We start from the raw sequence: 133,666 nt of genomic DNA on the forward strand, positions 1-133,666 counted from the left end.
CCGATCTGGGGGAGAGAGCGATAATTAGCTGGCTTTGCGGGGCCTAAGTGAAAACAGAAGGGGAAATACTATACGGATCCATAGCTATTTCTCCTATCCTAATCCAAGCTATTGTGGAAAGGAAAGCCAGTGGGGGGGAAGGGAAGGGAACAGGGAGGTGGATGAAACTGAAGACATCTGTTGAAACCTGGCCGGACCCTCAGTCAGTCATACCGGTGAAATACTTCAATGATGGTGCGCTAATCTTGTCCACATGGGTGCGAGAGGGAGATTTTATAGATGGGTAGGCAAACATGACAGCCTCAAGGGATACTATGAGCAGTAAGTGCTTGATGTCTACCTTTTTAGTACCGCGTTCCAAGACTTAAATGGAACTGGAATCAGCTCGTGTGGGGTTGGGAGTTGGACTGTAACACCATGGCTGTCACTATCACTCCGTGGCCCAGCTCCGGCTCATCTTGGCCTGCATACAGCAACACAAGTGGCACCCAAGGGGCACTCTTGTTCATTGCTGTGTTGCACAGAGATGTTGGCAGCATCTGAGCTCCTAAAACCCCATCAAACTTAACCATGAAACCAGAAACATCTTACATATTCATTCTGTCATGGACCTCTTCCAGTGCTGTAAGTTCACATTACAGAGCCCATTCCCTTGCATTAACTATACAGTGTGCAGCAACTTTGAAGGGATATGTTTGCAGAGGAAAATCTGGAAGGGTGCAACAAAGTCTCTTAGTCCCTGATTGTTTTTCATGCTTTGAGATCTGTGAGAACAGTACAGTAGGAGGCGGTCCTTAAAGCTCTTATCATGGGCTCTAGAAAGAGGAATGGGTCAATGAAACAACAGAATAAACTGTGCTGAGGAAGCAGCTCAGACCCATAAAACGTCTCAGACCCTGTGACCTGAGCAGGGAGGACGTGTCCGCTGGTTAACAGTTTGCTCCTGATGACAACGACATCTCCAAACAAACCGTCAGTATTGTAGTAATCCCAGTCCCACAACAATCTGTCTCTCGGCTGAAACACACCACTTTCTCCTTGTAATCGGTATAACAAACTTCTAGAATGGATGCGGCAGACATGTAACTGAGCCGTCCCAGGGGATGATAGAAATTACCTCCCAGCTAAGGAATGGCCAGGGAAAGACCCAGTCTGCTGAAGAGAAAATGACCTTCTCCACTGGGAGTCTCTGGTGTCTCATGAAGTCCTCACCTATCGGTTAACACAAATATAACGTTACCTACTTCTGAAGGCCAGTGGAAGATTTACACAAATAGTATTAATGCCAGAAGGATGCACTTCTGTGTCCCTTTTTTGATGAGGGGAAAAAGAGTTGCCTCTATTAACGATTTGTCTCCATTGATTCTGATTGGTCAAGGGACGTTCAACACAAACATTCTATCGACAACTGGTATTAGAAGTACAGTTACACAAATTGAAATTCCACTACATTTAAATGCATAGGAATGTTTGGGAAAATGAGAGTGAAAAGTGATGGATTTTGAGGGAGGGAGGAAGGTAGAGTGAAAACTGATGCTCCACTGTGGAATTATTTCTATTTCTCTCCTCAGCTTGTAGCTGGTGCTGGCTGAGGGTCTGCAGTATTGATAAATGATTAACTACCACACCAGATCATGTCTGCCCCATCAGGCAGTGGAGATATGGCAAAATATATCCTTATAGTATGCAGTCCATGAATGTATTGTAGCGACCCTGGTTTATAAGTGCTGATATCGACTCTACCACTTGAGCATGCAACCTCTTAAGGATCCAATCCTTTTTTTCAATTTTCGCCTAAATAACATACCCAAATCTAACTACCTGTAGCTCAGGACCTGAAGCAAGGATATGCATATTTTTGATACCATTTCAATGGAAACACTTTGAAGTTTGTGGAAATGTGAAATGAGTGTAGGAGAATAAAACACATTAGATCTGGTAAAAGATAATACAAAGGAAAAAAACTATTTTTTCCTTCTTTTTCTGAACCATCATCTTTGAAATGAAAGAGAAAGGCCATAATGTATTATTCCAGCCCAGGCACAATTTAGATTTTGGCCACTAGATGGCAGAAGTGTATGTTAGAAGTTTTAGACTGATCCAATGAACCATTGCTTATCTGTTCAAAATGTTGTATTAAGACTGCCCAAATATGCCTAATTAGTTTATTAATACATTATCAAGTTCATAATTGTGACGTGTGCTCCATCTCCAGCCTCCAGGTCACCAGGCTGCTCATTATGGCGCACACCTGTCACCATCGTTACGCGCACCTGCACTCTCCTCAAACAATAGCATGGCATTCTTTCACTGTAATAGCTAATGTAAATTGGACAGTGCAGTTAGATTAACAAGAATGTAAGCTTTCTGCCCATATCAGATATGTCTATGTCCTGGGATATTTTTTTTTACATACAACCTCATGCTAATCACATTAGCCTACGTTAACTGATCTCGTAGAGGTTAAATATTTTTTCTCACTTTGACAGTCGATATCGGTGCTTATAAACCAGGGTAGCTACAGTATATTACTGCTATTCATCAACTCATATGCACAACTGGCTTTCAATTGCTTATAATACCCTAAGTATTGAATTTCATGTCACTTTAGGAAACAATACCTGTGGTCACTTATGCCCAGAGATGTGGACTCAAATCATGTGAGACTTGAGACTTGACTTGGCAAAAAGAAAAACACTTGCCACTCGACTTATTAAGCTTCTATGACTTGTGACTTACCTTGGATTTGTTTTTTAGGTGCATGCCAGCAAAGCCACTACACTACACACAACACTAAACAATACATTAATTGCCCTATAACGGTGACAAATGGTGCCCAAAAACTGTTAGAGCCTAACAGCAGTCCCAACACCTTACACATGCTACACCTGGCTATCAGCACAGTCTGGCAGCGAAACAGTTCATTCAGCCTCATTTACTGCCTTTAAAAAAAGTTGATATGGCTGACTTGCGTAAACAAATGTAGTTTCTACTGACAATTGAGATGTACAAACTATGGCATATGTAACGATTGTCGTTGGTGGAAGAAGGTGAGGACCAATGTGCAGCGTGGTACATGTTCGGCATTTTATTAAATATAACTGAACACTCGATAACAAAGTAACAAAAGGCACAACCCAAACAGCTCTGTCATGTGCAACACACACTAAACAGAAAACAACTACCCACAACCCATAGTAGGAAAACAGGCTGCCTAAGAATGGTTCTCAATCAGAGACAACGATTGACAGCTGCCTCTGATTGGGAACCATACCAGGCCAAACACATAGAAATAGGAAACATAGAACACAAAACATAGAATGCCCACCCCAACTCACGCCCTGACCAAACTAAAATAGAGACATAAAAAGGAACTAAGGTCAGGACTTGACAGCATAAGTGTACTACGAGCGGATGAAAGGCAATTCGTAATTTCGATTAGGACATTATTGAGCGAGCTAGGACGCACGTAGTCAATATAACTATTTGTTCAGCACTTTTGAAACAACAACATAATTCAGAACATAGGCCGTTCTTACAATATTCACCAAGTCAGAACCATAGGATAAATAATGGGGTCATATAAGCAGACAATGTAAGCTCTTACAATATTCAATGATTTACATTTCTCTAAAACAGGCTATAGGCTACATGTGCACCACCAAGTGTGGCAGGGTAGCCTAGTGGTTAGAGTATTGGACTAGTAACTGGGCTGACAAGGTACAAATCTGTCGTTCTGCCCCTGAACAGGCAGATAACCCACTGTTCCTAGGCTGTCATTGAAAATAAGAATTTGTTCTTAACTGATTTGCCTAGTTAAATAAAGAAAAAAGAGAAAGTCAGAACAGTAGGCAAAATTATGAAAAGTGGAAAAGTGACCAAATTATTAGGTTGAGGCACATACTGTAGGCTACTAACAGCTTACTACACAACATACACTTAGTATTACTTTCTTAGCTACAGACAGTATACGTATCTCCCAGGTATTACATAATTTATTCAGCAGCATACAATACATTTTGGACACCTTGTTGTGCTGTGCTCACATGAAAAGGAAGGTGGCGTGGCGGTCCTTCATGGGCAAATTTTGTCATCAAACTTTGTCATCAAAGTCTGGCATTCTCTGGATTTATGGTGCTTTCAAGACAACTGGTAACTCGGAAAAAACAAGGTTGAATCATGATGATGTCAGTGATCTAGAAAGAGCCCAGAGTTCCTGACTTGCAATTCCAAGTTGGATGACCGTGAGCCGCTGATTCCTTCCAAACCACTCATTGTTGAATTTGCGATTTCCAACTTGTTGTGTAATGTTTATGTCCAATGGCCGATGAGCACCGATACATTTTATCTATAATTTATATTCACTATTTCTCTTCATATGACAAGGATTGAACAGGATATGCCAGTAGATGGTCAACTTGATTCATGATGATGACTTCTAGTTTGCTAGCTAAGATTTTGAAAGTATGATGTTGACAATCCAATCAAAGCTACTGTTGATATAACGGGATTTGATGTCATTTTATCTGTGGCTAATGACCTTGAGCCTTCTTGGATGGGCACATCTAATGTAACTCTTTGGTAGCACCCAAGGGGTGTCCCCATGAGTGACAGAACACTGAACCAATCACAGCACAACTAGAGAACATTACCAAACCCTGTGATCCGTATTTTTCGCTGGCTGTCCCACCACCACAGAAAGCACTGAGTTGGGCTGAAACACCTGCATTTTGGAGCTGCTTTACTCAAGAAAGCAAAAACGAGACCAAGTTTGTATGCGGCTTTATTAACTCAATTATTTTATTTATTTTTTTACATTGTTTGCAAACTGATATGTGACACGTATTAATGCCAAAATAACATGCAAAACAGGCACACAAAAAAAAGACGTGGGGCTTCAAACAGGTGGGGCTCTGCCCTGAATTACGGGTCGCCACTGTTGTTTTTTAATAACGGAGTGCTGCAGGTTCTGTGTGTTCTGTTTCTGGACCAATCAGATTCATGAAAATCACAGGTTGTGCAGGCTGGGCACAATGCATGTCATCTAGCGATCTGCTCCACTGTCCTCCGTATATATTTAGCAAATGTGATAACACATCACACCGTAAAGACACAAGCAAGAACTCTTCACAGAAATGTTGCAGCAGCCTACACTTAAACTGTATAGGAAGAAAAAGGGCCAGCCTGATCATTAAGCATGATTAGGTGGGCAGCGTTTTCTGAGCTAAACTGACCAAGATGCCCCTCCAACAACAACAACAAAAACCTCACATAATTCTGCCCAAAAACAATGACAATTTCTCTCAACCAGTGGCATAAGGGTTTTTTAGGTGAGAGTTGATGCCGCCCTGTGATAAGCAGTGCCTACTTTGTCAAAGTCAGGGGCGCAAAATATTTTGCTTGTCCATTCCCAGCGCGCCTCTCCAGGGTGCTTTTGGAGAGACGTATCGCTGCCGTGCTCCACCAACATTCCATCAAAGAAAATAATCTAACATAAATCATGTAGCAGATATTGTATATTGTAGAAAGAGTACGTGGCCTTTTCTGTAGCTACCGGATTGAGATAAAATGTATGACAATGTAATGAGACAGACACTTTTTATGTCATTTAAGTTTCTCTGATCAAATAGCCTAACCTAAATGGCGCTCATTCAAATAAAAAATGTGCTGTCATGTTAACAAACAACATTTACTAAAAACAGGACAGGTCAAAGTAAAATTGACAATATGGAATGGATCATCAATCACAAATGTTGTTCAGGAGTGGCACCCCATTGTCATGATCAGTGGTTTCAAGTTTGTATCAGTCAATTTTTGAAAAGCCGATCATAGCAAAAAAGAAAATGCTTCTGCATTTTCCACTGTGTAAACACATTGCAAATAGGCTCACTGATAACTCCTGATAAAGTTGGGTAGCTGATATTCAGAGCTTAAAATCGCCAAATTGATTAGTCAATGGGAATCAGGACTAATAATGCCAATGTAACGGCCTGTTTTACAAATGGTGGGCCAACCGCATGGATGGGCATTCAGAAAAAAAATCCATTGGGGGCCGACATGGTAGGCTACACCCCAGTAAGCATGAGTCAACTACTTTTGGATGACTTTCTTTGGACTGGACGTCTTTGTTTTGTGTTTTACAAATGGTAAGCTTACCACATAGATGGGCATTCATGAAATAAAATTTCAGGCAACAGTGTAGGCTACATCTCAGTAAGCATGGACTGACACGACACCTTTTGGAAGTCTTTTTTTTGGTGCAGTCCAGACCAAACTTTATTTCAACGTCCACCGACATTGGTCCGGACTAAATCGGAACCAATCATAGAAGTTTATGTTTGATTCAGATGTTGTCCGATCTGGACCTGCCTTGCTTTGGTCCTAACATAGACGTCTATAAATTACATCTTTTCAACTTTCAGTCAGAACAAAAAATGAAACTGATTTCAACATCTGGAAAATACATATTTTTCTGCCTATTTAGAGCCCATGAATTTCTGTTAGGAGAAAATGTGAACGTGATCAAATTTGGTTTAGGCTATATTCAAACTTGGGCAGGCTGGCTAGGCTACCTTTACCTCTTCAACCCAAAATGATTAACTGAAATTAATCAAACAACACAACACAGATTACATAAATAGACTGTGTGAGTTACTTTTTAATTGCAGTTGCATAGGTCTACACGGTGCAAAACTGCATAAAGCAAGCTCAGCCCTGTGCGCTTCAGTGTCCAATTGCAGTGGGCGTGTCTGTGTAAAGGAATGTTTTAAAATATAATTCAGTACAAGGTTGCTGCAGTTTGACGGGGTTTTCATCCTCCCTAAGGCCAGGAGTTTTCCCGGAATTTCTTAAAAACCATGTGACCTGTTTAGAAAATATCTGTATACCTAAGCAGAGTTGGGCTAGTAACCAAAGGTTGATGGTTTGAATCCCAGAGCCTACTAGGTGAAAAAGCTTTTGGTGTGCCCTTGAGCAAGACACATAATCCTAATTGCTCCTGTAAATCACTCTGGATAAGAGTGTCTGCTTAATGATTAAAGTGTAAATCTGGTCTGATTGCCCATATAAAAAGCTTTTTACATCTACTGAATCGCTGTCAGACCCTATAGAGTTAGGAAAACCTCCGGGCCCTAGGGATTTTCTTTTTGCCCCACAACTCTGGTTGTTGATCACTGCTAGACAACCCAAAAATATTTGAGTTTGGTTTCAAGGACTACAGTATGTGGTAGTGGGGGGAAAGGGAAAAAGGGAAAAAGGGATGCAGTTTGTAAAACATGTGGGTCCAAAATCACTGAATCGTTGCAATTGCAATGAAATTGGCATAAAACACTTAAACATTGACTTGAGGACTCGAAACCTCGAATTTTGGGACGTGTGGCTTGACTCGACCTAAGCTGGGGAACTTGAGACTAGCTCATTATTACTTGGGACTTGACTCGAGACACGAAGGTTGTGGCTTGCTTAGGACTTGCAAAATTGTAACTTGGTCCCATCTCTGCTTATGTCAAATGCTGAATTTAATAACAAGGCAATTGCACAGTTACTAAAGCCTTGCTGTAGACACTGATGCATTGTCTGCTTTTATGTGACTTGTCAAGGGATCTAAACCATTTCTGCCACCCAACCCCACATGGTCTGACACTGTTTTGTCAATGTAATTACTGACAGCATGCCTGATCCCCATAGTTTACATGGGCAGTGTTGTCATGTTTGCCAGTTTGGGCAAAGCCCAGTAACGGCCACAAAATGTCAGTGACTCAGTGTGAAAGGAGGTTTGAGTGCTGCCACTACAACAAACTCTGAGCGGTTGTTTTGGGCCATGTACAGGGCCCGGCAAGTACAGAACGTGACATATCATTTGAAATCTACAACCATTATGTTTTTGGAAATTGAACTAAAATCTTACTGCTGGCACTGTCATAAGAATCCCCCCCCCACCCACCTCCATAAATCATGCACTATGGTCATATAGTGTATGCAATGTAGGTCAAGTTACCAAAAGTGATAAGTATTCAACCCCCTTAGTCAATACAGCAGCGATTACAGCTACTGTATGTCTTTCTGGGTAAGTCTCTAAGAGCTTCCACACCTGGATTGTGCAACATTTGCCCATTATTCTTTTCCAAATTCTTCAAGCTCTGTCAAATTGTTTGTTTATCTCTGCTAGACATTCATTTTCAGGTCTTGCCATAGATTTTCAAGCAGATTTAAGTCAAAACTGTAACTCAGCCACTCAGGAACATTCACTGCTGGATGGATTCGTCTCCCAGTGTCTGGTGGAAAGCAGACTGAACCAGGTTTTCCTCTAAGATCTTGCCTGTGCTTAGTTCCACTAGATTTCTTTTTCATCCTGAGAAACTCTGCAGTCCTTAAAGATGACAACCATACCCATAATAATGAAGAGTGGTACTCAGTGCTGAGTTGTGTTGGACATAATGCTTTGTTTTCAGGAAATAAAGTAATTTCTTTGCAATTTTTTTGCAGTTTTACTTAAGTGTCTTATTGCAAACAGGATGCTTTTTTAAAAATATATTTTATTCTGTACAGGTTTCCTTGTTTTCACTCTGTCAATTAGGTTAATATTGTTTGTTCATCCTCAGTTTTCTCCTATCACAGCCAAACTCTGTAACCGAGTATTTTCCTTCTTCTCCGGCAAATTAATTTACCCATCTACCAATAGGTGCCCTTCTTTGCGAGGCATTGGGAAATCTCCCTGCTCTTTATGGTTGAATCTGTGTTTGTAATTCACTGCTCAACTGAGGGACCTTACAGATAATTGTATGTGTGGGATACAGAGAAGAGGTAGTCGTTCAAAAATCATGTTAATCACTATTATTGCACAAAGTGAGACCCTGCAACTTATTATGTGACTTGTTAATTTGAAGATTTTGTTGTTTTGTAAAACATACAGTAATTCCACTTGGACATTACGTGTAGGCCCGTAGGCCCATAGGCCCATAGGCCAGTGACACAAAATCTCTATTTAATCCCTTTTAAATTCAGGCTGTAACACAACAACAATGTGTAAAAGTCAAGGGGTGTGAATACACAGTATATCATTCCTGTAAAACGAAAAATGACGGCATGACACATTGCACAAGTCCTGAGCTTTTAAAATGGCTGAGTTCCTATGGGAATTTGCATATGTTTAGAGTGCCACCATAAGGTCTTAATAAAAAAAAACGAAAAACATTTTGGAACAGTATTTGGTGACTTATTTTATTTCGAACCTAGACTTTCAAATATCTTGTTCCCTGACATGGTGGACAATTGGGGGAACCCACTGTCTTCTCTGGGTAAACTTCTATCGAGTGCAACAAACTTTCCTTCATCACTCCTGTTGAAACCAATATGTGGAGAGACGATTAGACCTTTTTCTTTAGCTCCACTGTTAAACTTATGAAGAAATGTTTTATCAACTTTGCCATGGCTAGACAGTAGACACTCAATCTGCTTTTCCCCTAATATGATATGAGACCCTTTTCAATCAAACCCGGGAAATGTCAGAAATAACACTTATGATGCAATGTCTGGCTATTTAAATTAATATTCAGTTGGTTTACTTTTGGTATCATAATCCAAACAGACATGAGGAAGAAGACAAATGTTTGTAATTTATTTTGGAAACCTGGTCAAATACCCTAGAGCTGAAATATATCCTGACCTTCATTAGTTACAGTTAGTAACAGGCTTTAGGTCTGAATCCAATGTATCAACATTCATTTCAGGAGAAAATGCATTACAACACATGACTCACGCTCACACGTGTAGAGCCAAATACAACACTACAGGATATACGGTACTGCACCATATATAATATAATGCCACTATGATTGTTGAGTTCAAAAAAATATCTTAACAATTTCTTCACCAACAGCAATTTTTCAATCAAACCGAAATGTTAATTTGCTGTAAACATAACAATGGACCACTTTATATGTCATGAAGATATTGTTTATGTGCAATAAATAGCATGACTAGTTTATATTTGATCCTCTTTGATCTCAGCGTGAAGACTGGTGCTGGATTCGGAGGCTGCACGGCATACAGTGTCTCACGTGTACAGTTCTCTGACTTACGTTAAAGCAAACGTGCTGAAATGTTCTCAATCACCCTCAAATGTAAAACAGGACCATCACTTCTGTGGCGCTCCATGTGTTGCCCATACACATTACTACAGTAGGATACAACAGTTCTTTGAGAAATGTTTTTTTTTCTCAAGGGGTTATCACCTTCGGCTTTAGCATGGGACCTGCACAGTGTACACTAACCAAAACAGACATCTGTGAAGATCGTCAATGACAAGAACTGGGATTGTTAAAGGTCGTTATCATCCCTTTGTAATATCCCACCCACACATGATATGTTATACAACATGGTCATATTGTGAGGGTCATATTATTTATTATGAGGACAACTTTACTCACACATACAGCTCATATAAACAGCCATATAAGTATAATCTATGGAACCACACATACCAGCCATCGCTAATCTATTATGAAATGCATGCTGGGAACTGCATGAGACATACTACCTTGTATTTTAGGAAATTCACTAAGGTGGGACACACTGGTAGACGGTATAACATCCCATCTCTGCCACATAATAGGATTCCACATAACTGACTACTTTATGGCAGTGAGTGAAAGACCAAGTGGTGGAACCTAACCTTGATGTATGTTCCGTAACCTAAAACCTACATATGTTCCATGGGGACATTTGGTGACGATGTCAGTGTAAAAACTATAAGGGTTACGAGGGTGTTCGTGCCTTCAAGCCGTGCTCTCACCATAAAAATAGTGACTGGCTCGCATTACCTCGAGGACAAGAGGAATTTCAGCATGAAAAGGCCCTAGAATGACTAGCAAGGGATACATTTTCTACACATGTTCACATTGGCAGTAGAGTACATGTTCTTAGAAAAACAATGTGAGGTCTCATTTGACAATCATGTCTATTATCTAATTAATTCACAGTTTGCTAAATAAAATGTATGCATATCACATTCTACCAAAACTCCATACAAGTGGAGATACAAAAGACAGATAATTTCATACCAAAAACAAACACAATTTCACTCCTCTTATTCACTCCATGTGAGCATGTTTATTGCATCCTAAATCTTGAAATCTTATTTACATCCACCCACATGTCTTCATCTGGGAAAGCTCACTATTTCTTTGGCAAAGAATGAATGAAAACATTCTTCATCATGACCAGTCCTCGCTTTCCATTGAACAACAGGTGTTTCTCATCAGCCCCACACTGCCTCCCCCTCACCCAGACAGACACTCATGGGAGCTTTGTAATCATGGTTCTCTTCCTCTGTTGGGGGTTTCCCCCTGCTTACCACATCCCAATGGTCCCAGGACATGATGACCAACAGTCTACCAGCTGCTCAGAACTAGATGCCTATCATGGAGAAATGAGAAAGGATTTTGACACATGACAATAAATTCTGTAAAAAAGATTTGTCACGTACTTCGTAAACAACAGGTGTAGACTATCAGTGAAATGCTTACTTACGTGCCCTTCCCAACAATGCAGAGAGAAAGAAAATAGAGAAATAATAACACAAGGAATGAATACCCAGTAAGTAACGATAACTTGGCTATATACGGGGTTGCAGTCGATGTGCAGGGGTACGAGGTAATTGCGGTAGATATGTACATACACTGAATACCTTCCTAATATTGAGTTGCACCCTATTTTGCCCTTTGAACAGCCTCAATTTGTCTGGGCATGGACTCTACAAGGTGTCGAAAGCATTTGTTACGGTTTTCTTTGTGCGAAGGAGAGTCGGACCAAAATGCGGCGTGTAGATTGCGTTCCATGTTTAATAAACAAAAGTAAACACGAATCAAAATACAAAAAACAACAAACGTAACAAGAAAACCGAAAACAGCCTATACTGGTGTAAACTAACACCGAACAAGGACAGGAAAAGGACATAAGGACAATCACCCACGAAACACTCAAAGAATATGGCTGCCTAAATATGGTTCCCAATCAGAGACAACGATTAACACCTGCCTCTGATTGACAACCACTTCAGACAGCCATAGATTCACCTAGAACACCCCACTAAGCTACCATCCCAATACAGGCTCTGGCTGCTCCATGCTGACTGGCGGCTCTGGCTGCTCCATGCAGACTGGCGGCTCTGGCTGCTCCATGCAGACTGGCGGCTCTGGCTGCTCCATGCAGACTGGCGGCTCTGGCGGCTTCTTGCAGACTGGCAGCTCTGGCGACTTCTTGCAGTCTGGCAGCTCTGGCGGCTTCTTGCAGACTGGCAGCTCTGGCAGCTCCTTGCAGACTGGCAGCTTCTTTCCACACTGGCAGCTCCTTGCAGACTGACTACTCCATGCAGACTGGCAGCTCTAGCTGCTCCATGCAGACTGGCAGCTCTGGCTGCTCCATGCAGACTGGCAGCTCTGGCTGCTCCATGCAGGCTGGCAGCTCTGGCTGCGCTGAACAGGCAGGAGACTCCAGCAGCGCTAAACAGGCAGGAGACACCGGCAGCGCAGGAGAGGAGGAAGGCTCTGGCAGCGCTGGAGAGTAGAGGCGCACTGTAGGCCTGATGAGTGGTGCTGGCACTGGTGGTACTGGGCCGAGGACACGCACAGGAAGCCTGGTGCGGGGAGCTGCCACCGGAGGGCTGGTGCGTGGAGGTGGTACTGGGTAGACCGGACCGTGCAGGCGCACTGGAGCTCTTGAGCACCGAGCCTGCCCAACCTTACCTGGTTGAATACTCCCGGTCGCTCTGCCAGTGCGGCGAGGTGGAATAGCCCGCACTGGGCTATGCCCCCCCAAGAAATTTTTGGGGCTGACTCTCGAGCTTCCATCCGCGTCGCCGTGCTGCCTCCTCATACCAGCGCCTCTCCGCTTTCTTCGCCTCCAGTTCTTCCTTGGGGCGGCGATATTCTCCAGGCTGAGCCCAGGGTCCTTCTCCGTCTAGGATTTCCTCCCAAGTACAGAAATCCTTATTATGTATCTCCTGCTGCCGCTGCCTGTTGTCACGCCGCTTGGTCCTGTTGTGGTGGGTGATTCTGTTACGGTTTTCTTTGTGCGAAGGAGAGTCGGACCAAAATGCGGCGTGTAGATTGCGATCCATGTTTAGTAAACAAAAGTAAACACGAATCAAAATACAAAAAACAACAAACGTAACAAGAAACCCGTAAACAGCCTATAGTGGTGTAAACTAACACCGAACAAGGACAGGAAAAGGACATAAGGACAATCACCCACAAAACACTCAAAGAATATGGCTGCCTAAATATGGTTCCCATTCAGAGACAACGATCAACACCTGCCTCTGATTGAGAACCACTTCAGACAGCCATAGATTCACCTAGAACACCCCACTAAGCTACCATCCCAATACATGTGAAAAACAATACAAAACACACCACATACAAAAACCCATGCCACACCCTTGCCTGACCAAATAAATGAAGAAAACACAAAATACTTAGACCAGGGCGTGACAGCATTCCACATTCCCATGTTGACTCCAATGCGTCCCACAGTTGTGTCAATTTGGCTGGATGTCCTTTGGGTGGTGGACCATTCTTGATACACACAGGAAACTGTTGAGCGTGAAAAACCCAGCACTCAAACTTGTACACATAGCACCTACCCTGTTCAAAGGCACTTACATCTTTAGTCTTGCCGATTCACCTTGTGAATGGCACACATACACGATCCATGCCTCAGTTGTCTCAAGGCTTAAAAATCCTTCTTTAACCTGTCTCCAGGATCATAGCGTTCAGCTGAATTCACCTGGTCCGTCTATGTCATGTAAAGACCAGGTGTTCCTAATGTTTTGTACACTGTAGGTATGGATTAAGTGACTAGGCAACAGGATAGATAATAAACAGTAGCAGGAGTGTATGTGATGTGTCAAAAGAGTGCAAAAAGGGTCAATGCAGATAGTCCGGTGTAAGGGCCGACGCCGGACAGGAGAAGCAGGTTTGGGGAGTCAGACCTTTATTCGGGAACAGACAAGGAAACAAGACAGGAACAGCGTCAGAACACAGGTAACACGGACAAGAGACAATTAATCCCGAAGCAGCGAACAGGGAACAGAGCTTGGGAACAGATCGATATAGGGAAGGTAATGACACAAGTAAGTGAGTCTGATAATCGCTGATGTGCGTGACGGGGGAAGGCAGGTGTGCGTACTGATGGTGGCTTGAGTGCATAATGCCGGGAATCCTGGCGCCCCCGAGCGCAAGGGGGAGGAAGAGCGGGAGCAGCCGTGAGAGTCCGGATAGCTATTGGTTAACGATTTAACTAATTATTTAGCAATCATGTAGCTTGGGGTTAAGCTGTTCAGGGTGTGTTGGTTCCAGACTGTAGTGAGTGTTTCTCCTCATTGCCCTCTAGAGAGGCCTTTTAACTTATTTGGCCGGACATGAACTTTCTAGGCCCCCTCACCACCACCCATACTAAGCTCAGCTACATCTAAATGAGCCCAGTTTGATAATGACCAACGGAAATGTTCTCCCTTAGTCCCAGAATGTTGCCAATGCAAATACTACAGTGCTTTGCAAAAGTATTCATCCTCCTTTGCGTTTTTCTTATTTTGTTGCATTGCAACATTTAATTTAAATAGATTTTTATTTGGATTTCATGCAATGGACATACACAAAATAGTCCAAATTGGTGAAGTGAAATGAAAATAATTACTTGTTTCAAAAAAATAATATATAATAATTAAAAACGTAAAAGTGGTGCGTGCATATGTATTCACCCCCTTTGCTATGAAGGCCCTAAATAAGATCTGGTCCAACCAAAAGGTTGCCCACCAAAAGGTCCGCCCTCACGGACCAGGCAAGGAGGGCATTAACCAGAGAGGCAACAAAGAGACCAAAGATAACCCTGAAGGAGCTGCAAAGCTCCACAGCGGAGATTGGAGTATCTGTCCATAGGACCACTTTATGCCATACACTCCACAGAAGAGTGACCAGAAAAAGCATTTGCTTAAAGAAGAAAATAAGCAAATACGTTTGGCATGTGGGAGACTTCCCAAACATATGGAAGGAGGTACTCTGGTCAGATGAGACTAAAATTGAGCTTTTTGGTCATCCCCACAATGAAGCATGGTGGTGGCAGCATCATGCAATGGGGATGTTTTTCATTGGAAAGGACTGGGAAACTGGTCAGAATAGAAGGAATGATGGATGGTGCTAAATACAGGGAAAATCTTGATGGAAACCTGTTCCAGAGATTTGAGACTGGGGCGGAGGTTCACCTTCCAGCAGGACAATGACCCTAAGCATACTGCTAAAGCAACACTCAAGTGGTTTAAGGGGAAACATTTAAATGTCTTGGAATGGCCTAGTCAAAGCCCAGACCTCAATCCAATTGAGAATCTGTGGTATGACTTAAACACTCAAGTTTTCAGTTTAGTTGTTTTATTTCTTGTTTGTTTCACAATAAAAAATAATTTGCATCTTCAAAGTGGTAAGCATGCTGTGTAAATCAAATGATACAACCCCCCCCCCTGAAAAATCTATTTTAATTCCAGGTTGTAAGGCAACAAGATAGGAAAAATGCCAAGGAGGGTGAATACTTTTGCAAGCCACTGTAAAAGCTTCCCTCAGCCCAAACTAGCCTTCCTGAAGATTTTCTTGCATTTTTTCATGCACATATTTTTTACTTGAATCAGGGTGATTTGAATAGGAATGTGTATTTTCTAATATATTTAATTGTCTTGTTCACATTGAGAAGAATGACTTTCAGGATGGAAATCTATGGTATTTATTCCTCAAAATAATACATCCATGAAGAGGCATCCATTTACTTTTCAGTGTTTCCCTCTAGATACAGCCTTCATCTCTGACACAGGCTGGTGACTTAGATGGCCATGGCATATGGTTGAGATGATTTCCATGCTAACCAAACCATCCAGGGACCACTCGTGGCTGGGGGCATTGTCATCTGATGGGGGGCACAGCCATGGTAGCCAAAATAATGGCCTGCCTAGCATTTTTATACATTACCCAAAGCATGATGGGATGTTAATTGCTTAATTAACTCAGGAACCACAACTGTGTGGAAGCACCTGCTATCAATATACTTTGTATCCCTCATTTACTCAAGTGTTTCCATTAGTTCGGCAGTTACCTGTATATCAAGAAGTCACCTCTGTGGTCCGGCCTTGTTAAAGTTTCACACACATTCAGATCAGTGGCGGGCTTAAGATGAGGGAGTACGATAATTTTTTGGGAGTTACAACATATTGGTTGACTGTCATTCATATTCATTCACCCAGTTCAATGCAACATCGATCGGTTTCGTCTACTAAACTAAAAGAACGATGAACGGATAAGAGGCATTCCGTAATTTCGATTAAGGCATATCTAAAGGCTAATGGATACTGGTAAAATCATCTGTAAGATCATCTTGATCAAGTATATCCATAACCCAATTCAACTTCAATCTACTGAAGTAAGAATTCATCTGCTATGATAAAATGCATATAATAAATTAGATCCACTGCATTTTCCAAATGTGACCGCTAAGATATTTTCTTATGACACAAGCATCATGGATTCAATGTATTGAAAATGAAGGCACATATATAAAATAGACCCTTTAAACATTATATTTAAAAAATAATAGTAATGCCAACAATGTATTGTTTAAAAAAATCTGTTGAATAGACTTCTGCACTTGATTTGATTTAGAACTACTTTAATGTAACATTTCCTTGAGTGTCCTGAAAGGCATCTGCCAAGCGAAATGTATATAATTTATTATTAACACGTCAAATGGGCTAAGTAAGAAGTTGGGATGAAATTAGCATGTTTTAATGGAAGCTGATGGACCACGCCAAAAACATTCAGGGGCGGACTGGCCATCTGGCATTTTGCACATTTGCCAGATGGGCTGGTCCATTTCTTGCCCAGTGGGCCTGTATAATTTCATTTTTTTTGCGCAGAATTGTCATTATCTGGCTCATAATGGGGGCCTCAAGGAAAATAATGAGCCAGTGTGGGGGCTTGAAGGAAAAGAATGGGCCGGTGTGGGGGCCTCAAGGAAAATAATGAGCCAGTGTGGGGGCTTGAAGGAAAAGAATGGGCCGGTGTGGGGGCCTCAAGGAAAATAATGGGCCTGTGTGTTAGCAATGCCAGGGACGATTTTTTTTATCCCAGTCCGCCACTGCAAACATTGGAGATAACTTGATGTAATAAAATATTCCACAGCTGCCTGGTGGAATTTGGAGGCTCCAACAAAAGAATAATAAACATATAAACGTGTTAACATTTTGGATAAGAAGGAGGACTATTGAAATGGATGGGGTTTGACTATTTCATATTTTGGACAAAAACTAAGATGCTGACCATTCACGCCAAGGATTTGATGGTTTATGAGTTCTTCAAATGTATAGAGTTCTTAAAATGTATGTTGTTCATGTAGTGCAAAATCTGAATGATGAACAATCATTTGAAATCTGACCCCTCCTAAAAATAGCCGCTGATACCTGCAACAGACAACCATCCAAGACAATTCACCTCAAAAACTCTCCAGACACAACACTGGACAAATAGCGAAAAAACAAGGAAGACTTTCACTTCAGGGAAAACACACTTAGACAAGATCAGACATTTGTATCACAAATATAAACAGTTCCTCTATGGGAAAGAAGAATCTAAACAGCGGCTGGCTCAGTATCAACTATCTGCACAGCTGTGTCTCTCAGACTCCATGTGGTGCATCCTGCTGGGGAGGAATCTGTTTGAGCCTAGATGGAGGACACAGGGAGACTCCTCTCCTCCTTTACCTGCAGGAGCAAGACGGGTGTACACAAGAGAGTAAAACACTCTAATGATTTAAGACTGAGAGAATTAACAGACTGCTAGACTAATGAGGTACACTTTTATGACAAAGGCAAATTAAAATCAGTTGTCAATTCCAAGGCTTCCTGTAAGTGTAATCTGTGTTACTAAGCCTCCCACAGCATGGTAAAACAACACTTGACATTACAGACGATCTATACTCAGATACTATTACTGGATTATAGTGACAATTCACATGGGAAACTAAAAGTAGGAAATGATCATTCAATTACTTGGAACTGCTGTTATCTGCATACTGTATTACCATATACTGTACACTGTACAGTATTCTCCTGTTTTTATTTTCCAGTGTCTGGTACATGGGAGGGACAGGTAATGACAGGAGCAGATGAGGACAGGCTTTAATTCATGACTGCGGACCCAACTGCTTCACTTTAATGAGTCAGTTGGAGAGCTCTTGGCCGTCCTCCTAGTACTCATTCAATTGGTGTTGCTGCTCTCCTGTTGGCTTTGGAACCTCAGTGGAAAACTAGTGTCTGAATGCTGAATGCTTGACCTTTGAGGACAACCCCCTTCTAGTTCTGAAAGACCACTTCATTCCTTCCTGAAGTGTTGCTTGGCAGATTATGAATTAAAGACTTTCTGCGCCATTTTCAATGAAGTCAAGCCATTTGTGTGTTTTTGGTTTTTGGTGGTTCTGACCATTTTTTTTTTTTTTTACATTGAAAACTTTCCAGAAACAGTATTTGTGTCGAGATGAACAGTACACATGGAAAAGGTTACGACATCAGGAACGCATCGGATGTAAGGCTGCATAAAGAATGCGATTGTAAGGAGATTTTACACAAAGCAGTAACCTCAGTATAAGTGGATGAGGAATTCCGGTTCAGTAACTTCATTCTGGTTCCTCCATTCCAAAGGTATCAAGTGAATTTAATAAGTGCTTCCATTGTCCTACTCTGGGAAAATGGTGTTCTGTAAAGATTGAATCCTTTCAATATCCAATATTTGATGCATTACTGGGTATTTCTTCACATTTCCACAGTCTTGAAACAGTCTTGAGTCTTGTTTTTAAAATAAATGCCAAACCAAATTCTTGAATTAAAACTAACGTATTCAGTATCTAAATTGTAGAGGAAAACTAACATGAGTTAGATATGCTGTAGTTTACAGAGTGTTTTAGGACTATGAAATTATAAATGGCACGGTTCAATACAAAAGACAGAAGATTTGATATAAAACCTTCATAAATGTGGAGCCTGTCAGTCTATCCCAGAGCAAAACACAAACACAGTCCGATACTTGGAGCTGCTGTCTGGGTGGTAAGGTAACAAGGATAAGGATACAGATATCCACATAGTGATCAAGACCAAAAGCAGAGTTGACTAAGGCATGTAGCGTAATATGGGTGCTACAAATGGGCAGACGTAACTACAGAATTCTTAATACAGTCATTCAGAGAGCAACGGTGATATTAAGGTGGCTAGCTCCAACCACTCATCTTTGACAAGAGCAGTGTTCATCATTTTCCAACTTACAACAAAACAATCAAGAGTTCTCCACTTCTTATCTGGTGTGGTTCTTTTACCCTACAACAACCGTGACACATTACAGTATATCATCAAAAGGCACCGACCATTAACACGGTTTCATTCAAATATAAAGATTTTCCACGTGTATGTTCTCATGTTCGTTTCTATGAGTAATTTCCTTTTCTGAGCCTTAATTCCAACAACTCCTCATACTAGCCTTTTCAGTGACCTCTTAAAGATAGAGTTTGCTTCTCAATCACTTTTAATGAATTGTTCAATACTTGGTATATTTGTCCAATGTCCATGCATGTTCCAATTATTTTAGCCTGTTTAGGCTTAAAATGATGTCTAGTGATTTATGCAACGAATCACTATAAATCTGACCATTTGATTAATAGCTTACAATCAATTGTAAATTGTTAAACAAAGATACAAAGACAAGTTCTCAAGCGTTCTTTAAACGTATACTCAGCTCTGTGGTTCGATTGTAAATCAGAAACTTGTGGGAACCACTGTGGTTATGGTTCCCTCTCTTTGAACCTCCATACACACAGACAGGCAGGGTGTTTTGACTTGCCAATGTGTCTGACATTATGTCTCCACTAGGATCTGTCCTCAGAGGGTCGATGTGAATTTAGTACTGTCATATCACACCAGGGAGAAAAGCCTTTGAAACATGCAAAGGCAGGCATCTTAGTGATGGTATTATTATTGTAAGAGGGCACATCAAAGCAGTGTGGTAGACTGTTTGGAATCAAATGTAATATCAAGTTACTTATTCAATAGAAAGTTCATCTAACCACATACTGTACCTATCAGTCCTCATATGGTTGTCCTCTGTGAAAAAAAAGAAGGAACGGTCACCCAGTCAGATCTTCGGGGGTCAAGTGTCAATTTGTGTTCAGTGTTATGAGTCAAATCAAAAGACAATTTTCCAACGTATGTACATGTTGTTGGACAATACACTTTTTTGAATGGAATTTAAAAGTGCAATGAGGACAATAGTTTTTTTTAAAGGAATTCTATTTTCTGAACATAAAACAGTCCATGTCATTAGGAAGCACGGCAGACATGCCATCCCATCCGGCAGAACAAATACAGTATAATCAATGAAATCTGTGTTGTAGTCTACAGAGAACATTTGACATAATTGCAGGTCTGAGCCATATGAAGCTTGTACATTGTCTGACAATGAGGGAGACAACTGGAAGTGAATTAGGGAGCCAGTGAAGATCTCTCACAACCAGAGTCTCTGAGACATAACTCACTTTAAACACTTGCCACAAATTGATCTCAGAGGCACGTTGGGTTATGGCAAATTCTGACAAACAAAAAGACAGTAACCAGACATGGTGACTAGTACCAGGATGTTGCCACAACTGAGTTGGACTTATTTGTGTATAGACAATAGAATTTCATGATTTAGGGCTATGGTTGGTTATGATGGTTTTATAAAGAATAATGAAATAGTCATTGTTTAGTCTACTATTAGTAGTCATGATTCAGAAATGCTGAGGGGTCAGGCTTTGAAGTGATTGTTCTTCTTATTTCCATACTCCCTTCCTAATCAGAACAGTAGTACATATCGGCTTCAAAGAAGAGTTGGTTTTGACACAAATCTGTATGTTTATACTGCGGTTAACATCTTAAAAGCAGAGAGGATTCGTTTTTCCTGCACTTAACAATATCTTATAAGCAAAGGTATTTTAGTTTCACTGTTCTGATTCTCATATTTCCTTTGATAGCTAAAGATCAAAACCCCTAAAGGGTTAGGCTACGTACATTAGTGGATATGGTTTATTCAAATTGTTCATGGTTAACACATATCATCTGGTCACAAAACCATACCTGCAGGCAGTTTAGCACTCACTGTTATATGCAGGGCTCTATCAAATAAAAAGCTTGTATCAAATTTATTTGAAGATCCAAGAAGCAAATAAAATGTTTTTAATAAGCTGTTTTACAGTCGTTAATGTTTGCATCCAGGCGGAGAATGTGAAAACACTTGGATCCTTTGATGGAGTGTTTTTAACAGTTTCCCATGTCTGCTGGGGTAGCAGTATTGACCTCCAAATGCCTCTTCTCCCACTCTTTCTCCAGGGCTTTCTTCTACAGAATCCCCTGTAAGGGATTTTCTCTTCATCATGATAAATATAAATAATCTCAGTTGTTCCTTACGTCAGAGTTCTGACCTTATTCGGGCACTCACATGGAGTTGGTTTCTTTGGATAGGGATCTGCAAGAATTTGCCAGGTGCTCTTTGAGCCAAAAATTCATAGGAATAACAGCCAGATCACTATCAAATAGTTATTATTAAGCTACACGTAAATCAATTTTTGATAATTAAACTCATCAACCATTGCTGTACTCTGAAAGAGCCTCCGTTTTAAGTTAAGAGAAAATTAGGTCATCTTGCATTCTGAACATTCTAATCTTTAGACAGCCCCCTTTGGTGGCCTCCCATGTTGCATTTCAGAGTGTTTTTCTTAGTGTACCATGTTTGAAGTATTTAACCTGAACCTTATGTTCATGCCAATATAATAAAGGCTTTTAAACGTTCCACAATTTAAAGAGTGCCGGGGAAATGTTTTGAAAACTGAAGTAAGCTCTAATAACTCCAAAGAGCACCTTGTTTAAACACACACCCAAGCACTGCTCATAACTTTGCTTTCAATTCTAAGTGTCTTTGATGGGTACATCCCTGTTCCAAGTCTGCATGTTTTGTTTTAGTTTTTTTTAGGGGGTAGATCAGCTTTAATATTGCAGATAGATTGTAGCTTCAATCAATGTAATTGTCTTCATCATTTCTAATCAATATAAGAAATATATTTATATACACTACCGGTCAAACGTTTTAGAACACCTACTCATTTAAGGGTTTTTCTTTATTTTTACTATTTTATACACTGTAGAATAATAGTGAATACATCAAAACTATGAAATAACACATATGGAATCATGTAGTAACCAAAAAAGTGTTAAACAAATCAAAACATATTTTGTATTTGAGATTCTTTAAATAGCCACCCTTTGCCTTGATGACAGCTTTACACACTTTTGGCATTCTCTCAACCAGCTTCAAGAGGTAGTCACCTGGAATGCATTTAAATTAACAGGCGTGCCTTCTTAAAATTGTATTTGTGGAATTTCTTTCCTTCTTAATGCGTTTGAGACAATCAGTTGTGTTGTAACAAAATAGGGGTGCTATACAGAAGACAGCCCTATTTGGTAAAATACCAAGTCCATATTATGGCAAGAACAGCTCAAATAAGCAAGGAGAAATGACAGTCCATCATTACTTTGAGACATGAAGGTCAGTCAATCTGGAAAATGTCAAGTTTCTTCAAGTGCAGTTGCAAAAACCATCAAGCGCTATGATGAAACTGTCTCTCATGAAGACCGCCACAAGAAAGGAAGACACAGAGTTACCTGTGCTGCCCAGGATAAGTTACCAGCCTCAGAAATTGCAGCCCAAATAAATGCTTCACATAGTTAATTTAAAGCACTCCAAATCTTTTTTCCATCATACTTTATAGCATTTATTTTAGTTTCATAATCCAGTTTCTTATTTTTTTTTTCAGTGTGGTCACATAATTTCTCAATGTACAGTAAGTTTGCCAATCAGCTGTACAGCCAGACTTATTAGCCACTCCTTTTGCTTCATCTCTCTCAACCACAAATGTTTTAAATTCCTCATCAATCCATGGTGCTGTAACAGTTCTAACATTTCTTAATAGGTGCTTGTTTATCAATAACTGGGAAGAAGCAATTTCATAAAGGCATCAAGTGCAGCCACTGCACACTCCTCATTACACACATCTGACCAATAAATATTTTTTACATCTTGAACATAGGAGTCATTACAAAACATTTTGTATGATATCTTATAAACTATTTTCGGCCTGGCCTTAGGAACTTTTCTGGATATAGCTATTATAATATGGTCACTAAATTTTCTACTCATGTGGTACGGTATGGTATGCCTGTTCTTGTACAGTATGTGTGCCAATCTTAATAGTGCAGTTAATATTGTACAGTTGTAGACCTTCTCCTTCAATTGCATGTTCCATGTGATCTTTTCATACTAAGTGTTCCTGTACCTATAGGCCTATGTGTAGCTATAACCTTGGAAATTGATTTGGGTCTGCTCTTATACCTGCGTATTAATACTCACTCTACTAAATACATTTTGGGAGGGATTGGCATCTGCCATGTGATCATACTGTATCTAATGTTTGCAGCTACAGTGCACACCACAGACATGAGACTGAAACAAAATATACATTTTCAGTAGTTTTATTGAAAAATGCCTCTTCTGTTTCAGAAATAAATAAGAAAATAAGGCTGTGGAGTTCACAATGTGCAGTTAAAACATGAGAAAAGCAATTCTATGTCCATAGTCTTGCAAACAAATTCCAACTGCATTTGGTACTGATACAAAACAACTATATATTTTTTTCTTTTTTTTCTTTACTAAATATACAACACAGACATGCAATTCCACCTTCGGTAAAAAAAATCAGCTGTGAGTTGGTATTATAAAAACAGACACACATTCGGTCTAAAGTAACTAATTGAAAGATGGATTTACCAGTCGTTGAGAACCTTAATGGAGCTTGAACCAGTAACCCTCTTTCTGATGAGGAGGGTGGCAAACATGAGAAAAGCAATTCTATGTCCATAGTCTTGCAAACAAATTCCAACTGCATTTTGTACTGATACAAAACAACTATATATTTTTTTTCTTTTTTTTCTTTACTAAATATACAACACAGACATGCAATTCCACCTTCGGTAAAAAAATCAGCTGTGAGTTGGTATTATAAAAACAGACACACATTCGGTCTAAAGTAACTAATTGAAAGACGGATTTACCAGTCGTTGAGAACCTTAATGGAGCTTGAACCAGTAACCCTCTTTCTGATGAGGAGGGTGGCAAACTATATGATTTCAATAGAACAGACTGCTTGACATTGTGAAATTTACAATGAATTGTGAGGGACAGGGGTAATGTGGATGAGTACAGAAACATACATACAGTGGCAAGAAAAAGTATGTGAACCCTTTGGAATTATCTGGATTTCTGCATAAATTGGTCCACAAAATTGATCTTATCTTCATCTAAGTCCCAGCAACAGACAAACAGTCTGCTTAAACAAACAGTCTGCAAATAACAGACAAATTATTGTATTTTTCTTGTCTATATTGAATACATAATTTAAACGCTCACAGTGTAGGTTGGAAAAAGTATGTAAACCCCTAGGCTACTTCCAAAAGCTAATTGGAGTCAGGAGTCAGCTAACCTGGAGTACAATCATCAAGACAAGATTGGAGATGTTGGTTAGAGCTGCCCTGCCCTAAAAAAACACTCACAGAATTTTGGTTTGCTGTTCACAAAAAGCATTGCCTGATGTGAACCATGCCTCGAACAAAAGAGATCTCAGAAGACCCAAGATTAAGAATTGTTGACTTGCATAAAGCTGGAAAGGGTTACACAAGTATCTCTAAAAGCATTGATGTACATCAGTCCACGGTAAGACAAATTGTCTATAAATGGAGAAAGTTCAGCACTGTTACTACTCTCCCTAGGAGTGGCTGTCCTGCAAAGATGACTGCTAGAGCACAGCGCAGAATGCTCAATGAGGTTAAGAAGAATCTTAGAGAGTCAGCTAGACTTAAAGAAATCCCTGGAACATGCTAACATCTCTGTTGACGAGTATACCATACGTTAACACTAAACAAGAATGGTGTTCATGGGAGGACACCACGGAAGAAGCCACCGCAGTCCAAAAAAACCATGGCTGCACGTCTGAAGTTCTCAAAAGAGCATCAGCGCTACTGGCAAAATATTCTGTGGACAGATGAAACTAAAGTTGAGTTGTTTGGAAAGAACACAAACACTATGTGTGGAGAAAAAAGGCACAGCACACCAGCATCAAAACCTCATCCCAACTGTAAAGTATGGTGGAGGGAGTGTCATAGTTTGGGACAGCTTGCTATCATCAACAGAAACATGAATTCCCAGGTTTATCAAGACATTTTTCAGGAGAATGTTCACCAATTGAACCTCAACAGAAGTTGGGTGACGCAACAGGACAACGACCCAAAACACAGAAGTAAATCAACAACAGAAGGGCAACAACAGAAGAAAATATGCCTTCTGGAGTGGCTCAGTCAGAGTCCTGACCTCAACCCAATTGAGATGCTGTGGCATGACCTCAAAAGAACTGTTCACACCAGACATCCCAAGAATATTGCTGATCTGAAACAGTTATGTAAAGAGGAATGGTACAAAATTCCTCCTGACCGTTTTGCAGGTCTGATCCGCAACTACAGAAAACTTTGGTTGAGGTTATTGCTGCCAAAGGAGGGCCAACCAGTTATTAAATCCAAGGGTTCACATCCTTTTCCCGCCCTGCACTGTGAATGTTTATACGGTGTGTTCAATAAAGACATGAAAACGTATCGTTGTTTGTGTGTTACTAGTTTAAGTCGACTGTGTTTGTCTATTGTTGTGACTTAGATGAAGATCAGATCACATTTGATGACCAATTTATGCAGAAATCCAGTTAATTCCAAAGGGTTCACATACGTTTTCTTGCCTCTGTATACTTCCCCCAATGTATTTGCCGACTTTGACATGATTATTGCATTAAACATTGGACTCTAATAAACACTTCATGCAGTTATATTACAAGCAGAGACACTTAAGGGAACAGTTAGCAAGCACACAGATTTGTAATGAAGTAGTGTCTAGATTCTTTATATTTTTCACTTAATCTTCCTAAACTTAGCTTGTTTATGCGTAAAGATATGCACAATAAAGCTAGGGGGATCAAACCCATAGGTTTTATTATCTGAGTTTCACTGATACTCGCTCATGTAAAAACGTAGATCAATTCAAGATAAGAATTCTTTTTTTCGTTTTTTGTTTATTGTGATATCCTCTCTGCATCATCTCTTGATAGTGACCTCTTTCCTCTCTGGTTTCGTGAGTAACCAGGCGACTGCATAGCCTCAGATCCGTCTTCCGATTCTTCCTCGAGTATAGGGACTATGTAGGTTTCAGGATCGAGCTCGTAGCCGTTGGCCAATCAAACAGGACTTTAGTTGGTAGTCTGAGACTTGATATGCACAATGTACAACCTAAACATCTCCTAAATATGGACCGAAGAACTGGACCTAAGAACTGTTATTTATCTGTTAAATGCTCCGTTTCTAAGAATGATAGTGATTCCATGCACTCTAGCACTTAATGTTATTGACAACTATAAGCCATATTGAACACATACCCCAAATAAAGAGTAATAAAGCTGGGATGGAATTTGCATCAAAACACTAAGACGACACTGCCACTGGTGTCTAGCTCTTGCCTATATCCCTTTGCCAGTCCTAAAACCCACTGAGGTATTAGAAAACACATGTTCTACAGCAAAGGAATATATGGTGTGTATATATATATATATATGTGTTTTTTGTTTAAAATGAAGAAAATGGCAAGAAAATCACATTTAGCATAGATTAGGCAAACATACAAAGAACATCATTATTAAATGTACAAATGGCACATGCCTCAGTTTGGATGGGAGTACAAGCTGTGTAAATCACTCAGGCATCATAATAAAACAGAGGGTTATGCTGGAAGTAAGTCAGTAGGAAGAGGGGTTATAAGGCACGAGCTCAATACAGATGTCAACTGATTTTAGTGGATTGTGTGGTTCAAACATAATTTACAAGGCACAATTAGTTTATTTACAGATATCACGTCTCCATGTTAACACTGTTGTTCTTTTGTTATGAGATCCAATTTATGAGTAGGTTTTTTTTTTCCGAGTGGTTTTTTTTACATGCTCCTTCCTGCGCAGAGAAGCTCTCTCTCTCTCTCAGTTTGCTGGGGTTTTTGCTCAAGATGCAAACAGGCCAGTAGGGTTGCCATCTCTGCAGCTTGTCTGATAGAAGCTGTAAAGTGGTGTTAGTGCCAGTCCACTCCTTTCTTTCTCGTTTTGGGTTTTTAATGTTGTTCATTCGTTATGTCCACGATGGTTATCCTTACGGGGTCATTAGCCAGTGAGCTAACATCTCAGAAACAGGACTTCAAAGTGTAAGGCGGCTTAGAAAGTTTACTAGGACCGACCTGGAAACAGTTCAAACGGGGTTAGATCTCTCTGTTGGAGAAAGTTATTTGCCATTTCTATTTGTTTTACATGCTATTATGAAAATTAACTTTATGACAAACATATTGAGACCTTGGAAGTAAAGGGTTTATAATGTTGTGAAAAGCCTGTCGTGGGCACTATGATAAATCCACTGTTCCATTTGCATAACATTTGTTGGATCAATAGGAACTGGGTACTTATACTGAATATCAACATTGCACTGTTGTTAAAAACCCTTGAAACCCATGGTCTCCATACATTGAACCAGAGCAGAAAGTTAGCTGTTGAGTACAGTATCTCTCTGTAAGTTGTATATACATTTGTGTGCATACGTTACATTCGTACATTCACTATGTATTCAGCTATCCTGCCATGCAGATAGAGATTCAGTCAGTCGTGGACATACCTGGGTAGCCTTGTCCATTGTAAGGAATGCCAACACACTGGGAGGAGTCACAGTAGCCAGGGGGCCCGGGTGGTCCCCTCACTCCTGGGGTTCCCTGGCGACCAGGAGGGCCACGAGGCCCAGCAGAGCCCGTAGTACCTGTGGGGCCAGTCCGAGCCTCACCTGGTGGCCCTGGGATTAGATAAAGGAAGGTAGGGTATGGGAATTAAATAACGAATACTCAGACTCAGAGCGAAACCCCACTGACATTACCCTTAATTCGCAACTGGAAGTGGGGGGGATTGGTTTCTACCACTGTAATTTAGATATTTAGACAGCTCAATTAAAAGTCTGAAAAAAAGCAAGCCAGTCAGACTGTGGAGTTACCCCCTGCCCCAGTCTGTCTAGACAGTACAAACCAAGGATGGAATTTCCCCCCACTCTCTCTCGCGCTCTTAAGTGAGCACATGTGTTGTCAATGAAGGAGCCACCAAAGCAATGCTCATTGTACAAAAATCTGATTCTCCATACTCAACAATGAGTAATCATTGCTAGCTACCTTCCTCCCTCTGCTGCTAGGTTGTCTCACTTCATTCACAGAAACAGACTTGGCAGTGTTCGACTGAAGGGGAAAAGTAGACATCAATGACTGGCCTGATATCTCCACTAGCCCGTGATAGGAAAGCTTCTGGGGACTCAGGGCCTTCACATGCTGAATTTCAATTAAAGGGGAATGCTATGTTAAAGGGGCCTCTATGAAGATAGAATAATATCAACATTGAATAAGACGGCTATTAGAGACTAATCCTCAGCCATTTCTAGAATGGGTTTGGGATCACTGGTGAATGATTAGAGCTAGGAGTAAGATTGTTTTGATTATAGAAAATAGCAGCTATAATGCATCAGCACATGTTACATCCTTCATTCAGAAATAGACCCAGGCCCTCAGTCATTTGATGTATATTACTGTATGTCGATCTTGCATCGTCAGACTTGTGGTATGTTGATCAAGAGGAACTTTAATCCCCTTGGAAAACGTGTGAACACATCTGTGCGAACCGATGCCATGAAGAAGAAACATATATTATCTCTAGAAAGGAGAAGTGTTTTGCTGGAAAAACATTTGATCGTTCACTAAGAATTTATGAAGCACAGCAGCCCAAACGAAGGTTCTTGAGACACAGCTAGGCAAATCTTGGCCTGCCCCTCAGGTCTGTCATTTAGATCGCACTGGGAGGAGTTCTAAAGGTCACAAAGAGAGGTCCAAGTAAAGGATGTAGAACAAATGGCTGCCATGGTGAAACTAGATTCAAACTGTAGATCAGGAACTAATGAATGGGAACATATTGTCTCCAGCTGTTGAAAATGACCGTTTAGAGTAAATATGTGTGAATATTCTTATGTTCCATGCCTCGTTGTTAAGGTACATGAGCTGAATTACAGAGTCAGGGCCTTGCATTAATGGTCCATGACTTCTAGTGAGATGGGGGGGGGGCCTTGGAAGAGGCATAGTTGTGCAATAGGTTATTGTACTTAAGAAGTGATGTCCGAGGTCTTACCAGGCGGACCACTGAGTCCTCTCTGTCCTCTCTGTCCTGTTCCAGGGGATCCTCTCTCGCCCTTCTCTCCTGGCGTCCCTGCAACAACACAATCAGACACAGAGAACGGGTTATTAGCAATGACAAAAGGTCCCATTGTACAGTACAATGTATCTGTAACAGAAAATAACTGCTCTTGAAACCACAAATGAGCACGTTTGAGGATGGAGGAAATTGTAGCATAGATCAGATTTACTGTAGGAAGTGAAACATGATGACAGATGACCATCAGGTCTTAGCATGATGTCAGGTTCCAACATCAACCCCATATGTTCAGCCTACTGTAGATGGAGGTTTTGCACAATCACTTGCAATCAAAACTGCCATTTGATCTTTGAGCTCGTCATTATTTTTTTATTTTATTTTTTATTTTTTTACCTTTATTTAACCAGGCAAGTCAGTTAAGAACAAATTCTTATTTTCAATGACGGCCTAGGAACAGTGGGTTAACTGCCTGTTCAGGGGCAGAACGTCAGATTTTGTACCTTGTCAGCTCGGGGATTTTGAACTTACAACCTTTCGGTTACTAGTCCAATGCTCTAACCACTAGGCTACACTGCTACACTAATTATACCATCATTGTAAAAGTTTCAATGCTACTCCAGATGATTTGCTATGAGGTTACATGGGATGAACAAGAGCACAGACTGTGTCCTACATGTAAGTCACAACTTGAAGTTCTGCATCTCTGCAGAACTTGTCATTTACTTTCTAGCCATCCAAAAACAGACAGGAAGTAATACAACAGGCAAACAAAAAAACAACACATATCACACTCACCTCTCTCTCCTTGGTTTCCAGGTAAGCCGGAGTTTCCAGGGAAACCGTTTCGGCCAGTCTGTCCAGGTTCTCCAGGGGGACCCGTGTTGCCGGCAGGACCAGCGGGGCCGGCAGGGCCCGGGTTGTTGCTACGGTAACCAGTGGGGATCTGGTTGATCATATTATCAATTCTGCTCATCTGACCTGAGAGGAATGAATAAAGATATGACGTCAGACAATGAATCCAGTGTGTGTTTGTGTACCCAACCAATGCTGGCTTATGAAGTTCTAAACGGCCACTCACTGTTCACAAGCTGTTCGCAAACTTGTCTGGCGATGGAGCGCATCAGATTTTGAGATGCAAAGTCTCCCTGGAAAACAGACACATTTTGGTGAGACAAGGTAATGCTACTCTTGAAAGTTATGAAGTGTCCAAAGATACAGTACATACCCTCTCTCCCTTTTCTCCCTTTATTCCAGCCAATCCCTGTGAAGGAAAAGAAACATGGATTTTCTCAATAACAGGAATGGCATTCATTTGATTGAGATTTGCAACGTTTTCCAACTGAATCGAAAGCAATCAGGGGTAAATGTTCCGAATACGTTCATCCAGTCAGAACCAGAGTAAAATCCAAGACACAATGCAATCAACTGTTGTAGTTTCCCTTGTTTTTAACCAAGCCATCCCTTCAATCTTCCACAAATGAAGTTTAGAACTTCATTTCAGGAGTGGGAGGAAATTCTGCACTATTTTGGCACATCTTGGCCATTGCCTCCTTGATGACCCATGCAAATCACCATATGACCACTTGTATTTGTACATACTGGGTTTCCTGTGTCTCCTGGTTTTCCTTGGTTGCCTGTGTTTCCTGTGTTTCCTGGAGATCCTGGGCTTCCCTGGATGATGGAACGATAACAGCGTTATTGTTACATCCACCAAAGTTACCAAGGAGTAAATACAAGAACAACAGCCACTCCCGGTCTCTGTTAAGCAACATGTTATATAATACGGTCCAGCCTTATATTGTGTTGTATAGCCACAGTCAAGGCACCATACAGTATACTGTGCCAAGAACACTAAAATGGGTGGAAACACTGCCAACAGGGATAGGATGCTTAACAGTCCTCAGATCAGTCCTTATGGTAAAGTAGGCCCTCTTCCTATTGGAATGGTGTAGCCATTCATTAACTGGAGGCAGGCCTCCACCAGAGTATAGGGAATGAGATGCATGCTTGATCGTCAATACTTACTGAAGGACTGAGTTTGTCTGTGTTTTGACCACGTGCTGCAGGCTAACTAACAGGCTCACTATCAGGTATTAAAAGACACTCCCAGGAGGTTTACTTCTCTTGACTGAAATCCAGTACTCACCATCGGTCCCGTTGGGCCTCTAGGTCCCGAGGGTCCTTCCTTCCCTGGTGGTCCCTGGGGAAAAAGATGGGCAATCACAAACAGGCAACAATAAAAGTTACACTTCATTATAAAGAAGTTGGCATTAAGTTTTAGTTGCAGTCCTTAAGTTGTTGGTATAAAGTTGCTGTTGTTTCCAAGTTATGTTGTCGTTCCAAGAGATGAGTATATAAAGATTTAGTGAAATAAACCAGGACCTCTCTGATCTCCCTAGCGACCAATGTCGTGTATTTTACTGCACCCATCCTACGGAGCCAAACTACGTCATCTGACAAGGGTAGTAACATCATTAACATGCAACAGAATACTATGAGCACACAACATTTTAACTGCACACTTTGAGTTAAGTAGGTGATCACATGCTTAAGTAGGTGCTGGCTCGATTCATGGCCTTTCAATGGGGTGGGTACACTAAGCATGCTCTGTGTAGAGGTCCAGAGAGGCAGATCTTACCCTCACTCCACCTGGTCCAACAGAACCCATAGGACCAGCAGCACCAGCAGGACCCTGCAGGAACACAACACACTCAATCAAACTGTGATAACCAGTAATAACACACCCACATCGGACTTGTCCCAAATGGCCCATAATTGCATTTTCATATTGCCAGAAAGGTACTCGTTTTCTCTCTGTTTCTCTCTAGGTTCCCTGTGATTTAGTGAGAACATGATGCACTTAGCTGATGCATCTTAGTGCCAGTACCTTAGGATACGTGTATTGGCTGTTGAAATGCATGTTGTTAACAGGAGCTTTTGACAGACAAGGCTGCTATAGCCGTAATCATAACGCAATGAGAAACTCTCAACAAAATGTTTCTTTAGTATTCATAACTTCGCAGGGTAATTGTTAGGGTTCAGGGGAGTCTCATATTCCCAAAATAAAGTCACCCTTGATGGGATGCGAATGACTACGTAAATGATGCTCATTACTGACGTTACAGAATAATCCCTCCGATCATTCAGCACTGGAGTTTTCAGTAAAGTCCCTGGCCGTGGTGGATGTTGTGTGGAGGACCAGTACCAAAGAATTATCACAGTATGTTGTGGTCCCCTTCTCAGATGGGCAAGGAGTCCATCTATGAGAAGAAGTAGGATATCTTCCAAGGAAAAACTCTTGACCTTTAGTCCCATTGTCTCCACAAATCGCTCTTAGGGCTTTTGATGCAATGAAGGCTCCACATACACTTTGAGAACATAATCATGTGGTCATTGGCAACCTTGAAGGATTTACTCATCCAATGCTGAGGTTGTTCGTCTTCTCAACACATTCTTTCCCAGCTATTTAAATCCAATTAGTGGTACCCAAGTAGAGCCACGAATAGTCTGCAAATACCTTTTTTGGCCTTGACTACAGGGTTTAGAGTAAGTGCAGTTGCAGGACAGTAGTGTAATTTGTTTTTAAACCTTTTTTATTTCTTTATTTAACTGGGAAAGTCAATTAAGAACAAATTCTTATTTACAATGGCGGCCTACACCAACATGTACAGTTCATATCAATCCTCCACTCCCATTGGCAAGACCATTCTGTTTCCCATAATTTCTTAACTGGTGGCCGTCCACTGAGTGTCAAACAGCAGGTTGATTAGAGAGTATACCCCACTCTGGGGACTGTATGGTCTACCTCCTACTTTGAAAGTGTTTGCAGCGTTGCCATGTGGACAGATTCCAGGCTCCAGTAGCAATGTTTCTCTCAGTGAATCGCCTCCGGTTTCCTGTTCCAAACCACAGCTAATGAAAAAGAGAGCTGTACTCACTTTCAGCCCAGGCAGGCCTGAGTCTCCGGGATCTCCCTTTGGTCCGGGGCGTCCCTGAGAAGACGAAGAGTGGAGGATTAGAACTATGAGTACAAAGGAAAGTCCAACCCTGAACAACTACAGGGATCTGGTGTTTCTCATTGTCATGTAGTCTGTAACTGAGAGTGAATTTACAGCCCAGCTTTAGGAGAATTTCTAAAGGAAGAACGTTCTAGAATAAATAGGATATTAACACTCGGTGACTGTGTGTGTAAATCATAAGTCAGGGAGGACGTCGTACAGTCCCCACACACTGTGAATCCAACAGAACATTCCAGATGAAGGATAGCTGCAGTGACGGTTGCAATTGTATTTTTATGTTCACTAAACATAGTTTAGTTTTCCTCGCAATCTAAGGGGGTGTTACTTACAGGTTCTCCTGGCAGAGACAAGCCGTTAGGGCCTTGTGGACCTGGAGGTCCGGATTGTCCTGGAAGTCCTTGTTCTCCACGGGGGCCCATTGAACCCTATGGTAGAAGCGGAATGACAAAACCAAACATAGTCCCATTACTTTTAAACTAAACTATTCACACCATATCTCCCTGTAGACCTCTCCACAGCAGGGCTGAGAGAATGAGAATGAACTGTTGGTGAGAAACAAGTTCTATTTCTCATCAGACCTCTCGACACTGGCCTCCGTAAATCAAACTGGGGAGAAATACACAGTACAAATCAAGCTGAAGAATATACAGTACATTCAATAAGTGAGTTCAGATGTGAGCAATCTGTTTTGTCTGATGGGGCATGCAAATGGTGGACTGTACTGTTCAGTGGTAACTGCTTGGAGATCCCTACTGCATTATGCTGAACTCTGCTTTACTGTAAATGAGTTGGGCCTTGGACTGTAGCCGAGTTAGCTCAGTTGGATATGGCTTGATTCAACGTTTGATTGTGGCTCGGACCACACAACACCATAATATACAATGACTCAGACTCATTAATCACTCTGGATCCAAATGAGTGTTAAATGGCTTGATAATGATCCAAAATCTTGACTTACAGTTGGGCCTGAGTCTCCTCTTTCTCCTCTGGGTCCTTTAGTACCTGGTCCACCCTGGGAAAGTCAAGACAGAATGAAAGACAGAGTCAGAGACGGAGAATCAGAGCCATCCCCACAACAGGAGCTACTTCCAGACCTAAACCCCAAGCCTCCAGGAATCCCCTGAAGTAAGTGAGGTTGCAAAGTGAAGCATACATATTCCAGACTCCTCTTCAAGGTTTTTCCTGGGTTTTTATTTTGTCAGATGGGCATTTATCTTTTGACACATCTCTAAGCCTGATAGCCCACACCTCATCTCACGCCATTCATCTCATCCCCCTCTCTTTCGTTTTCCATGGGAAAAACACAGACACTCACATGAGGGATGTCCCCACTCTAATATCCACATGCTTAAACGTTAGAGCACGGCAACAATTATGAAGAAAAAAATAATACCCCTGTAACACTATTCCTATATGTCCACATCATCGTAGTGGAGACAGAGTGGTATCATCATCATCATTATATAAGAGAGTAGACAGAGAGCTTTGCTGCCAGGCGAGGACAGACTGAAGTAGAGAGAACCCTGCCCCAAGACAAGGTGAAATGGAGGTATGGAGGGATGGTTAATGTCTTTACCGAGGGGCCGGGTGGCCCCGGAGGGCCGACACTGTCCTGTGCACATGTGCACGCGTGGGGAAGAGCCGGGCACTTGAGCTCATCTCTCTGCAATGCAGAAAGGAAGGAGAGGGGGAGGGAAAGGAAGATAATGAGAATGTAAAAAATACTTGACTGAAATACAATATTGATAGTATGACCCATTGGGCATCTCGTGACATCTGTGGGCCTTTCTGGTAACCCACAAAATACAGATACGCGCAGATAGGAGTATCTGTAGTGAAAATGAGTGCCACTGCTCTGACAACCCAAACCATAAAATGGTGCCTTGAAGTTTTCCTTAAGGAAACCCATTAGAAAAGCTGATCAAGTTTTTATAATACTGGTGTGCATACTGAAATATGACTAGTGGAATGCATGGTCTACACACAAATACTCTTTGACAACTGAAACCCAACTGTTTTGTGGAAGGAAATATGTGACATCTTACACAACACAGGCTTCTTTGCCACGATATATGAATATTTCATGCAAATTACACAGAGAGGGAGAGATGGGTAATTGGCTACAGTCAAGTAAGTAAGTGCACATGCATCTGGTAATAAACATATCACAGATGAGTACTATGATTCATCTGTTCACCACATGATCAAAAGGACCAGTTGTTTTGGTGGGACGGGAATTGTAAAACTGTACACAGATTAATCCAGTTAAAGAGGAATACAATGGTCTATTCAGGCATGCCAACGCAATCATTTCATTTGAAACTTTTCCCCAGCTAGGCTTCAGACAAAGTCTATACAGCACGTGCACACTTTAGAAATAACACATAACCTCTAACACATGCATGCACGGAAGAATGTAATGGCTCTCTTAACTTATAGTACGTGCTAGAGGGCGAGTCAAAGTGCCAAAGGTTTGATGGTACTGTACAGGTATGAGGCCTTTACTAGAAGGCCGTCCACGGCGAAACTGCTCTTACCGTGGCCGGGAGGTCACAACATTTGTCTCTGCTGGTCCAGCTCAAGCTGCACACAATATCAAACATCTGGAGCTGGAACTGCACAACAGAACAGAGAGAGGAGAAAAAGAGAGATTAGAACACAGATGGGCGTTACACATGGCTTCCATTGAGCTCCAGCGCTGAGGACTCAACACGGCACGGCTCCAGACACAGACCGGCACCCACAGAGAGCTGGAGCACAGGTGAGATGAGAGAGAGCAGCGTCTTTCATTCCTCCAGCAATGGCTGAGTTGTAGCTCTTACTTGAGCATCAGCAGATGAGGAGCTAGGTGTAAAACCTGGGCACTTTGCACTTCACACTTAACACCAATAGTTTGTGTGTGAGTGACGGATGCATTTCCTTAGGGGTTTTCCAGTTTGAATAAGTGTTGTACATTTTCCACTCACCGTTGCCGACTCCCTTTTTGATCCTCCTGACTTGGCCATCTTTCCCAGCACCTCATAGCCGTCTGTGGAGATGTTGTTGGCCTCCTTGATGGGTTTCTCTGCCACCTCCTGGCAGTCCACGTTCAGTTTGACCCTCTCGGGAGAAACACTGATGTGAAGCTGTAGCAGGAGGAGGAAGAGGAGGATTATTAGTCAAGACCACTCTAATCCCAATATGAACTACGACAGCAACGGGTGGCAGGTAGTCTAGCGGTTAGAGCGTTGGGCCAGTAACCAACAAAACGCTAGTTTGAATCCCTGAGCCGACAAGGTGAAAAATCAGTCGATGTGCCCTTGAGCAAGGCACTTAACCCTAATTGCTCCAGGGTCACCTTGATAATGGCAGACCCTGGCCGTGACCCTATACACTCAGAGGGCGTCTCAGGGGGAGTTGGGAAATGTAAAAAAAAAGACACATTTCCAAAGTGAAGCAGGCCAAATATAAGCACCCACCATGTTATTATTATTATCTCATTACAATGTTTGGACATCCAGGCTTGCGTAAGATACTGAGAATGTCCAGAGTTTTTCACATGCCATTTCCCTGTTAAAAAGAGCCTCTCTCTACAATGGAAAGATCTAATAAGGAACACGATTCGATAGTCTCGTAACATAAACTACTTTTTTGTTTTGTTTTTTTGATTTGATTTGAAACAAAGAACCCAGTTGAACCCATGTGGAGTCGAAATTGATGTTTATTAAGATGCTGATACTGTATTTCACTAAATCACCACTATTAACATGATTTGTTATTCAGTCCTCCTTATAATTAAGTTATTATATATATATATTTTATTTCACCTTTATTTAACCAGGTAGGCCAGTTGAGAACAAGTTCTCATTTACAACTGCGACCTGGCCAAGATAAAGCAAAGCAGTGCGACAAAAAACAACAACACAGAGTTACACATGGGATAAACAAAAGTACAGTCTATTAACAAAATAGAAACATCTATATACAGTGTGTGCAAATGGAGTAAGGAGGTGAGGCAATGGCTTAGAATCACATAAGAACATTCTGGTTGTAGGTCCCTTGGAAGAAAGTTGATGTCAGAACATAAAAAAAATCTAAAAGATTAAACAAGCTATGGCTATATATGAAACAACACACACTGTCAGAATATGGGCCTTTGAAATGATGTTGTTTGCGGTAACCCATCAAAAGTGCTACACTTTACATAGTTTCCTGTGCAGTTGCATTTTTTTTTAAACAGTCTGACAAGCTTTCACCCTGACAGAGAGAGCAGGCTAACATTACTGTCCAATAGAGCAATAACAACTGCACTTGGCAACCACTCACAAAATGTACAGTGGACTTTCTTGGCAAGAGAACAGACTATCTGGCCAACCACAGGAGAGGGGACTGATACCTCAGGATCCTGGCATGGACATAGATACTATGATGCACTTGTGGGCTTACCAAAAATAACGCTCAATGATGTACTGCAAGTGCAAAGAATGCAAACTTATACATTACTGGGAAATATTACTGGAAAATTAGGCTTCACCATAAAACGGTCAGTGTTTTCTCTCACCATTTGAAAGCAAAATAGAATTCCATCAACTGAAATAGGCTGATGTTGGTGAACAGGAAGCTTATTCAATTGGAACCCAATCATTGAATCGCACAATGGCCCATTCTCTAACAAAAGCCTGAGAAAACCATCACACTGACACAGATGATTAACATCTTCTGAATGGATCAAAAACCACAGGAGTCAAGTCAGACCAGACCTCGACTTCCACCGTGACCAGCCAAGTCACAATTACACTCAATTAATCCTCCCTTCCTCTGCCCGTAGCTCTTCTGGACATTGACACATCTTGGACACATCTCTTTCTCAGCACTCCATTCTCCCATTGGTATACTGTAGACACCATAAGGTAGGCTGTATCAGAGCTAGGTGTCCAGTCCACAGACATAGTACAGAAACAGTTCATATAGTCATATTTTGGCTTCTGTTGCCTTCTTTCCCCCTGATTCCCCTGACATACGTTCATGATTTCTATCGGACTCCATTTTCTTAGTATTGGCTGTGTCTTCACGGCTCCTCCTTTTTCTCCGCCCTGAGCCCTGATCGCCATGAAATCACAGTTCACATCCAGCCTCACTACCTACGATAGGATTCCTTAATTAGATTGACATATCTGAAATGTTTTGATGCAAAGCTAAATTGCATTCACAGGTCTCAACTTTTTTCAGGAAGAGACAAAATCCTAGTTTGGGTATACTACTGCCACCATATCATTCCAGACATCTATGCTTCCATGTCCAGTCCTGGAGGACAATGGGATATACCCACCCAGGCTTCCGAAGGAGCTTGCTTAGCATTGGTTGTAAAGTCACCATTTCATTTCCGAGTGGCTTCCTCTGGGGCTGGAATGGTAGTATGCTTCATGAAATCTGCTTGACTACCTCACGGAATGGAAGGCTTTTAAAAGAAGGCATCAGAGAAAACACTGTAGTAACGAGAGTACAAAGAGGGCAGTCAGGGCCATGGCAAAGTATCAGTTAGAGATTGACCAAAGACCAACGTTTTAAACAACTTGGGTTCTTTGGAGAATTCTCTTCTCCCACTCATTCTCAATGAGTGCATGCAAATACTGGCAAACCCTAACCACCCAATCCCTGAATGGAAAGTTTGAGAGAGTTTGGGTCCTCTCAGAGAATAATAGCTGCATTTGTGAGGCTTTAAGTATGGGCAAACTGCAGAGTGGGTGGACTGAATACATCTAGCTATGACAAAAAAAACACTAAAAACGTTAATATAGCTCCACTTGATCGCAACAAAATGCAAAACCCCCAATGGCACCAATGATACATACAATATATGAGTTGATGAAAAAACGTTTACCCTGCTATTAAACTATATGAAGTAGCTACACCCTACACATTTTACTACACTTGGCAAACATCAGGACTATAGTTCAAATGAGAGCATGGGTCAGACTAGAAATAAAGATGAGGGTTGGTTTGGATTATTGTCTCATATTTTCCCATGGACATGTCTAATCTTAGAATTAACAATTCATTTTGTGAGTGAAATAGTCGAGAGGAGGGGAAAACCTCAAATGCATTATGAGTCTCATAACAATCTATTCTGAGTTCATATCAAAAGATATGAAGTGCTCTGAGGTAGGGAACACTATCCATGCTACGGGCTACATTTCAGCATTTGTGGAACAGCTGTATAAGTCCAGCTGTCCTTTCTGACTTCACTAGTCATATAGGTTCCAGCGCCACACGCTGAGGTCACTCCAAACCACCCATGGATGAACCATTGGGAAACCACAATACACTCCAGTCAGTAACTACAGTATACACATGCACCAGTCCAGCAATTAATCCGGTAGGTAGACCGCTATAGATTCCTATTCCCTCAGCGCAGTAACCGCAGTACCACATACTAGCCACTCAGAACACTCAGACTGCAGGCACCACCACAGCAATAGACAAGAAACACAGACATGTAGGCTGGTACCCAATTAGAGCTCTGATGATGTCATTGTGCTGATGTCACTGACGTCATCGGATATAGCCCTGACCCAACATTTTCCAGGGTCCCATTCATAACACTGTCCTGTAATTAGCTTTGCTGCTTAGTGGTCTGACTGAAACTACATTCATTTGAGGTTCTATGGGCAAACCATTCTCCCTCATAACTTTTAAGTGTTCAGAGTGGACTCATTGACCTTAGGAATTACATTTGATGTCAGATCAGAGTAGACTACACTAGAGGGTCCTCGTGATTTTGGAGGACCCTCAGAAACATGGATACACTTGAAATATTCTTCAAGTCCATTGGAAACAATAACATCTACATCTTACATGTATCTTACATCTTGAACCGTTCATAAAATAATATGAAAATATACTGACGTTCATTGTTTAAATCCTTCTCATCTGTTGATAGCTGAGCATAACAGAGGATGTTTTATATTGTGCCCTGCTTTGAGTTGGGCCTCGCGTTTGATGCCCCATGTGAGCTCCTTTACTCCTGCTGTGACTTTGCGGTACCCAGAATGTGTCAGAAACACTGTTATATGACGAATTTAAAACTTGGCATGTGACAAAATCATTCTAGAGAAACAAGGGCTTTTAAAATCAATTACGGCATTGCCTGTAGTGTTATTTCAACAGGGTTGAAAAGCCTTGAGTGGCTAATGACTGTAGGTATGTACTCAATGACCCCCACTCAGACTTGACATTGTAATCCCACCATAGGAAAGTAACAGGGTGGCAATGGGAATCCAGACTCAGAGGCAGGAAGATGTGAAGTATAGGAGATGCAATATATCTCCAAATATCTCCATTCATGTTTACAGATGTTTGTAAGTCTCTTTGGCCTTGTTGAATTTTTGGTTGATTACATCAGTTTATTCCACAGGCTCCATACATGGCGTGTGATTATACTTTGAGAGGATTTTCTCTGCCTTTTCGAAACCATTTGTTGAAGCAGGAAATTACTGTTATTATTATTCGATTCAAGCAGCAAATAGTCTTGAAAATACTTCATAGGGCACACGCAGCTAGCTTTCTGTTTTGCGTGGTAAAAGTACGACCTGGTGATTTTCCCAATGTATCATGTTTTATTTATTGTAAACGAGGTAAACCACAACAAACACTGATCCAATAACAGCCCACTTCCTCAGAATGTTCAGGAATTCCCACCTGACCGCCGCCAGGACAATGGCCAATCAGCACACTGTAAGCCTCCATCGCTAGGCTAACTGGTTGCACATTGTGCAAGGTGACCATGGGTCACCAAAGTCTCCTCCAACCTTTGGAAAGATATTTATAGTCCTTCCAAACCATTCATCAAAATAACTGCCTAAAGTCTCCGAAAACAAAGCTAAACGCCAGATTGTAAAAAGGCCTGAACTCCACTTTGGCACCGAATCCATATCGCATTCAATGTCGTGAGAGGTAGGTAACCAGATCCTAGCTAGACCTTAGTCTTGGCATTGATTATCACCTCAGTAGGTGAACTCAATGAGGCAAAACACTAATCCACAGAAACATCAACTATGTGAACACACATAACCGCTCATAAAGACTGGAAAGAGACAAATACATCTATCATAGGTGGTGACCATATCAACTGTACACATCCCAGACAGGGATAATCTCCCCTGAACATGAAACTAAACATTTTACCACAGAAATCCATTATTCATGTGAAAAGGCTTCTTTGGTCCCTGGTGTTTTGGAAGTAATTATCCCAAATGATTGTAGATTATTGCTGATCTGTATGTCCTCAGGAAATTCAACCAGAAAAAATAAGCCAAGATATGTGATTCCTTTGCCAAACCTTAATGTCATTCAAGTGAAATGGTGTTTACCTTATGGAAGCTTCCGTGGAAAACTCTCTTCACTTGATCCTCATTAAACGTGGCTCTCTGGATCTCCCCTCTGGTGTCCTTGTTGTAGAACGTGATTGTTTTGCTGGAAGCTGAAAAGAGGGAACGATGGTTTCAGATGGCCCCCATACATTACAGGGAGACGTCACGCAACACACATGGAAACAGACACAGAAAGTGAGCTACAGGGGAGATAGCCCTGTATAGCCCCACAAGTAAACACTTATGAACAACTAAACACTTACGTAACTAGCGAATACTTAGGTACAATACTTGATCACAAACTTAGGCACACAAGGGAACACTTATGGACATGGAAATACGCACAGAGCGTAAAAGTCAGCGTCAAATCAAAACACTTTCCTATGAGAGAGAACTTGATACAGCCAAGTCTGGGGGTTGATGCTTTTGCATTCAGAGGTCTAAATCTCCTTTATCCTTCATTTACCAGCAGAGGATCAATGGACCGTAGTGGCCTACAGGTCATTACACTGGTCTACGTTTCTAAACACTATTATCTGATGCAGTAAGGAGGGGAATCAGACCACAGCTGTTGGGCAGCCACAGCTTTACCCCATAAGAGAAACAAAGCATGGTGGGGGCTTACGGTTGACGGTGACCCCAACCTCAGGGTTGTTGTTGCTGTCAGCAATCTGCCAGATATCAAATGCCTGGTTGGGGGTGTCGGGGAGGAGACGGAAGAGCAGGATTATGGTGTAGGATGGAGGAAGACCCTCTGGGTGGATCTCCCTGGCAGGAACAAAAATACAGGATACAGGTGTCATGACAGACCTCTTTTCATGGAGCTAAAGGATTCTACTTCATAGACACCAGCCTTGAGAATATCTGATCACTAGTTTACCCAGTGGGCACAGATGTCAATTCAAAAGTCTATTCCACTGTGATTCAACGTAATGTCATTGAAATGACATGGAAACGTTGACTCAACCAGTGTGTGCCCAGTGGGTATAGCTCATCAGATAATCATAAATATTTGAGCAACATAAGAGAGTTCACAAAAACCTGTTTGGATTAAGATGGCAAATCGTAACCTATAGAGCCTTTGGCCAGGATGAAAAACTAGATTCTTTGTAACTCCTGGAAGACCAAAGACACAGAGCAACAATGTTGGCACCTTAAAAACCACACCATAAACTAAAAAGACACACAATATCCACCCTGTCACGTTGGCCACACAACCTGAAAATGGTTGCCAGTTTGAGCCCAGCCTTGAAAAATTACTGACATATTGAAATATTCTTCTGTCCCTACTTTACGGCTGGAAGTGTTTTCACATGTGCACATTGAGTCAATGGCTAACCCACGCACAAATACAAACCATTATGGACAAATTAACAAAGCATGCTCGTGCCTTAGAGGTTAGAACAGAATTCTTGAGCAGCTCAGCAATTGCTTGAAGACATTTTAATGGGCTCAATAAAGACCTGGGCTTTTGACCTGTGGCTGCTTTGGTTGCTCCCTCTATGACATATGTGGAAGAGGGCCCTACCCCGGGAGCTTTACACTCCGAACAAAATTATTTTCTCTTACTAACACTTCATATTCTACAAGCTGCAACAACAAACAGAACTGGCAAGGGGTTCTGTAGATGCTGGATGGGCGCTGGGGGGACCGCAGGCTGTCGAGCCTTTGAAGGTCATTAAAAATAATTACACAGGCCAGCATTACAGTACGCAGGAGAGGAGCAGGCCGCGCACGAAGGAAACAGGCTGCAAGCACGGACACACACTTACTTTGTGGGCGCAGAGAGGAATGCGTCCTTGTGAAGCCTGTAGGTTATAAAACTGTTGAAGGAGCCCGATTCCATGGACACGCCATTCATGGCAGCAAAGGTCCTGTCTGTGATGTTGAAGCCCTCAAGCATTCTGAAGCCTGGAGAATACACATCAGGTCAAATACACAATCATGAGAAAATGCATGTCAATACAATGGAAGATTCTGTACAGTACTGACTGGCCCGTAGGTGCTATCAGTATCTGTCAGTTTATTCGGAATATATAATTACCAGGGGACGTAAACCCGTTGATGTAGATCAAAGGACAAGCTGAAGAGGGAGAAATGAAACAACATGACAGGCTGTTAAAGGCTAGAGGACAACAGACAGCAAACGTCAATCTGGTTTAACTTGTGTCTTAAGGTACTACGTCATGCCGATGCTACTCTTACTGGATGTGGCCGTTTCACAGATGAATGTGATGAGGTTGTCCTGGATCTTGGCGAACGCGTCAAAGTCATCCACAACAAAGACGTGTCTTTCGCTTGGCTTGCTGCCGATGTTCCTCAACTCTGTCATGTCCACATCGGCCACACCGACCACAAACACGCTGTAACCTGGAGTGAGATGAGTGCAAAGACAACCTTTAGAATCCATACGCCATGGCCTAATCAAGCCTTAGTGGCTGTTCACATCTATTTCACAGGAGCTGATTCGATCTGCCAGTACAGCACTCCAATTTGAAACAAAAACAACCCCCCCCCAAAAAAGAGGTAAACAATGCTATACCTCAAAACAAGTTACGTAGCTAGCTACGCTAAAATGACGTTTAAAGTCTGAAAATATCCCGTTTCTGACTTCTATAAGAACAAATCCCAACTTTGAACACTTACCAGAGTGTATCAGGTTGGAGGCACTCTTCTGGACCTCGTCTTGGGAGCGACCATCGGTGACGACCACCAGAACCTTAGGCACGTGCTTCCTCATGCCGTTGTCTGAGGTGAACACCTTCTCGCCAACGTGCTTCAGAGCAGCACCTGTACACAGAGGTGTCGGACATCAGTCTCAACCTTTAACCCTGGACTCATTCAACTCCACCAGCACAATGAAGACACTATGATGACATTGTCGCTGAGTGAATGTCTCTCGACTTTTCTATTAACTCAACATTATGCATTGAGGGTTACGGATGTCAGTCAGTCACGTTGAGACTGGCAGCCAGTCAGAGTGGTCAGTGGGCGTACCTGTTTTGGTGTTTCCTCCCATGTAGCGGACGAGCTGCAGCGCAGCCAAGGTCCTTCCCTTGTCTTGGTAAGTGTTCAGTTTGAACTCTGTCTTGGCACTGTCACTGTATTGCACAAAAGACACCTGTTTCCAGAAGAAGAGAGGGAGAGAGAGAGAGAGAGAGAGAGAGAGAGAGAGAGAGAGAGAGAGAGAGAGAGAGAGAGAGAGAGAGAGAGGGACAGAGAGAGAACATAAAGCATTTACATGAATCCACTCTAAAAAAAGGAAAGGAGAACAGAATATGCTGTAAACAACCAGAGACTCATCACTTTCGTTTTGAAGCGTTATATCTCAGAGGATCGTCTGCAGAACGATGTACCTGCATGCCGCCAGGGTGGATGATGTCGAAGGCGCCGATCATGCTGAAGACAAACTGGATCACTTTACTGAAGCTCTCGTCTCCGATACTCCAGGAGCCATCAATCAGGAACACCAGGTCAGCCTTGGCTCCTCTGCACACTGTGGAGCACATAGAGCAAAGTCAACGGACATGTCAGGTAGGAGACGTTTAAAGAGTTTCTCCTCCGTGTTAGCTTCACGTCACTCCACAGCCTGCTGACTTGAAGCCTCTCCTTACCGTCCAAAGCAGGGGGGATGGTGGCAGGTGGAGGCGGGGTGGGGGGCTCAGTTGGGGCCTCTGTGGGCTTGATCACTGTAACAAAGACCAGAACATAAACATAAGCTTTACTAGCATGCCATGTTATCCCCCTACAAAGACACTGATGTGTTTTCTTACACCCTGAGTGTGGTGGTGGTGGTGGAGGTGGGGGTATACATGCGTGTGAACACAATGGAAGTGACATGTGACAGGACTGATGGTTAGTGGAGTTTCTTACGCGTCCTCTCCTTGACGCTGACTCCGGGCCCCTCCAGGTTGGGGGTCTGTGTGTACACTGTGGCGTTGTAGAGGGCGTCAGGAGTCAGGCCGTCCCAGCAGTAGTGGCTCTCAGACCCAGTAATGGTGGTCTCCTGAGCTCCCTTGTTAGAGGCTGCAGGTAAAGAGGAAAGAGTTACCCACATCGGTAGTGGATCAGGTGATTTATCCCCATACACTCAAAACGTATTCCCTCAGAGGGGTTACAGCCAGTGGTACTGTAGCGCTTGGACTGAGGCAGCAGTGGGCTTACACAGTGATTTCTGTTATTCAACAGATACCCTTTCAAATAAACAAGAATTTACTTAATGTGGCAAAGTGCACTGCTTCCATCAATAATGGCTGCCATACTGTAAACAGACTTAAATATTCCAACATTTCTTCACATCTTTTTTCCTCTTACATAACTCTAGCGTCGGAGAGTTAATAAGAAACAGATGGATCAGTGGGAATAAATAAAATCCAATTGTCTAACATTTTTAAGTCATTTTTATCAACTACACCTTTGTGATAGGTTGGTAACTTTGGCTACATGTCTGATCGACAGTAGACATCCTGAAATAAATATGAAACGAGAGCCGATGTATAGAAACAATCCGTCTGGTGGGAGGAGCTACAGGAGGATGGGCTTATTGTAATGGCTGGAGCGGAATAATGGAACGGTATCAAACACATAAACATATGGAAACCACATGTTTGACTCTGTTCCATTTATTCCATACCAGCCATTATAATAAACCTGTCCTCCTATAGCTCCTCCCACCAGCCTCGTCTGGCTCCCAGCCAGGAATAGTACTTACAGTCGAAGGGATTCAGTTTGAGTCTATAGGAAGTGGCAGCCCTATGCGGGGTCCATCGCATGCAGAAGGTGTCATAACCAACATTGTAGGTGGTCAGGTCAGTGATGTTCAGGTACACTGTGAAAGACCGGAACAGTCAATCAATCCACTAACCAATTAATCAACAATTTGATCAACCAAAACAATCAAACAACCAATCAATCACTTACGTGTGGTTCCTTGTCCAATGAGAGGTCCGCTAAGGCCAGCGTCATACTGGGCCAACACCTTGAGGTCATAGGTGGTTCCTGGCTGCAGGTTGTGCAGCTGGTAGGTGGTCACATCTCCAACGAAAGTCTCCATGGTCTGATCAGTACCTTCAAGCACAGACAGGGACACTCCAGGTCAATAACCGCAGGCAAGCAATCACATCTTCAAAAGATCTGTGACTTTCTTCTTTAGCAGGATAGGTATATTAAGCAAGTCAAGTGATTTGTCGTCAGACAATGCTCTTTCACGGCTGAATAGAATAGAACGGTAGCTATCTGACCTGCAGGTGAGTAGACCAGTTTATAGCCCACCACTCTGGAGGGGGCGGGGTCCCAGGACACTCTGAAGCGAGTGTACCACTCATCTGACACTCTCAGGTTCTGAGGCCCCAGCATGCCAACTGTGGGGAAGGAAACACAGACATTCAAAACATATTAACAACATATTTAAACGCTTTGAACATGAATATCATAGCCATGCGATCCTACGCTATGTACTTGCTTTGATGTGGTGTAATTTGTTAGGGGAAATGAGACTGAGTATTGGGCAGCTCCCGTATGAGTTCTCCCATTGGAGGACAGCCAGTACACATCTCTGGCATAAACTGGCAGACTGAGCTGAAGCCAAGTCATGCAGTTTGTATTGTTTCTGAGGAAGGTAATTCTTTCTCTCCATTAACTTTGTGTGTGTGTGTGTGTGTGTGTGTGTGTGTGTGTGTGTGTGTGTGTGTGTGTGTGTGTGTGTGTGTGTGTGTGTGTGTGTGTGTGTGTGTGTGTGTGTGTGTGTGTGTGTGTGTGTGCGTGCGTGCGTGCGTGCGTGCGAGTGTGTGTACACGTGCCCGCGACTATGACTTCCAGTATGTAATAGCTGTGCATTTGTGGAGTGCCGTGTGGGTCTGTTATTCTATCATGTTGCATAGAGGACCAAGCATTCAATGTGCTAGCATACCTGTGTGTCCGTCTCCATCCAGATCTCCTCCTGGTCCGTCAAGGTAGATGGCCTGCACGTTGATCTTATAGGGAGTGTCTGGATCCAGGTTGGGCAGGATGACAGTATTTCTGTTCCCAGGAACCATAGTCTACAGGACATACAGGCAGGACACTGCATGACTATTTGAAACTACAGGTACTTCAAACAGAGGATAAATAAGAACTTTGGGCCACACGTGCCTTGGGCCACATAAGAGCTTGGTGGTGTTTGATGAGAATTTCCTGAGACAATATGGGTGCTTACGTGCTCCTCAATGGGGTCTCCAGTGGTGGGGGCGTAGGTGATCTTGTACTGCTGCACTGGACCTTCAGCATGTTCCCATGCCACGGTCAGAGAGCTGGTGGTGGCATCATACACACGCATGTTCCTTGGGCCACTGCGGGGAACTAGGACCAGGATAATAAGGAAGTTAGCACGATATCAAGCGAATAGGTGGACGTGGATAAACCTGTAAAGGCCACAGGATCTTATGTATGATTTAGTGGATCTTACGTGTTTTGCCATTGTCTTCGGCCGGCGGTCCTTCTCCGTCAGTATAGATGGCGACCACTCCCACGTTGTAGGACGTGTCTGGGACCAGCTGCTCTAGCAGGGTGGTGGTGGATGTCCCAGGGACCAGGATCTGAATAGGGACAGAGAGAACAGAGACACAGGGGTCAATGATGAAGGACTGGGCCCAATGGGAGGATGAAGCAAACAGCAGGCCTTACAGGGGGATGGACACTGCAACATTCAGATCGGGAAGGCGTACTTCCTGTTTTAAAAATGTGTCAGCTGTATGGGGAAAACAACAAGCATGCCATTATGCTGTTATGACCCGCATGGTCCTAGCAGCTGTGACCCTCCCAGCCTGACAGCTGTTTCATGTGACAACCCTGACAAGCTCGTCCTCACCTCACTCAACAACCTCTTGTGTTGTCACTGCTCAGTGCTCACTGAAAGGGGGAACAAAATGATGCTTTGATGTCAATGATGTAGGACCCATCCAGACAGTCAGGGAAATAACACACTGAGTAACTAGCGTAATGTGCTGACAGTTCCTTACAGCCGCCTGGCTCTTATGACCTATCTGACTGACTATCCGTCGTCTGTATGTGTCTGTGTTAGCTCACCCATACTGGATACCACACACCACTTGTCTGTGTCTTGCCAACATGATCTCAAAGGGAAACTAGTCTCTTCTCATCTACCTGCCATGTCCTAGTCACCTAGAGTCACATACTATACAAAATATACAGGAGTCCTGTCCACAGCCATCTGGTTTCACTCTCACTTCTGACCCAAAGCACCATTGCATCATGCTCAATGTGTGCTTTTTTTTATCTCTCTGTTTCACATGACTGTTTCTGGCAAGCATCATCAAACCCTTTCTTCGGTCTCTGCTCTGGGATTAATAGCAACATATTCCTCTCAAGAGGTAAACCCAATATTACAAAGCTGCTTTCCTAATCTGGTTAAAGCATACACCAAATCTCCCAGTGTTTAATTTGATGGTAGGCCGTGACACTGGCCACATGCTGACATGGAAAGCTGGCACTGGCACTGGAAAAGCCCAGCCCTGAGTCCATCATAATATTCCCCAAGAAACAAAATGTGATGAATTTATTAAAAAAACGAGAGCACCTCTAGCTATCAATAAAATGGAACGGCATCACTCTTCAAAGAACTAATGTTCTTTGACTTGAAATAAAAACAGGGTCTCAGTGTCTCAATGCTTCTCACAGATGTGGCTGTTTGCGCAGTGTCAAGTAACGCTCTACTAGTTGTTTGTGGGGCTTCTCCATACATACTTCATAACTCCAGAGAGGTGGGCACAGCCATGCCAGATAAGGAGGGAAAAAGCCCAGATGGGGTTTCCTGTTTTAATGAACAAACATGAACATCTCGCCTTAAACCAGTACTAGACTGTTAAATAAAACTGCCACCAGAGAGAGAGTCCATGTGGAGCACAGACAGACAGAGCTTTCTTTAACTAACATTAAGTCAGGGGCGAGGTTGATGTTGCTCCGTTTTGTCCCTTCACAAAGAGCTGTAGTGCTGTCAAATTAACTGAAGCGTTGGACTCGGCCACCCTTGCACACACCCCAAGTCCCTAGACTCTAACATTTGACCTCTGACCTGGGGCGGGGTCAATCAGAGGCCCTGTGGGTCTCCTTGGTAGTGACTCACCGACTCGGAGGGCTTGGTGCCGCTCAGGGGGGCGTAGACAACCCTGTACTGCATGACCTCGCCAGAGGCGGGCTCCCAGCGTACGTTCAGGGTGTTAGTGGTGGGGCCGAAGACTTGGATGTTCCTCACTGGAATACGCTCCACTATAGAGAGAGACACAGAGATGGAGGGACGGATAGAGGGACAGGGGAGAGGGGGAAAATAAGAGAGTTGGGTTGAGAACAGCAGCTGAAAATATAAATTAGAGAGTCTGACTAAAGATTTATTGGGTGCCTGAATGAGACACTAGGGAATGTTCGCCTTGAAGCCATCAAAGCTTTCACTGGGCCTGTGTACAATACATACTAGTTGACTCAACCATTAAAACTGCAGCAAAACACACAACATAGTTGGCCAGTCTTCAATACCACACAGACTCTGCTCTAAACATACATCAGCTTTACACTGTACACCTTCAGTAAACAACACTAAAGTACCTACAGTAGCTAACGGTTGCTCAGAAGAAGAGGAGAGAAGGTCTGAAGCCCCCTGAGAATTGCAATTTAAAACTAAAGCAGATGTTTCCAGTCTTTGTACCACTCAGAAATGTACCCTCATAAAGACAGAGTGGGAAGTACATGGCGAGCCTCTTTACTTAGAGACCAGACAGTATTGGCCAGGGACAAAGAAGGAAAGGACTTCACCATGAAAGCACATCATCAACAGGTAGCCCATATCGATGGCCTCCGTCAGAGCAATACATCAATCTCTGAAATTGAACGAGATGACCCAAGGCCACAGTAAAATGTATCTGTTAAGTTTGATTAACAACGTTTGTCAGACTGCCTGAAGAGACATAGATTCCACTGAGAATGGAGAATGCAGATGTAGAGCCCCACACTTCTGATAGAGATCAAAAACTTCAACGCTGTCATTGCTCTGTGTCCCCTGGGGTACGTTCTGATGCGGGGGGGGGGGATAAGGTTTCCAGTAACAGTAATGACATAAATATAACCAGTCTAGAGAAGACTGCTGAGTTGAATGTCGAAAAAAGACGTCATGCCAGCCCTCTCCCCCCCCGCTGTGCTACCACCACCACAACCAGGCATTACACCCCATAAATGGACCCCGTTACGGTAAGGCTGGAGACACCACTAGTGTTGCCAACGCAGAGGAATTCCTTTGCTGTGCAATCAGACCCCTAAGGACTGAGTCATACTGAGGGGAGGCCCAGCCTTATAACTGTGGGAAAGTGAAAACAGCTAATAAACTAAATATAGTGTCTACAGTGAATCCCTCTATCAAGCATTGAAGTGGATATTTCAGCTGTAAACACACGAGAAGCAAACCATGTTAGATATTTTTGGCATTGCCTTCAGATATGAAAGGGGTTTGGCTTATTTTACGAGGAGAATTCAGGTACAATAAGACTGGGACATATTTTGGGCATATCCAAGACTTTACTGGCATAAGGAATAAGCAAGTCAATACAAGGCCCGGGAGTGTATGCTCTACAGATAAGTCAATACAAGGCCCGGGAGTGTATGCTCTACAGATAAGCCAATACAAGGCCCGGGAGTGTATGCTCTACAGATAAGTCAATACAAGGCCCGGGAGTGTATGCTCTACAGATAAGCCAATACAAGACCCGGGAGCGTATGCTCTACAGATAAGTCAATACAAGGCCCGGGAGCGTATGCTCTACAGATAAGTCAATACAAGGCCCGGGAGCGTATGCTCTACAGATAAGCCAATACAAGGCCCGGGAGTGTATGCTCTACAGATAAGTCAATACAAGGCCCGGGAGCGTATGCTCTACAGATAAGTCAATACAAGGCCCGGGAGCGTATGCTCTACAGATAAGGCAATACAAGGCCCGGGAGTGTATGCTCTACAGATAAGCCAATACAAGACCCGGGAGTGTATGCTGTACAGATAAGTCAATACAAGGCCAGGGAGTGTATGCTCTACAGATAAGTCAATACAAGGCCTGGGAGTGTATGCATTACAGATAAGCCAATACAAGGCCCGGGAGTGTATGCTCTACAGATAAGCCAATACAAGGCCCGGGAGTGTATGCTCTACAGATAAGCCAATACAAGGCCCGGGAGTGTATGCTCTACAGATAAGTCAATACAAGGCCCGGGAGTGTATGCTCTACAGATAAGTCAATACAAGGCCTGGGATTATATGCTCTACAGATAAGCCAATACAAGGGCCGGGAGTGTATGCTCTACAGATAAGCCAATACAAGGCCCGGGAGTGTATGCTCTACAGATAAGTCAATACAAGGGCCGGGAGTGTATGCTCTACAGATAAGCCAATACAAGGCCCGGGAGTGTATGCTCTACAGATAAGTCAATACAAGGCCCGGGAGTGTATGCTCTACAGATAAGCCAATACAAGGCCCGGGAGTGTATGCTCTACAGATAAGCCAATACAAGGCCCGGGAGTGTATGCTCTACAGATAAGCCAATACAAGGCCCGGGAGTGTATGCTCTACAGATAAGCCAATACAAGGGCCGGGAGTATATGCTCTACAGATAAGTCAATACAAGACCTGGGAGTATATGCTCTACAGATAAGCCAATACAAGGGCTGGGAGTATATGCTCTACAGATAAGTCAATACAAGACCTGGGAGTATATGCTCTACAGATAAGCCAATACAAGGGCCGGGAGTGTATGCTCTACAGATAAGCCAATACAAGGCCTGGGAGTATATGCTCTACAGATAAGCCAATACAAGGGCCGGGAGTGTATGCTCTACAGATAAGCCAATACAAGGGCCTGGGAGTGTATGCTCTACAGATAAGCCAATACAAGGCCTGGGAGTATATGCTCTACAGATAAGCCAATACAAGGGCCGGGAGTGTATGCTCTACAGATAAGCCAATACAAGGCCCGGGAGTATATGCTCTACAGATAAGCCAATACAAGGCCCGGGAGTGTATGCTCTACAGATAAGCCAATACAAGGCCCGGGAGTATATGCTCCTCAGATAAGCCAATACAAGGGCCGGGAGTGTATGCTCTACAGATAAGCCTGCTCTCAAAGAACGACGAAACGACTCCCAACTCGTAATCTGATATTGTAGCCTTAGCATACTGTACAATCTTCTCCTCAGGAAATTCTGAACTAATAATGGTAGAAATACAATCATGTCGTATTGAACACCGGTTCTTCATTACATTCCAGAGTGACCATGGTATAGCGTGACAATTACCATGAGAAAAGGGTTGTTGAAGCTGTACTACAGAACATTAACCATCCTCACAGTAAACCTGTACGTGGACTCACGTGTCTTGCCGTTCTCAGACATGCGTTTGCCCTCTCCAGGGGGGTAGACAGGGACCACAGTGACGGTGTAGAGGGTGTCAGACATCAGGTTCTTCAGCACAGTGCTGGTGGTAGTACCAGAGACCTGGGCCTGTGAATACACATATACAGAGCTATACAGAGCTGATCTGATATAAAACGTCTGGTTAAGGAACAGTATTTCTGCATGTGTGTTTGACTGTCTGAGTGAATATGCCAAGTATCAGTGTCGTATTCTTTTAGCAGTAGATCATGGATTTGATAACAGATGTGTGTGCATTCCATAGTGAAATTCAGTAGTGATTGGTTAGAGGTGGCTCAGCCTACCACATCCTCAGCTCCTCCAGCAGCAGGTACATAGTAGATCTTGTACTGGCGGACGTTGCCCTCGGCAGCCTCCCATTGGACGTTCAGGGTGCTGGTGGTAGGGTCAGTGACCTGGAGGTTCCTCACTCCTCCCAGAGGCTCTGGAGAGAGAGAAGGGAGGCCATAGGATTCATACTATGTGGAATGAGAACCCTGAGGTTCTGATGTTCAAATGCACGTGGAGGTACAGACGTGGCATATGGTAGGTGTGAATCTATGTTTTAATAAGACAGTATTTAGGGACCCTTTAACATCTTCCTCTAGGCATCAAATGTAACCCTGGTTCCCTGAGGGAGGGAAGGTGCAGCTGAGAGGCCAAAAGGGAGCATGATGTAATCGCGAAGGCCTTCGACAGGCCACAGCAAGGTCACTCACTTGTCTTTCCGATGCCAGAGATGTCCTTGCTCTCCCCGCTGCCGTAGATGGCTGCAACGGTGATGGAGTAGGGAGTGTCAGGGGTCAGCTTGGGGAGAAGCACTGTGTTCTTCTTCCCTCCGATCTGCGTCTGTTGGGGGATGAAGACAGATTAAAATTACTGTTCTCACCTGGTCAATGATTGCACTAAGGGCCTAAGGGCTGACTCATTTTTAAGTTATTGGATCAAACATGAATGGTTCTTTTATTCCCTTCAGATTACAAATGCATCAAATAATTTCTTCAGCGTGGCCTCAGAAGACATGAACAGGAAAAAATATATTTATTTTCTCATTAGATGTGGATGCCTCTGTTTCTATCTTCTCTCCCTTGACAGTTTTCTGTCAGTGTCGGCAACTTGATCGGAAGAATTCGGGTTGAGCAATAGCAGACTGTCAACATCTTTGTCCGAGGATGCAGCGAGCATTTTTGCACTTTGGTATTGTAAGAGCCAAGGTAAATCTATTCTCCAGTGGGATGTGTTGTCTTAGAGGTATGAGTGGGAATTTAGTGCATCATTTTCTTTTTTTTCTTTTCTTTTTTTTACCAGGGAGACGCTGTATTGAAAGGAACACTTCTGGGTTGCTTCGCCTCACAGAGACGGCTGACTCAGTAAACTCTGTGTGTGTGTGCGTGAGTGTGGGTTTTCAAGTTATGCTTTGTGTTGCCTGGGGGAAACGCTTATCAGCAGGCAATGGGAAACCGTATGATGGAAGTCATGTTATTTGGCACCAAGACAATTTTCCTTGTACACAAGCATGGAGCGTGTGTCTCCCATTTCCTACACAGACCGGTTGTCACAAATGAAACAAAACGAGGCCTCCTAAGCTCTCCATACTTGTTGAAAAGCTGTCAGTGAACCAGAAACACTTGGCTAAGCTTGGCTCATTAGCTTCCAGCTTTTCAACAATGCCTCAACGTTTAGCGCGTGACATCCTCGCAGAAACCGGTGGACGGATGGCCGCTGGACAGAACTAGGTTTCCCCTCCTCTAATTAAAAAATGGAAAACATTCCGTCTCGCATTGCAATGGAAACTCTGAATGGACAAAAAACTCACATTACGCTAGCTACCCTTGAACTCCAACATGTCAGACCTATCATACATTACAGACAAGTCTGATAAGAGAGAGAACACATGTTAAACGGCCTCTATCTCTCTCTCTTTGTGTGCCTTTGCATCACGCAAACTCTAAGCGCCTAAACATCTGGCCTGATGAAAAAAGCCTGTCTGACTAAACTACTATCCAGTTCTAGAGTGGAGCAGCAGCAAGGCCAGACAGCATTGTGTAACCCTGTAACAGTCTAAGGTCAACGACCCCTGGTACCACACTCCCGTCCTGTTACATAAACACACACACACACAGAGAAACACACACACACAACCCGGGGGAGCCCAGGCATTCCATCTCCACCTCTCCCTCTTTCCTCACTGATAACACTCACTCCCCTGAGGCTCTGGTCAATGTCCCTGACCCACATGTGCTCCTACAATGTATCCTGTCATCTTGATGTTTTACTGGGGGGGATTTCAGTGGGAGACTCTCATAGGTTTCTATGATCTGTCTATCACACCAACAAGGTGATTGTGTGTCGTACTACAAGGCCTCCATGGACATGATCCGCAAAGAGTTCCTTTTCCTTTCATCATCCAGAGGATGGTTAGAATTCAACAATTAGCACCATGAAAGGCTTGGGACTGAGGACTGTGATGCTTAAGCTGAGCCATGTGGCTACTGGCTGGTTCTTACCGACTGGGTCTTGCCTCCGGCGGTTGGGACGTATGTGATCTTGTAGTTCTGGACACGACCAGGGGCGTGGTCCCACTTGACGTTCAGAGTGGTGGTGGTGGCATTGAACACCTGCAGGTTCTGGGGAGAGCCTGTGGGGGCTGGGAACAAACACAACAACAGAAACAACCACTTAAACACACATCCAACCAAAACAGATCATCTTCACATTTTACCTTCTGGATTGTGATAACCTGTGTAAAATTTGCTGAACAAAATGGAATGTATTTGATTCAAATGCATGCTCTCTCGGAGTGCTGTATGGTTTTTCCTTGATTGCAACAAACAAACTTACCAGGCGTGATGATGACCTTGGACACTGGAGAGAGAAACAGAAATATAATGAGCTCTTAGTAAATCTCATCAGGCATGGATGGGAATCTACAACTATGTATCTTGATTGATGTGTTGCGGTGGCATTAGATTAGATGATGGACTTACATGTTCTCTGGCTGCCAAGCAGGTCTTCACTCTCAGACTCGTCAGGGTAGATGGCGGTGACGGACACGTCGTACAGAGTGTCTGGCTCTAGGTTCTCCAACACATTACTGGTCTCATCACTGTTCAGGATGGCCTGGGAGACACAACACAATGGACCTTAAGGAGCTAGAACACCAGTAAGACTTTAAACTACCCAAAGCCATCAATTGCTTTGCTTGTAAGTGTTTGTTGACATTTTTGGCCAAATGTTTTGCCTCATTCGACAGGTTTTGTTGTATATTAAAAGACGAGAACCAGTAATACTAGTGCTCTTACATATTGGAAGTTGGTTTCTCCCTTCTTGGTCCAGCCGATACGGTAGAGGGCCACATCAGGGGCACCATAGTCCCAGTGAGCTCTGAAGCTGGTCTGGGTCACCTCAGAGAAACGCAGGTTCTTGGGAGCAGGAACAACATCTAGACAGAAGAAAGAGAAAATGATATTGGTGAGATGCCATCAATAATGTTTTTCCTGGCCTTACCTACTATATAGTAGTGACTTCCATGGAGTGTAAACCCAGGGTGTTAACCCTGTACTAAGCTGTGTAACTGTACTGTACCTGTGATGGCTGTGTTGAGCATGGGGTTGCCAGCTCCCTCGTCGTAGATGGGTGTAACAGCAAGGTCATACTCAGTCTGAGAGATGAGGTTGTCCAGGGCTTTGGCGGTCACGCCTCCGCCCACTTCAAGCTGCAGACCAAGAAATCATCCTTGTTAAAATCAAGCTTCTTTGTGTGACAGATATTAGGTTTTAAAGCGTGCTTGTATCAACAGCTGAATGACTACTTTTTTTGTTGTAAATGAAGGGTTAGGGTTAGTAATAATGAGTAATAATGTCATCATCAAGGCTACGTTGAATGGCTTCCAAAGTCTCATTCTGTTCTCGATGATGAGTTCCAAAGAATCTGCGAGAGAACTCTGGGCGACCTTGTAAACATCCGGCGAGACAGTCTGTAAACTTCACTTCCTTCACAGGAAATGTTTAAATCCTCAGCACATCCAGAGGTGGAGAGGGATAAACAATGAACCAAACAAATATTCTGTCAAAGTAGAAGCAGTAGTATGTTTTTGTTTCTTCAAAATGCACCATTAACTTCTCCATTGCTTTTCATGCCTCTGGAACCCAGTGGTGTAAAGTACTTAAATAAAAATACATTAAAGTACAACTTTTTGGGGGCATCTGTACTTTACTTTAGTATTTATATTTTGACATCTTTTACTTCACTGCAATCTATACATTTTCCCTGACACCCAAAAGTACTCATTACATTTTGAATGCTTAGCAGGATAGAAAATGGTCCAATTCGCACACTTATCAAGAGAATATCCCTGGTCATCCCTACTGCCTCTGATCTGGCAGACTCACTAAACACAAATGCTTTGTTTTTAAATGATGTCTGAGTGTTGGAGTGTGACCCTGGCTTTCTGTAAATAAATTAAAAATTATTGCGCAGTCTGGTTTGCTTAATATAAGGAATTTTAAATTATTCATAGTTTTACTTTTGATACTTAAGTATATTTAAAACCAAATAATTTCAGGCTTTAACTCAAGTAGTATTTTACTGGGTGACTTTCACTTTTACTTGAGTCATTTTCTATTAAGATGACAATTGAGAATTGAGTACTTTTTCCACCACTGCTGGAATCTCATGACCACGCCATTCCTAATGTTCCTTATTCCAGAATCTCTGTCTTTCTTTTGGCTTATTGTTTTTGCATTCAGAGTTGTTTGGGGAGAAACTTCTTTGCGAGGGGCTCTGGATCATAAAGCCACAGCAAATGTTCTTTCTTGGATGCAGAAGAAGAGCCCTTCCTGTTTTCTCAGTGTCAGGTACAGTGCTGGAGCTGCTAATCCAGGCCTGCATCATCATCCATCAGCTAGCCCAGACCGCTGCCACTTTCTGGGCATGAGGTTAGCCACCGCTCCCCTCCCCTCCACCACCGCCACGGCATCCCAATCAGACGCGTAGATGTGCTTTTCATCTCTTAAGTCCAATGGAGGGACATGTGATTTGCGTACCGCCATGTGATTTATACCCCAGGATGCGGGGCAGGGACCTGCTCTCCCCATCTCCTGCCGACAGTGGTGTGATCATTCCACCAGGTACCTGGTCCAAAAGCAAAGCCCCAGAGGTCCCCTGCATACCCCTCTCACCAGCTGCCTTTCCCATTATGCTGTCTAATGTCATACCTCAAATTATCTGTAAAAAGTATCTAGCTCTCTATCCAGGATCACTATCATGACATAAACAGAGAACGGGCTAAGCACAAGAGCTGGATTCTGCAGTCACCAGTAGGTGGGCTAGCTAGGCCTATACCTCAGTCCCAGGGGGAGTATCTATCTAGGGTGCTGAGTATTGCTTTCACTACCGTCTGTATCCAACAGATGTATTGTGACCATTGAGTCTCACCTCTTTGGCTTCTCCCTCGTCAGGCTTGTAGGTGATGATGTATTTGAGGACGGCTCCAGGTGCTGCGTCCCAGTTCATCTTCAGGGAGCTGTGGGTAACGTCTCTGACCCTCAGCTCTCCAGCAGGGGGCATGGGCACTATGGAGGGGACAGAGGGACAGAAAGATGAGGATTACTAAATTCCACATTTTATTCCTTTAATCACTTTAGTTCCATAAACTTGGGAGCGAGGAGCCCTGGTTTACTCTGTAGGAGTAAGGACCTGTCGTCCTTTACCGTCCATGAAGCACAGATAGTAAAACATGAACATGAATGTGAATGTAGAGGAATTCTTCACTGCACGTACGTGTGACTCCTTGCTTGGTGAGGGGGTCGCTGGCTGACTCTCCATGCAGGGCGAAGATGGACAGAGTGTAAGCTGTGTTGGGGATCAGCTGAATCAGCTGGACATCAGTCGTGTCCTCTCCAACTCTTATCTGCAGGGGAGGACCATAACGGAACAAACCTTAGGAACAAACCTTTACAAGGCTTACTGTCATTCAGACAGGCAGTTCAGATGAACAGATTACAAATCTTTGGTGGTGTCCAGTGTGCTGAAACGATCTAAGTGTTGCCAATACTACAGATGATCTTACCCTCTGGATTTGACACCTCCGGGACTAATATCCTGCCACAGTAAGCAAATAAATCCTTGCATCCCTCTGAGTCTCAATAATTGTGTGTTTTGTTGACTCGACGTCCGTAAAACGAGAGTGAAAACATGGCTCACTTTGTAACTGACATCTGCATGCTGTCAGGAGACATTGGCAGGGGACCGGTGTATTTGGTCATTGGCAGCATGTGTGTGTGTGTGTGTGTGTGTGTGTGTGTGTGTGTGTGTGTGTGTGTGTGTGTGTGTGTGTGTGTGTGTGTGTGTGTGTGTGTGTGTGTGTGTACGTGTGTGTACGTGTGTGTGTGTGTACGTGTGTGTACGTGTGTGTGTGTAGTGGAGACTTTGACTGTGTCAATTCCACAGCTGGTCTGGCCTGGAGTCCCAGCCAGACCTCTCTCTCTCTGGCCCGGCCTTCTCACCTCTTTGTCTACAGAGGGCTCGGTGGCATTGATGGCACTGTAGAGCAGCATGTAGCCTGTGGCGCCCACTGCCTCCTCCCACTTCACCCTCATGGTGGTGGGACGCTCCTCGTAGATGGTCATCTTCCTCACCGCGCTGAGGGGCACTGGACAGGGAAACAGGGAGTGGTGAACACTGTTAGATTCTAAACACAGATGCACACAAACACACACGCGCCCACAATACCATCCAAAACGGAATGTTCGCAGTGAGACGCAGTCATGCAGATTTCATATGGTGAGAACTAAACAATGAGTTATTTTATGGCCACTTTTATGGAGAAATTACTTGCTTCATAAAATCACTCTATTCTAGAGTACAAATAAAGTAAAGCTGAAGAACAATGTTAAAGAAACACTTAATTCTTGCTGCAGAGAGTGAGTGGGCGCTGTCTTTAAGCCTCATATGGTATCATAAACAAAACAGTTTTGTTTTTTCTTTAATGTTGAACACAGGGACCACACAAGCATCACAGGAACAGGGTGTGCTTAATATACTGGAAGAATGTTTGTTTTACAGTCCCAAAGATGTCCATTAGTTGATCCCACAGGGATTACGTTTGGGACACAGGTATGTTGAAGCACAGTAATGGACAGGTACAGTATAGTGCAGGGTCTCTCAAACTCAGTCCTGGGTCAACCCAGGACCGTTATTTGCCCGAGCACTATACAGCTGATTCAAATAATCAAAACTTAATGATGAGTTAGTTATTTGAATCAGCTGTGTAGTGCTGGGGGGTATAGAGGATCAAAGAAGAACACAGAAAAACAGATTAGGACTCACAGGTGGTTTCAGTCCCCTTCAGTGGATCACTGCTCTCCTCTCCAATGACAGAGTAGACGTTGACCAGATACTCAGTCAGAGGGTTCAGGTTGGGCAGCATGGCTGTGGTCACTGAGCCATCAACAAACATCTACAACCAGACAACAAGAGTGCACATGAACCAGGCGAACATGAATATGAATATGGAGAATGACTTGGAATGTCTATTTTACGTAACCCATTCACTTGCATTGGAAAGGTTTGTTTCTATTGGCTGGACAAACAAGACAAACAAGACAACAAACTACAGCTATAAGTGTTTCCTGTGTTGATGCATCTGGTTTCAATTGAACCACAAATTAAGTTGTAGAACTCTGACCAAACTCTACCGTTTTCAACCCAGTGTGTGTTTCTATAAGAGCCAAACACAAAAAACAACTTTGATCACATACTAGACCACTGCCTCACCAAACCATGAGAGCTGGACTAAAACACTTTTGAAATGAAATTGGAGTCCCAGGAGTTGGAAGTGGATCTAGCAGCTAGCCTACCCCATGCTAGTACACTGGAGCCAATACCCTGGAGTCAAAGTTAGCTGTGGGGTAAGGATGAATTCTAATGTAATCTCTTTCATCTTTATTCAGCCAAGTAAGTCACAGAACATAGGCTTTACTACAACTTGCTTCCATCCTCAGGCCCAGGGTTGGAGTGACAGAGGGGTCTGGGAGGCTAATAGAGGGGGATTGGCAGAGGAGTTTGGGGTTGGTCGTGGTTTGGGGTTGGTCGCAGTTACCGGGTGGACGCGGTTACCGGGTGGATGTTAGGGGTACTAACCTTCTGAGGGCGTCCAGACAAGGTCATGTACTCCACACGGTACTTCTCCACCGGACCTTCAGGGCCTGTCCAGCTGGCACGGAACGAGTAGTGGGTCACCTCCGAGGTCACCAGGTCAGTGGGCGCATCGGGGCCACCACCTATCAGGGAAAAGAGGAGGGTCAAAACAACCCTAAGCATAGGATCTCATTGCATCTTTCGCAGATCTGGAAACAGCTCCCTAGGAGACAATCCAGGAGACAGACATATAGACAGTCTAAGCCTTTCCTAAAAAAAAGTACCCTACATAGTATTCAGTTACATCTTTTGAATTTGATTAAGGAGCAGACTATTTCTCATTTTAGAGAGGAAAAATAAACTATCGGTGGGGAAAGAGGGCTTTAGATTCTAAATGATTTCCAGTGGTTGGCTGGCCTTCAGCTCCTTGTGTTGTCTCCCCTGGTGCACCAGACATGCTACTCTACTGAGGGTCTCCTCTAGCCATGACCTAAACCCTGTTTACATAACTACAGCCTCACACAACACAACACAGCTGGCTGCAGAGATCATCCCCCGTATTCACAAAGAGTCTCAAAATAAAAGTGCTGATCTAGGCTCAGTTTAGCCTTTTAGATCATAATGATTAAGATTATATGGACAGATCCTAGATCAGCACTCCTACTCTAAAATGGTTTGAGAATATGGGCCCAGGTCCCCCCCCCCCCTTATTCATTATGATTTTAAATGCAAAACTGATCCTAGGTCAGCACTTTTACTCTGAGACACTGTGAATATGAGCCTTGAAAGCATTAGTAATAAGACTGAGGGATAACCTACATAGCCTATTTAGACTGCCACCTTAACTGTCACGGCAGGGAATGTACAGTAATGCCGGCCTGAATGTACCTGGTCCCTTGACGCTGTTACAGAGGTTGTTGGTTAGGTCGTCCACTATGTCCAACAGGAAGGAGAAGTCAGCCACGTTGTACATGTGGATCTCATCCGGGTCAGTGGCGATGGACCTCAGCTCATTCTCATCAGCGTTCTTCACACCTAGGAGGAGTCAAACAGGGATATCAAGTCAGCTATCCCCTCAGAGCAGGTTGAAGATACATTACAGATATTTAATGAGGAAGATAAGTGGAGAATATCAAAGGTGTGTAAGGAATAATTCTGGGGCAACTTGAGCATTCACACTGTACTTCAAAATGACAAAGATAACTGCCATTTGAGTTAAGACAGATACAAGGAGCTTCAGATGTCCTATCTACTCAAAATAGAGCAAAGGTAAAACTGCCTAGTGACGATGGCTGAGACTCACCAATGGCATACAGCTCAATGCCCTGGTCACGCAGGTTCTGGGAGTTGGCAATGATGTCATCCTGAGACTTGCCATCAGTGACCAGAACTCCGATCTTACGAGCGTTGGGTCTCATCCCAACATTTTCCTTGAAATTGTTCTGGAGGATGTAGTTTAAAGCGAGACCTGCAAAAGAGGGACGAAACAATTATTCACACTGATTATATGGTTTAATCATTTCTCAGAGGCCTTTCCAACAAGGCAGCTAAAGAGCAAGGAGATTAGGAACACCTCAGTTTGATTCGCATAATGGAGCATACAATTCAGTTTCCTTCACCTTCTGGCTATCACACAAACAGCCCAACCGCCAACAACCAAAGCAGAGGCACAGTTTTCATTTGGAAGTTTATGAACTGGAACTTCTTTCAGTAGCCATCTAAATAGCCAATAGAAGCTTGAACATGATAGACCTTTAAATGGGACTGACGGTATACAACAGTCTCTGAATGGAGGTTGTGGTTGTAGATTGAGTACAGTACCAGTGAGGGTGTTGCCTCCTTTGTAGGGCAGGTTGGCTACAGCTTCCAGCAGGGAAGCCCTGGTCCTGTGGGCGTTCAGGTGCCACTCAGTCTTGGGGTCACCACTGTACTGGGCCAGACCTAAAAGAAACACACGGAGCCTCTGTCAGATCAGATGCCGTGTATAACCCTCCAACATGATCATGCCTAGAAAATGACTAAAGAGTGGAGACACAATAGTGTTATCTGCAGCAGGTTGCAGGAATGCGCATGTCCTGTGAGACTTCAGGCACACTGAGGTTTAACCTACCAATCTGGACCCTGTCAGGGCTGATGTCGAAGACTCCCACCATGCGAGAGATGAAGGAGCGGATGGTCTTAAAGTTCAGACGGCCGATACTCCAGGAGCCATCGACCAGCAGGACAATATCAGCCCGGGCTTTGGTCTTACACACCACATCTGAGAGAACAGAGGCTACAGGTCAGAGAGACAGTACAGAACAGTGATGGGGCACTAGTTATTATCATGCAGTTTCAGGTATAACACAGCTGGAGTTATGAGGGCAAAGGTGTTCAAAATGCATGAGTGAGAAGGGGAAGTGAAGGAGTAGGAAAGGAAAGAGGTCATTGACATGACATTGTTGACATGGATTCACAGAACATAACACATCTATATCTGTCTCTTTTACAAGCAAGCAGTAAAAACACATTTCCATTCCATTTTCAGGGTTACAAGCCATTTTCATCATCACACATTTCATTTCCAGGTGTCAATATAATGGTTGTCTTCTTTTCTTCCGAGATGATCTCTCGCTCCCTATGTCTGAGGAGTGTTCTTCTCTGGCCACTCCCCAGCCTCTCCCGGGGAACAACAAAAAAGAAGCCCTCCTGATGTGATATATATATACGAGGGCCTCCTTGGTGAGAGCTACTGTGCATTCCTCACTGGCACAGCTCTTTGCTGTGTTCCTGGACACCTGCATGATGAGAAGAAGGACTAGTCCGCAGACTGTTAAGACCGCAGGTGTGCCAGCAACGCACAGATTGCGCAATCTGCCACTGTTACATGTTTGATTTACAGACTTCTCTTTCCCTCCCCATGCGACACACAGATAAACAGATGCCCAGCGGAGTGTGAGGGTCTGAGAGTGGCTGAACGGCCCGGCAGTTCAGCCTACAGTCTGTTTTCGTTAGTCGTAATAAAGAAAATGATCTAAGGCTATCGGACAGAGACAAGAGGGGAAGATTTATTGGCCACGCCAGATGTTTGCCCTTTGACTGCAATGTGCATTTCGCCAAGTCAATAAATTCACGTCCAGTCCCTGTTAATGGCACTATAAATTCAAAAGTTAGCTTTACAACTTGTGCATTGCAGCACATACGTATCTGTCACTCAAGAGAAGGTTATCTTTTATTTACAGGGAGAAGAAAGAAACTTTAAAAGTGGAAACCGGGAGACAAAAATGTTCATTACTGTCTCTTGTAAAATGTGTTCAAAGGAGAGGGAGGCTGATGTACATATTACTTTAGGCACTTTTAGTGCACCTAATGCCCTCTTCTCTCTTACTCTGTCCTCCCTCAAGATCAGGATGGGGGATTAAATTGAGGAGTACTGGGTGAGGAGAAGGGGGTTATGGGGTGGAGAAGGGGTTTTCTGCCTCCTCTATTAAATTATATTATTGTGGGCGACTGACTGACAGGGTCTTGTCACTGAATCTGCTCTCTATTAGAGGAGGCCTTCCAGGCAGCTGAGGGTCAGGACTGGCCTCTGGAGCCTTCCTTAAAACACATAACATTTTCCTCTCTCTCGTTCCTCTCCTAACACTCACTGCCCTGTGCCGTGCCGCGCGCTCACACCCGTGAGGTTGTAAAACATTTATAATTGCAAACAGATTATATATTTTTGGGACAATTCTGCTGCTCTTAGCTGCTGCTGGATCCAGAAAAATAAAAAGGAACCCAAAGTGACGAAATGATGAAAAAGCGAGCAGCCAACAGATGGAATAGTAGTTACATCTGTTATTTGGTGAGACAATTAGCTTTGAGGAAAGGCATTTAGGGCAACTCGTCTGTTTTTATGGGGAGAGGGATTAGAACGTATTTTCCTAACGAAAAATGGACAGTGTGATATATGTCCCACACTTCGGTTATGGCTGCAGAAGTCACAGCATATAATATATGTGCTGTATAAGTTCTTAAGTATGATGAGGGAGATTAGAAAAGGAATTTCAAATCATATTGGTCATTACCCATTGGTCACATACACTGGTTGAATCAACATTGTTTCAATGTAATTTGTCACGTGTTGTGACGTGGAATTAACGTGGAAAATACATTGGGTTCGAAACGATGGGGTCCTTTGTTGGGCAAATCAGATGTCAATGTAACCAACATAACCCCAAACTCACTCCAAATATACAAAACAAAGCTCTTTCCATGACAAAGACTGACCAGGTGAATCCAGGTGAAAGCTATGATCCCCTACTGATATAGCCTGTTAAATCCACTTCAATCAGTATAGATGAAGGGGAGGAGACAAGTAAAAAGCCTTGAGACAATTGAGACACGGATTGTGTACAGTATGCATGCCATTCAGAGGGTGAATGGACAAGGCAAAAAATGTAATTGCCTTTGAATGTAGAATGGTAGTAGGTGCCAGGCGCACCAGTTTGAGTGTGTCAAGAACTGCAATGGTGCTGGGTTGTTCACGCTCAACAGCTTCCCGTATGTATCAAGAATGGTCCACCACCCAAAGGACATCTAGCCAACTTGACACAACTGTGGGAAGCATTGAAGTCAACATGGGCCAGCATCCCTGTGGAAAACCTTCGACACCTTGTAGAGTCCATGCCCCAAAGAATTGAGGCTGTTCTGAGGGCAAAAGTGGGTGCAACTCAATATTAGGAAGGTGTTCCTGATGTTTTGTACACTCACATGCTGACCAGACTAGACACGTCGCGTGCACGAGCGTCGTGAATTTAGAAATCCATGTTATTCAATTATTGCACCCACACTGCTCGCACGCCAACGAGCGTCTGCGCTGACAAGGGCTAAAATAGAAGTCATTCCTATTTCTGACACAAATCGCGGAACAAGTCCTGCCTCTCCCATCTTAAATTAGCTAGCAACAGCAAGTCAGCTAAATAGGACAAATTAGCTAGCAGGTGCAAGCTAACTAGCTAAATTGCCATGCATGTTGAATGCTTTTCGACCTGTCCCCAAATTAATGTAATTGGTTCAGAGTTTGTTTTGTTATTTTAACCTGCGTGTCGTGATCGTGTTTGGTGTGTGGGGACAAAATAAATGTATGCACGATAGTGCACGATGGCGCACGTGCACAGCCGGTTTGGATTCCGTGTCAGTGTACATTCACATACAGCTTGTGTAAGACAAGTTAGAGGAGTTACTTTAAACTATTCAATGTTATTTAGGTTGTCTACGCTAATGAGTACGGAGCTGATCGGTGTCTGACATGATATAAGTGTTGACATGATAGTTCAGCTGAATTGAACATGGCTTGTTTCCAAAGCATAGCAGGGTACATAGAGGATAGGCATCTGGATGGTAGACTTGTTTGCAGTGAAGTGCATTACCCTTCATATACCAGTAGGAGTCACTGTTAGGCAAAACTGTATCGTTGAATGAAATCTACCATTTTACTATCAACATTGAAACAAGGCCAAATAAAATGCCTAACCAACTATAAAGTTTGACATAATTTCAACCACCCAATATACAGTATATTGAATATAGGATATAGGAACATTGTTTTACATTTCTTTGAGGAATTTTCAACTCAATTTCAACTTATACATAGTTTTAATGATTATGTTGAAATTAGATTGATGTTCAAACCTGTTAGACAGGTTGAGTCAGTGTATTTAAGTTGAAGGTAAGCCTTAATTTCAATGTTTACAATGTTGGTTGATGACTTTTTTTCAAATCCAATGTATTTTCCACATTTACTCCACATCACAAAACATTGACACATTTCGGTGAAATAACATTGATTCAACCAGTGTGTGCCCAGTGGGTAGGGCTGTTGAGTTCTTTGAGGAAAATGTGTTGTTTCACTTTTGCCTCTATAAAATGGATCACAGCTTGTTTATACGATTCTTACAGACTAATATTCACCTTATGCATGACCTTTTACTTTTCAAGATGGACGCCGTGCCTATTAATTGGCTGGGCATAAAGTGAATACAGTACTTTACAGTGTAGTCTCTTGTGTAAAAAGTGTTGTGTGGCTGGTGTTGCTGGCTATATGATTAATCATGTAGGAGGAGTTTGAGAGGAGGCATTACCTCCATCATACAGTGGTGGTTCAGGGGCGTCAGAGAGAGTGGTCTTCTCCTCACCAGCCAATGGCTGGCTCTCTCCCCCCTCGAACATTCCAAACACACTCACTGTGTACTTGGTACCAGCCCTGTGAGAAAACAACTAAATCAGTTACACTTCATTCATCTCAACAAGTTTGTCAGTTTGTCTGAGAGAAATTACTGATAGACGGACCCAACAAACTGGTGAAATAATGAAAAAGCAGCACAGTTCATTCTATCTTTGCAAGGCAATACAGTAACTGTGACAAACCATCTGATATACAGTGCTTTCGGAAAGTATTCAGACCCCTTCACTTTTTTCACATTTTGTTACATTTACAGCCTTATTCTAAAATGGATTAAATAAAAACAATTCCTCAGCAATCTACACAGAATACCCCATAATGATAAAGCAAAAACACATTTTAGAAAAACAGAAATACCTTATTTACTTAAGTATTCAGACCCTTTGCTATAAGACTCGAAATTGATCTCAGGTTCATCCTGTTTCCATTGATCATCCTTGAAATGTTTCTACAACTTCATTGGAGTCCCCCTGTGGTAAATTCAATTGATTGGACATGATTTGGAAAGCCACACACCTGTCTATACAAGCTCCCACAGTTGATAGTGCATGTCAGAGCAAAAACCAAGCAACGAGATGGAAGGAATTGTTCGTAGAGCTCCGAGACAGGATTGTGTCAAGGCACAGATCTGGGGAAGGGTGCCAAAATTGAAGGTCCCCAAGAACACAGTGGCCTCCGTGCTTCTTCAATGGAAGAAGTTTGGAACCACCAAGTCTCTTCCTAGAGCTAGCCGCCCAGTTAAACTGAGCAATCAGGCGAGAAGGGCTTTGGTCAGGGAGGTGACCAAAAACCAATGGTCACTCTGACAGAGCTCTAGAGTTCCTTTCTGGAGATGGGAGAACCTTCAAAAAGGACAACCACCTCTGCAGCACTCCACCAAACAGGCCTTTACGGTAGAATGACCAGAAGGAAGCCACTCCTCAGTAAAAGGCACATGACAGTCTGCTTGGAGTTTGCCAAAAGGCACCTAAAGGACTCTCAGACCATGAGAAACAAGATTTTGAGAGGATCTGCAGAGAAGAATGGGAGAAACTTACCAAATACAGGTGTGCCAAGCTTGTAGCGTCATACCCAACAAGACTGTAATTGCTGGCAATGGTGCTTCAAAAAGGTACTGAGGAAAGGGTCTGAATATTTATGCAAATGTGATATTTCAACTTTCTATTTTTATAACTAGCTAAAATTTGCGAAACCTGTTTAATTTAATCCCTTTTAGAATAAGGCTGTAACCTAACACAATTTGGAAAAAGTCAAGGGGTCTGAATACTTTCCGAATCCACTATACTTTACATTCCAAAGATAGACCTACCTGAGCTCCTCCAGAACCACAGTGTTGTCATAGGGTCCTACCAGCAGCTCTCCCAGGTCTATATCATTTCCAATGGGGTGGAAAGTGACTTTGTAGCCCTTGACCTCCCCTGGAGCGGGGTCCCAGGTCACTCTGAAACTGGTCCTAGCAGGCTCCGAGGTCTGCAGGTTTCTAGGGGCTTTGTACGGTGACACTGGAACAGAGAACATGAAGATTTGATATAAGCAGATGACTATATAAGCAGATGACTATAAAGTGGAAGTAAAATTAGGCTAAACATTAGGCTATCATTACAGGTTACAGGTAAAATGCTAGTTCTTAGCGGCCTCTGGAGACCCATTTTCTCCTGGCCTATCGTAGATTTAGTAGTTGATGATGATTGATGATGAGTACATGATACAAGTCTGCATAACCCTCCAGCAACCAGCTACTGCGCAGGACTCCCCTAAGCTAACGCAAGCAGCACAGAGCACAGTTCAGTTGTGGTTAATGATAGACCAACGTACGTGTGGTTCCTACTCCTTGCCTTGCTTTTCCTTCTCCCTGCTTGTACACAGGCAGCACCGTGATGTCGTAGGTGGTCATGGGCGTTAAGCGTCTCAAGATGGTGTTGGTGGTACCACCAGGCACCTTGGCAGCCAGCTGTCGCCCTCCCGACGCTGGCTTGTATGTCACCCGGTAGTTGACAACGTTTCCGGGTGCAGGCTGCCAAGTCACCTTCATGCTTTTCTCCGTCTCCTCGGAAACCACCACAACTTTTCCGGCTGCAGACACTGGGAGCGCAAAAGAAGGAAAATTAAACACCAATGCTTGATGGATTGATAATGGTATTATGGTGTGTTTGAGTTTGAGCAGAGAGCAGAATTGAAATGCATGTCAAATTGCTGCCTACATTTCCAAATGGTACAAAGCCATAACGGCTTGTTGGCAATCTAAACATTGGCATGCGTGGTTAGCTTTGAGATTTTTACTGAGGTATCGGTTCAGTTTTCATACGCTTGTGAACACAGATCCACCCAAACATTGTTTTATATCCCAGTCAGAACATACACTGACCAGACCCACTGTGCAGATTTCCATACTATGACCCCAGTATGTCTTTGGTGCAGGAAGGACAAGTGTGAATTGTCAAAACCCTTAACGAGCTCAGGAAAATATTCAGACAGCTAGACTTCAGAGGGAGGAGTTTTATGGATGGAAAAAAAGCAGCCTGTCCAAGTTTTCAGTGTGTGGCTCAACCCAAATGGACCTCTCCTGTTAGCACAGACAGAGCGAGAGCCTGTGGTTCTGGTGGAGGAACCAGCAGGCGAAGTGACCACGGATAAAAACCATACAAGCCTCTGGAGGTGCCTGAAGGTTGTTTTTCGTGTAAATTGCACATGTCCTGTTTGCCAGAATCAATAAGCAAAACGATGGAGCGACACAGTTTTCCATTAGCACATTTTGTCTCGCAAAGCAGCGGATAAATTCCCCAATCGGGGGAAGTTTCCGTCAATGTGCTTTTCTCACTTCAGTGGGTTGCTGTATTACAAGGAGAGGGGAAGCACTGTCTACTCCTGTGTCTATCTGAATCCACAACCTCCCCTGATAACTGGTAGCAGGTGTGGCGTATTGCGTCATGGCAATATACTATATAATACACACGTCGTCACCCTGATTACAAAAGCATTTCAGTGGCCTTTTAGGTGGATCAGGTGACTGCCCGAAGCGGTGACGTTATCTGCCGTAACTGTCACCCTATCTCACTTTTTCCACATCACGCCCAAGAATGGGGCTCAAGTTTGGGCCTTCAAAACCCTTGTTTCCCGGCATAACTCTAAAGCCCGCGTCACTCCTTTTGAAGGCTGATAGGAGTGAAGTCATTTAATGCTTTTTTCTTACCATGTCTGGGTTCTATTTGTGGATTATACGGGCTATGAAAGCTACACGTTCATGGTTTATTTAAGGAAATAAGGTCTGTACCCAAATCCAATTTCGTGAACCCCGAAGCTATCTTGCTATCGCTCTTTATTGTCATGAGACAAATATGACCCACTCTGGTCCTCGTCTTCATTCCTGGTGCTCTACATAGGCACATTCCAGTTATATAATGACCTACAGTGCCTTCAGATAGTATTCACACACCTTTTCCACATGTTGTTGTGCTACAGGCTGAACTTCAAATTAATTAATACGATTCAGATTTTTCTGTCACTGGCCTACACACAATACACCATAATGTCAAATGTCATTTTACAAATCAATTACAAATGAAAAAGTGAAATGTCTTGAGTCAATAAGTATTCAACGCCTTTGTTATGGCAAACCTAAATAATTTCAGGAGTAAAAATGTGCTTAACAAGTCACATTATAAGTTGAATGGACTCACTCTGTGTGCAATAAGTGTTTAACATAATCTTTGAATGACTACCTCATCTCTGTACCCCACACATACAATCATCTGTAAGGTCCCTCAGTCGAGCAGTACATTTCAAACAGGTTCAACCACAAAGACCAGGGGGTTTTCCAATGACCGGCGAAGTTATTAATTACACTTTGGATGGTGTATCAATACACCCAGTCAGTACAAAGATACAGGTGTCCTTCCTAACTCAGTTGCCTGAGGGGAAGGAAACCACTCAGGGATTTCACCATGAGGCCAATGGTGACTTTAAAACAGTTACAGAGTTTAATGGCTGTGATAGGAGAAAACTGTGGATGGATCAACAACATTATAGTTACTCCATAATACTAACCTAATTGACAGAGTGAAAAGAAGGAAGCTTGTACAGAATACAAATACTTCAAAACATGCATCATGTAATAAGGCATTAATGTAATACTGCAAAAAATGTGGCAAAGAAATTAACTTTTTGTCCTGAAAACAAAGAAATGTTGTTATGTTTGGGGCAAATCCAATACAACCCATTACTGAGTACCACTCTCCATATTTTCAAGCATAATTGTGGCTGCATCATGTTATGGTTGTCTATAGCAATGATGAACAATCAATTTCACAGCTTGAAGATTTTTTAAAGAATAATGCGCAAATGTTGCACAATCCAGGAAGACTCATAGCTGTAATCGCTACCAAAGGTGCTTCTACAAAGTATTGACTCGGGGGTGTGAATACTTATGTAAATGAGATATTTCCGTATCTAAATTGTAATACATTTGCACAAATTTCTAAAAACATGTTCTCACTGTCGTTATGGGGTATTGTGTGTGAGAGAAAAATTATATTTAATCAATTTTGAATTCAGACAACTAAATGTGGAATAAGTCAAGGGGTATGAATACTTTCTGAAGGCACTGTAGATAAAACTCTCTGCGGTCATGGAGTATTTTTATATCCTTTTCCAGCTCTGAGTTAACCTGAGGACGAGAAATCCGGAAATGCATCTTCTCAGGCAGAAAGAGAGTGGGAGAGCTACAGAGGCAGGGAGAGAGAGAGAGAGAGAGAGAGTAGAGAGAGAGAGAGAGAGAGAGAGAGAGACCGAGAGAGAGAAGGGGATAGACAGAGAGAGAGAGGGACATAGAGAGAGGTCCCACAGTAAGTGTGTGTATGGTGGAAACATTAGGGAGTGACTTACTATCTGTGGTCTCAGCACCCACGAGCGGCTCTCCCTCTCCCCTGCCATAGGCTGCGTACACAGAGACCTGGTAGCGCGTCTCCGGAGTGAGCCCCTCAAGCACAGTGGTCGTTACGTCCCCGGGTACGGACTTCTCCCCTGTCTCCTCCGTGTACAGCGACTTCCACTTCAACCGGTATGAGCGCACGTTACCGGGCGCCGCCGTCCAAGACACAGCGAAGCTGTTGTCTGTGACGTCTTTGGTGACCAGATCTTTAGGGGAGCCAAGGACTGTGAAGGGAAAGGGACAGAGTTAAAACCTTATGAAGCTGGGATCTTCACCTCACATATCAGTGTTGGTGCATAGAGTCTTTGACAAATCAACCACAGCAGAGTTTGTGTCAGGGGTGCTAGTTGATGTGGTTGCTTGTCTGCATGTGGGTGCTGATGATTTCAAGGCAGACAAATGCAGTCTGGGCGACTGTGTTCTATTGAGCAGGATAAATGAGCTGGTATAGCGATAAACCACCAACAATCACTGATCTGTTTCTGTTTAACCCCTTGGGGTGTTTTTAAAACCAGTGATTTACATTGTTCATAATCTGAGGGATTGGAAAAAGCTCTGCGAAACCAATCACCCGATTCCAGCCCTCAGCTCAATTTAGGGCATCTAGCAGCACTTTCATTTTCCATCGAAACAGAAGAAACTTGATCCATTAAAGTGTGTTTGCTACAATCGCAGATGTTGCTCTCTCTCGCTCTCTGTCTCTCTACATCTCTCTCTTTCCTGAGAGACTATTGGGGTGGGTGGGAAGTAGCAGACGCTGAGTTACGGGAGAAGGATTTGCGGTGGCGTTAGCTGTGTCAGCTGTCTGCCAACAGATCTTTGGCTGTTTTGGGCGCTCCTACTGAGATGAGCTCCTTCAACACAGCCTGGCTGCGCAGACAAGTTTCACTCACCACAGGGAGAAAGACCACCTCACATCTCTCTCCCACACAACCTCAGGACAGGACAGGAGAGGACCAAGCTGTTGCTGTAACCTGCACACATCCTGGACCTAACACTGCTAATGAGGGAACAGCTAGAGATATCAAATCAGATATCAGGTAGTTAATGTGTGCCAGTAAAGAGACACCTCAGTGACTGGTTTGGCTATGAAGCTAGCATGATTCTCTGTGTTATCAAACGTCATTAATCTAAATGAATAATCCAGGGTTCACTATTCAACCACTATTCACCAACGAGGCAGTTTGGGTTGCACAGAGAGAGAAAGAGCTGCTCCAGATATGAGGAATAATGAATTCAACAAGGAATGAACGGAGAATTACAGATTTTGGAGGGCCTGTCCAGGATAATGTGCTGCGGCCCCTGTAGATGCCAAGTCCCCTCTATCCAGGGTGCAGCGAGCTGCTGTCAAGCGCTGAGGAGCGAGGCCACTGACTTTCCCGGCTGTGCTGCTGCACAAGAGGGACCGCATGACACAATAACCACTTCTGCAGACAATGGCCCACTTTCCCTCAGTACTTTGAGAACAGCACAGTCACAGGGCCCTGTCTGACCAAGCACTAAAGCACACAAATGAAACACATGGAACACAGACTTAGACAGCTAGCTGGCGCCATTTTGAGTTCATCATCAAAGTTGAATCAGTCGGAATTAGCTAAACTTGCATTTGAAACTAACAATTGCTAGCAGGACTTAGATTTGTAACTACATAATGGGGCCTAGTCTCTGTGTAGCGAAACAAAGAAAGGCATTAAGGGAGTACTGAGGAAGGAGCCATCAACCAGGGATGATTTAGAGCACATATTCATCAGCAATTTGGCTAAACATTTGTCATGGTAATCTCCCAAATCTCCAATAGCCCGATAAGGAAACGGATCTGACAAACACAATGGGTCTTCACTATATCACTCAGACACAGAGCCTAATCTGTATACTTCACTAACTGACGTATAGGAGTAGACAAGCCAGGGGCTTCCTGTAACCAAGGCATGTTTGTTGATGTACCTAACCTTCAAATTGACTGCCAAAAGGCTTGTGAGTTTGGGCTTGAATTGGAATGTGTCAAGAGGATGAGTCAGGTGCTAGGAAAAGTACACCATGTGTGCTACCTGCTATGAGGCTGAGCATTCATAAAAAGCTCACCCTCTCCGCTCACATGCTCAAATAGCGGTCTTGTCAATGTAACATAATAGCATGCATTGACTGCATTCATACAGTACATGATTTATTGCCTGACAAACGGCCTACAGACCGTTCTATTTCTTGAGCACACAGGTGAAGAAGAAACGCCACTGGAAATGGAGATATTCACTTAAATGTACAGATCAGCAGTTTAGTTCCGTCTGGTTTGAGATCAGCTCTTTCCAGATGGCTGGTCTAAAGAGGATCCATCAAACCCACTATTCCTCCACTCCCATTTACAGTTCCTTCATGTAACTGCCCTGGAGCCTGGTCCACCTTGAATTTGTCTAAGGCCAGACCATGGTAAAGACACAGGGTTCGCCTGCGTGTGAGCGATGCCCTGCTCTGCCCTTTCGCCTCGAAGGACCTTCCGTCTGGAGGAAAACAGTCGCTACTGGCTCCACTGCGACACTGAGCCTGGCAAACCACCGCTCCGCCAAGAGCTCAGTTTCCAAAGGGATCGTCATGAATTGAAATCAACTCAAATGGCTTGGAATTCACCGGGTTTCACGCCACACTCTGTGGCCCATGAAATGTGTACTACTTGCAAATGCTTACTACTTCTCCAGCTACTTGCACACCAGCTCGCTATGTCCTTTCATGGCTGTGCTTTGAAGCTTGTATAACCTATAGTGAAAAATGCTAACCTCCCCTGTTATTGTAATGGTGAGAGGTTAGCATGTCTTATATTTGTGCATCTGCAACTTTCTCACTCCTCATTATTCACGATTTATTCAGGGCTATCTGTAATCATGGCATCATCCACGTTAATGTAGAAGTGTTTAGAAACATATTCTAGTCTTGTTTACAAAAAAGTGACTCCAAAATGACACAATACATTAATTTCTGTTTGGGCGCCAAATAATCTGAAACACAACCAAAACAAACAGCAAATGCATCCAACATGTTTATAGAGTAAAAAGCTTAATGAAATCACTGTGCGCTAGAATATGGGACCAAATATTACACTTTTGACTTAACACACATACAGTGCATTCGGAAAGTATTCAGACACCTTGAGTTTTTCCACATTGTGTTTCATTACAAACCTATTCTAAAATGTATTAAATAGTCTACACACAATACCCCATAATGACAAAGCAAAAACAGGTTATTAGACATTTTTGCTAATTTCACATTTAAATATCACATTTATATAAGTATTCAGACCCTTTACTCAATACTTTGTTGAAGCACCTTTGGCAGCGATTACAGCCACAAGTCTTCTTGGGTATGACACTACAAGCTTGGCACACCTGTATTTGGGGACTCCCATTCTTCTCTGCAGATCCTCTCAAGCTCTGTCAGGTTGGATGGGGAGTGTTGCTGCACAGCTATTTTCAGGTCTCTCCAGAGATGTTTGATCGGGTTCAAGTCCGGGCTCTGGCTGGGTCACTCAAGGACATTCAGAGACTTGACCCGAAGCCACTCCTGCATTGTCTTGGTTGTGTGCTTAGGGTTGTTGTCCTGTTGGAAGGTGAACCTTCCAACAGGACAACAAGGTTTTCATCAAGGATCTCACTGTACTTTGCTCCATTCATCTTTCCCTTGATCCTGACTAGTCTCCCAGTCCCTTCCCCTGAAAAACATCCCCACAGCATGATGCTGCCACCACCATTCTTCACTGTAGGGATGATGCCAGGGTTCCTCTCAATGTGATCCTTGACATTCAGGCCAAATAGTTCAATCTTCGTTTCATCAGACCAGGGAATCTTATTTCTCATGTTCGGAGAGTCCTTAAGGTGCCTTTTGGCAAACTCCAAGCAGGCTGTCATGTGACTTTACTGGAAGATTCTCCCATCTCCACAGAGAATCTCTGGAGCTCTGTCAGAGTGACCATCGAGTTCTTGGTCACCTCCCTGACCAAGGACCTTCTCCCACGATTGCTCAGTTTGGCCAGCCACCTCTAGGAATAGTCTTGGTGGTTCCAAACTTCTTCCATTTAAGAATGATGGAGGCCACTGTGTTCTTGGGGACCTTCAATGCTGCTGAAATGTTTTGGTAGCTTTCCCCAGATTTGTACGGACAATTCCTTCGACCTCATGGCTTAGTTTTTGCACGTACATGCACAGCTGTGGGACCTTATATAGACAGGTGTGTGCCTTTCCCAAATCATGTCCAATCAATTGAATTTACCACAGGTGGATTCCAATCAAGTCGTAGAAACATCTCGGGGATGATCAATGGAAAACAGGATGCACCTGAGCTCAATTTCGAGTTTCATAGCAAAGGGTCTGAATACTTGTGTAAATATGTTTTTTTATTTTTTATTTTTTTAAATACATTTTGAAAAGTTTCTGTTTTCACTTTGTCATTGTGGGGTATTGTGTGTAGATTGATGAGGAAAATGGTTTATTTTAATCCATTTTAGAATAAGGCTGTAATGTAACAAAATGTTGAAAATGTCAAAGGGGTTTGAATACTTTCCGAATGCACTGTATGTGAATTTGTCCCAATAATTCTGGTCCCATAAGATGGGGGGCACTATGTACAAAAGGTGCTGTATTTTCTAAACGGTTCACCCGATATGGATGAAAATACCCTACAATTAAAGCTGACATTCTGCGCTTTAACATCATTGTCTCACTTCACATCCAACGTTCTGGAGTACAGAGCCAACATAAAGTTATTGTCACTCTCCCAATACTTTTGGAGCTCACTGTATATAGTGCAATTTCTCAAGCAATAATTTAGCGAGGACTGTCTGGGAGTTGTCTGAGTGGGGACAGGAAAATGTTAAACTTACTGTTATTGGTAGAGAGGTAAGGAACTCTCTTTTTTCTTGGACTATGAACTAATTTAGCACCTGGGGATGTCACCAGGCAGGCCAAAACATCCCACCTCAACAGGCTGAAACTTCAGACAGTCTTTTCAAACAGCTCTTACACTAAAAGGGCATGTTTTCAATAATTTTATCGGAAAAATATTTCGCCATCCTACCCAAAACATAAGTAAAAGTTTACAGTTTAAGTCGGAAGTTTACATACACCTTAGCCAAATACATTTAAACTCAGTTTTTCACAATTCCTGACACTGAATCCTAGTAAAATTTCTGTTAGGATCTGTTAGGATCAGTTAGGATCACCACTTTATTTTATGAATGTGAAATGTCAGAATAATAGTAGAGAGAATGATTTATTTCAGCTTTTATTTCTTTCATCACATTCCCAGAAGTTTACATACACTCAATTCGTTTTTGGTAGCATTGCCTTTTTAAATTGTTTAACTTGGGTCAAACTTTTCGGGTAGCCTTCCACAAGCTTCCCACAACAAGTTGGGTGAATTTTGGCCCATTCCTCCTGACAGAGCTGGTGTAACTAAGTCAGGTTTGTAGGCCTCCTTGCTCGCACACGCTTTTTCAGTGCTGCCCACAAATGTTCTATAGGATTGAGGTCAGGTCTTTGTGATGGCCACTCCAATATATTGACTCTGTTGTCCTTAAGCCATTTTGCCACAACTTTGGAAGTATGCTTGGGGTCATTGTCCATTTGAATGATCCGTTTGCGACCGAGCTTTAACTTCCTGATTGATGTCTTGAGATGTTGCTTCAATATATCCATATAATTGTATTTCCTCATGATGCCATCTATTTTGTGAAGTGCACCAGTCCCTCCTGCAGCAAAGCGCCCCCTCAACATGATGCTGCCACCCCCATGCTTCACGGTTGGGATGATGTTCTTCGGATTGCAAGCATCCCCCTTTTTCCTCCAAACATAACGATGGGCATTATGGCCAAACAGTTCTATTTTTGTTTCATCAGACCAAAGGACATTTCTCCAAGTAGTACGATCTTTGTCCCCATGTGCAGTTGCAAACCGTAGTCTGGCTTTTTTATGGCGGTTTTGGTGCAGTGGCTTCGACCTTAATGAGCAGACTTTCAGGTTATGTCGATATAGGAGTCTTTTACTGTGGATATAGATACTTTTGTACCTGTTTCCTCCAGCATCTTCACAAGGTCCTTTGCTGTTGTTCTGGGATTGATTTGCACTTTTTGCCCCAAAGTACGTTCATCTCTAGGAGACAGAACGCGTCTCCTTCCTGAGCGTTAAAATGGCTGCGTGGTCCCTTGGTGTTTATACTTGCGTACTATTGTTTGTACAGATGAACGTTGTACCTTCAGGTGTTTGGAAATTGCTCGCAAGGATGAACCAGACTTGTGGAGGTCTACAATTTTTTTGTCTGTGTGTGGAGGTCTTGGCTGATTTATTTTGATTTTCCCATGATGTCAAGCAAAGAGGCACTGAGTTTGAAGGTAGGTCTTGAAATACATCCACAGGTACACCTCCAACTGGCTCACATTATGTCAATTAGCCTGTCAGAAGCTTCTAAAGCAATCACATCATTTTCTGGAATTTTCCAAGCTGTTTAAAGGCACAGTCAACTTAGTGTATGTAAACTTCTGACCACTGGAATTGTGATACAGTGAATTCTTAATGAAATAATCTGTCGGTAAACATTTTTTTGAAAAATGACTTGTGTCATGCACAAAGTAAATGTCCTAACCGACTTGCCAAAACTATAGTTTGTTAACAAGAAATGTGTGGAGTGGTTGAAAAACAAGTTTTAAGGACTCCAACCTAAGTTTATGTAAACTTCCGACTTCAACTTTATTCTTTGTTCTTCAAACTGGGCTTTGCTTAGTGTGGCGTGGGTTCTATCTGCTCTTTCTCTCCCCATGTTCTTTGGGCCCCTCACTGGCCTGGGAGGAAGTGAACCGTCAGTTATCTGCTGGAGGAACCAGCCAGTACTCGACCGCTCACAGCTTTGAAATACAGTACCTCCTAGGTAAAACCTAACACATGTTGAGAAAGACTCCGCGCTTCGATACATATTCTCACCACATTTTTATTTTTTTTACCTTTATTTAACTAGGCAAGTCAGTTAAGAACAAATTCTTATTTTCAATGACGGCCTAGGAACAGTGGGTTAACTGCCTGTTCAGGGGCAGAACAACAGATTTGTACCTTGTCAGCTTGGGGCTTTGAACTTGCAACCTTTCGGTTACTAGTCCAACATTCTAACCACGAGGCTACCCTGCCCCCCCCTTGTTTTCTAAAGGCTCACATTTGGAATATGAATCTCAGCAATTACTCAGCTCCACTTTACATGATTCGGGGCCAGAGTTGACTCCATTAATCCAGCCAATCTTTATTGGTCAGGAATCAGGATATGATAGGCTCAACATACAGTAAGCTTGCCACAGGGGGCGCTATATTGTCTCCATCATCCTGTTAGCATTCTCTACCATACAGCCTGACTGTTGTCTCCTGGTTCTCCAGGTCCGCCTACATAGGCTAACTCACACAGTGGATGACTGGAAGTCTGTGGCCCCCTAAACAACGAGATCAGTGTTGGCCTGTTTTTCTGACGTCAAGCTGTGCTGCTATAACCAGACCAAATGCTTTGTCATGGAGCCCAGACACTGGTTCTATTCTGGTGGGAGGCTAAGGCTAATGAGTCAGCATAACTGACCATGTCATGGAATCTCAGCATCTGACTTCTGACCTTCTGACCATTCCCAGGCTGGGGGTCCAGAGGTGGACACATAAGGTCAGTTTTGTTGTCAAAGAAGGGGGAGAAGGTTGGCTGAGGCAGGAGAGTCCCATGGGAAAAGAATGAATGTGCACCATTCAGCATGTGAACTGAAAATAGCTACATGATACTTCATAGCAGGACACCTCCTCCAGTGCAGGAGAAGGCTTCTGATATTCCCTTGTGTAGAAGCCATTTGATCTGCTAGACATGTTGTCATTTGGGTAGGAGGTGAAATTGAGAGACAAGGACTCCACAGTTTGGTCATGATGAATGATATAAGCTTTGATGTGTAGAGGGCTCAAACTGCTTTTAAGAGGAGAGACCATTTGTGACCGGCTCAAATCAGTCTTATGTAACAAAATTTGAAATTGTGTTTTTTACATTGGATAAAATTAGAGACTCAGAGCTACAAAATAGTATATCATACACTACAGCTGATGAACAATTGGAAAGTAGATTTGCTTTGAAGGTTGATAAACTCACTTTTGAGAAAATGGCCTTTGAATGTTTTGGTACTACTACTGGAGAGCCCTTCTTCATCTACACCCATTCAACATCGTTCACACCATCTTTAGCTTTTGCCCCACCCATCACTTTAAGGGTTGATCCGAGCGTTCTGTACTAACAACAGCAGTCAAGCACCCCTGTAAAGACCTTTATTATACACAGATTCAAAATAGCTATTGACAAATGTGTATTTTGTGGTGTTGACCCAGAGACTCTTGACTATTTATTTTGGGACTGTTCTTATGCAAGAAGATGTAAGTGAGTTAGAAGATTTTATTTTAAAATGAACTACTATTAATGTTAATTTGAAAGACTCCGATATTATGTTTTATTTTGATTCAAATTAAATGGACCCTGATTTAACTTTCATTGTTAATTTGTTTATTTTTCATGGCAGATTCTTTATCCATAAAATGAAGTGGGTGGAAAACAAACCCCTCTTCACATTGTTTAAGATAAAATTGAAATATTATTTTTGAAATAATCAGTAAGTGTAAAACAATTAAAAAGTGCAAAAACAATTAAAAAGCCATACGTACCATAAAACATTTTAACAAATTGAAAACGTATCTCGATCTGATCTACCCCTGTCTGTTAGGTTTATGTACTCTTGTTTGTATATTTCTGTTTTGTATTTGTTTTGTTCATAATAATAATAACAAAAAAAATAAAAAAGCAGTCAGGCACTCAAGCTAACTTGCTAGCTACTTCCAGACACAAATGAAAGAAGAGCTCATTGAACATTACGCACACACTGGACGCTCTGGCCGAGGAGTAGGGTTGATCCAAGTGTTCTGACCTCACAACGGCAGTCAAGCACCCAAGCTAGACTGGTGTTTTCTCCATCTCCTTAGCTATCATACTTGAATTCCACTGATTTCAAAACTGAGTCCTCCAGAAAGTGGAGAACATACACATAACATTAGCCAGCTAACGGTACACCTTAACTTGACATTAGACTTAGACTTGAGCAGTTTTCCTACGCGATACATTTAAAAAAGCCAAGTTAAAGAGAATTACCTAGACATACTGACCAGCTCAAATAGACAGAAGCATCCTATATGGCAGACCAATCCAAACTCATCTTTTGGCATGTCCAGCCCACTCATTATCTCAGCCAATCATGGCTAGCGGAAATGTTGCTGATTCTTTCTTTGGCTAAACCAACTAGACTCGTAATTTAACAATTTTATTTATATTTACAAACGGCATACAAGTTTGTTATTAAAACTTCTTATGGCTGGGGGCAGTATTGAGTAGCTTGAATGAATAAGGTGCCCAGAGGTGCCCAGAGTAAACTGCCTGCTACTCAGTCCCAGTTGCTAATATACGCATAGTATATTTGGATAGAAAACACTCTGAAGTTTCTAAAACCGTTTGAATGATGTTTGTGAGTATAACAGAACTCATATGGCAGGCAAAAACCTGAGAAACAATCCAAACAGGAAGTGGGAAATCTGAGGTTGGTCGTTTTTCAACTCATTCCCTATTGAAGATACAGTGGGATATTGGTAATGTTGCACTTCCTAAGGCTTCCACTAGATGTCAACAGTCTTTAGAAACTTGTTTGAGGCTTCTACTGTAAAGGAGGGGCTCATTAGGGCTCTTTGAGTCAGTGGTCTGGCAGAGTGCCACAAGCTCGTGATGCTCGTTCACGTGAGAGGTAGCTCGCATTCCATTGCTTTTCTACAGACAAAAGAATTCTCTGGTTGGAACATTATTGAAGATTTATGTTAAAAACATCCTAAAGATTGGTTCTATACATCGTTTGGCATGTTTCTATGGACTGTAATGAAACTTTTTGACATTTCGTCTGCTCTTAGTGAACACGCTTCGTGACTTTGGATATGTTTACAAAACCAACTAACAAAAGTAACTATTTGGACATAAATGATGGACATTATCGAACAAAACAAACATTTATTGTGGAACTGGGATTCCTGGGAGTACATTCTGATGAAGATCATCAAAGGTAAGTGAATATTTATAACGTTATTTTAGACTTCTGTTGAATGCAGAATATGGCGGATATCTTTTTGGCTTGATTGGTCTCTGAGCGCCATACTCAGATTATTGCATGGTTTGCTTTTTCCGTAAAGTTTTTTTGAAATCTGACACAGCAGTTGCATTAAGGAGAAGTGTATTTGAAGTTCCATGCATAACACTTGTATTTTCATCAACATGTATTATGAGAATTTCTGTAAATTGATGTGGCTCTCTGCAAAATCGGATGTATTTGGAACTACTGAAAATGACGCCCCAATGTATACTGAGATTTTTTTTTATATAAATATGAACTTTATCAAACAAAATATACATGTATTGTGTAACATGAAGTCCTATGAGTGTCATCTGATGAAGATCATCAAAGGTTAGTGATTAATTCTATGTCTATTTTGGATTTTTGTGACTCCTCTGGCTGGAAAAATGTTTTTCTGTGACTTGGCTCTGACCTAACATAATCGTTTGTGGTGCTTTCGCCGTAAAGCCTATTTGAAATCGGAGTAGTGTATCTTTAAAATGGTGTGAAATATTTCTATGTTTGGGGAATTGTGATTATGGGATTTCTGTTGTTTTGAATTTGGTGCCCTGCACTTTCACTGCCTGTTGTCATATCAATCCCATTAGCGGGATCTCAGCCCTAAGAAGTTTTTTAAGGCACATGAGAGTTCACATGTTCAAGAAGGCATTTCTGCCCAAAAAATGCACCTTTATTAAAAAAAATCAAGTTTATGTTCAAGCGGCTCTCCTGTAAAGTAGTGACCTACGACATACTCCTAGTTACCTGAAATGGGTCACATTTGGTATCCACTACCTGCTTTCAACTTGGCTTCTGAATGAGATTAGGGGACACTAAAGGGAGAAGGCTGGATTCTGCTCAGAGCCAGTTAGGGTTGAAGTTCTATCACTGCTTAATCTTTTTTTCTCTCTGCCCTCAATTTACTTCCATTCGAGTGATCTTTAATTCGTCCAGTGACAAGGATTATATATCTCTAGTCCAAACATTACATACTACTGACCCCCAAACCAAACTAAAGCACAGTACATACAGCCTCCTGAGTGCCTGACCCCAGTCCTAGTTGAGCCCCCCCCTCCCCAGAGCTTTCTCTCCTAGACCACCCTCAGGATGGAACTCCACTAATGTCATGAAGTTATCCAGAGACCTGTGATTGGGCTGCAGTAAGCAAAATGGATTGTGGTGGCGTGTAAGTTCTGGCTTGTAGGATACAGGGGTCTTTGTGGTTGTTGGGCGCCCTGGGAACCAAGCTAGCTTGACCCGGACAATAACCTCCTGCTGCCATAGCTTGAAGGTTTTCCTCTAGGCAGAGCTGCCTACTGAAAAGCCTATATAGCACTAACAGATGTCCCCCACACTAATTCACTACATGTCAGTCCTGAATAATGGTCCGTTTTCTAACACTATCCCCTAGGGTTAGAGAGAGGGGTATAGTCTTCAAAGGGTTTGGTAAATGTTGGCTAATGTGGCTCATTTAGATTCTTGACGACGTAGGCCTACGCATGCATCAAACTCTATGGTTGAGGATCTTAGTTAGCAGAATAGCAGAGGTAGCCGTCTCTGCTCAGCAGCATTGCTAATCCAAAGGGTTTACAAATCGTTAAAGTGATATCGAAGAATTGTTAAACAACTCCCCATGTGCCAAATAAAATAATCTTGAATAAACCTTATGTCCCCGGAGTGTATAAAACTGCATGAGCTAGCCTAGTATGGCATGTGTTGGCTGTTCCAAATGTGATAGGTTTACGAGAGCACCCCCACTCATTTCCATCTCTTCCAGCTTCATGGGCGGTAAAAGCAGAACGAACCTACAGTCTGTCTGTGCCACAGGAATGACATAAAGCTTCACATTCCAGATTTTGCACAGTTTCCCTTATACACTGAGTCCGAGAAGAGGGATCCTGAGATATCTAGGAAGGATTTCTAGGGTAGTATGTTTTTCTAAAGACTTTCACATCGCACTCCGAAAACAAAGAACATTTTTTTTTTAAATACAATTTTCCCTTTACAAAAAATCGAAGGTTAAGAAACAGAGGCATACACAATTAATGGCACTACACTTCTTTCAGTCTTTAAAAGTGGAGCAGGACACTATGCAGTACACAGAGATGGCCAGTATAGACACTCACTTTGAAGATGGCCTCAAGCTATTTTTCACACTCTCGCTCACATTAGCTGTCAAAGAAACACAACCCCATTCTTCAAAGCAGCCAAAGAGCAGACAGTCGTAATAAAGACAGACACAAGAAGGTTGTTCCTGTACCTTCCAGGGTGGTGCCTGTACCCAGGAGGGGGTCTCCCAGCCCAGAGGTGTAGCGGGCACTGACAAACAGCTCATATTCAGTAGCAGGCTGGAGGTTCTTCAGCAGGGCCACGGTGGTGTCTCCCTTCACGGCAATTTCCTTCCTCTCCCCGGTGCCGTCGGCTGGTTTGAAGGCCACGCGGTACTGGAGGACGTTCCCGGGAGCGGCCCGCCATGACACCATCATGCTGGACACGGTCTCGTTGAAGACGCGGAGATCACGGGGAGAACCACGGACTGAGGGGGAAAAGACATAGGGGTCAACCAATTACTGCATCTTCAATTATTTACTGTATAGTAAATAAAAAAACTGCATTAGCTACAGGTAAGGAATGTAAATGTTAGCAGCCATGCTGGCTAACTTACTGACCTTCCTTGGTAGTTCCGTCCACCTGCATCTCGTCTCCCAGGCCGGAGGTGTACTCTGCAGACACAGACACGCGGTAGGTGGTGATAGGGAACAGCTCCTGTAGCACGATGGTGGTGTCAGGTCCGTTGGTCTGGGCCTCCAGCCTCTCTCCTCCCCCCGTCAAGGGGACATAGGACAACCGGTACCTCACCACGGGCCCTGGCGCCGCCAGCCATGACACCCGGAAACTGTCCGTGGTCTCTTCAGACACACTCAGTCCCCGCACAGTCCCTTGCTCTGGAATGGAGAATGTTTAGGTTTTGTTTAGCAGTACCTTGTCAATATAACTTTTAAGAATGAATATTCTGGATAACCTATTGAATGATTTTGCAACTAAAGAAGCCATGTAGGTTTCTTGTGAAAAAAACAAAAGCACTAAAACATATATCTCTTCACTTGCTTATGCTGTGAAACCCCTGAACGTGTACGCCTTCAACCCCTTACCTTCCAGAGTGGTCTCCTCCCCCGACAGAGGGAAACTGTCTCCTTTGTCGTACTGGGCGAACACGTTGACCTCGTAGGTGGTGAGGGGGGTGAGGTGTGGCAAGATTGTGCTGGTGGTGTCGGCTGGCACAGCCAGGGAGATGTAATCCTCAGTGATGTCCTCGGCCTTACGGAAACGCACCAGGTAGGACATGACGTTGGTGGCATCGGTGGCCCAGGTGGCACGGAAGCTTCTAGACGTCACCTCAGAGAACTCCAGGTCCCTGGGTGCAATCAGACCTGACGAGCGGGATAAAACACAATGAAATGGCTGGTTTGTGTTTTGTCCTCATAGACAATGTCATCATAATGGCTTTTGGTAACATTAAGCCGAGCTGTATATCGCATTCCTTCAGAAAAGCTGGAATGGAACCAACTATTTGAACTCATTCAACTTTTTTCACAGTTCCATCTCTGAACATTTATTTTTCATGAGTGTCTTAGCCATAGGAAACACTCCTCATATGCTAGCAGTATGCATTCAGTCGACAGGGTTGCAACACATTTATATTACAAACCCCTGGACATTGCCAATGCCTAAATGTTCTGTGTTCTTGTGACAGGGGGATCATTACCAATATGTGCAGCGGAGAAACTCATGTCATGCTAACATGGTGTTGAAAACCATCCACAGTCCCGCTGACTTTCAGAGACAGGTGGCCTTTGAATTAGCAGGACAATTAGGTCAGAATAAAAGTATCCAGTCAGTTACTATAGTGTTTAAAAACAGTAAACGATAACAAATGGTGTAACGGGCTCCCCTGAGATGCAGGCATATGGTTCTGTGGTATTTGAGGCTGCGTGATCAGTCAGGGAAAGTTAAAACAATGTATATGTCTCGCATGTGCCTGCTTGAAACAGACCCAAGGCATTGGGAAATAAGAGATGAAGATAATTACACAGCCTTTTTGTGTTGTGCGGATGTAGTTACATCGTGACATCACTATTTCAGTAGCACCGCTCAGTTTGACCTGCTGTACCACATCGCAAATAACTAATTACAATAGACTGTCTGGAGTTTGAGGTCATTTAGCGGCTGCCACTAAAGTTAACCAGAATGTATGGTTATATAGCTATAGTTACAGGCACATGTATGGTCCATGGTAAGCATGCTCAACTTCAAACAGGGGTATGTGTTATGAGTAGGCCTAGGAGTTGACCACACGCCCAGACCAAGAAAACCCTGGCCTTTTGTTATAAGGGTATGTTAAATGGCTACTCACTCCTCTTCTTGATGTTGAGGAGCTCCTGTTCGATCCGCAGGCAGATGGACTGGGTGAGCTCCTTGGAGATCCTCTGGAAAGCATCAAAGTCCTCCACAGTGTACACATGGGTGGTCGCCGGGGTGTTAGCAATGGCTTCCAACTCGGACCTCACAGCGTCCTTCACACCCACAGCAAAGATCTCCACATCTATATTCCTCAGGTTGGTTGCAGCGTCCTTGAAGGAGTCAGAGGACTTCCCGTCAGTGATGAGGACCATGACACGCGGGACACTGTTGCGAGATCCTCGGGTGGGGATAAAGATCTTCTCTCTGACGTAGTTCATGGCCTTGCCCGTGTTGGTGGAGCCTCCTCGGTAGGGGAACGTCCGGACAGCCTTGACCACTGAAGCAATGTCATTATAAGTGTTCAGGGCGAACTCTGTGTGGGGGTCTCTGCTGTACTGGACTAAGCTGAGTCGGATCTTGTCAAGCCCGACGTCGAAGGAGTTGACCAGGACCTCCAGGAAAGCTCTAACCTTGGCAAAGTTTTGTAATCCGATACTGTAGGAGCCATCAACCAGCAGGACCACGTCAGCCTGTACGTCCACTCCAAGAGAGCATTCTGGGGAGAGAAGGACATTAGATACCATCTGTATATGGTCTACATCGTGATTTGTTTTGGTTTTTATAGCAACAATGTAATGTTTCAGTGAGCGAGTGAGTGAGGGACTGGATCACTGATATGCTGTTACAGAGCTTTATCTCACCCAATGACACCTTGACGGGCTGAGTCTTCTCCATGGCCAGGACAGCGTCGCTGGGGGTCAGGCCATTCAGAGCGAACAGGCTGATCTCGTACTCGGTCTCTGGGGACAGGTCCCGGATGTTGACAGTGGTCTGCGTGGGCCCCACGTATACAACCTGGCGCTTCATCCCAGTCATCATGGGCATCAGGGTCAGCTTGTAGCCCGTGATCTCCCCTAGAGAGGCATCCCAAGTCACCCTCATGGACTTTGAGGAGATCTCAAGCACCTGGAGGTTAGAGGCCGGTTCCACCACTAGAGACACAACAAATAAACACTGTTGAGGTTGGAATGTACTGTAGTATGGTTGGAAAACACTTTAACAATACATTTACAGTTACATAGTTGTGGTCGATTCGTTACACTGACCGCCCATAGACAATGTCCTTGAAATATATGACGATTTAAATCAATCAACGGAAATGTGATGTAATGAATCATCTATAATGTCTTACCATCATCTCCGCTCACTAGAGAGTTGAGCTGGTCTTCCACACCGGAGCACACCTGAGTGATGAGCTTCTGCTGTACTGCCTTGATCATATCAAAGTTAGGTACGTTGTAGACATGTGTGCTGTGGGGAGTTGAGGCCATTTCCTTCAGTTCATCCTCATCTGCTCCTTTGATGCCTAAATGGTGAAAAACATCTCAGAAGTTAGCCTGAGAAATAGAGTACTGTGGAAATCAGCCACTACGGAATCTCCAGGATTTCCAGGCATTCAAAAACTAAAAGCATTATAGAGATGTTCTCAAGAGAGAGTAGCATTCAGAGGTAAAACACACAGTACCTAAAGCAAATACTTCCACTCCAATGTTCCTGAGTCGTTTAGCGTACTCCTCCACTGGGTCCTGGGATTTTCCATCTGTGATGATCATGGCTATCTTCGGAAAGCCTTTCCTGGTGCCGGCCGCCTCCGTAAAGATGTTTTTCAGCAGGTAGTCCAAGGCGTCCCCTAGACACAGAGTGTAACATATTAAACCTTTAAGAAAATAGCGTTTCTTAAAACATTTTTGCTTATTATAACATTTACTGTCTGTGGGCAAAAGCCTACCTTGAGAACAAGCACGTAACCAAAACATGTACCTCAATCAACGGAAGACTTGCACCAATGTTCTAGTTACACACACAGATCTCAAGTTAGGATTCAGTCCAGCGAGAATTTACAAAATATCGGCAGTACTGTATATCCATGCTGTCTAGTCCCACCTATCATGTATACCTGTCATGGTGTTTCCTCCCTTGTAGGGCAGGGTGTTGATGGCTCTGAGCAGCTCTCCTCGTTTGGAGTGGCGGTTGAGGAGGAACTCAGTGCGGGTGTCTGTGCTGTACTGGACCACAGCCACCCTGGTCTTATCCTCTCCGATGTCAAAGGCCCCAGCCATAGCACTGATGAAGCTGCGGATGTGCTTGAAGTTTTCCCTGCCAACGCTCCAGGAGCCATCCACCAGGAAGACCAGGTCTGCTATGGCATTGACTGAACACCCTGGAGGGGTGGAGAGGGGGATGGGGTAGAGCAGGAACACAATCAACTGTCTGGACACAATCTGGCAGATTGGCACAACTTTTCGGTACTCTAATGAACACTGTATATCTGACAGACGGTCTCTGACAGATGGTATTTCAACAGACATGATGACAAAAATGTGTTTTTATAGACCAAATAATTAATAAAACTTTCAGCGGCATTGTTTGGTTTTGTGTTTTCAAACCCCCGTGGTTTTTTGTTTGTTTATCGTGGATAGTTCAGATTCGTACATGGTGAGGGAAAAAGTCAATCCACAGACTGAACTCACAGAGAGGCACAGAACTCCAGTAAAAGGACTTCTGGTCAGAGCCTTAATCCTTTCCACTTCTTTCAACATTTAAAAAGACGGAAATGCACAGAGCTGGCACGACAGTGACATTATCACTCTCCTTGGATTATACGCATAACAGAAGACTCTCACTCTTAGATTTTGATGTGAAGACTGTTTTCAATCACAAACTAATTCTCAGCCACTGTCGGAACCCCCTGTCTGCTCAAATATGAACAACTTAGCAGTACAGATGGGGTATTTGAGTCTGAGGAAATTATTCCAGTGAACAATATTATGACTGGATTGGAAAAACACAAAAAAATGGACTGGTAAGATCATAAAGCTATGTGGACAGGCAATGGGCATAGCGCAGATTGGTTGACATTGACGTAAACATACTTACTGATTGCATCTGAAGTCTGCGGCCTCCTTTCTGTTTCACTTGTGTTACTGGACTGAACTGAAACACAAAATAATTTGGACTGTTATCATGACATCATGTGTGCCATGTATGGGGAATAAATCCAAGACATTCAACAAATCATCAAGCCTCTTCAATCACAAGCTGGAGGTTTGAAACCATGTAATGGGTCCTTTGTTCCTTATGAAAAAAGAATCTGATCTGAGATTAAACCCTTTTCATATTAGTCCATATCAGCCTTTTGAGAAAGCCATCAGATTTTCCCAAAGTTATGTTTAACCTTGTAAAAGCATCAGAATCTTGAACACTTACTAGTGAGCTGGCCAAAGATGGGTATACTCTCCTCTGTGTCATCATAGGAGTTGATGGACACTGAGTAGTCCAGATCAGGAGTTAGGTCTGTAATAGACGTCTTTGTAGCAGTGGCTGGGAGGTTAAACTCTTTGGCTGGTTCATCTGGGACATAGAGAATGGGTTGCTATTAGAATTGGTGCAAATGATCATTCGGGTTGTTATGAAAAGCTATAACTAGTCCGGCAAACATCAATGAACTAATGAGATCAATAAATACAAACCTGTATCCGATACAACTTGTATTTTGTAGCCCTGTATCCTATGCGATGGCTTTCTCCATGACATTTGCACTGTGTTCTCATTTAGAATTGTAAATTTCAAGTCTGAGGGGGGCTCCACTGCAAACAAAAGAGGAACTGATGTTAACGTACATACATGAATAACAAAACATGTGTATGAGTTTAAAAATGTTGATCAAGTATTTCAGCAAGACATTTTATATCAAGCATTCACATTTAGCCCAACGATAAACACTTCATGACTGAAGTTGAGACGTTCATTGTTGAGGGAGACAAGAAGAACCAACATCCATGGTAAAAGTGACAAAAAAAGAAGCACACAACAACATTTAGAAGTGTGAGTAGCCATTTTGGAAAACAAAATGGCATTTGTTTGAGTTGCACAACCAGGTAACCCTAGTCAGCAACTCAAGCACCGGAAGTCTGGAGTACACAACATTAATACAGACCAACTCCACACAAAACTCCCCTGAGTGCAAACATTGAGTGAACCATCCAATACATGCTGAGTGCAGTCCTTTACCACGCATGCCCAACCAACCAGCACCAACACGTTGACATGAACAACACATAATTACAGCAACATTTTCCGTCCAACGTTATTGATTATACAATGGAGTCAAGATTGCCAGGTAATGTTGAGGGTGGCATTTGCTGAATTTAACACCCAATGTTATATATATACTCTAAAGTTGGATGTTTTGCTAGAGCAGTTCAGACAGCTGGTTGATTACTTTTTTACTGAGGAATGTGTTTGTTTTTCATGATGGTGTTTTGTAAATTACTTATGTTAAATTACTTGTAAATATTGTATGCTTTTATTGTGTTGGAATTGTAAATATTGTGAATTTGTATGATTGTGTGTGGGGCACCCTTGTAGAAGAGGCCTCAATGGGATTTCCCTGTTTCAATAAATAAAAATACAGAGTATTTATACATATTTTGACAAAATTAAGTGTTTATGTATATCTATATATATATATATATATATATATATATATATATATATATATATATATATATATATATATAGATATAGAGAGAGAGAGAGAGAGAGAGAGAGAGAGAGAGATAGAGAGTGAGAGAGAGAGCAAGAGAGCGAGACTCAAGCACAAGTCTTTGGCATAGATCCATTGCAAACCTTGCAAAAAGAATACACAATGTGTCACAGGAGACTGTTGTGTATGTTCTTTTCATTGATAGAGTGCACAAGATGGCATGAGGTAAAGGCACACTGCGTACACAGTCAAAATGAAGAGAGAGTTAAGATACAGAGGAAAAATAGCGTACACATTCAAAATAAACAAACAAAAACTGCGACAGATGCAGTCCGACAACACGCGTGTCCACATTGAGCAGGTTGCCACGGCACCATGCATGTGTACATGAGAAAGTTGTTCAGAACAACTTGACAAATTGGGTGAAAGTGTTTCCATGTACACGAGGGACCACACAGAGAGACAATAAATGTATTTTACAATGATATTCTTCCTCACTGGGGTTTCACATGCAACCTATTTAGATCAGAGTGTTGGCTGACCTTTCACCTTTATGTGAGTGCAGTTAAAGGAGAATGGAAACAAAGTGTTTAAAAAGTACTATTTTTTGTTTTGGACAGACAAGCTTGTACTTAAGGGTAAACAGCATAACAAGCTTTAACTGCGTAGAATATAAGAAAGTCTTAATATCTATGAGGTGATGTATGAGTTTCTATTCTTCCTGTAGCCTATGGCTGTATATGTACTTCTCATAAGCTACATGCTATAGTACAGGATGATGATGAGGATGTGATAAAGACATACATACAAAGGCTGGCCTTTCAGACTATGTCAGCGAGTGGACAGCATGCAAGCTGCTGAGGAGGGGCATTGGGATGGGATGCAAGAATATCACTGTAAAATACCTGCTGAGACAAGCCACAGTTCAGGACACACTGAATGTACAGGCAGACAACATCTAGGACCTGAGCCAAGCTGGTATTGGTACACGGTAAAGGAGGATCACCAACCTGCCACATCAATTTAGGGGGCCCGGGTAAGCTGCCCTCATCTCCAACAAAGTCTCTCGAACAAGAATCAATATACCCACTTGGGGGTTGGGAGGGGCAGTGGGGAGGAAAGTTAGGTAGGGAGACTGTCTTCACTCACAAGAGCAAAGAGCTGTGTCACCTCACTCAAGGTGTTTGATCATTGTTGTACAAAAAGTCGCAAGTAGTTGGAATCATTCATGACAGAGTTGTTACTTCACACATTTTCTTTTCAGTCTTCTCATGTTGCGTTTTAATGTAATTTTCTAAAACAAGATATTGAAAAACAAATACATTGAAGATATAAAATAATCAGAATAAACATTAGCAGATATATTTTCAGACTCGTTCCTTCTGCCAGGTGTGTAAGCATATAACAGCACCCTGCCCGACCAGAGGACACCTCTGCCTTACCCATGGCGAGACTTTGGCTACTGTCAGTAACCTCAGTCTGCGGCCAGTCAGCCATTCATCCTGGCCTGCTCTACTGCCAGGCCAGCCAGTCAAAGAAAGAGCTCTGACTCTCCCAAAAAGGCAGAACAGATGCCAAAGTAATTACGCAACATGTGCTGACATTAAACATTTCTGCATATTAACTTTCTATATGGATTGCAACTCAGCGTTTTTGAGAATGTCCGTAAAAAACCTAAAAAGGCTCTTTGTCTTTGCCCTGTCTGAGCATTAATTAGCGATTCTCATATTACATCTTTCCATTCCGTTAGTGAAGATATATGGGAGTAGACATTGGACTCCCCCAAAAAGCTTTCAGGGCAAAAAAGGGAACAATTGAATGCTCCAGTTTTTGAACATCAAGGATATTGAAACTATGATGTCACATTTCTTCAAATGATCAAGACCACTAATTTTGTTTGGATATTGAAATATGAGAAACAATAAAATCTAGAACAGCTACCGTAACGTCAATGTAACAAAATAATTACAGAGGGGAATAGCTAAACCATGAAATAATTGTAGTTTTACTTTACTTCATTTTTGTTTGAGAAAACAAAATTGGAAAGATGAAAAAAAAAAATCCCATCCATTTTTTAAAGGGCCGACTATTGGGTCCTGGATTCTTCTACCAAACAATAACATCAATAAGACTAAGGGAACACATTGTTACCTGGCCTTGTGAAGACACTGACATCAATGTAAGAGTCGGATCCAACTGTTAAAGTTGACAACATGAGTCACTTGAGTTTTCTCAAGTTAGGATTCAGTCCAGCGAGAACATGAGTTTTCTCATTGGTAAAGTTGGAAACATTTCCAAAATTTGGGATATTACATTTAAAAAAACAAAATGAGAATATATATATATACATATACACACAGTATATGTGTAATATATATATATATATATATATATATATATATACCAAGATGGACTAAATGTCAAATAAATTAATCAAATTGTAATTATCCTGAAATAACTTCTAGAATGGGACTCCTAGAATGGGACTCCTAGAATGGGGCATCATATTACATCACAGAGAAAGGGATGAGGTGTAGACAGAAGCGTCATGCCCAGGGGCACGTTCCCTCTCAGATTTGTCCTTCTAAAAAAACAGAAATTAATAAATTCATTACTAAACTTAATAAAGATTTACCATCGAGTGGCCAAAAGGCAGTTTTAGCATGGGCAGCGCCATTGAGGGCTTCCACCATTTTAATGTAGTCAACTGGGTGGGACTTCCAACTTCATTGGCTGATCCCTCCTGATGACTCTGTTGGAGTCATGTCCAACCGGGTCATTAGGAGGGATCACCTAATCATAAAAAAAAATTGACGACTTCAAAATGAAGATTGCCTCTGCTCATGTGCTCACATACACCACAATGGGAACTATATAGAGATATTTTCTCTATCATTCTCCATAGATGGGTTAGCTGACAACGTCACAAAAGCAATGTGGGCGCTTCATTCGGCCAGAAGTCTGCAAGTTGTTGTGATTCTGGATGGCCAGATAGCTACCAACAATGACAAGAAACTACCATGTGGGGAATCGTGACTTGTTTCAGATAGTTTCGTCTTGTTCTTGATGTCATGTCTTGTTTTGAGGTGTTTTGACTGATTTCATGTTAATTTATTTGTGTTTTCAACAAACATTGGAGACTAAATATAGTTTACATGTCAACAATCTAAGCCAACCCAGTCTGTTTTGTCCCATGGTTGCGCGAGCATCGGTTTTGCTGATAAACAACCAACCTGTTCATTGTTTCAATGGAAGTCTAAGTAGATCAGACTCAGATGCTATTGCATTAGTGTCTATGGGACAGCACCCCCCTTATGTAGATCGGAACTTACATTTTTTTTCAATGGTAAATGGCCTGAGTATGAGTAGACTCTCCACCATCTTTGCTGTAGACTAGAGTGACACGCTGCACGCACATACACTACATGACCAAAAGTATGTGGACACCTGCTCATCAAACATCTCATTCCAAAATCATGGGCAGTAATATGGACTCCACTCTTCTGGGAAGACATTGCTGCGGGGACTTGCTTCCATTCAGCCACAAGATCATTAGTGAGGTTGGGCATTGATGTTGGGCGATTAAGCCTGACTCGCAGTTGTTGTTCCAATTCATCCCAAAGGTCTTCGACAGGGTTGAGGTCAAGGCTTTGTGCATGCCAGTCAATTTCTTGGAAACACAAAAACATTCTGGAATGTCATTGTATGCTGTAATGCTAAGGGAACTAAGGGTCTAGCCCGAACCACGAAAAACAGCCCCGGATAATTATTCCTCCACCAAACTTTACATTTGGCACTATGCATTGGGGCAGGTAGTGTTTTCCTGGCATCTGCTAAACCCAGATTTGTCCGTCAGACTGCCAGATGATGAAGCGTGATTCATCACTCCAGAGAACGCATTTCCCCTACTCCAGAGTCCAATGGGGGCGACCTTTACACCATACCAGCCAACGCTTGGCATTGCACATGGTGATCTTAGGCTTGTGTGGGGCTGCTCGGCCATGGAAACCCATTTCATGAAGCTCCCAATGAACAGTTCTTGTACTGACGTTGCTTCCAGAGGCCGTTTGGAACTCTTAGTGAGTGTTGCAACCGAGGACACGCCGCACGCTTCAGCACTCGGTGGTCCAGTTCTGTGAGATTGTGTGGCCTACCACTTTGCGGCTGTGCCGTTCTTGCTCCTAGATGTTTCCACTTCACAATAACAGCACTTACAGTTGACCGGGGCAGCTCTAGCAGGGCAGAAATTTGACGAACTGACTTGTTGGAAAGGTGGCATCCTATGACGGTGCCACGTTGAAAGTTACTGAGCTCTTCTGTAATGCCATTCTACTGTCATTGTGTGTCTATGGAGATAGCATGGTTGTATGCTCGATTTATACATCTGTCAGCAACGGGTGTGGCAGAAATAGCCGAATCCACTAATTTGAAGGGGTGTCCACATAACGTTGTACATATAGTGTAGTTTGATTTTATTGGTGGGCAGAACTCACAGGAGGTATGTTTGTAAATTAATTTGATCAAGATATTGATAGCCGATTCCCTCTTTATTAAAAATAAAACAAAGGTTTTGCTGTAATTCTAGCCAGCTAGCTAGCAATTTTATCAAGTTGGATTTAGCCAAGTGGGTAGCCCATCTATAAATGGGCTACCAATCTCCCAACCTCATAACGAGCTACCAAGAAGCCATTTCAGCCTATCAATCAAGTTTGAGCAAGCTTGGCTAGCTTACCTAACTATCTTAGCTGGCAATTGCATGCTTGCTGGCAAGGTTGCTAGAATTTAAAAAAGCAAGCAATTACTAAATGTACTGAATAAGACTCATATTCTATTATTTTACCCATATTTTAGCAAATATGCAGGCAGGGGCTGGGGAAATGTAACCACGGAATTTAATAGACAGAGCTATGCATGCAATGATTGACAGATATTTAGATTGTTATTTTCAAAACTCTAATGACAAATAGATACACAATTGAATAAAATTGCTTTAATTATTGGGTAATGATACTATATATCCTGGTGGCAGTTGTACTAAAGGCATACAAGTTTATGTAAAATGACAATTGAACAGGTGAAGGCAGTATGCTTAGATAACCTATGCAGAAAATATAGCTTTATTCTTTTTTACATCAAATTAGGCATAATGATTATGTCTCTTGATTCCAGGAAGAAGATGTTTCATCTAAATTCTGCCTACCACCCCCTACAACATGTACTTTGTGCCCTCAGATTTTGGGGGTGCATGGTGCCCCTGGGTGCAGGGCAAGTCATATCAAGTAAAATACACACAACTGGGTATCATTTTATTAATCATACTGTACAATGCATTATGGTTGTTTCCATGTGATGGTTCTCACACAATAAATACCCTAAATCCTGTAGGTTTATATCAAACAACTCTAGAGAGAGAGAGAGAGAGAAAGCGAACCAGAGTTGGGGGTGGGGGATGGGGGTATGTGAAAAGGGCAGGAGGGAGGCACATTTACCTTGCGCTTCAACGGAGGCGAATAACACTGCAACGAAAGCCGTCACCGCCAATGACAGCCTAATCTTCATTTTTAGAAGTTATGGGTCAGCAGCAGCACATTAATGAATCTGAGGAGAGAGTTGCGTTCAAACCCATTAGGTTTAGCTTTGAGAAGAGAATGGGCAAAAAGTCACGAGCCTTTGAAAGGGAATATATTAAATTAACGTGACTGAAGAGGCAACATTTGGTTCAAAGGAGTGAAAAGTAACGAGCTAATTTTTGTCACCTCATGCATGCATGCGTTGTCTTTTACATTTTTTCATTTATCCTCTAAGCAAGTCAGTTAATAACACTTTCGTATTTACAATGACGGTCTCAAGAATTATTATAACTAAAATAACTATTCGTTAATAACCATTCGTTTTTTTTAAATCACGTACTTTTAGTAAATAATTTAATCATAATGGGACCTGTCGTATAGGCTCGACATTGAAAACGGTTGAGAATTTCTTCAAAAGCAAACCTGGCTGGAATATCAGAAATAGGCTACTGGTCCTACAGGTTGTGCACCCCGCCTAGTGGCACAGGAGCTCATATAGGGCTACTGAAACTGGAAGGACATTTCATTCAGTTATCCCATTTAGCTCCCAAGACCCTCAGAATTGGCCCTTATATATCCTATCATGAATGCCAACTTAATATACATCAGGCCCATAGATAAATAAAAAATGTAGTATATGTAGTATAAATTACTTTTGCCAAAACAATGTGCCTATTAGCAAATTACTAATGATCAACTAATTGATTTGTTACTTTGGCTAGGCTATTCTAATTCAATGTTCATACTCTACTACAGTATACTTATTGATTCCACACAGGGGTACCGTCATAATCCAACATATATGTTCCTTTATGGGAAAAATACAGGCTGAAGAACTAACCAAGCACAAAAAAACATTTCACCTGTCTGGCAGTTATTCACAGAAAAATATTAAATCAGTTCTTTCATTAGAAAAAGCTCATAAATATAGCACATACAGCTAAGCACAATGTTTGGTTAATTGAAAACCATTTATTTTGTATAAATCTTATATTATTTCTAACCCACAGCAAGATAGAAAAAAAGAAAATATGTTGCTCACCTGGTCAATCTTAACAGAATAAAATCAAAAAATGTAGGTGCACCCGCCTTGAAGACTCCCCCTTCTAGAAACTGATAGAGAACTTTCAGGAGCTCTGGGTGGACACTTCTCTCTAGCTGGCTACTGGAAGATCCAACAGCATGTGTTCCAGAAAGAAAGTCTCTTTCCAAGTGGGAAGAATCTTTCCACAATCTGCTACTTAATAGGGGGCTGTTCCCAACTCTCATTTTACAATAAGCTCTTACGAAACTCCACTGGTAAACCTCGCAATGGTTTGATATATGAAACATCCCCCAAAGTGGGAATACACTTCTGGAAACTGCATTCTTTTCTGAATTCATTTGGCACATTGATCTTATGAGTTACAAGTGCCTAATGGGCAACCCTAAGGAACTTAACATGTAGGCTATATATATACATATATATTTACATACATACATACTATATATACAGCATCAGTATAAAGCTTGGACACCTACTCATTCAAGGGTTTTTATTTTGACTATTTTCTCAATTGTAGAATAATAGTGAAGACATCAAAACTATGAAATAACACACATGGAATCATGTAGTAACCAAAAAAGTGTCAAACAAATCTAAATATATTTTATATTTGAGATTCTTCAAAGTTGTCACTTTGCCTTGATGACAGCTTTGCACACTCTTGGCATTCTCTCAACCAGCTTCATGAGGTAGGCACCTGGAATGCATTTCAATTAACGGGTGAGCCTTTTAAAAAGTTAATCTGTGGAATTTCTTTCCTTCTTAATGCATTTGATTGTGTTGTGACAAGGTAGGGTTGGTATTCAGAAGATAGCCCTATTTTGTAAAAGACCAAGTCAATATTATGGCAAGACCAGCTCAAATAAGCAAAGAGAAATGACAGTCCGTCATTACTTTAAGACATGAAGGTCAGTCAATGCAGAATATTTCAAGAACATTGAAAGTTTCTTCAAGTGCAGTCGCAAAAACCATCAAACGCTATGATGAAACTGGCTCTCATGAGGACCGCCACATGAAAGGAAGACCCAGAGTTACATCTACTGCAGAGGATAAGTTCATTAGAGTTACCAGCCTCAGAAAATTGCAGACCAAACTAATGCTTCACAGAGTTCAAGTAATGGTCAAATTGCTGCAAAGTAACTGCAACTAAAGGACACCAATAAGAAGAAAAGACTTGCTTGGGCCAAGAAACATGAGCAATGGAAATTAGACCAGTGGACATCTGTCCTTTGATTTGACATGTCTAAATTTTAGATTTTTGGTTCCAACCGCAGTGTCTTTGTGAGAATCAGAGTAGGTGAACGGATGATCGCGGCATGTGTGGTTCCCACCGTGAAGAAAGGAGGTGGTGTGATGGTGCTTTGCTGGTGACACCGTCAGTGATTTATTTAGAATTCAAGGCACACTTTACCAGGATGTCTACCACAGCATTCTGCAGCGATATGCCATCCAATCTGGTTTGCGCTTAGTGGGACTATCAACTGTGAAGAGGCAACTCCGGGATGCTGGCCTTCTAGGCAGAGTTCCTCTGTCCAGCATCTGTTATTGTGCTCATATTAATCTTTTCTTTTTATTGGCTAGTTTGAGATATGGCTTTTTTTTTGCAACTCTGCCTAGAAGGCCAGCATCCCGGAGTCACCTCTTCACTGTTGACATTGAAACTGGTAATTTGCGGGTATTATTTAATAAAGCTACCAGTTGAGGACTTGTGAGGCATCTGTATCTCAAACTAGACACTAATGTACTTGTCCTCTTGCTCAGTTGCACACCGGGGACTCCCACTCCTCTTTCTATTCTGGTTAGAGCCAGTTTGCGCTGTTCTGTGAAGGGAGTTGTACACAGCATTGTACAAGATCCTCAGTTTCTTGGCAATTTCTTGCATGGAGTAGCCATCATTTCCTAGAACAAGAAAAGACTGACGAGTTTCAGAAGAAAGTAATTTGTTTCTGGCCATTTTGAGCCTGTAATCGAACCCACAAATGCTGATGCTCCAAATACTCATTGCTTCTTTAACCAGATCAACAGTTTTCATAATAACATAATTGCAAAAGGGTTTTCTAATGATCAGTTAGCCTTTTAAAATGATAAACTTGGATTAGCTAACAACGTGTCATTGGAACACAGGAGTGACGGTTGCTGATAATGGGCCTCTGTACGGCTATGTAGATATTCCATTAAAAAAAAATCTGCTGCAATAGCAGATTGCAGCTACAATAGTCATCTACAACATTAACAATGTCTACATTGTATTTCTGATCAATTTGATGTTATTTTAAATGGACAAGAATGTGTTTTTCTTTCAAAAACAAGGACATTTCTAAGTGACAGTAAACTTTTGAACGTTAGTGTATACATAAATAATGGTCAAAAAGGTGTCAACTATATTTTTATATTTCATTTGAAGTATTTGTTCAATCAATAAAAATCTGTTGAATTTACCATCCAAAGATCCATCCGTGGATTTTCTTGTGGATCTCGAGATGTGCTCACTCAGGCAACTTTTACGCATTGAAAATTGTAGTAAACCAAGTTGAGCCACCGATGTTAAAACACACTAACAGTCCAACATTTAATGAAAATTACAAACAATAAAACATATTACTTTTTTAGTACCATTTTGCTTGATTAAGTAATTACAGGTCAGGTAGGCCATGTGAACAGCCTTGAACAGTTTGGGTATTATTGAGGCAGTGTTGCCTTTCATTGTAAACGTTTTGAATGGATCTTCGCGGAGTAGAAATGGTTAGACCAGTTTCCTTAAACCAAATCTAGATTATGTCACTCATTTCATGGTCAGTGAGGCCCTCTTGTGTTTAAAAGCAGAACATACATATAGGACAGCACATTGAAAGTCATCCACGTGCAGAAGTGACCACTAGGCTACAGGCCCAGGGGTTTTTCCCATAGAACAGTTAATTTATTGGTTCATGTGCACAAAGCTAAAAACATTATTGTCATATCAAACTGTCCACTTAGGAAGCAACACTGATTGACAATAAATTTCACATGCTGTTGTGCAAATGGAATAGACAACAGGTGGAAATTATAGGCAATTAGCAAGACACCCCCAATAAAGGAGTGGTTCTGCAGGTGATAACCACAGACCACTTCTCAGTTCCTATGCTTCCTGGCTGATGTTTTGGTCACTTTTGAATGCTGGCGGTGTTTTCACTCTAGTGGTAGCATGAGACGGAGTCTACAACCCACACAAGTGGCTCAGGTAGTGCAGCTCATCCAGGATGGCACAACAATGCGAGATGTGCCAAGAAGGTTTGCTGTGTCTGTCAGCGTAGTGTCCAGAGCATGGAGGCGCTACCAGGAGACAGGCCAGTACAACAGGAGACGTGGAGGAGGCCGTAGGAGGGCAACAACCCAGCAGCAGGACCGCTACCTCCGCCTTTGTGCAAGGAGGAGCACCGCCAGAGCCCTGCAAAATTACCTCCAGCAGGCAACAAATGTGCATGTGTCTGCTCAAACGGTCAGAAACAGACTCCATGAGGGTGGTATGAGGGCCTGACGTCCACAGGTGGGGCTTGTGCTTACAGCCCAACACCGTGCAGGACGTTTGGCATTTGCCAGAGAACACCAAGATTGGCAAATTCGCCACTGGCGTCCTGTGCTCTTCACAGATGAAAGCAGGTTCACACTGAGCACGTGACAGATGTGACAGTCTGGAGACGCCGTGGAGAACATTCTGCTGCCTGCAACATCCTCCAGCATGACCGGTTTGGCGGTGGGTCAGTCATGGTGTGGGGTGGCATTTCTTTGGGGGGGCCGCACAGCCCTCCATGTGCTCGCCAGAGGTAGCCTGACTGCCATTAGGTACCGAGAGGAGATCCTTAGACCCCTTGTGAGACCATATGCTGGTGCGGTTGGCCCTGGGTTCCTCCTAATGCAAGACAATGCTAGACCTCATGTGGCTGGAGTGTGTCAGCAGTTCCTGCAAGAGGAAGGCATTGATGCTATGGACTGGCCCGCCCGTTCCCCAGACCTGAATCCAATTGAGCACATCTGGGTCATCATGTCTCACTCCATCCACCAACGCCACATTGCACCACAGACTGTCCAGGAGTTGGCGGATGCTTTAGTCCAGGTCTGGGAGGAGATCCCTCAGGAGACCATCCGCCACCTCATCAGGAGCATGCCCAGGCGTTGTAGGGAGGTCATACAGGCACGTGGAGGCCACACACACTACTGAGCCTAATTTTGACTTGTTTTAAGGACATTACATCAAAGTTGGATCAGCCTGTAGAGTGGTTTTCCACTTTAATTTTGAGTGTGACTCCAAATCCAGACCTCCATGGGTTGATCAATTTGATTTCCATTGATAATTTGTGTGATTTTGTTGTCAGCACATTCAACTATGTAAAGAAAAAGTATTTAATAAGAATATTTAATTCATTCAGATCTAGGATGTGTTATTTTAATGTTCCCTTTATTTTTTGAGCAGTGTATGTATATATATATATATATATTTTTTTACTTTTCAAAAGCTGTCTGTTTATGACAACATCAGATGTATTGAGATTTTAAAATGAAGACATACACATGGATATGACTTCATATTGTAGTTGTTTTATTATCTATGGTACATTAATTGTACAATCAATAAATATTGATCCCAGGCATGAAACATATTGGCATTATTGACAGGACAAATAATCTCCCAGATCATACATATCTGCACAACAGAGAACATTAATGTAGGGATGGACATGGACAAGGGCACTCATGCCTTCTTGGGCATGGCTGCATTGAGGAGTTCATACACGACAAATCCACTTCCTGTGAAGAGATAGGAAAGATTTTTAAAATAACAGGCAAAGCAAGAAATGTGTGTGAAACTGGCATTGGACCCCACTGTTTGTGGTTAGACATGACTCTAGTCAAGATTACTTGATCAACTGCCGTAAAGATGCCATTAAACACTTACAATCAAGGTGGGTTAAATCAGGGCTGTACAATTTCACATACCCAATTTCAGGTTAATGCACTTACCAAAGACTGTAAGGGCCATTGTTAGCCTGTACAGAATAGCGTCCTTGGCTCCTCCCTTCAGATGGACTGGAATCCCGTTATCTGCCTGCACAAAGAGGAAATTATCATCCGGCATTCAGAAAACTGACAAGCCCTTTAAAGCAACATATATGAACCAAAAGATAAATGATCCTGCCTGGGTACAGGTCTGTTGGTGGTGGCAATGGTATTTTAAAAATGTCACCACCTGAATATGTTTGTTGATGCATTTCATTCATCAGCACAGCACTATAATTAGACCTGGCAAAGCCCCAAATATTCAGTGGGACATACAATGCCTTGCAAAACTATTCATCCCCCTTGGCATTTTTCCTATTTTGTTGCATTACAACTTGTAATTTAAATTGATTTTTATTTGGATTTCATGTAATGGACACAAAAAAGTCCAAATTGGTGAAGTGAAATGAAAAAAAATACTTGTTTAAAAAAATTCTAGAAAATTAAAAACAGGAAAGTGGTGAGTGCATATATATTGACCTTTGCTATGAAGCCCCTAAATAAGATCTGGTGCAACCAATTACCTTCAGAAGTCACATAATTAGTCAAATAGATTGCACACAGGTGGACTTTAAGTTTCACATGATCTCAGTATATTACAGAACAACTGTTCTGATAGGCCCCAGAGACTGCAACACTACTAAGCAAGCAGCACCATGAAGACCAAGGAGCTCTCCAAACAGGTCAGGAACAAAGTTGTGGAGAAGTACAGATCAGGGTTGGGTTATAAAAAAATATCCAAAACTTTGAACATCCCACGGAGCACCATTAAATCCATTATTTTTAAAAATGGAAAGAATATGGCACCTGGGTACAGGTCTGTTGGTGGTGGCAGTAAAATGGTGCCGGAAGAAAAGGCAGCAGTTTTATGGGCGCCCAACTAATTGTGCTATTATGTGGGTTGTTTTCGCGTTATTTGTAACTTATTTTGTACATAATGTTTCTTCAACCGTATCTTAGGGCAAAAAAGAGCTTCTGGATATCAGGACAGAGCTCACTCACCTCGGATTAGATGAAGATTTTTTCTACAACAAGGAGGAAGCACAAGACATTCTCCAAACACCCCACAGGGCCGACATCCCCGTTATTTGCAAGAGGAAGCGACGCAGATACAGAGGACAAAGAGCCGGATGCCTGGTCAGGACCGGGCGAGAGGGAAAGCTGCCGTTACCATCAATACTACTCGCAAACGTGAAATCATTGGTCAATAAATTAGACGAGGTATGACCACGAATATCCTACCAACGGGACATCAAAAACTGTAATATCCTATGTTTCATGGAATCGCTGCTGAATGATATTCAACTAGCGGGATATACGCTGCACCGGCAAGATTGAACAGCACACTCCGGTAAGACGAGGGGTGGTGGTCTGTGCATATTTGTAAACAACAGCTGGTGCAAGAAATCGAAGTCTCTAGATTTTGCTCGCCTGAAGTAGAGCATATTGTGATAAATTGCAGGCCACTACTTGCCTAGAGAGTTTTCAGCTACACTTTTCGTGGCTGTTTAATTACCATCACAGACAGATGCTGGCACTAAGACCGCACTCAGTCAGCTGTATAAGGATATAAGCAAACAGGAAATCACTCACCCAGAGGCAGCACTTCTAGTGGTTGGAGACTTTAATGCCAGGAAACTTAAATCAGTTCTACCTAATTTCTATCAACATGTTAAATGTGCAACCAGAGGGAAAAACATTCGAGATCACCTGTACTCCACACACAGAGACGCGTACAAAGCTATCCCTCGCCATCCATTTGGTAAATCTGACCACAACTCTATCCTCCTGATTCCTGCTAACAAGCAAAAATTAAAGCAGGAAGCACCAGTGGCTCAGTCTATAAAAAAAAGTGGTCAGATGAAGCAAATGCTAAACCACAGGACTGTGTTGCTATCACAGACTGGAACATGTTCCGGGATTCTTCCGATGGCATTGAGGAGTACACCACATCAGTCACTGGCTTTATCAATAAGTGCATCGAGGACGTCGTCCTCAGTGACTCTACGTACATACCCCAACCAGAAGTCATGGATTACAGGCAACATTCGCACTGAGCTAAAGGGTAGAGCTGCCGCTTTCAAGGTGCGGGACTCTAACCCGGAAGCTTACAAGAAATCCTGCTATGCCCTGCGACGAACCATCAAACAGCAAAGCATCAATACAGGGCTAAGGTTGAATCATACTACACTGGCTCCGATGCTCAATGGATGTGGCAGGGCTTGCAAACTATTACAGACTACAAAGGGAAGCACAGCCGCGAGCTGTCCAGTGACACCAGCCTACCAGATGAGCTAAATCGCTTCTATGCTCGCTCAGAGCTAAGCATGAGAGCATCAGCTGTTCCGGGCGACTGTGTGATCACGCAGCTGACATGAGTAAGACCTTTAAACAGGTCAACATACATAAGACTGCGGGGCCAGACGGATTACCAGGACGTGTACTGTGAGCATGTGCTGACCAACTGGCAGGTGTCTTCACTGACATTTTCAACATGTCCCTGATTGAGTCTGTAATACCAACATGTTTCAAGCAGACCACCATAGTCCCTGTACCCAAGAACACAAAGGCAACCTGCCTAAATGACTAAAACCCGTAGCACTCATGTCCGTAGCCATGAAGTGCTTTGAAAGGTTGGTAATGGCTCACATCAACACCATTATCCCAGAAACCCTAGACCCACTCCAATTTGCATACCGCCCAAACAGATCCACAGATGATGCAATCTCAATTGCACTCCACACTGCCCTTTCTCACCTGGACAAAAGGAACACTTATGTGAGAATGCTATTCATCGACTACAGCTCAGCGTTCAACTCCATAGTACCCTCAATGCTCATCACTAAGCACAAGGCACAACAGATGGTAGTGTGTACGGCCCAGTACTTCAGAGGCTAAGCTGCCTGCCATCCAGGACCTCTACAACAGGTGGTGTCAGAGGAAGGCCCTAAAAATTGTCAAAGACCCCAGCCACCCCAGTCATAGACTGTTCTCTCTACTACCGCATGGCAAGCAGTACCGGAGTGCCAAGTCTAGGACAAAAGGGCTTCTCAACAGTCTTTACCCAAAAGCCATAAGACTCCTGAACAGGTAATCAAATGGCTACCTGGACTATTTGCATTGTGTGTCTCCCCTCCCCAACCCCTCTTTTTACACCGCTGCTACTCTCTTTATCATATATGCATAGTCACTAACTATACATTCATGTACATGCAACCTCAATTGGGCCGGCCAACCAGTGCTCCCGCACATTAGCTAACCAGGCTATCTGGATTGTGTCCCGCCACCCCCTCTTTTACGCTATTGCTACTCTCTGTTCATCATATGCATAGCCACTTTAACCATATCTACATGTGCATACTACCTCAATCAGCCTGACTAACCGGTGCCTGTATGTAGCCTCGCTACTTTTTATAGCCTGTCTTTTTACTGTTGTTTTATTTCTTTGCTTACCTTTTGTTCACCTAATACCTTTTTTACACTATTGGTTAGAGCCTGTAAGTAAGCACTTCACTAAGGACCTGTTGTATTCGGCGCACGTGACAAACTTTGATTTGATTTGAGACCACAACAAACCTGCCAAGAGAGGGCCGCCCACCAAAACTCAGACCAGGCAAGGAGGGCATTAATCAAAGAGACCAAAGATAACCCTGAAGCTCCATAGAGGAGATTGGAGTATCTGTCCATAGGACCACTTTAAGCCAAGCACTCCACAGACCTGGGCTATATGGAAGAATGGCCAGAAAAGTCCTTGCTTAAAGAAAAAAATAAGCAAACACGTTTGGTGTTCGCCAAAAGGAATGTGGGAGCCTCCCTAAACATATGGAAGAAGGTCAGATGAGATTAAAATTGAGCTTTTTGGCCAGCAAGGAAAATGCTAAGTCTGGCACAAACCCAACACCTCTCATCACCTTGAGAATACCATCCCCACAGTGAAGCATGTTTTTCCATCAGCAGGGACTGGGATACTGGCCAGAATTGAAGAACTGATGGATGGTGCTAAATACAGGGAGATTCCTGAGGGAAACCTGTTTCAGTCTTCCAGAGATTTGAGACTGGGACGGAGGTTCAACTTCCAGCAGGATAATGACCCTAAGCATACTGCTGAAGCAACACTCGAGTGGTTTAAGGGGAAACATTTAAAATGTCTTGGAATGGCCCAGACCTCAATCCAATTGAGAATTTGTGGTACGACTTAAAGATTACTGTACACCAAAAGGAACCCATCCACCTTGAAGGAGCTGGAGTAGTTTTGACTTGAAGAATGGGCAAAAACCCCAGTGGCTAGATGTGCCAAGCTTATAGAAGCTGAAGGTGAATAGTTTTGTCTTATTTCTTGTTTGTTTCAGAAAATATTTTGCATCTTCAACGTGGTAGGCATGCTGTGTTAAATTTTTTTTACACAACACCCCCCCCAAATGTTTTTTATTTTAATTCCAGGTTGTAAAGCAACAAAATAGGAAAAATGCTAAGGGGGTGAAAGCCACTGTATATAACCCCAACTAAAATGGGTTTTAGCTACTTCTTGGAGAGCAAGGTGCTGCTTGGGAGATGTTATAACTGAACCTAATACAAACGGAAACACATACCATAAACATGTGCCCTTAAAAGGGTCAGGGATTTCTTAGGCTAAAATGCATTTCAACAACAAATTGCAGAGAAGCAGTCATTGCTTTAGTTCTATGATTAAGGCAGAGTGAGTGCCAGCTGTGGACACCATAGAGGTTAGACAAGAATCAGAAAAGCATTCGATATCATAAGTCTGATTTTGCTTTGGCTGATGCCTGTTTACATATCATACTGCATGCAAAAATGTGTTAGTCCAGCCCGAACTATGAGTGAACCCTATGAGCAACCACATACTTATCTTTCAGGCTACAAAGGGGGAAACAAGATTCTGTTTCCAGAACCTGGGAATAAAGTGCCAAATTTAACCTTAGCATTACCGTACCATTACTGGTCAAACAAGATTCAACACATATTGACTGTCAAATTAGGTAAATAAAACTAAACCAGGATAGAATTGTTAACTTCTGAAAACAGTATTTCAGCTTCGGGAGACAGGTGTTCAGTTCCACATTTCTACTGCTCTTCAGGGGAACTTTCGGCTGCATCGTCACCCGTTTGCCTCGACCCCAGGCCTTACCTGGAACAGCTTCTGCTTCTCTTTGACCATGTTGTCCACCTGTCTGCGGGCACTACTGGAGATAGTCCGTCTGGACAGCTGCTGAAGACCCTGGAAAAAAACAGGTGATCAGGAAAAGATACAAATATTTGTCAATGATTACTGAAGTAATATGTGGACCAACTCGTGGCCTATAGCTACTTCTTCTGCTAGATACAGTAGATGAGCCCTGCTTAGAGGATGTATAGTCCTAGACTTATGTTGTTGCGGGTTAATTTGTATATATTTCACTTATTTTGTTTCAAAGCATTTAGAAACATTGACCCCAATGTCACACAATGTCCCCATTACTTATAGAATGACCCATTAACATTACGAATCAGGTAGAAAAGGCCTGTGAAATACTAGCTCAACAACTACATCGATAAGCCGCATCGCATACAATTGCACAAATAAATGACAGTAATGGTATGGCCACCTGTGACAAGGAAATAAACCGAGTGTTTAAAAACATTAATTTATATCAAAATCTATTGGAAACACTCCCTTAATTGAATCATTCTTTAAAAATTAAAAATAAACTCTCATTACACACTCTTGATTCTCGAGATAGAGGGACACTTGTCAAAGAGCTAAGTGGCAATGAAAAAAAAAAAAAAGCTATTAAATCAAGGCAAACTAATAAGTCACCTGGACCTGACGGGTTCCCATCGGACTTATACAACAACACAAAATGGCATTACCGCTTTGCACCGTTATGAAAATATGGATTTGGCTGCAATTTCATTTCCATTTCCTTGTATGCTTTACCATGTGCTTCAGTAAGAATGAATGGCCACAAATCACACCATTTCCTCACTAAAACGTGGAACTAGGCTAGTGTGCCCACTTTTGAGGCTCCTATTTGCCATTGCGATAGAACCTCTGGCCATCTCAATCCAGTCCAATGAAAATATTAGTGGAGTGAAAAGAGGACAAACAGGCAGTGTATGTGCAGAAGACTTGCTTTTAGACATTTTAGAACCGGTTGCTTCCATTCCACTGGTCCTTAACATTTTTACTTCATCTCAGGATACAAACTATTTAAAGCAAAAGTTAACTGAACCCAAAAGACCACTGTCTAATACTACTCTTAAATGTCCCGTTTAAAATTGTTACAGATAATTTTAGATGCTTAGGAATTACTGCTAAGCCAACCTCGTCATACCTCAAGGAAAATCTCATGCGGCAATTGGAAATGACTAAGAAAGACCTGACACAATGGTCAACCCTACCAATATCAGTTATGGGTCGAGTACATTTTATAAAAATCCAACTCGAATTCCTACATTTTCCCGGTGTATCCCAATTGCTATACCCAAAACTATTTTTAAAGGTGCTGGACACAATGAGCTCAGAGCTTATATGGAATAATAAAAAGCCACATCCATAAAGCCATACTGCAAAAACCAAAATAACTAGGGGGTTTGGGGCTCCTTAATTTTCAGAAATATTATGGGGCTGCAAACATTTGTAAAATGTTTTGGATTCATCCTCATGACTAACTCCAGAGTGGGCAATCGTAGAATCCAAATCCTGTATGGCCACATCGTTAAGAGCTATCGTATGCTCTCCCCTTGCAACTGCCTTTGGAAAGAATTACCTGGTCAGACAAACTCTGAAGATATTGAATAACCTAACACTCTGACCTCACCGGCTGCGTTGCGTGGTATGGGCAGGCATAAGCTACGGACAACAAACACAACTGCATTTTAAATGCACAGAAATACCATGACGAGATCCTGAGGCCCATCTTTTTAAAGGTATATGTGACCAACAGATGCATATCTGTATTCCCAGTCGTGAAATCCATAGATTAGGGGCAAATTAATATTTCAATTGACTGATTTCCTCATATGATCTTTGAAATAGTTGCATTTAGATTTGTTCAGTATAGTTGGTTCAGAGTTCATTTTGATATTCCAGCCAATGTGTCCCGATCGCATCTCGTGTGGATGGACAAAAATCACCATCCACGTGCCCGGTGAAGTCAGCATGTAAGGCTGAATTTAGAGAGATTCTTCCCTACTCCCCTTAGGTTTGTAACCATCTATTTCCACCATCCCCTTGCAGACAAAATTATATATGGAGACAAAATGGTGTGAAATTACTATGACCTCTACAAAGGTGTTACTTTTGCTCAGTGGTGGAAAAGGTACTCAATTAAATGTAATTGCTCAAATTTACTTCGACTTTTCATACTTAAGTACAAGTATAAATAATTCCACCATATATTAAGCAAACCACACAGCACCATTCATTTTTTTTTTTTACGGATAGCCAGGGGCACACTCCAACACTCAGACATAATTTACAAACAAAGCATTTGTATTTAGTGAGTCCGCAGATCAGAGGCAGTATGGAGGACCGGGACTGTTGTCTTGATAAATGTGAGATAAAAACATTTTTTTTAAATCCCTCATCACGCTTGTAGGCGATGTCATGGCAACGTCGGCGAACGAAACTCATGCGTATAAACACGTCATCGGGTCTAACGTTCGTCACGCCCCAAACTGCGCATACCACGCCCCAAACTGCAGGCAGTCATATCAAACGCTCTACTTCGATGCAGTTGTTTTTCACGAGCTTGTCAGTTTTTCACTTAAAAAAAAGTGGCCCAGTTCTGGTCTTTTGACCAATAAGAAAAGTTCTGAAAAATATCTGGTGTGGATGGGGACCGATTGGTGGAAGGTATATCAGAATTGGGGTACTGATGTATCTAACTATTTATGTAGATATTGCATACATAGTGATTGTACCTTTATGACCTTGAGATCAAATAAATACGTATTGTTAAAAAAAACTAGGAAATGTGACTATTCTCATGTTGTGACTTTTAGTAGCCCCCTATGCGACCTCTACACTTGCCCTCGCTGTTTTTCACTTCTGTAAATACTTGTTCACTGTAGTTGAGATTAAGGGGCACGCTTTTACTATGTCGACCTGATTGATTTGCTACTAACGTTAGTAGCAAATCAAACAATAAAATGTTTAGATCAGAAGTCTACCTTGATTTTATCAAGAAATTTTAAATTAACCGGTGAGAGCTAGCATTAGCAGCCTAAGAATGCTAGCTAGTTAGCCAACTACACTGATGTAACTCGCTAGCTAGTTAATTGAGATGTCAGGTAATTGCAGTAACGTTAGCAATGAAAAGTTCGAACAAATAATATTGAACACTTACCATAAGTTGCTTGTACATTTTGGCAAACGTGTTTATTTCGAGGAGTGCGCAAGGACACTTCGAAAACCTAGCCACTGCTTCCGGTGATATCCCAAAATTCTTTGCGGCGAGAAAATTGCTACATTTCCGGTCTTGTTCACTGGCTACTCATTGGTTGGTGTGCGAAGGCTGGACACTGATCTTTATTCGATAGCACAAGGCTCGCAAACATTTTACATTGAGTGACAATGGGCGAACTCGTTTTGCATGGTCCGGTGCCCCGGTAGCGGAGTTTGTATATTTAAGCCATCCAATGGTCCTGAAGTGAAATCTCCACCAATCGGTTCCCATCTATCAGATATCAATATTGGGTCCATCATGTGTCTGTGTGCATTTGTGTGTTCTACATGCAGATGTAGAAAAGCCTGGCCCGACATTCAGTAGGCTGGCAGTAACATCTAAAATGTGTAAATTGTGAGAGCAGCCCTATGTGTGCGGAAATTACACTTTGTTATAGGGCAAGACTAGGGACTGCACCTTACATTTAATTGCATTTGAATGTCATTGGTGAGGGAAACAAACTAAACAATAACATGTATTTTATTTTATTAACTTCTGTAATATCAGTAAATTATCCAACACCATATTAAAGAATAAAAAGGCAGAATTAGCTTTGAAAGAAATAACGACCAAATGAAAAATGTAGGAACTGCATAACAAAATGTGACACTTGTAAAATGCATAGCATTTGGTCAACATTGAAATGATACATCTGTTTTGAAATAGATTTTGATAGTCAAGCATCATCGTAGAGACAAAGTCAGTAGTATTGGTCCATGAAAACCTTCAAATAAAATTGTTAAAAAATGTTTTTGATTATACATTGAACGATTAGACATTGACAAACAAATTGGTGAGAGTCAATACAATCTGTATGTGAACATTTGGTAAAATCTATGACTGCTTTTATCCCTTAAAATGGTTGGCCCTCATTACGAACAAAGCAGAGCAACATGGCTATGAGCTTTTGTTCCCCATTTAAGCCTCAGATGTATGTAAATGAAATACATTAGTACGTTCACCAGCAGGACATATTACATAATATGAGTGTGGAACTGAGTTAAAAATATAAACATCCTTCAGTATTGACATTTATGACAAGCATCATGACAAGCATTGCTCAAATAATATACATGTTCTCATTTGAGACAACATATGGATAAATAGAAATACAATGTACTTAAGGTACACAGGCAACCATTTCAGCAGTCATGTCATACAAAGACACAGTATCCTAAGCTCCCAGAGCCTTCTTGTGTCTCATCCCATTAGTTTACAGGGTGTCACTCACCTTGAGCTTATTCAGGAGGGCACAGCGTTAGAAATATATTTTGTAGAACAGACTATAGTCTCAGAATCAGCAATTGTATCAGTTCTACACAAAATATATCTACCTGGAATGTGCTGAATGTATCAACCTTCTGAACAAACACCCGACTGCAGCCTTCCCCTGGAGGTGGGGATGAGTGAGCTAACATTACAACACAAAACACAAATATTTGAACAAACAAAGACCAGTGCATCCAGGCTAAATCAGCAAGCAGTCCAGAGCAGAGCAGGGCCAGACCAGTGGTGGCTAGACCCAGACATGCAGAGGGAGGAGGTGGTACGGTCTCCATACTAGGAAGACTTAGCTGGGAATGTCTGCACTGTGGTTACGGTTGCCATATTTGTGGTGGATGATGAGGAGGACGATGCCCAGGAAGAAGCAGACTGAGCCCACAGTGATGTAAGCGATGCCCAGGAAGGGGTTCTTGCCACCCATCCAGGAGATGGTGCTCAGGATCATACGCTTCCTGCCCTCGAAGCTCCGCACGGGATAATCTGAGTACATATGGTTAAAGGAAAGGAAATCTGGAATGATAGATGGGTCAGTGAATGTTTTGTATCATGTGTAGAAATTGTGATCTATAAAAAAAAAAATATACAGATCAACTATAGTGAACATTGTCAAAGATGGAGTTGGACATATATATAAATTACAATTGAGTAAACCTAAATGGAATAAGTGTATAACTGAACACAAACTCATGTCTCTATGCCTTCCATGTGCAATGTTCTCTCAATACAAACCTATATACCTGCCATGAACCTCTGTTGTGATTTATTGCGATCGTTCTCAAAAGGATACTGTAGGTGACCTCCAGGATGTATTGTCCTAGGGGCAGAGTCGGGGTCATGTTGGGCTTCTTATGGATGATGCGGTACAGCTTGCGGAAGGTGGGCAGGGCAGCTGTCCTCATCCACACAATGAAATCCTCATTGATGAAGCCATTGTTGTCAGGGTCTGAAGGGTCCAGCTCATAGACAGATTTCCTCCAGTTGACAGGTTTGCTGGTGCCTGAAGGAGGAAAAAGGCCTAGTTAGTCATGATAATTTGATTACTACTAGGCAGTTGTATAATTTTGCATGGTACGCAAATCACCTTGGAAAACTACAGTGAGGTTGTCGTTTCCACCGGGGTTCCTAAACTTCACATGCTTGTCTGTCCACCATGCAATACCCTTCTTCACCAGAGGAATCGCAGTTCTGGAGCCATTGGGGTCAATGTAATACAGCTCCAGAGTGTCTGATGAGAAAAACAGTACCACACGACAATCAACAGCAAGACAGATCTCTTAAGTAGTAGACCAACAGTGATGTGCTACATGGTAAACTAAAGCAAAACCACTTCAACCTGGAAAAAATAAAATAAAAAAAAGCAGACAAGACTCCATATACAAGGGTTGGCCCAAATTGGCAGACACGTATCTAAATAGCAGTACAGGAAAATATGACAAGATTGTGGTTGAGCATTAGTGTGTATTATTTTTACTTGACTCCTGTACTGGAAATGGGACAACTATTTGCTAAGAGAAAATGTATCCCTCTGGTCTTACCATTGAAGAGGCTGTTGGCGATTGCACCACATGGAGCGATAGGCTTTTCGTCACTGGTGCGGTACGGCTCACATTCCTTGCTGGGGCTCTGTAAAGAGTGTCAAGAAGTTTCAGTGCAACTGCACGTTGTTGAAATCAAACAATTAACCATTACATTGAATGGATGTAGGCCTATGTTCTCTCCACCAAGTGCACCTGTAAACATACCTTCAGAGAAGTTTTGTCTCCATTCAACTGGCTGTCATCTCTGGACTTCACATAGCGTCTGTGATTCTGATAGAAGTTTGACAATCCGTAGTACATGAACACGTTGCTCTAGAGGGGAAGAATAGCAGATTAACCTCTTACATCTATGGGGGCGCTATTTCATTTTTGGATGAAAAACGTTCCCGTTTTAAACAAGATATTTTGTCACAAAAAGATGCTCGACTATGTATATAATTGATAGCATTCGAAAGAAAACACTCTGACGTGTCCAGAAATACCAAGATATTCTCTGTGCGTGCCCTAGAACGTGAGCTTCAGGCAAAACCAAGATGAGATGGCATCCAGGAAATGACAAGGATTTTGAGGCTCTGTTTTCCATTGTCTCCTTATATGGCTGTGAATGCGAGAGGAATGAGCCTGCCCTTTCTGTCGTTTCCCCAAGGTGTCTGCAGCATTGTGACGTATTTGTAGGCAGATCATTGGAAGATTGACCATAAGAGACCACATTTACCAGGTGTCCGCCCGGTGTCCTGCGCCGAAATTGGTGTGCAAAAGTCACCTGCCAGTATTTTTCCATGGGATACAGAGAGGAAAGCAAGCTTCCACGAACTGCATATCAATGAAGAGATGTGAAAAAACACCTTGAGGATTGATTCCAAACAACGTTTGCCATGTTTCGGTCGATATTATGTAGTTAATCCGGAAAAAGTTTTACGTTGTAGGTGACTGAATTTTCGGTTCGTTTCAGTAGCCAGACGCAATGTAGAAAACGGAACGATTTCTCCTACACACAGACGCTTTCAGGAAAAACTGCGCATTTGGTATGTAACTGAGAGTCTCCTCATTGAAAACATCAGAAGCTCTTCAAAGGTAAATGATTTTATTTATTTGGTTATCTGGTTTTTGTGAAAATGTTGCGTGCTAAATGCTACTCAAAATGCTATGCTAGCTTTGCATACTCTTACACAAATTAGTCAATTTCTATGGTTCAAAAGCATATTTTGAAAATCTGAGATGACAGTGTTGTTAAGAAAAGGCTAAGCTTGAGAGCAGACGCATTATTTTCATTTTATTTGCGATTTTCAGAAATCGTTAACGTTGCGTTATGCTAATGAGCCTGAGGCTTTAGTCACAAACCCGGATCCGGGATGGGGAGTTTCAAGAAGTTAAGGACCAATGAATTAGGTTAGTTATTCATCGGATGAGAGAGTAGGACTTCATAAGAAAATGCAACAACATTGCAACCCTAAGATGAAAGAGCAGGGGGTTGGGTGAGTCTAAAGGAATTTCTGCAATCAATAACATCCTCCTATAAAAGCTGTGTTTGTGAAATAACTTAACACAATGTTTTAAATAGTAATGATCGATTCTGAGGAAAGAGCCTGACTAATAAAAGGGGGGGGGGGGGGAAACACCCATTTAAATTTGTGTTAAAAAAAAAAAAAACACTGCAAACTTTTTCATTTTAGCGTTGAAAAAAAAAAAAAAAAGATCTGTTGCAGCTCAAGTCGACTACAACATCCACAATACAATGCTCTCTCTATGGGCTGGCTGGCTAGCAAGCAAACATAGCTACACACAATTACATTTACATTACATTTAAGTCATTTAGCAGACGCTCTTATCCAGAGCGACTTACAAATTGGTGAATTCACCTTCTGACATCCAGTGGAACAGCCACTTTACAATAGTGCATCTAAATCATTAAGGGGGGGGGTGGTGAGAAGGATTACTTATCCTATCCTAGGTATTCCTTGAAGAGGTGGGGTTTCAGGTGTCTCCGGAAGGTGGTGATTGACTCCGCTGTCCTGGCGTCGTGAGGGAGTTTGTTCCACCATTGGGGGGCCAGAGCAGCGAACAGTTTTGACTGGGCTGAGCGGGAACTGTACTTCCTCAATGGTAGGGAGCGAGCAGGCCAGAGGTGGATGAACGCAGTGCCCTTGCTTGGGTGTAGGGCCTGATCAGAGCCTGGAGGTACTGCGGTGCCGTTCCCCTCACAGCTCCGTAGGCAAGCACCATGGTCTTGTAGCGGATGCGAGCTTCAACTGGAAGCCAGTGGAGAGAGCGGAGGAGCGGGGTGACGTGAGAGAACTTGGGAAGGTTGAACACCAGACGGGCTGCGGCGTTCTGGATGAGTTGTAGGGGTTTAATGGCACAGGCAGGGAGCCCAGCCAGCAGCGAGTTGCAGTAATCCAGACGGGAGATGACAAGTGCCTGGATTAGGACCTGCGCCGCTTCCTGTGTGAGGCAGGGTCGTACTCTGCGGATGTTGTAGAGCATGAACCTACAGGAACGGGCCACCGCCATGATGTTGGTTGAGAACGACAGGGTGTTGTCCAGGATCACGCCAAGGTTCTTAGCGCTCTGGGAGGAGGACACAATGGAGTTGTCAACCGTGATGGCGAGATCATAGAACGGGCAGTCCTTCCCCGGGAGGAAGAGCAGCTCCGTCTTGCCGAGGTTCAGCTTGAGGTGGTGATCCGTCATCCACACTGATATGTCTGCCAGACATGCAGAGATGCGATTCGCCACCTGGTCAATAATACCAAAGACAATATAAGCATGTAACGAAGCTAGTTAATGCAGTTTGTTTAGGTGATTTTTACAACGCTCTCACCCTGTTCAACCTGCAGACCGATGTGCCTAACAGAGGAGTGCATTCTGAGCGATTCTGGGACAAAGAGCACTCCCCTTTTAAAGAGTGAATAGTCTATTGGGCACTAGCTCAAAAACTCAACATTAGCACAAATCTCATCAAGAAGAAGAACAACATTACAAATATTTCCCAAGATATGAGATCATTAACTTGCCATCTGTAGTATCGTATAGCTTTGGAATCGTGACATAACGTATTTAAGAAAAATACGCGTTACTTGACATGCAGCGCCTCAGTATTCAGACCGCCTGACCTTCTCCATATTTTGTTAGGTTACAGCCTTATTTTACAATTATTCCCCCCACCCCACTCAAATCAACACACAACACCCCATAACGATAAAGCCAAAACAGGTTAAGAAATGTGTGCCAATTTATATATATATATATTTTCTTTTACAAAATATTACATTTACATAACATTTCAGACCCTTTAATCAGTACTTTGTTGAACCACCTTCTTGGGTATGACCCTACAAGCTTGACACACCTGTACTTGAGGAGTTTCTCCTTCTCCTCTCAAGCTCCACCAGGTTGGATGGGGAGAATAGCTGCACAGCTATTGTCCGGTCGGGTTCAAGTCCGGGCTCTGGCTGGGCCACTCAAGGACATTCAGAGACTTGTCCCAAAGTCACTACTGCGTTGTCTCTTGGCTGCGTGCTTAGGGTCTTTGTCCTGTGGGAAGGTGAACTGTGGCCCCAGTCAGAGGTCCTGAGTGCTTTGGAGCAGGTTTTAAATCAAGGACCTCTCATCTTTACCTTTGATCCTGACTAGTCTCCCAGTCCCTGCCGTTGAAAAACACCCCCACAGCATGATGCTGCCACCACACTTCACCATATGGATGGTGCCAGGTTTCCTCAAGACGTGTTGCTGGGCATTCAGGCCAAAGAGTAATCTTGGTGTCACCTCCCTGACCAAGGCCCTTCTCCCCCGATTGCTCAGTTTGGCCGGGAGGCCAGCTCTAAGAAGAGTCTTGGTGGTTCAAAACTTCTTCCATTTAAGAATGATGGAGGCTATTGTGTTCTTGGGGACTTTCAATGCTGCATACATTTTTTGGTACCCTTCCCCAGATCTGTTCCTCGACACAATCCTGTCTGAGCTCTACGGACAAATCCTTCGACCTCATGACTTGGTTTTTGCTCTGACATGCACTGTCAACTGTGAGACCTTATATAGACCGGTGTGTGCCTTTCCAAATCATGTCCAATCAATTGAATTTACCACAGGTGAACGCCAATGAAGTTCTAGAAATGTTTCAAGGATGATCAATGGAAAACAGGATGCACCTGAGCTCAATTTCAAGTCTCATAGCAAAGGGTCTGAATACTTTTGTAAATAAGGCATCGGTTTTTTCTTTTTAATAGATTTGCAAACATTTCTAAAAACCTCTTTTCGTTTTGTCATTATGGGGTACTGTGTGTACCACTCTGGATCGCTGATAATTTTTTTGTTATTTAATCCATTTTAGGTTAAGGCTATAACATAACAAAATGTGGATAAAGTCAAGGGGTCTGAATACTTCCCTAAGGCACTTTGTGAAGGGATTGCGTGACGATTATCTTAGCATGAACGCGACTGGTTAACAGTGCTGGGTGGGGCGTTATATGTTCATTCATTGGATTCCTTCATCTCCCCTTTCAATAATATATTTGGCAATGGCACCATGCAATTCACCCTGGACTAAAGAGGCAGATGGTCTAGCACATTTTTCCTATCATCTGTTAAATTACCCATTTCTCAAGGTAGGAATATTGCAAAAAATATGATCAATAGGCTCATTCAAGAGAAGACATCCTCCCGAGTTATGACATCAGGCAGTATTAAAATCTGACATGTATTATACACATTTTTGTGATCTAAAATTCATATTCCTTTTAACTTCTAGTGGAGTGAGTAACTTTATCACGTTGCTACATCATACCGGGCAGTTTTCTGCCTGCTTGAACGCCAATAACTCAGACACACATGAAATGACCCAGGAAATATAACATTCAAATGGGTGAACCTTTCAAGTATTTCTAAACCGAGCCGATAAAGAGTAACTAAATGGACAATAAATGTTAGTTGCCCAGTCTGAGTGTTAGAGATGTCAACGATGAGTATGGAATCCCCGATTCTGTCTCCTAGAGACGAACATACTTTGGTGCAAATCAATCCCAGAACAGCAGCAAAGGACCTTGTGAAGATGCTGGAGAAAACAGGCACAAAAGTATCTAAATCCACAGTAAAACGAGTCCTATATTGACATAACCTGAAAGGCCGCTCAGCAAGGAAGAAACCACTGCTCCAAAAGCACCATTAAAAAGCCAGACTACGGTTTGCAACTGCACATGGAGACAAAGATTGTACTTTTTGGAGAAATATCCTCTGGTCTGATGAAACAAAAATAGAACTGTTTGGCCATAATGACCATCGTTATGTTCGGAGAGAAAAGGGGGAGTCTTGCAAGCTGAAGAACACCATCCCAACTGTGAAGCACGGGGGGGGGGGGGGGGTGTCGCAGCATCATGTTGTGGGGGTGCTTTGCTGCAGGAGGGACTGGTGCACTTCACAAAATAGATGGCATCATGAGGATATACAAGTATGTGGATATATTGAAGCGACATCTCAAGACATCAGTCAGGTTAAAGCTTGGTCGCAAATGGGTCTTCCAAATGGACAATGACCCCAAGCATACTTCCAAAGTTGTGGCAAAATGGCTTAAGGACAACAGAGTCAATATATTGGAGTGGCCATCACAAAGCCCTGACCTCAATCCTATAGAACATTTGTGAGCAGAACTGAAAAAGCTTGTGCGAGCAAGGAGGCCTACAAACCTGACTCAGTTACACCAGCTCTGTCAGGAGGACTGGGTCAAAATTCACCCAACTTATTGTGGGAAGCTTGTGGAAGGCTACCAGTCACGTTTGACCCAAGTTAAACAATTTAAAGGCAATGCGACCAAATACTAGTTGAGTGTATATAAACTTCTGACCCACTGGGAATGTGAATAAATAAATAAAAGCTGAAATAAATTACTCCACTATAATTCTGACATTTCACTTCTTAAAATAAAGTGGTGAACCTAACTGACCTAAGACAGGGCATTTTTACTAGGAATTGTGAAAAACTGAGTTTAAATGTATTTGGCTAAGGTGTATGTAAACTTCCAACTTCATTACCATGGCCAGGTCGCAATTGTAAATGAGAACTTGTTCTCAACTTGCCTACCTGGTTAAATAAAGGTGAAATAAAATAAATAAAAAAAATACCTATAATGTGGATTATAATACATTTGATGTATTTTTTCATTAGGGCAAAGCAGGCCTGTGATATTGATACATTTCCAACTTTAGTCTTGTATCAGGTGAACTTGTGTCCACATTTGGTCTGATAATTGCCCCATAATCTCCAAAGAGTTCTCTTCAATTGCTACTTCTATATCGATCTCTCTCTAAATAATTAAATTAGTTCAAGCATTTTACTTATAACATTAAAAATAAATGAAGGGGGCCCTTGAATAATTAAACAAAATGGAACTGCAACATGTGAGTGTTCTGTTCATACTGTATTTCACAACCTCTGCGGGTGTTTGGAGTTGCTGCCTATACTGTACGCAATTGAGCAAAGTAGGCTTACTCCTTATTTATTTAGGCTACATTATTCCACAGCCTAATTGTAGCCTAACCAATATCCTAAAGGAAATTCAGTGAAAAGAAAAATCTGACATTGAAGTCAAGGGTTGATGGCTTCTTTTCGATCGACCAAGGTTTTTATTTGGTCGGGGACAGCCCTAAACTCAACATCTCAAATGGGGAGTCGGATTCGCTACCACAAGGACAGACTTTAGTGTGTTTTTCACTTTGACATCTGCTGATGTAAAAAGGGCTTAATACATACATTTGATTGATGATGTGTGTCGGGAGCATGTAGTCCGGCATTGCCCACATTGTATTTTTTTGTAATGTAAAAATAATGTTTAGAAAGTAAAATAATGTCAATTCATAAATGCCATTGTGTAGGCTTATTAAAAGATACATTACTCTTAAAGTGGTAACGCATACTTTTTTGTTGCATACATTGGGGGGGGGGGGATTCCTTCTACTGTGAGCTAACGTATTTCTGTACATTGCGCTGTTTTAGCGCCCAAGAAAACATAATGCTTTCAGGCCAACTGTAATATGATTGCCATTGTAAAGCATAATTTCTCCACTTTCCAGCAAAATCAATGAGGAGACCTTGACGCTGCCCGCCTCTGCATGATTGAAGAAGGCAATGGGTCTTTTTCAAAATGGCGGGTGGGGAAGCGAAACCTGCTGCGTGATAGAGAAAGATGGAGATAAGCAGTGTGTGGAAACAGCTTTTTTCCTCCCGATCTGTCCAACTATTTCACGTCTAAAAAGTAAATAAAACACTATAAACAGTTTATATAATGTGTCATTACATACCTATTTGAAGTTGTGTCAAATTTGAGTCAGATTTTTGGGGCGGCGCTAAAGTTATCTTCAGAAGTAAACAGCAGCTGTTGCGGCATTTTGAGAGTCATGATGGCTTGCAGTGATGACGCAAAAAATGACTGCATTCAGTGAGAGAAGTGCTACACCTGGTGGAGAGAGGCTGTACGACACAGAATGAGTTATAAGTTACGTCATGACACGTCACAATTTAATGTACAGCGTCGGAGGGGTCAGTTTATTCTACTTTTCTCCAATATTATCGGGCCATTACCATGTCGATTATTGCTTGAATAGAAATGTAGTTCACACCCCAGATTTTGATGCCAACACAGTTGCTAGAGTCCCATTAGTTCATTGCAGCCTCGTTTGAATGCCGCGGTTGCGCAAATTTGTACGGAATGTGGTTCGTCAACAGTATTTGCCATTAAAACAAATATAAAATGTATATAAAAAAAATAAACGGTAGCCCTGTATAGGCTACTTGATCAGCCCGCAAATTAAAGACAAACCACCTGCTATTGAAATGCTGCACGTATCATTCACTTTCCTGTCAGATCTTGGCCCATGGCAGGATGGGTCAAGAATATACATTTAGTTTTTTCCTTTCAGGCTAGTAGCTTTCAGTTGGCACTGGCAAATATACCTGAATATCGAACCCTGCTGCGTAAGGCCTATACCTCTACCACTAGTCGTTAGCATTGCTAACGATGGCCTGAGCATTTTCAGGTAGATGGAAAGGCAAATAAAAGTAGATTTGCCTACCTGGCAGAATCATGATTATTTGCATAAATATGTGTTTTGAGAACATCACCACAAGTGCACTGTGTGGCTGGTACACACCTGAATTAAAGGATAACTACACCAAAAAAACAACATTTCTCAGATCCTCTCAAAAATGGTTCCCTGGTGTGGTTTAAGCCATTTCTCAGATTCTCTCAAAAATGGTTCCCTGATGTGACCGTTGTGGAAAAAAATCAGTCCTCCTCCCCGCTAAATCCCCCCCCCCCCCTTATTTGTGTGTGATGAGTAAGGTTTTCCAATTCTGCCCTCTAGAGGATTTTGCAGAAGAGAATACATAGCACTTTGAAATCTGCAACAATGGGATCTGGTTATAAGACATCCTGACCAGTTTTCAACCAGTAAAGACGACTTCATCATGTCTTATGCCCAATGGGTAGTGAGTGTTTGGAACAACAATGGTTGGACATTGGTGACAGGGCTTGCAAACTATTACAGACTACAAAGGGAAGCACAGCCGCGAGCTGCCCAGTGAAACGAGCCTACCAGACGAGCTAAATCCCTTCTATGCTCGCTTTGAGGCAAGCAATACTGAGGCATGCATGAGAGCATCAGCTGTTCTGGACGACTGTGATCACGCTCTCCGTAGCCGACGCGAGTAAGACCTTTAAACAGGTCAACATTCACAAGGCCGTGGGGCCAGACGGATTACCAGGACGTGTGCTGACCAACTGGCAGGTGTCCTCACTGACATTTTCAACATGTCCCTGATTGAGTCTGTAATACCAACATGTTTCAAGCACACCACCATAGTCACTGTGCCCAAAAACACTAACGCAACCTGCCTAAATGACAACAAACCCATAGCCCTAATGTCCGCAACCATGAAGTGCTTTGAAAGTCTGGTAATGGCTCACATTAACACCATTACCCCAGAAATCCTAGACTCACTCCAATTAGCGTACCACCCAAACAGATCCAGATGATACAATCTATTGCATCCACACTGCCCTTTCCCACCTGGACAAAGGGAACACTTACGTGAGAATGCTATTAATTGACTACAGCTCAGTGTTCAACACCATAGAACCCTCAAAGCTCATCACTAAGCTAAGGATCCTGGAACTAAACACCTCCCTCTGCAACAGGATCCTAGACTTCCTGACGGGCCGCCCCCAGGTGGTGAGGGTAGGGAGCAAAACATCTGCCACTCTGATCCTCATCACTGGAGCCCCTCAGGGGTGCGTGCTCATTCCCCTCCTGTACTCCCTGTTAACCCACAACTGCGTGGTCAGGCACAACTCCAACACCATCATTAAGTTTGCAAAAGACACAACAGTGGTCGGCCTGACCACCGACAAGACAGCCTATAGAATGTTCTCTCTACTACCGCATGGCAAGCGGTACCGGAGCGCCAAGTCTAGAACCAAAAGTCTTCGACAGTTTTTACCCCTAAAACATAAGACTCCTGAAAAAGTAATCAAATGGCTGCCTGGAATATTTGCATTGTCCCGCCCCCCCGTTTACACTGCAGCTACTCTCTGTCTATCATTTAAGCATAGTCACTTTAACCATACCTACATGTACATACTACCTAAATTAGCCCGACAAACCGGTGCCTGTATATAACCTTGCTACTGTTATTTTTCACTGTCTTTTTGCTGTTGTTTTTATTTCTTTACTTATCTATTGTTCACCTAATACCCATTTCTTACTTAAAAATCACACTGTTGGTTAGGGCCTGTAAGTAAGCATTTCACTGTAAGGTCTACACCAGTTGTATTCAGCGCATGTGACAAAAACTTTGATTTGCTCTGCAAACACTAACATCAATTATTGCCTTATTGAAGGCCTACACTTTTAACTGTGATTATACAGTAGTTTGGGGACCGTAAAGGTTGCAGGTTCTGCTAAGCTTACCTCAAATGGTTGATCCAGAAAGAAGGGAACAGAGCAGGTACATGGCTTTGTGCTGTTCCAGCTGTAGCTTTGAGAGCAGTTATAGCACGGACTTGACATGTCAACACCAGTGTAATCGATCTGTAAAGTAAGATGATCAATGACACATATGTGTATATAAATAAGTGTTCTACACTAAATACAGACAAGAACTGAAAGATAGCTAGCCAAACAGAGCTAACACATACATACACAATCAATTGGCTACTTCCTGTTGTGTTGGCTTGCTAGTTGGTTAACGTTACCTCTAACTCTTTGATGTTGTTTGATGTCACGAATAGGCCAATGCCGATTGGGATAAAGATGAGACCAATGACAAAGAAAGCAGGAAGAACAGTGCCGGCTGTCAAAATAGGTTGCCAAGCGGGCAGTCTTTGTTGTTTGAACGCAGTGTTGTCCGGCTTTTTATTTTTGACAGTTCCTGCTCCTCCATGGCCAATAGCAGCAGGCTGGTGCCCGTCCTCTTCCTTAGCGTTGTAGTTAGACGCCATCATGGCTGCAGTTCTCGTCGAGCAAAATAATCCACACTGTCAACAATAGTGACAGCTGGCTATGTCGCGAGAAAGCGGATTAATTGATTCCTTTAGAAACGAAAGTTATCTTCTCTATAATGTTACGTAACATTAAATGTAATCACTTAAAACATACAAACATGTTGGATCCGCTTTGTAGAGGATTTCGATCTACTGCGAAAGTAGGCAGCTAAGGATGAGATGGAATCAGGAAGCTCCTAAACCAATGGTGTTGCACGTGATCAGTTGAGTAGCACGTCCCTTTTATGCTATTTTTTTTTAAAGACACTCACTAGCCAATGAGGCCAAATAAATTCATCAGAAAAAAATGTTTTCCCGGTGTGAGGCAGAGGTTCGAAACTATGAAGTCATTCGAACAGAAAATGTTCAAGGATTGTATAAATCCTATACAACAGTGTAATCAATCATTTTGAATTGATCACTTCATTGTGTCTCTCCGTGTTTCAGGACATGTCATCATATCATATGAACTGTCCCTCGCCATCTTTGGAGGATACAATCACTCAAAGACTTGGCCTCTATTTTTTGACCTAACTAAAGCTAGGCTACTCATGATGATGTATACATTACTATTGTTATGATTCTCCTCATATGATTTCAGTGATGCAGTACATGCTGGGGCTGACTGGGACCAGAAATGGCATATCTAACAAACAAAAATTCCCTTGAGGCCCATTTTATTCCTTGAAGCCCCCATTATTATCCAGATAATTATCATTTTGCAAAAAATAAACAAATTAGACAGGCCCACTTGGCAAAAAATGGACCAGCCAAGATGATTAAATGTATATGATGTGCATATACATGTAGCCTAATCAGACTTCCCTGAAGTCCATCTGGGAGAAATTACAATGTTATATTCTATTTTATTACATTCCATTCTATTTACCCATGTTCACTGATTGTAATTTGTGAAGTAAACTGGCCTAATATATTTGTGGCATTATATGGAACCCACGGTATTGTTAAATACTTGATTCTGATTGGCTTTAAAGGCATTTTAGAGTTTAAATTATAAATAAGGGTTTGCTTTGATATCATCAGTATGATTCACTTTACAGAGTGTCTGAGGTAAATGGCCCTGTGCTTTTATCTGCCCAACGGTATCTTCATTCAGGATTCGACAGGCCTTTTGTATAAGCGTGTGCAAGGTAGGCATATGGGTTAAGCTATAATTACTACTTTTAATGTTTTAGTTCAAAAGGCTCAGTCAAAACAACAAACTTTTGCTTGAGTTATTTGAGTTGAACATAATTGCAACTTTACATGCCGACCTGGACAGGTACATTGGACAGGTACATTTACCCAGACACTGACTCATGCATTATACATAGCCTAATGATATCTATGCCTATTACTGGCTCATTCTAAAATAGCCCAGGGTATCATAGTCCAAAATCAGCTTTGGCCATTGGAATGATCATTGACTGAACATTACAAATGACCATGGCAATAATACATCACAATAGTTATTATTTTTCTATGTTTTCCAGACCCAAAACATATTGTAGCCTGGAGACGTGTCTTTTCTGATGTAGCAGTCATTACATTGCTGACCCAGATAGGATGGGCATCACATAAAGGATTAGCTTAATCTGGAATCATGGATACCTTTCCTGTATTTAGTCAGTCACCAGATTATTTACTTACCTCAGAAGGACCCCTGAGATTGACTCTGGACTATCTGGAAGCACTGTCTCAGGGGGTCAAGAAAGGGTCAAGAAAGAGGATTTTGACACCCATCATCTCAGATAAATTGCTATGAAATGTCTGCTGTTAGAAACGGCTAAGATCAGCATTCCTGCAACATTCTTTTGTTGAAATATAATTTGATCACTGAGAAATTAAGCTATTTGATTGCACCCAAATGTGGCCATTTTAATTTATGGGATTCATATAATATTCAATAAATATAGTACCTAACATCTGATTTGGATCAGGCTTTTTCTTTTGAACAGTGAGTTAGACATGAGGAATCCAAATAAATTTTCAAAAGCCCCCTACGGACCCTTCAGACTCCACGCCAATCACACACCAACAACAACTATATAGTATCAGTTTTATATGTCTGAAAAGTAGTATGGAGCTATGGCTCAGGGTATGTGTTTCTTCAACCTATGCAATGTATTCTCAATGAATTTGGGGATGATTTTGTACCCCTGTTCAGATAAATTAGTCATTGAAGTTGTTGGGTTTATGTCCCATTCTACATCCTGATATTACCACTAGATGGCGCTGTTCCAGGTGATTTAATCTATGGACAAGGTATTAGAGAAATCCACGCGTTGGTTTTTTTGTCCACTGTTTCAAATGAAATCTTTTTAGCATTTGTGGCACAAAGCGGAATACGTGGAATGGTGTCAAATACAGTACATCAAACAGGGTTTCCATGTGTTTGAAGCCATTCCATTCGCTTCGTTCCAGCCATTATTATGTGCAGTACTTCCCTCAGCAGCCTCCACTGATAAAATGTATTTTGTAACTCAATGATATTACTTATAGATGATTTGGATATGAAGCACGGAAATGCTAATATAGGTATCATTGATTTGTATTGGATTTGTGCTGCAAATGCTAAATAATTAGCATTTGAAACAGTGGACAACTAAACCAAGGCATGGATTTCTGTCATACAGTACCTTGTCCCAGGGGCATAACTTTGGTTTTAGAAGTGATGGGGACAGAATTATTATTATTATTTATTTAAATTTTTTAGGGGGCAATATTGCAGATAGATGGTGGCTTTAATCAATGTCTGCATCACTTCCAATCCCCTATATATTTCTTTGTAAATATATTTTAAAATATATATTTTCCTTTTCCCCTAATGCCATCTTTCCCCTAATTGGAGTAAACTAACAACACTTAAGCCTCTATTTCCAGTTTATACATACTATATACATTTTACAGCCACAATATATTTTACAATAGTTATCTTTTGTTTGCTTGTAGTCCCATTCAGTTCCACTCAACCCCTCCCATCTTTCTCTGAACACCATCCATTTTTCTATTTGGCATATATTTTTCAACTGTGCTGTGATGTTTCACAGAAGTTCTAAACCTTTCTATTCTCATAGATTCTACATATTGTAAATTTAAATTTAAAACATTTGTTCAGAGTATTATTATATTATTGATCGATTGACTATGGCTTTTTAAATCACCCAGCAGCGCTATTTGCAAAGGTGTACATAATTTGGAAGAGGGTCTGGGGTTCCTCCCATTTTGGGGGGCATCTAAAGCACATTTCCTGCCTTTCTACACAATTTAATATGACCCATGGCCCTTCTAGCCATCTTTATTTAGAACAGCAAAAAGTAAGCAAAAATGCACATAGTCATCAAGCTAGGTAAGAGACCTTTAACCTTTAACCAATAGCCTAACAAATGAACAACTCTTACAAATAAAGTAAAAATACTTAACTTTTGATGGTTTTTAAGACATCCTCTATATCAAATTTCAGCCAGACCACCCAGCCAACCAGAGCCATCTTCACGCCAACCCCCACCAGTCTAGTCAATAACTGAACTCTCTCACCAACTTCCTTACCATTTTTTTTATGTCTCAATGGAAAAGTTTGGAAAACAAAAGTTGAATGAAAACACACATGCATCTACACATTAACACACAGGAACAGTACACCCTCCATATAATTCATATCATAGGCCTAATAGTACTGTAGATCTCTTTTAATTTGCACACAATATAGCTGGGTCGCCCCGTCTTGCCCTTAGGGGCTCACGGCCCTGTAGCGCCCCAACCCAAGACAACCCAACTCATCTTTAGGATCTTAGTGAAACATGAATTATTGGTTTCAGGTGTTAGACCAAGGCCAGAGTGACAAGACTACAGCAGACCCCCAAGGCCAGAACTGAGAAGCCCAGCAGCTAGGGATTGCCTAAATAGGTATCTCCCCTGACATGGGCATGTTTTCAATACAGACTCCTTTTGTCATACAGAATTCCATATAAGGCATCCTTATGAAAGATGCACAGTATACCATTATTCTTATAACAAATCTAGCGATACTGTACATAACTTGACATTTCTTCCATACATTGTGGGAGGATAGCCATCCTTCCAATTAATGGCAATGCATTTATTAGCCACTATAAATGCTAGGTTACACAGTTTCTTCTGATAACAGTCACCAGTATCAACATTTCCAAGCAAACAAAAACAGGGAGAATGGAGAATCTGTAGACATAATGAGATTAAAGAAAATACTCTTTGCCAGAATTCCTCCAGCCTTCACAAGACAACAACATATGCAAAGACAGTGCATTCAAAAAGTATTCAGACCCCTTGACTTTTCCCCCAAAAATGACGTTATAGCCTTATTCTAAAATTGATTAAATATTAAATCAACCTACACACAATACCCCATAATGACAAAGTAAAAACATGATTTTAGAAATACCTTATTTACATCAGTATTCAGACCCTTTGCTATGAGACTCGAAATTGAGATCAGGTGCACCCTGTTTCCATTGATCATCCTTGAGATGTTTCTACAACTTGATTGGAGTCCACCTGGGGTAAATTATAATGATTGGACATGATTTGGAAAGGCACACACTTGTCTACATAAGGTCCCACAGTTGACAGTGCATGTTAGAGAAAAAACCAAGCCATGAGATCGAAGGAATTGTCTGTAGTGGTTCGAGACAGGATTGTGTCGAGACAGAGAACATAGTGGCCTCCATCATCCTTAAATGGAAGAACTTTGAAACCATCAAGACTCTTCCTAGAGCTGGCCTCCTGGCCAAATTGAGCAATCGGGGGAGAAGGGCCTTGGTTAAGGGAGGCGACCAAGAACCTGATGGTCACTCTGATAAAGCTCCAGAGTTCCTCTGTGGAGATGGGAGAACCTTCCAAAAGGACAACCATCTCTGCAGCACTCCACCAATCAGTCTTTATACTAGAGTGGCCAGATGGAAGTCACTTCTCAGTAGAAGGCACATGACAGCCCGCTTGGACTTTGCCAAAAGTCACCTGAAGACTTCAAACCATGAGAAACAAGATTCTCTGATCTGGTGAAACCAAGATTGAACTAGGGCTAGGTGTGCCGCCAGCGGGACACCTGCCGACAACTTCCGGTGAAATTGGATGGCGCGCAATTCATATAAATAATCATAAAAATGATAGATATTAAACATTCAGGTACATACAAGTGTCTTATCGGTTAAACAGTTAAAGTCTTGTTCATCTAACTGCATTGTCCAATTTACAATAGGCTTTACAACGAAAGCATGCCATGCAATTGTTTGACGAAGGCACCCTACATCAAAATATTTTTCAACCAGCACAGGCTTAATAAAATCACAAATAGCCATTAAATATTCACTTACTTTTGAAAATCTTCCTATGATTTGCAATCCAAAGGGTCCCAGGTACAACATGCATGGTCATTTCGTTAGATAAAATCCTTCTTTATATTCCAAAAAGTCAGTTTAGTTGGCGCCATCAATTTGAGTAATCCACTCGTTCAACATGCAGAGAAAGGAATCCAAAGAGCTACTGTTAAACTTTGTTAAAACAAGTCAAAATACATTTCTTTTTAATCCTCAGATACCCTAAAATGTAATTAAACTATAATATTTCATACAGAAAGAAGTGTGTTCCCAGTACCAAAACTCAAAATAAAACAAATGTATGTTGTCATCTAGTGGAAGCCATAGGAATTGTATTCTGGGAGCTGGAATTGCAAATGCCCCATAGCGTTCCATTATAAGTGCATGGGCTTTCAAAACAAAAAACATTCCGAATGGTTTTTCTTTGTATTTACTCCTACCATGTCAGTTGTTTTATAGTCTCATACATTATTTTAATATTTCTACAAACTTCAAAGTGTTTTCTATCCAATGGTACTAGTTATATGTATATCCTGGCTTCTGGGCCTGAGTAACAGGCAGTTTACTTTGGGCACGACAGTCAGACAGGAAGTGGAGAAAAATGGACCCTAGACTGATGAAGCCTGAATGCCAAATGTCACATCTGGAGGAAACCTGGCACCATCTCTACTGTGAAGCATGGTGGTGGCAGCATCAATTGTGGGAATGTCTTCAGCAGCAGGGACTGGGAGACTAGTCAGGATCGAGGGAAATTTTAACAGAGCAAAATACAGTGAGATCCTTGATGAAAACCTGCTCGAGGGCTCAGTCCTTCAGACTGGGGCGAAGGTTCACCTTCCAACAGGGCAATGACCCTAAGCACACAGCCAAGACAATGTTGGATTGGCTTCGGGACAAATCTCTGAATGTCCTTGAATGGCCCAGCAAGAGCCCGGACTTGAACCCGATCAAACATCTCTGGAGAGATGCTATGCAGCTACGCTCCCCATCCAACCTGACAGACCTTGAGAGGATCTGCAGAGAAGAATATGAGAAACTCCCCAAATACAGGTGTGCCAAGCTTGTAGCATCATACCCAAGAAGACTCGAGGCTGTAATCGCTGCCAAAGGTGGTTCAACAAATTACTCCGTAAAGGGTCTAAATACTTATGTAAATGTAATATATCAGTTTTTTAAATTTATATAAATATGCCAAAAATTCTAAACTGTTTTTGCTTTGCCATTATGGGGGTATCATGTGTAGATTTATGAGGGGGAAAAAACTAATGAATCAATTTCAGAATAAGGCTGTAACGTAACAACATTTGGAAAAGTCAAGAAATCTGAATAATTTCCGCACTGTATGCCCCTTTTTGTGCTTTATACCTACAGCAGAATAGTACAATCCTTGAGGGCATGATATTCAGTTTCATTGGCATATAGTACAATCTATGGGTGGTTCTTAAACTGCACTAATTATGTCTGAGATTATATGAACATGATTGTCCATATCTGTATCCATTCATCATCATCAATAGCTTCTCCCAGGTCTTCCTCATGTTTTTGTTTAGCATGTTTTGTGTCATTGGGAAAAGCCTTGATACAGTTTGGAAATCAACTTTGGAGGTTTGTCAGACTGACTTAAAATAGCATCTGGCTTGTCCAGAGTTTGCTGGACATAGAGAAGAAAGTGTTGTATCTGTAAAACTTCACCTCACCTCCATCCCAGACTGGTCTTCCCTGGCTGCCTGACCCTGTTGTGACCCCTGTCACAATCTGATCCACCTAAAATGAGGCACAACAAATAAGTAATTTGATGTACATTTATCTATTATATTATCTAAGATTAGAATAAATTGAAATGATCATTATTCCCAGATCTCAGACTGTAGCTGTGAGATTAAGATTCTGTCCTGTAGCTACTGTAGATCCACCCATCAATTCAGACCCATAAGGTGGCGCACAATTGGTCCTGCGTTGTCTGGTTTAGGGGAGAGTTTGGCCGGACATGATTTCCTTGTCCCACCTCGCTCTCGCAACTCCTTGTGGTGGGCCGGGTGCCTGCAAGCTGACTTTGGTCGCCAGCTGGACGGTGTTTCCTCCGACACATTGGTGCTGTTGGCTTCCGGGTTAACCGAGCAGTGTGTAAAGAAGCAGTGCGTCTTGGCAGGGTCGTGTTTTGAAGGACGAATGGCTCTCGACCTTCGCCTCTCCCAAGTCCGTAGAGGAGTTGCAGTGATGGGACAAGACTGTAACTACCAATTGGGGAGGAAAAGGGGTAAAAGAAATACAAAACAAAAAAAAGATTGTCTGGGATCCAATTTTGTACAAGTGGGTTGACAAAACTGATCCCAAGGCTGAGATTTTCAATTAAATCTAAATGAGTGAATGACCAATGTATTTAAACTGTGATAATGTTACTAAGAATTTTGAAAATGTGTTGAGGTGTTTTACAGAACAATGACCACCTCCACCGATTTGTGTATGGTGTATCACAGCAAAATGTATGGCTGTTTTGTGTTTATGTTTGATTCACTTTTTATTTTGGAAAATGCTTTTAGCAAGTCAATTCAAACACTGACTATTAAGTAAATGAATGTGATGAATGACTTGCTTGATGCATTGGATAATTGCATGAAAGTGATTTTAGATTTTATCATTTATCATGTCAAGGCTCAGGACAAAGACACTTTTTTGAATACAAATATAGTTTTTAAGGTCTGTTGAAGAGGGAACACAACATACTAATTGTGTAAACTCAACTGCATTGAGTGTGAAATGAAATGTATGGGACTGTAGGTGATCTAGTAAAAAATGACAAATGATTAACTCCTGAACATTTGGTACATACAATACCCAAGGAATTTTATATTGATGTTTAAGAACACTGTAAATGGGTAAAAGTGGTTGGCTTTAGAAAAGCACACTATCAAAGCCCCTGGGTTCTCCACCCCTGTATTTTACCTAGTGCACCAGGTGGTGCTAAATTAGGTAAGTAGTCCTGGGAACAAATTAAACAGGTTAGATGGGAGAAACACAGGCTTTTGTCATGGACATTTATCTTTCGATTAGTCCTTCTTATACTGGGTGAATGTATTTTGAGCATGAGTATAAAGTACCTTCTAATGAGTTATACCAGTCTTTGAAGGCTTTCATGTT

The 133,666-nt window shown here is 42.4% G+C and overlaps 3 protein-coding genes across 4 annotated transcripts; all 3 read right to left on the bottom strand.

The window, feature by feature from the left end:
• Positions 1-26,343: 26,343 nt before the first annotated feature.
• LOC135538642 (collagen alpha-1(XII) chain-like) lies at positions 26,344-98,527 on the bottom strand. Of its 2 annotated transcripts, XM_064964514.1 has the most exons (66): positions 98,344-98,527; positions 97,221-97,329; positions 90,716-90,832; positions 90,453-90,596; positions 90,123-90,179; positions 89,143-89,406; positions 88,711-88,875; positions 88,378-88,551; positions 87,887-88,177; positions 87,139-87,741; positions 85,877-86,155; positions 85,394-85,669; positions 84,985-85,260; positions 72,496-72,765; positions 69,430-69,696; positions 68,924-69,116; positions 67,514-67,635; positions 63,520-63,669; positions 63,231-63,350; positions 62,713-62,877; positions 62,298-62,444; positions 61,413-61,552; positions 60,600-60,729; positions 59,777-59,922; positions 59,052-59,181; positions 58,707-58,843; positions 56,856-56,985; positions 56,573-56,712; positions 56,258-56,390; positions 56,112-56,135; positions 55,778-55,917; positions 53,990-54,119; positions 53,576-53,715; positions 53,231-53,360; positions 49,953-50,095; positions 48,276-48,405; positions 48,027-48,169; positions 47,742-47,871; positions 47,074-47,193; positions 46,754-46,900; positions 46,545-46,661; positions 45,707-45,859; positions 45,448-45,522; positions 45,190-45,329; positions 44,831-44,954; positions 44,480-44,623; positions 44,039-44,203; positions 43,878-43,916; positions 43,606-43,744; positions 42,459-42,601; positions 41,834-41,943; positions 36,452-36,610; positions 36,023-36,100; positions 35,062-35,148; positions 34,444-34,497; positions 33,815-33,910; positions 33,405-33,458; positions 32,105-32,158; positions 31,613-31,666; positions 31,066-31,137; positions 30,692-30,727; positions 30,545-30,611; positions 30,262-30,444; positions 29,443-29,520; positions 27,905-28,075; positions 26,344-27,476 (listed from the first exon to the last, which is right to left on the bottom strand). In XM_064964514.1, exons 2-66 carry the CDS (start codon positions 97,288-97,290, stop codon positions 27,466-27,468), a joined length of 9,216 nt encoding a protein of 3,071 aa, XP_064820586.1. In that variant the 5' UTR covers positions 97,291-97,329; positions 98,344-98,527; the 3' UTR covers positions 26,344-27,465. The 2 variants fall into 2 exon arrangements, with proteins under 2 accessions (XP_064820586.1, XP_064820587.1); XM_064964515.1 differs by lacking the exons at positions 67,514-67,635; positions 68,924-69,116; positions 69,430-69,696; ... (10 more) ...; positions 90,453-90,596; positions 90,716-90,832.
• Positions 98,528-102,899: 4,372 nt separating this feature from the next.
• LOC135538641 (cytochrome c oxidase subunit 7A2, mitochondrial-like) lies at positions 102,900-111,838 on the bottom strand. The gene is made up of 4 exons (XM_064964513.1): positions 111,729-111,838; positions 108,527-108,616; positions 103,345-103,429; positions 102,900-103,131 (listed from the first exon to the last, which is right to left on the bottom strand). Exons 1-4 carry the CDS (start codon positions 111,744-111,746, stop codon positions 103,076-103,078), a joined length of 249 nt encoding a protein of 82 aa, XP_064820585.1. The 5' UTR covers positions 111,747-111,838; the 3' UTR covers positions 102,900-103,075.
• A 467-nt stretch (positions 111,839-112,305) lies between these two features.
• LOC135538640 (cell cycle control protein 50A-like) lies at positions 112,306-125,376 on the bottom strand. The gene is made up of 7 exons (XM_064964512.1): positions 124,887-125,376; positions 124,603-124,722; positions 114,854-114,961; positions 114,647-114,734; positions 114,193-114,336; positions 113,899-114,108; positions 112,306-113,591 (listed from the first exon to the last, which is right to left on the bottom strand). The coding sequence occupies exons 1-7, from the start codon at positions 125,133-125,135 to the stop codon at positions 113,398-113,400; spliced, it is 1,113 nt and encodes a 370-aa protein (XP_064820584.1). The 5' UTR covers positions 125,136-125,376; the 3' UTR covers positions 112,306-113,397.
• Positions 125,377-133,666: the final 8,290 nt, after the last annotated feature.

Source organism: Oncorhynchus masou, unplaced genomic scaffold, assembly GCF_036934945.1.
Source record: "Oncorhynchus masou masou isolate Uvic2021 unplaced genomic scaffold, UVic_Omas_1.1 unplaced_scaffold_1___fragment_2___debris, whole genome shotgun sequence".
Classification (NCBI taxonomy): Eukaryota; Metazoa; Chordata; class Actinopteri; order Salmoniformes; family Salmonidae; genus Oncorhynchus; species Oncorhynchus masou.

What these genes read in the sequence shown, in the direction of transcription:
- LOC135538642 (XM_064964514.1), bottom strand. Translation starts at nt 97,290, where the DNA reads ATGAAGATTAGGCTGTCATTGGCGGTGACGGCTTTCGTTGCAGTGTTA. An exon ending in GAAGGGGACTGAAACCACCT is followed by an intron (nt 59,923 to 60,599) that starts GTGAGTCCTAAT and finishes TTCCCTGTCCAG; the next exon opens with TGCCCCTCAGCGCGGTGAGG. An exon ending in TCCACGGAAGCTTCCATAAG is followed by an intron (nt 36,611 to 41,833) that starts GTAAACACCATT and finishes CTCCTGCTACAG; the next exon opens with CTTCACATCAGTGTTTCTCC.
- LOC135538641 (XM_064964513.1), bottom strand. An exon ending in AGAAGCAGAAGCTGTTCCAG is followed by an intron (nt 103,430 to 108,526) that starts GTAAGGCCTGGG and finishes CTCTTTGTGCAG; the next exon opens with GCAGATAACGGGATTCCAGT. An exon ending in AATGGCCCTTACAGTCTTTG is followed by an intron (nt 103,132 to 103,344) that starts GTAAGTGCATTA and finishes ATCTCTTCACAG; the next exon opens with GAAGTGGATTTGTCGTGTAT.
- LOC135538640 (XM_064964512.1), bottom strand. Translation starts at nt 125,135, where the DNA reads ATGATGGCGTCTAACTACAACGCTAAGGAAGAGGACGGGCACCAGCCT. An exon ending in ACAACATCAAAGAGTTAGAG is followed by an intron (nt 124,723 to 124,886) that starts GTAACGTTAACC and finishes CTTACTTTACAG; the next exon opens with ATCGATTACACTGGTGTTGA. An exon ending in GAGACAAAACTTCTCTGAAG is followed by an intron (nt 114,735 to 114,853) that starts GTATGTTTACAG and finishes CACTCTTTACAG; the next exon opens with AGCCCCAGCAAGGAATGTGA.